Below are 121,213 nucleotides of genomic sequence, written 5' to 3'. Positions count from 1 at the left end.
ATACCTTGCAAATATTTTCTCCCAGTCTGTGGCTTGTGGTTTCTTTCTCTTGAATTCTCTCTTGCATAGCAATTTGTTTGTTGAAAAAACTGGGTTGTATTTTAGAGTTTCCTATATTATATGTTTTGATAACTTCATTCTCCTGCTGTTGTTTAATATGAATCCATGTATATATATTTTTAACTGAGATTAAGCTCTACAGGCTTTATCAGACTCATATTTTTAAGTTTTGCTTTATTTTGCAGGAATGGTTCATGGGTAGTGTTGTATAATTCAGTCAGGGGGCACACATGTCCAGTTGTCTCCATCATGACAGCCATTTGTTACTCGTCGCCTAGGTCCATTATTTCAGAAGGGGCTACAAATCAGGGACACCCTAGTTTGGCTAGAATATTTCTCTAAAGAAAGACGTCCCCTCATTAACTATGTGGGTACCTTGAGGTATAGTTCATTTGAGTTTTCAAAACAATGGGTAGATTCCCTGGCATCCTCTAAAGGCGACTAGGATAATGAAGTTTTTTGCTTTTGTTTTTAAATACTGTGAACTCTTGGATTTAAATGCATTTGATGGTTTTCAGTCCGTTGAAATTATTATCATCAAAACTCAAATTGTCACACTTCTGCCCAGTAAAAGCCTCTCTTCAAACCCCGCCCCCCCACCACCGCGCCCTGTTAATGCCATTCCAGTCGACTTTGACAGCTTTCTCGCTTTCTGGTGTAACAGGATGTTCCAGGCCTGTCTTACACTGATTTCTTGCCCTGTCTTTGAACTGGCCATTTCTCCAGTAGCTGAGAAGATGACTTTTAACTAGGAGCTTCTCTGGTTTTAGCTGCCAACTTAGTTTTTGGCCCGAATCTTTGTTAATTCAGCTGCTGCTCATTTTCTGCAGTTCCAGGACAAGCCTCCGTAGTCACCTTGGAAGGCACAGTACTTACTGCCCTCTTGGTACTTTACCTCCAAAGGAACCACACCTCCATGTAATTCCTCATAGCAGGGATGAGAACTGCTGTAACTTTTAACAGGACTTAACTGAAAGCTAAGGCAATTGTAACACCTAAAAAACTAACAACTACCATTAGCTATGGCTGCTTTAAAAAAAAAAAACCATTGATTGATTTTTAGAGAGAGAAGAGGGTGAGGAGAGCGAGAAACCAGTATTGATGTGCTATTCTGCTTATTTATGCATTCTTTGGTTGATTCTTGTATGTGCACTGGCCAAGGATCGACCCCACAGCCTTGGCGTGGTGGGATGACGCTTCAACCAACCGAGATACTTGGTCAGGGCTATGGCTGCTTTTAGAGCCAGAATCCACCCCATTGATTATGCAGGGCCTCTTGGTAGCTGAGGCCAGCTCACCCCCACACTCATGGACACCGTTGATCAACAATCAACACCTTAGAGTGTAGGCCACAGAGAGGTAGAAAAGTCCTTTTTTCTAAAGCCCATCCTCTAACCCAACCTAGAAAGTTGTATTTTGTAGTAGTTTATTAGCATACAGCCATTTTATCTCTCTTTTTTAAAAGATTTCATTTCTTTATTTTTAGACAAGGGAAGGGAGGGAGAAAGAGAGGGAGAGAAGCATAAATGTGTGGTCGCCTCTCTCACACACCCCCTACTGGGGATCTGGCCTAAAGCCCAGGCACGTGCCCTGACTGAGAATCGAACTGGTTACCCTTTGGTTCTCAGGCTGGCGCTCAACCCACTGAGCCACACGAGCCAGGGCTATCTCTTTTTTATTCCTAATATTAGTTACCCATGCCTTTTCTTTTTCTTGATTAGTCTTACCAGAGATTCTTAATTTTATTATTCTTTTTTAAGAACAAACTTTGACCTGGTTGTTGCTATCAGTTGTTATATTTTTTTTCTGCTCCTAATTTCTGCTTTTATTTTATTGTTTCTTTACTTGTACTTTGAGTGATTCAGATGGAGTTTGCTTGTTACTATAACCTAAATGTAGGATGCCCTCCATTTGCCCCTGTGGATGTACTGTCTACCCTCTTCACCCCAAATGGGTGAATTGTTGTCAACTGCGATAGTCCTGTATGAACCACGACATCAGTGGGCTCATTTGCTCTCTTGACTACCAATTGGGTCCAGCTAATGGGGCATCCGGGCAAGAGCTGGGAGAAAGGGGGTACCGTGAGGTCATATTTACTTTCCTGGCTTCCTTCCAGCAGGTTGCTTCGGGCTGATTAGTCTCTCAGTTGAAGGTCACTGTTTCTCTTAAGATGGCTTTCTCTGCACAACCCTTTTTTTTTCAGGTGATGGTAGCCTTTCCAGGGATGGTAATGGCCCTGCTATTATTACTGGCCCCAGGTGACTGAGTTATCTATTGTGATTCTCCTGCACTCTGCCCACACTCTTGTAAATAGTCTTTTTATTAAAACCTCCTCTAATTTTCCTCATTTAAGTGGGCCATCTGTGTCCTGTCGGGCATCTGACTATACACCTACAGACCATTGTGATGGGTACACGTTCTTAATGTGAAGTCTAAAATTAATCGTTATGTTTATACTTCTCCCAAATAAGAGAAAACACTAAATCAGCAAGGTTGCAGGCTATAAGATCAATAGACAAAAATCAGTTTATTTCTATGCATTTGCAATTAACAATACAGAAATGAAATTAAGAAAGCAATTCCATGTACGATAGCATAAAAGAAGAATAACTTAGAGGTAAATTTAACAAAAGAGGTTGAAGAATTAGATTTGTACACTGAGAACTATAAGACCTTGTTTAGATTAGAGGACATAATATTGTTGAGATGACATTACTGCTGAAATTGGTCTATGGATGCAATAGAATCTCTATCAAAATTCCAGCTTCCTTTTTATAGAGAAACTGACTAACTGATTCTAAAGTTCATATGGAAATTCTAGGGGCCCAGAAACCAAAACAATCTTGAAAAAGGACAAAGTTGGAGGATTCATGTGTTCTGGTTTCAAAACTGACTGGGGAGCCTCAAAAATCAAGACATTGCTACTGGCTTAAGGTGACATAAAAAACAATGAAATTGAATTGAGAATCCAGAAATAAACCCTTCTCTTTATGGTCAGTTGATTTTGGGAAAGGCTTGCGAGGCAATCTAATAGGGGACATTTCAAACAAAAGTTTGCTTGGACAACTGGATAACGATCTGCCTGCAAAAGAAAGATTTGGACCCTGATTTCACACCATATTTAAAAATTTAAGTCAGTTAATCGAAGATCTCAATAGTAACTAGAACCATAAAATCTTAGAAGAAAACAGAGGCAAAAATCTTGGCAGCTGTGGATTAGCCAGTATCTTCTTCGATGATACCTAAAGCACGTGCAAATGAAGGGAAACAGAAAAATTGGACTTCCTCGAAATTAACAACTTTTGTGCTTCAATAAAGCGAAATGACAACCTCCAGAATGGGAGAAAATATTTGCAAATCAAATATCTGATGTCGATCTAGTATCCAGAATATGTAAAGAACTCTTACAGCTCAACAATAAAAAGACAACCCAATCAAAACATGGGCAAAGGAGATGAATCGACCTTTCTCCAAAGAAGCATAAGATGGCCAATAAGCAAGTGAAGAAAATGTCCAACGTCATTAGTCATTAGGGAAGTGCAAATGAGAACCACAATGAGGTACCACTGCGCACTCACTAGGATGTCGTCTTTGTCTGCCTGGGCTACTACAACGAACTACCATAAACCGAGTGGCTTATCACCAACAGAATCTCATTTCTTATAGTTCTAGAGTATGATCAAGGCGCCAGCCGATTGTGTGTCCAGTGAGAGTCTGCTTTCTAGACTTTTCACTGTAACCTCTCACGTCAGAAGGGATGAGGATGTGCTTCGGGGCCTCTTCTAAGGCTACTAACCCCACGGATGAGGGTGGGCTCTCTGGCCTGACCACCTGGGTAAGGCCCCACCTCCTAACACTATCACCTTGGGATTAGGATTTCAATATATGAATTCGGGGAGAACATAAACATTCAGTCCATTGCAGAAAGATGGATAAATAATTGTTATTGAAGATGTGGAGAACTCGGAACCCTCACACACTGGTGGTGGGAATGTAAAATGGGGCAACCAGTTTGTGAAGGTTTGTCAGTTACTCCAAAAGTTAAACAGAATAACCAATTCCACTCCTGGGTGTGTATGTGTGTGTGTGTGAAATAAAAACATTTGCACATGAAAACTTGTACGGCGATGTTCATAGCAGCATTATTCCTAATAGCCAAGGGTGGCAAATTCCCAAATGTCCATCGACTGACAAGTGGTAACAAAATGTGGTATATCCATGCCATGGAATATTCAGCCACAGGAAACAATGAAATGCTGATAAACACTCCAACATGCATACACCTTGAAACTATATGTGAAGTGGAAAAAAATCAGACCCAGAAGACCACAAATTATATTATTCCTCTTCTATGACTCATCAGCATAGGCCAATCTGTAGTGATGGAAAGTAAATTGGTAGCTGACAGGGACCAGGGGGTGGGGGAATGGGGAGTTACTCCTAACGGGTTTGGGGGTTTGGGGTTTTTTGGTGTGCGATGAAAATGGCCTAGACTTGGATAGTGATGATGGTTACACAACTTTGTGAATATACCAAAAGCCACTGAACTGTACGCTTTAATGGGATGAATTCTATGGCCTGTGAATTATATCTTAATAAAAGAAATACAGGTCAAAAGAGAAAAGAAAAAGAACACACACTCGAGCTCATGAAGCAGCAGCTGTTTGCAGGCACCGTGTGGTCTAATCACACACTTGGAAAGTACATGAACCAGAGGGGGCATTCTGCAAGCAGAGGTGAGCTGTTCTGTTTATATACTTTTAAAAACCAACCTTCTGGTTACATGAACAGTTTAGTGTTTTGGAGCGGTGTTTGTGAGGCTTGGCTTATGACCCTACAGTGGATCAAGAAATAAATTTCTTGTGTCGCAACTAACTTTTTAAGTAATAAAACAGAACGAATTAGAAAGTATGACAAGTAGAGTCCGTTGGCACAGTGCTAAAGCTTATCGCACCGTGTTGTAGAAGAGAAACAGAGAGGGGAGGGGGAAATATACACATTGGCCAAAAGCAGATTTTTTATTTAGCACCCTGGCATCTAATTTAACTTTTTTGGTATATGATTGTCAACTTGACTATCACTCTATAGTAATGGGAGAATTGAGTATTGTTTAATTTTTTTCAGTTGCATGTTGTTTAATTTTATATGAACACAATATGAAGTTTGTTGTGAACTAAACTGTGGGAGAATTTTATTCACCATTGGCAACATGAGTTTCTACAGAGTTGGTCAGGAATTTGCAGTGTGATTTTTCAGAAAGTGCATAATCAAGAAAATTTAGAAAGCATGAGAAATGTAGCACTTTAATTGAATTAGTTCAAAGTGTCCTTAAATGGATTGCTTTAATGCTACAAAAAATGAGAATGAGAAGGCGAAAACTGTGGGAAGAGTGAATAGTGATATTGGGGAATGTATCCACATTAATCAGCAATGACTTTACTTGCACCTCATTATAAAGAAAAGGAAGCATAAGACAGCGTTTTAAAAATGTGGCTTTATCAAATGTGCAAAACCAACAGAATGACATATACTAGTGTACTATTTGTAATGACATTTTTGCAAATGAAAGCTTAAAGCCATCAGAATTATGACATGCTGAGTTAGTCCCTTAGATATTTTCCAAATATGTGTGTGTGTGTGTGTATGTGTGTGTGTATGTGTCTGTGTATGTATATATATGGGCAAATTATCTGAGATGTGAGATATTGGCCAGTGAGAATGCCTTGTTATTGCTGTGTTGGGTTTCGTTCTGTATACCAAAAGAGAAAATTGCTCACACGAATCTTGAGGAAAAATTTTTCTTCTTGTGTGATTTTGGTATGTATAGTTTTTAGTGGTGAATCAATTCCTGTAAGTATGTCTTAGCAACAATATAAATTCTCTTGGAATCTGTTATAGAACTTTAGAAGCAAGGCTTATGTTGTTACAATCTGGTGTAGGTTTTGTGATCCAACTTAAGAAGAGAAGTTAAAAACTGCACAGGTTTTTTTTTGTGTCTTACATGGCCATTTTAAGAAGGGCCTTCTTATGTGTTTGGTTAACCCCTTCACATAAAACTGGATTTAAAATATTTGCAGAATTGCCCTGGCTGGTGTGTCTCAGTTTTTGGGCATCATCCCACAAAGTGAGATGTTGCTGGTTCGATTCCCACTCAGGGCCCATGCCTGGGTTGCAGGTTTGGTCCCCAGTAGTGGGGAGCATGTGAGAGGCAACAACCAACATTTCTTTCTCGCATTGCTGTTTCTCTCCCTTTCTCCCTCTCTTCCCCTCTCTCTAGAAATAATAAGTGAAATAATTTTTTCCAAAAAAATTCTCATTGATTTGATGTAGCAATGTTAGAAATATCTAGTACCCTGGTTTGCAAACTTGAACTTGCATCAGAGTCACCTAGAAGGCTTGTTAAAACACGTACTGCTGCCCCCAGCCCCAGAATTTCTGATTCAGAAGGTCTGGGGTGGGGCCCACGCGTGTGCATCTGTGACAAGCACTCTGATGATGCTGGTCCAGGGACCACGTGTGAAAACCATGAATCCAGTGGCACATACAGGCTTTTGAAACCTTCTCTGCTGTAGCAGTGACATCATTTGGAACGCTCGGGTAGGCTCGGAATGTTGCTATTAGTGTTGTCAGTCGGGAACGGTACCTCTCGTTCTGGACTTTGGAAGAAATTGTGTGCCGTTGGTATTATATCTTCCTTAAAAGTTGGGTAGATTTCACATTGGTATTATATCTTCCTTAAAAGTTGGGTAGATTTCACAGCCATGTCGGACTGGAATTTTCTTTGTGGGAAGGTTTTTAAATTACAGATTCAATTTTTTTTTTTTTAGAGTTTAAAGTAAAAGAGCTTATTAGTGAACCAATGAAGTAGAGAATAGGCTATTCCACTGAGCAGCCAGATTCCATTTTTTAAATTTAGGAAGATTCTAATTTTCTATGACCTCTTGTGTCCATTTAGCTGTGTTCCCGCCCCCTGCCCCCCAGGAATATATCTATTTCCTCTAAATTTTCCAATGTATAGGCACAAAATTGCTCACTATATCCTCTTGTGGTCTTCTTAATGCTTAAGAATCCCTCAAAATAATGTTCCCTTTTTCAATTTTTGACATGAATTCCTGGCTGAAATCTATTCTCTCTCTTTTTTTTTTTCATAGAGTCTGTACTAATTTGACTGATTGCTCTCTAGTAATGGAGGCCAACACGCAATTGGGGATGTCTTTTCTTTGTACTACAGCTTAAAAACAAACAGAAAAACAGTGGTTATGTAGGACGTTAACATCTGGGGCTGCTGAGTGAACTGCCTGTACTATCCTTGCGACTCTTCTGTAAATGCAAAATTATTCCAAGTAAAAAGTGAAAAGGAAACAAACCCAGAAAATGGTTATTAATCATCCACTTATTTACCAAGCCCCACTGAGAAGGGCTTTGGGTTATTTGTAAGACTTGAAATCACCCGAGAATTTTAATTTATCACCTGCGAGGAGGTTCCCAAGAATTGTAGCAGATTCAGAGGCAGCAACTTTTACTTCAATTTTTCTTTCTTTAAAAACACATACACACTTTGTGGATTGTTCCCAAAGAGGAATTCCAAAAAGGGATCAAGCCTTTGCAACTTTGTACAATTTGAGGAAATGAGGCTTTGAATGTGTCTTGAATTAGATCTGTGGTAACAGGAAAATTCGATGCAATCTACCTAGGAAGGAAAGAAACCTCTAGAATTAATTACAAAAACAATACTAAGGAGGCTTGTAGTTGCGAGCCAGGGTTAAGTTGAAAGAGTCTGACCAGAAGTGCTTCCAGAGTGTGGAAAGGGGAGGAACTTTGTCTGCAAGTGGGTTGGGGAATCTCACCCTCAGCAAGGGAGGGGCCTCTAAGGATTCCCCACCCCCACCCCAGGAACAGAGCGAGCATGTGGGGAACTGTGGGAATGGGGGTTGAGTGCCCAGGGATAGAGCTGGATTAGGGTGTCCAAGCTTTTGGTGTCTCTCTGGCCTTTGCTGGAAGGAGTTGTTTTAGGCCACACATTAAATACACTGAGACGCATAATCACAAAAAATGTATAATGTTTTAAGTAAATTTACGATTTTATGTTGGGCCACATTCACTGCCACCCTGGGCTGCAGGTGGCCTGTGGGCCACAGGTTAGACATGCCTAGCAGAGACTCAAAAAAATGCCAGTTAAATTAGCCTTTGCATTTTACATATTTTTGAACAGAAAACTTATGTGACAAAATAATGTAATAATAGCAGTGGATTTTTTTAGTGCTGACTTTGTACCAGGTCCTGTGTCAAGTGCTTTGTGTCTATTATCTCACATGTAACTCAGAGCAATCCACTGAGGAAGGCACTGCTTTCTTCTCCATTTACAGACAAGGAAGTTAAAGCTCCAGAAAATTAGGTGACTTGTTTAAGGTTATGACGTTTGTGTGGGTTGGAGCCGGAATTTTAACTGCTTGTTATCTGTCTTCCTCTACCAGATTCTGGGCCCTATAAGGCACAGACCATTCTTAAATGTACCCCCAAATCCTGGGGCATTGCCTGCACAAAGCAAACGTCCAGCGAATATTTGGTGAGTGAATGAAACTTATCAACCACGTGCCTTTATTTATAACTGCACATATTGTGGTACCTCAGTGCTCGCCGTCCACTCTTTCCAGAGCTCATGACCCCCAGGACTGAAACCGAGTACCTCGCAAGTGACATGTGGTGGAGCATTTTCTTTTGCAGGGTAGTGTCATGACTCACACAAGTTCTAGCAAGTTCGAGGAGTCCCAGGCAGGCGCCAAGGGCTGAAACATCTTCTCCTCAAAATGGGATGAATACAGGGCTTGACAAGTTCTGAAGCCAACGAGAACCGAGGTGTGACTATATTCCATATTGCTGTGATAATTTGTTTGCTAGTTTCTGAACTCCCTATTTGATGCCTCTTTGTTGATATGACATGACTCAACAGTGTCTGGAACACACATAGTAAGTATTTTTTGATTTCTCCTTCCCTTTGCGTTTCTAGCATAATTCTGGCAGGTAGCTGGTATTCAGTGAGCAGACTTTAAGACAATGAGTTTGGAGGCCGTCATAGCAGTCTGAGAACCCTGTGGCAAATCTCTGTGTGTGTGTGCCTGCTCACACATGCATGCACATGCACACATCCTTCGGGGAGAAAGGGGTTAAACTTCTATCTTGAAAGTGTCCTCAGTCTCCCCACAATGCTAAGAACCATTGTTGTAGGTTAAGGGATGACTGGCTATGGAAGTGAGGGAAGAGCTCACCTCTGTGGCAACTGGGGCGGAGGTCTAGACTGACTATTTTCTGAATTCAGATCATATCCCATAGCTGGACAAGTTCTAGTCTCACAAGTGCTATTGAAAATTAGGATTGTGGCCCTGGCTGGTGTAGCTCAGTGGATTGAACACAGGCCTGTGAAGCAAAGGGTCGCTGGTTCGATTCCCAGTCAGGGCACATGCCTGGGTTGCAGGCCAGGCCCCCAGTAGGGGACACATACGAGGCAACCACACACTGATGTTTCTCTCCCACTCTCTCTCCTTCCCTTCCCCTCTATCTAAAAATAAAGAAATAAAATATATATTTTTAAAAAAGAAAATTAGGATTGTCCCAGAAGATATGAAAAGGACACAGGAACCGGCTTGAAAGGACTATGACTGGTCAAACTAATGACAATTTGAGCATCAAAAAGAAAGAGAAATGAAAATATACATCTCAAAAACGTGTATAAGAGCATTCAAAGGAGCATTATTTGTAATAGTTCCAGACTAGAAATAACTAAAAGATACCCACTAAAAGGAGAGTGGATAACAAATTGTGCATATTCCCACAATGAAATGCTTTCCAGCAGTAAAAAGTGGAACTGACACATGGACCAATGTGGATGAATCTCATGAACATTATGCAGAGTGAAAGCTAGATATCATTTCTACACACATATATATATACCATACCATATGTACCACATATATATATGGTTAGGAAAAGTCCAACCATTGTTAGTATAACAAGAATGGTTTGTGTGACATCAATGTAATCCAGCAGCTAAAGAGAGTGGACTGGCATGTGCATACATGAAAAATGACTGTACTAGTCAGTGGGGACAGTAGACACCATGAGTGAGCAGGTATCCTGTGGGGCTGTTGAATCAAAAATGACTGAGCGAGTAGAGCAATGAATCTGCATTACATTTTGTGTGAAGTCTCAACATTCCGCCATAGAAACTACTCCGATGATTCAGAAGCTCACAGCTATGGGCAGCTGGTGATTGGCAGCTTCATCATGACAGCACGCCCGTTCATGCATCATGTCTCATAAAGTTTTTTTTGTGAAACATCAAATCATCCAGGTGACTCGGGCCCACTACAGCCCAGATTTGGTGCCCTGTGACTTCTGGTTTTTCCCAAAACTGAAATCACCTTTGAAAGAGAAGAAATTTCAGACTGTTGATGGGGTTCAGAAAAATACCACGGGGCAACTGATGGCTACTGGGAGAACTGTGTGAGGTCCCAAGGTACCTACATTGAAGGGGACTGAGGCGTTATGGACTATGGGCAATGTACAATAGAATGTATCTTGTATCTTCTTGAAGAAATGTCTCTATTTTTCATAGTACATGGCTGGATACTTCCTGGACAGACCAATGCATATACATATACACACATATACATAAGTATGTCTGTATACATACAGACAGATATATGTATGTATACACAATATACATATACACACAGAGAGAGAATAAATAATAAATAAAGATAAAGCAATGTTAACAATTGGTGAGACCAAGCAAAAGGTATAGAAGTATTACAGTACTATTCTTTCAACTTTTCTGTGGCTTCGAAAATTTTCCCTATAAAAGTTGAGGGAAAATAAGATAATGCAGATGAAGCGTTTGGCCAATGGTAAGTGCTCAGTGAAGCTGGGTCTTAAACAAGAGTTTGGAAGCTCCATGAGAGCAGGGACTGTTGTGTCATTTATTTGGCGCTGTAGCTTTAACATCTGCCACAGTGCCTGCTACATGGCACTGCAAGATGATACTCAACGGACGTTCTTGAAACAAATCATTGAAAGGTTGCACATTAGAAATGTAGTGTGAAAAAAGGTAATTGTACAAAATGACACCACAGACAATACTTGGTTACGTGAGACAGTTGTTTCTATGGTCTGAATATAACTGCTAGTTGCTTTGATTGAGATGCATTCTCTGTGATACAAAAAAAATGATTAAAAAAATTATACCAGGTAATCCATCTGTCCAACTGAGATGAGTTTAGAAGTTCATTTATAAGAAGTAATATACTCTAACATCAGCATATTTGGTTAAGTCATTTGGGATTACCGTAAAAAAAAATGGTCGGTGTAGGACCTTCATTTTTTTTTTATTGCTGACCCAAAATTAACATCAAGTGGCTTATGGGAGGGGTACTATGCCCTCTGGTGGTCAGAGACACTCATCTGCTTTCTATGGAAAAGGTCAGCAGGACAGAGATGAGGTGGAGAAAGTGTCTTTACATAGAGGTGTCTGGAAATCTATTTCCTTACTTGCTAGTCACATAGTGACCTCAATGACTGAATTCGACGTAATAATTTTTGACTCAGGGAGTCACCAGCTTTGAGGAGTGCCTGGGCCAGGCTGGACTGAGGAAGTTACTAATTTAGGAATGGAAATGGGATATCTCTGGTTGGGTCAAAGCTGAGGTGGGAAGACTTGTCCCCAGCATGGATGCCACAGGAAACGTGGAGGGCCATATGAACTGTAAACTCACGAGGCTCCTTCTTCCTCGCTGGGACAAGAGCGAGGGCCTCGGGACGAGCTCTGACAGGAATCCCAAGGCTGCGACTGCCCAGAGAAGGCTGGTTTCCGGCCAGATAGCTCACGGCGCTCTGCTTCACATCCCTTTCTTTTTTCTTAATTTCTAACATGAAAAGATCTTTTTTCCCCTGAGTTTAAAAATGATACAGGGACTGTGTAAAAAATTATGAAAAATAAAAAAATATGAAAAATATTAATGAAGTTAGAATCTATTTACATTTTGATAACCATAGTTGACATTTTTAGATGACTTTTCTTTCAGGTAATCCTGTGCATATAACCACATAGGGTAAGAATGTCTAATTATATGTTAATAGGATCATAATACACTTATTCCTTTATAACTTGCTTTACTTTTCTTTCCATCCATATATATATATAAATTAAAAAATAAAGTATTGAAGTTACAGATGTTTATAATAAAATGCAAATATGTAATAGTATAAAATTTAGGAAAATGGCCCTGGCCAGGTGGCTCAGTTGGTTAGAGCATCATCCCAATATGCCAAGGTTGTGGGTTTGATCCCCAGTCAGGGCATGGACAACAGTCAGCCAATGAATGCATGAATAAGTGGAACAACAAATCAGTGTCTGTCTCTTTGTCTCCATCTCTCCCTCTCTCTTCCCCTTTTCCCCTTTCTCCAAATCAATTTCAGAAAAGGTTAGGAAAAGGAACATTCCATCCCCACCTCCTTACTCCATTCTTCAGTAGTAATTGCCTTTTACTATTTTGTGCATAATCTTCCAGATTTTGTAATGTAAATATAAATGCAATATAAGTAGATAATTTTTATACAAATTGGATGATGTAACACATCCTGGCGTCTTCCATGAGCTTTTTTTCACTTAACTGTGTCATGAACATCTTCCCATATCGGGGTGTGCATGGGTCCTATTCCTATGCACTGTCTGCATCGTATTCCACTGTGGAGATGGATCAGGGTTCATTTAACCAGTTGCTTACTGGTGGATATTTAGGTTGCTTTTGGTATATTGATATATTACTACCTCATTGCATATTTTAATAATATATCTCGTTATACTTGTTTAGCTATTGCTAAAATGTAAATTCCTAGAAGCACATAAAAGGATTGCATGTTTAATTTTATTTAATAAATAATAGCTGATTGCTCAAATATTTCATTATATTGAAATACTAGAATTTATTTTAAATGATCCTATTTTATGGTTATAGTGTTCCTGTTTTGCTATCACAAATAATACAATAAGCATTTTTCCATCTAAGTCATCATCCTATCAAATAGTATCATTAGGATATATTTCTAAAGGAGTAATTATTGAGTCAAAAAGTTTGGATTTCTTTATGACTTAATTCATATTACTAAAACATTGCTTTCCTGAAAAGCATACCAATTTATGTTCTCATCACCAGTAATCTACTATTAGTAAAATTGAGAATGGGTATCTTTTTACACATTTACTGGCCATTTCTCTTCTGTGAATTGCCTGTTTCTTTATACCTGTTTTTCTGTTGAGTTGTTTGGCTTTTCCTTGTAGTTTTGTAGGAGTTCACGCATCTATTTATTAATTCATCAAGCCAATTAACACATATTGATCACCTATCATGTGCCAAGTACTCTCGTAGGTGCTGGAGACAACTGCAGCAATGAAACAAAGCAGACCAAAATTATAAACCGGTCAGGGCAAGGGGCTACAGAAAGTAAACAGCTATATGTCTGGTGGTGGAGGCAGTGCTACAAAAACAAACAAAGCAGGTAATATGATGGAGAGGGTGGGGGATGCTATTCTATATGGATGGTCCAGGAAGGTCTCTCCTTGAACATAAACCTGGAGTACATGCGGAAGCAAGCTAATTAGAGAACTTCCTGGGGATGCGAACTTCAAGCAGAGGGCACAATAAGTTCTTCGAAAGTTCTGCATATTGACTCTTTCTCAGAACAGTACTTGTTTTTTATGGTTGTTTATAGTGTCCTATACAGAGGGTTTTGTTGTTGTTGAGGTCAAACTTGTCAATCTTTTACTATTCATGACTTCTGAGTTTTATGACTGAAAGGAACTTGTCTACCTCCAAATCATAAGTATTTTCGTAGATTCTTTTCTACCAATGTTATAATTTGATTTTAACAGCTTTACTGAAGTATAATTCACATAAAACCCACCCATTTTGAATGTACAATCCAATGATGTTTTGAGTTGTATAACATCACCACAATCCAATTTTCAAACTACACTTTGATTTTGTTATATAGCCTTTAATATGTCTGAGATTTATTTTAGCTTTTGGTGCAAAATTAAAGATCTAACCTTTATTCTTTCCCCGTTGATTCGAAATATCTTTCTTACCATATACTAAACTTCAAGTATACCTAGATCCATTCTGGTCTCTCTGTTTGAGGGGTCACAAAGATATGGGGATTTATTTGGCTCATGGAATTTTCAAAGTTAGGGAATTTCACGTAAAAACCCAGATTTTTGGGGTTTTTTTTCTGGAAAAACTAGAAGATCCTGCAACAACTTGATGGAGGCGATAGAGACCACTCATTTTAAGTGGGCATGAGGATGGAGACCATAATCCCCGTTTTTCTTTTTCTTTTTTTTTTTTTTTAGATAAACCTAGAATATTAGGTTGTACTAAGTAAGTTTTTTTAAAATATATTTTATTGGTTATACCATTACAGTTGTTCTATTCCCCCCTTCAATCCCCTCCACCCGCACCCTCCCTCCCCCACCATTCTCCCCTCCTTAGTTTATAACCACATGTCTCAAGTTCTTTGGATTCTATATTTCCCCCACTATTCTCGCCCTCCCCCCATCTATTTTCTACCTACCATCTATGCTATTTTCTGTGCCTTCTCCCCCCTTCTCCCCCTCCCACCCCCCTGTTTCTAACCCTCCATGTGTTCTTCATTTCTATGGTTCCACTCCCGATCTAGCTGTCCTCTTGGTTTGCTTTTGTTTTAGGTGTGGTTGTTAATACCTGTGTGTTTGCTGTCCTTTCACTGTTGATATTTTTCATCATCTCTTTCTTATATAAGTTCCTTTAGCATTTCATATAATAAGGGCTTGGTGATGATGAACTCCTTGAACTTGACCTTATCTGAGAAGCACTTTATCTGTCCTTCCATTCTAAATGAAAGTTTTGCTGGATAAAGCAATCTTGGCTGTAGGTCTTTGGATTTCATGACTTGGAATACTTCTTTCCAGCCCCTTCTTGCCTGTAAGGTCTCTTTTGAGAAATCCGCTGACAGTCTGATGGGTACTCCTTTGTAGGTGACTGTCCCCTTATCCCTTGCTGCTTCTAGGATTCTCTCCTTCATTTTGGTCTTGGCTAATGTAATTATGATGTGCCTTGGTGTGTTCCTTCTTGGGTCCAACTTCTTTGGGACTCTCTGAGCTTCCTGGATTTCCTGGAAGTCTATTTCCTTTGCCAGACTGGGGAAGTTCTCCTTTATTATTTGTTCAAATAAGTTTTCCACTCGTGGCTGTTTCTTTCCCCCTTCTGGTACCCCTATAATTCGGATGTTGGAACGTTTAAAGATGTCCTGGAGGTTCCTAAGCCTCTCCTCATTTTTTTGAATTCTCATTTCTTCATTCCTTTCTGGTTGGATGTTTTGTTCTTCCTTCTGGTCCATTCCATTGATTTGTGTCCCCGTTTCCTTTCCATCACTATTGGTTTCCTGTGCATCTCCCTTCATTTCAATTAGTTTAGCCTTCATATGTTCCTCTAATTTGTGACTATAATCAACCAGTTCTGTGAGCATCCTGATAAACAGTGCCTTGAATTGTGCTTCTTAGAGCCTGGCAATCTGTTGGTCGCTTAGAGTTATTGGCTCTGGGACTTTGAGTTCTTCTTGCACCATCTTTTGGGCTGTTTGTGCCTGTTCCATAGCAGGATCAGAGCCCTAAAGTGTTCACTAGAACAGGGCAACTAAGTCGCTGGGTTGTGACGTTATATGTGGGGGCGGGGTCAAAGAGGGACTCTGGCGTCCCGCCTGCCGCCTGCCGCCCCGGCCCCGAAGGGCAACTAAGTCGCTGGGTTGTGACGCTGTATGTGGGGGCGGGGTCAAAGAGGGACTATGGCGTCCTGTCCGCTGCCTGCCGCCACGGCCCTCACCGGTGCCGCAGTTGCTGCCGTCACCGGGCCCACGAGTTTCGTCCCACTGCACTCGAGTGTGCCACCGCCGTCAGCCCTCGCCCCCTGGGGCCTGCGTGGTCCGTCTCACTGTGCGCGAATATGCGCCCGCGGTCTGCCCCGCACCCCAACTGGTTCCTGTCTGCCTGCACGCCTGGGTCGGGGGCCCTGTCCTGCCCGACCCTGCTCGCTGCTGGCTCCGCCCCTCTTACCGTCCCGTTGAACGGTTAGATGTAGTCAGACTTCCGTATAATTCAATTTTCTGTCCTTTGGTTGTGTCTTTGTTTCTCCAAACCTTTGTTGTATTCAAACTTGGTTGTGGGAGAAGGCACAGTGTTTCCACCTATGCCTCCATCTTGGCGGAAGTCCTCATAATCCCCGTTTTTCTATGACAGTCCCCATATGTGCCTGCCGCCCCGGTATAAATTAACACGGTCCTTTCATTCTTAAAATGTTCTAGTTTGGGTGATAATTTATGAGCCACAGTCTCCATCATTCCTTATTGCATCATACCCAGCATTCTATTTTCATTTATAAGACCCCTCCCAGAAAGGGAAAAGAGAAGGGAGCAACGTGGTCACAGAAATTTGCCAAATGAATGATCTTGTGGGCTTGGAGTAGAGAGAACATACAAGCTGGTGGGTTAAATTAGGACGAATTTCCTCTGACAGAATATGATATCGCAATTTACCAATCCCTTTCCTTTCCATTATTTCGTTTAACTTGACAACAATCTACCCAGTGTCACAAACTACCCCGTTATAGTGCTATTGCTCGAATATAAAGGCTATTTGTGTATAGATTTGCTGTCTTCCCATGTAACCTGCATTCTAAAGCAGGGACCTATTCAGTCTGCTCTGCTCACAACAATTTTCAGTGAACTGCTCAGTGCCTGGTGCAGAGCAGGTCCCTAAGAACTATTTATTGGCTGAATAGGCTCCCAGGAATCAATTATTGACTGAACTAACAAAGAAATTGACGCGCAGGATGTCGAGGTCCGTGATGGGTCAAGGGCAAAGAGGCAGGGAAGAGTTAGACCCAGTGGCTTCGTTCCTGGCCTAGAGCCCAGGATCTTTTCCAGGCCAGGTGGCTGTAAACTCCCCAAAGAGACAAGAAATGGGAGAGTGCGCACGCAGGCCTCGACCTTGACCTGGGGGATCTCGCCAAGACCTCGACCTCGGATCCAGGATCCTGAAAAACAGCTGGTGCAGAAAAGCCCTCATCCCACCTGCTCTGCTGGAGACCAAGACTACATTTTCCAGCAACCCTCGCGGCGCACACGGTCCCTGCCACGCGGCTTGTGCCTCCGCCGAAGGTCCGCTGGGGGCGCTGCGGAGACCATCTGCTGCCCCGTAGAAATCTCCGCGGCCCTGGGGCCGCTTGCTTCCTGTTTGTCGGACGAGGAGACATGGCGGCGGCGCCGGCGGCTGCTGGGTCTGGGGCCGGCCGAGGGCGATGGGCGGCGGCAACGGTTGCGGCTTGGGGCGGATGGGGCGGCCGGCCGCGGCCCGCTAACATTCTGCTGCAGCTGCGGCAGGGCCAGCTGACCGGCCGGGGCCTGGTCCGAGCCGTGCAGGTACGAAGCCGGCCCGGAGGGGCGGGGCGGACCAGGCGGGAGCTGGCGGGGGGCCGGGGAAGAGGCCTTTCCGGGCCGCCGCAGTGTGGGCGCGACCCCCCTTGGCCCACCGCGAGACCACCCCGTGGGCTGCACGGACGCTGTCAGCCGCGGTGGGGTGGTGGGCAGCGCCCGTGTACAGGCCCCTGGTTAGGGGCCGAGCGGGGCTGGGCTGCAGCAGGCATTAATGGCGTGTAGGAGCCCTGGGCCCATCTCCTGGATCCTGCATTCCCTGCGCCACGTCTACACGTCTGGGGGACCCTGGGCGAGTTTGCTTTAGTCTCTGCGTACTTCGAGTTTCTCCCATGTGAACTGGGCGGCGGGTCATCATTGCAGTCCCCAAACGGTTCTTAGGCTAATCATATGTCATCTTCTCAGGCCCTTTTTGGACCCCCTCCCCTCGTAGGGCCCCATTGTTACTCAGTCACAGCCCCGAATTTGTTTCGTTCACATTACTTTCTTAGTGTGTAATTAAATATTTCTTTGTTGTCTACCCGTTTTTCTCGCCAGTGCCTCACATTAGGCTATGCTACAGCGGGTGCAGGGACTGGATCTGTTTGCCAATGTAGAGCGTCATGGTTAAGAGTGAGAATTCTGGAGAGCAGGCCTTGCTGCTCTCTCTTGCTTGGGCAAGTTCCCTTCTGTGCCTTAGTTTCCCCATTTGTAAAATGTAGATAATAATTAGTAGCCTATCTCTTAAGGTGTTTTGAGGGTCAAAGGAGACAATTGTGCAAAGCATTATGTGCATTTCTGGTGCATAGTAAGGGTAGAAGAGTAATCAGGTAATATTAATGCTATATTTGGTATCTAGTCGTGCCCAATATATGATTGGGTTTTTTTTTTTAATGGACAAGGCTATTGCTTTAGGGTAAAGCAGGACAAATAAACCTAGGCTTCTTCCTCCTTCCCTTCCCCCTCGGTGTTCTCAGAACTTACGTTGTCAATACACCTGTAAAGCATCAGCTTAATTTAAAGACAGTTTTTGCATAAAGAAACTTTTGAAGGACACAGGAGTAAGTAATGAAGTCATTGGTGGGAGTGCGGTGGCAGTTGTGTAGATGGAGGAGAAAATGGAAGTGAGACTTTTCACAGTATAATTATATATGTGTGTTAATCTTGAAACATTTCAGTATTGTGTGATTAAAAGAACAGAATAAAATAAAGATCAGGTGGTCTCTTTGGAGGTTTACAGATGAAGAAGCGATGCTGGTGAGTAGTATTTTCCTGGACATTGGGATACGCATAGATGAGTAACTTTTTCCCCACTGGCATTCTCTGTCTTGAGAAGATCCTGGAAAAAAACTAAAATACCTTACTGAGCTGGGTATTAGGGACAGGCAGAAAGGGAACTAACTCACCTTCACTGATCAGATGCAGTACTTTGGCTGAAGCATTGTGCAAGGTACACAATGTTTTTACTTGATCATCCTTCTTTTGAATTTGGTGTCAGCACTCACCCCTTAAACCAGCTGAGAAAACGAAGGCATAGAAAGGTCAGATAATTTGCCCCTAACCACCATCTCGATAATCCTTTATGTTCTGAGGGTGTTGGGGAGCAGTGGGAGTTCTTTAGCATAATGAATGAGGGAATTTTGGACCCTTACTGTTTTCAATGTTGGAGGACTTGGAATGGGAGGAGCCTGGAGGAGCTCACTGGCCAGAGGCTGCGGGAATATTGGTTTAGGCTGTTTGTTGTGGTGATCAGTAGTTGTATACAGGTGTAGGAGCTACTTCCCATGTTGAAATAGACACATTCATAGAGCTCTAGTGAGGATAAAGTAGGGAGGGAACTTTATCTTTCAAATGTATCCTTTCTTGGTAACTTTCCTTGATATCGTCTTCCTTGCCACACCTCCCTCCTCCTCTGTCCCTCACATTGCAGAATAAATTAGTTCTTCACAGGTATTTCTGGAGCATAGTAAGCATGTCCATTATGGCTTTTGGGATACTGGGAAAGACCAGATTTCAGGGGGAAAAATTTTTAATTGTGCTTAAAAATATATAATGTAAAATTTACCATCTTAATGATTTTAAGTGTACAGTTCAGCAGTGTTAAGTATATTCACATTGCTGTGAAACAGCTTTCCAGAATTTTTTCATTTTACAAATCTGAAATGCGGTGCCCATTAATTAAACAGCTCCCCTTTCTGGCCCTCTCCCCTAGCCTCTGGTAACCAGCCACCATTTATACGACTTTCTATGAATTTGGTTACTTTAGTTACCTCATATAAGTGGATCATTCACTTAGAATAATGTCTTCAAGTTTCACCCATGTTGTAGCATATAACAGGAAATCCTTGGAAAAGACCAGATGTGTGGGATGGACCTGGATTGAACCCTGGTTCTGCCACTAGCTGAGTGACCTACATTATGTTATTTAACCTCAGTTTTCTTATTTCTAAAATGGCAATAACCTCTACCTGATAGTGTTGTTGGGAGGAATAGGTGAAATAATACGTATAAAATGCTTGGAAAGTGTACAGCACATAGTACATATTCATTAAATAGTTGCTGTCAGGCTGTAGCTATTAGACTGGGCTTCTTGAGGGACGTTGTCTTATTTTTCTTAGCATCTGCAGAGGCAGAAGTGGCGCCAGGCACTTGACAGGTACTCAGGTCTCAGTAAATTGTTTGAACTGAAATATGTGCTGTTTATGAGGGCGCAGTCTTCCTTCTGCTCAGTCCTGTTCTGTCTGCATTCCCAGATAGTCCTGTGACTTTAAAGAATTCTGGAATCAGATTACCTAGGTTTGAGTCCCAGCTCGGATGCATGCTTGCTATGTGTCTCTTGGCAAGTTGCTTAATTGCTTTATGTCTCAGTTTGTTCATTTGTAAAATAGGGACAGTCATGGGGACTAACATCCTAAGGTTAGGAACAAGTGAGTTAATACATATAAAGCACCTCAAATCATATCCGAAACACAATGATCATGCTGTAAAGTTTAGTGAATATTGTTTTTAATGAACACTCTATATTCTGATGGATCCTAAAGCTGTATTTCTATCCTGAGTCTTCCTGTTTACTCCAGATGGGTGTATCCAAACAGCTTCTCCAGTTAGATATCTAATGGGTCTCTCCAACTTAATATGTCAAAAATACCTTAGTACTCTTCCACCAAACCTGATCTTCCTCAAGTCTTGCCCAGTTCCCTAAATGGAACTTAAGAGAAGCCTGGAAAAAGACTCCTGGCCACATGGCTTAGAATGGGCCTGTCCTACTTAGATTGTAGTGTGCCTTATTTCCATTTCCCTTTCAATTTGCCCTCTGTCCAGGTAATAAAATATGCTGGCATGATGCTTTAGCATTTACAGAGTCTGTTCATGCTTATCCTCAAAGCACATCAGATCTTAGACATCTCTTGCTTAAAGCCCTCCAAGGCTATCCCATTGCAGTTGGAATCAAATCCAGGTTTCTTACCATGGACGTACAAGACCCTGCATGATCAGTGGGAATTGACGGGAAGGGGTAGACTAGGTCAGTCCTGGACTCCAAGGCAGAGTAATACAGGTCACGTCCAACACCTAGAGATACTCCTTCAGGTACTCCTGGGTCCCGGCGTCCTTGTTCTGGTGTCTAAATGCCAGTCCTTGTTTCCTTGATGATGATTAGCATATCGAAATTACTGTTTTCCTGAGTGTAACTTCATTTTTTCCCCTTAAATGGACTCCACCCTTTAAAAAAATATTTCAGTAGGTACTACTTGTTTTAACTTTATTTTAATAAGCATTAGTATTTGTGCTACCTTAGGGATTTAAGTCAAATATAATCTTTCCTTGCCTGTCAAGGGTAATTTGATACTAAAAAAACTCCTGGATGGGATACATTCTCATAAATTAAAAATGTGAATATTGGGAGTAAAAGACAGAAAACTGTACTTGAAAAATAATTAAATGAAAAAAATAAAATCTCCAAGAAGGCTTAACTACCCCGAAAAAAAATGTGACTGTTACCCTGGCTTGTGTGGCTCAGTTGGTTGGGCGTCATCCTGCTAAGCAGTTGCCGGCTTGATTCCCGGTCAGGGCAATGCCTGGGATATGAGAGGCAGCCAGTGGATGTTTTTCTGCCTCTCTTGCCCTCTCTCTAAAAATAAGTAAGGTCTTTAAAATGCATATGTATAAATGTAAGGAATCTTAACAGGAAGTTTTCATAATCACAGGCTGTAAAATTCACTCCTAATTTTATTGAAACAAAACAAATCCAATTAAAGTTGACACAAGTATTCATGGTTCTCATTTGTCATCAGAGTAACCTAACGGAATTTAACCTTCATTAATTATCCTTTACGATAGCTATTTCCTTGCACTTAATACTTAAGGTATTAGATATCTTAAACTTAGGACTTAATAGACAAGATATACATTGATGTATGTGGAACTCAGCCTTTAATTATTTAAAAAGAAAAGCGTGGTAAAGACAAAATAAGTCAATGAAAACGGAAAACGTCACATTCACCAAACAGGTCGATAGCCCAGGCAGCATGATGTAAGAGATTATCACTGGTATAAACTGTCAAACCACAAGTACTGGGAGAGAAAAACCCGTCCAACACCTGCCAGCAATTCACACTTTGAAGAAGACTGGATGATGGCTCTTTCATCACAGTACTCAGCTGTTCACAAGGAAAACAAAATCCAAATGATAATTTTAAAAGGAGAGTCAATGCCTGTAAGACAGCGTAGAAGTGGTAAAAGCAACTCCTTGTGAAGTTGGATATCTGGAATGTGATTGGGAGGATCTCGGTATCATGAGCCTCATAACAAAACACAGCAGTGCCCTGCCCCACTTTTCACCCCACGTTCCACCCACCCCACCCCCCACCCCCGCCCCGGAGTCAACCACTGTCCACGATGTAGCTGGGGTTTTTTCTGTTTTGTTTTTTGCTTTTACAGGGAAGGGTCCAGGAAATAGGAGAGCCAGTATTTCTTAATAACATGCTTATAAGGCTGTTTACTGACTTTTAAATTTCTGTTCCTCCTCCCCTCCCCTCCCCTTTTTCACCTCCCCTGAGGACATGCTCACTGATAGAGAGGGGAAGAGAGGGAGAGAAACATCAGTGGGTTGCCCCCACGCACACACTGTACTGGGGACCAAACCTGCAACCCAGGCATGTGCCCTGACTGGGAATTGAACTTGCAGCCTTTTGAGTTTATGGGGTGACACTCCAACCACCTGAGCCACACAACAGCCAGGGCACTGATTTTTTAATTTCAGACATTAATATTTTCATCCTCTTGTAGATTAGAATTTAATTCATAGCCACCTGTCATGTTTTGTGCCCATCGTTCTCCTGTTGTAGCTATATTACAGCTTTGGACATTGGTGTTAATTATTTAAATTATGAGAGTGATGATGATATGATTGCTTACAGCAGAGCCATACAGTATCAATGGTTATTTTTATGTTGTATAATTTTTTAAATTTTTCTTTTAGTTAAAATCCACCCATTCTCCCCTGTATCTTAAATCAAGAATAAGTAGTACAGTTAACTCTTTCTGGTGTATAGTTCTATATATAAATTTTGATAAATACATAGTCGTGACCACCACTACAGTTGGGATGTGGAAAATTTCCTCATAGTAGTCAGCCGCTCTCCCACGCCATCTTTGGGCAGTTGCTCATCTGCTTTCTGTCCTGTTACGTCCTTTTACAGATTGTCATAGAAATGGACTCATCCCCATACCCAGGTAGCCTTTTGAGTCTGGCTTTTAAAATTAGAATAGTCATCTTTGGAAATTTACTTTGCTTTTTGTGTCCTCACAATTTATTCCCCAGTTCTAAAACTTTTTTTGTTTGTTTGTTTAGGACATCCTTCTTAGAACTTTCCATCTTTCTGCTGTAGTTTGAGCTACTTGCAGGGATCTGAACAGCTGAATTCTTGGGACTTCCTGTCACCAAATTCACAGCATTTTATTTTTCTCATGTTTTAAATCCTGTTTCCTGAATCCTGTCTTCCTTTGGGGCGGGGGGAGTACATTTTCTAGTAGCTTCCTAAGAAAGAGTACATGGGAGGCAACATTTTTTTTTAAAGTTTGTATGTCCGAAAAGATCTTTTATTCTTTTTTTAAAAGATTTTATTTATTTATCTTTTAGAGGGGAAGGGAAGGAAAGAGGGAGAGAAACATCAATGTATGGTTGCCTCTGGTGTGTCCCTTGCCGGGAACCTGGCCTGCAACCCAGGCACGTGCCCTGACTGGGAATCGAACCATGATAGTCTGGTTCACAGGCCTGTGCTCAATCCACTGAGCTACACCAGCCAGGGCTAAGATCTTTTATTCTTATACTTGTATATTTAGTTTAGTTGGGTATAGATTCTAGATTAGAAGTTATTTTCCCTTAAGTTTTTAATGGTGGAGAGGATCACTTCCTGTCAGAGACGCAGTGCAGAAAGCTGCTGACAAGTTAGAACAACGGGCTATCTTAGTGGCCAAAGTGCCTTGAGACGCTCTGGCTCAGGGCTGTCCACTGCATCCTCCTGATCCTGGAGTTCCCCTTTCTGATTCTCTCTGGCAGAATAAGGAAGTGCTTTTATCCAAGTTTGCTGAGAGGTTTTTAAAATTGTGTAAGGATAGATTAGACATCCAGTCAAGATGGAGGCGCAGGTAAACATGTGGAGGAGTAGGTACCTCCTCATACAACTACAGCAAAAATTATGACTAGACTACATGACAGATGTCACCCGTAATCATCAGAAAATCGAGCTGTATGGAAGTCCAACAGTCAGGGATTTAAAGAAGCCACATTCCTCCGGGTGGTAGGAGGGCCAGAAACATTGAGAGGTATGGAGTGGTGGAGATGCAGAGAGGCGTGGAGACGTGGAACAGGTGGTCCCACATCCACATGTGGGGGATAAAAATTGGGAGGGAGACCCCTCAGAAGTGAGGGATTCCAGCCCTAGACCAGACAACCCAGCCCAGGGTTCCAGCACCAGGAAGATAAGTCCCCGTAACTTCTTGCTGTAAAAGCCTGTGGAGATTGGGGTGGTGGAAGAAACTGCAGGATTTGCAGGAGACTACTCTTAAAGGGCTCGCAAGGGTCTTAGAACTTACGCAGACCCACCCCCTCTGGGATTCTGTACCAGGGCAGCAGCTGGAAGGGCACCAGTGGCACACAGGAAGAAATTGAAGTGACTGGCAACAGGGCAGGTAGTAGGAGACAGCTTCCTCCCAGGCAGAACTGCAGAGGCCGGGCAGTAGCATTGTTTTCTCTGCGCCCTCCTTGACAGAGCCACTGAGCCGTTACATGGTTGCCCTGCCCTGGCGATTGCCTCAGGCTCCTCCCTGTGCAATTTACAGGTTCACTTTTCTACAACAGGCCACGCTACTAACAGAGTCAAAGCAACTTTACGTAATACACAGAAACAAACACAGGGAGGTTACCAAATTGAGGAGACAAAGAAATATGGCCCAAATGAAAGAACAGAACAAAACTCCAGAAAAGAACTAAATGAAATGGAGATAAGCAACCTATCAGATGCAGAGTTCAAAACACTGGTTATCAGGATACTTAAGGAACTCACTGGATACCTCAACAACATAAAAACCCAGTCAAAAATGAAGTTTACATTAAGTGAAGTAAAGAAAAATCTACAGGGAAGTATCATTGGAGGGGATGAAACCAAGAATCAAATCAAAGTTTAGGGACTTAAGAAAAAAGAGTTCAATCGGAACAGTAGGAAGAAAAAAGAATTTGAAAAAACGAGGATAGACTAAGGAGCCTTTGGGACATCTTCAAACAAACCAACAACCAAATCATAGGGGTGCCAGAAGGATAAGAGGAAGAGCAAGAAATTGAAAACTTATTTGAACGAATACTGAAGGAGAACTTCCCTAATTTGGTGAAGGAAGTGGAAATACAAGTCCAGAAAGCACAGAGTTGCAAGTAAGTTGGACCTGAAGAAGGGACCATACCAAGACACATCATAATTAAAATGCCAAAGGTTGAAGATAAAGAATCTTAAAAGCAGCAAGAGAAAAGAAGATAGTTACCTACAAAAGAGTTCCCATAAGACTGTCAGCTGATTTCTCAAAAGAAAGTTTGCAGGCTAGAAGGGACTGGCAAGAAGTATTCAAAGTGATGAAAAGCAGGGACCTATAACCTAGATTACTCCATCCGGCGAAGCTATCATTTAGAATGGAAGGGCAGATACAGTGCTTCCCAGACAAGGTGAAACTAAAGGAGTTCATCATCACCAAGCCATTATTATATGAAAGTTAAAGGGACTTATATAAGAAAAAGATCAAAACTATGAAAAATAAAATGGCAGTCCATTCACAACTATCAACAATTGAATCTAAAAAACTAAGCAGACAAGTCAAGCAGAAACAGTCATAGATATGGAGATCATTTGGAGGGTTATCAGTGGGGAGGAGGGAGGGGGAGAATGGGGGAAAAGGTGCCGTTATTAAGAAGCATAATTGGTAGGTACAAAACAGATATGGAGATGTTAACATCTAGGAAATGGAGTAGCCCAAGAACTTACATACATGACCTATGGACATGGACTAAGGTGGGGGGGCAGGGCGGGATGAATGTTGGAGGGAATGGGAGTACCAGGCAGAAGGGGGCAAAGAGGGAAAATTAGGATAACCTTAATAGCATCAACAAAATATATTTAAAATTTTTACTGGTGTTATTCCATTGTATATAACTATCCAGCGTGACTTTGGGAGAGTCTGTTCCAACTCCCAGGCCTTTGTAGATGACCTGTTTCCCCACCCCTCAACTCCTAAAAGCTTTTTAGGGTTTCTCTCTGACCACTTCTCCCTCCAGCTGTCTCTCCCATGTATTCTGAAGTTTAGCTCTCATACGCATTGATGAGAGTCTTCATTCGCTGTGCCAAATACACAATGTGGAGACACATTAAAATATATGACAACTATAAAATATCATGTCTATTAGCTGACATGAACCCCCTCTGCAAAATTGGTGCAGAATGTTCTCTCAGAGTCTTATTTTTAAAAGACTTTTTGTCTCTTGTGAAGTTTTACTGTCATTGCTTTGGAGAACTTTATGGAATAGGTGAGACTTCGAGTTGGTTCTGAAGAATGAGTAGAATTTGAACAGAGTAGCAGAGAGATTTCTGGCACGAAGACCAACGCTGAGAAAGTCCTCGTAATCGACCGTTAGAAGACTGGGGAAAGCGAAATGCTTGTGTGAGAGAGAAGGTTAGATAGACTGGGAATAGGGTAGAGAAGGTATTTAACATTTATTGAGCATCCACAGTGTGCCACTGCACATTTCAAAAAAACCAACAACTTATTGTTAAATATTTGTCCTATAAAAAACAATATTACAGTAATACAATATTATCATAATAACCATATACCAACTGCCAAACTTAAGATGTGACCAATATAGTTAATGCCCATTTTGTGTCATTCACTCCCCACCAGAGGTGGTAATGTGTTTTGAATAAGTTACATATGCACATGTACAAACAGGTTAGAAAAGTAAGTCTCCCTTGCAAATAGCCCACCACCACCTCTACTAGCTCCTCCGGCTCTACTCCCAGAGGCAGCTGTGGTTATTGGGTTTTTGTGTGGCCTCCAGAGACGTTCTAAACCTAGAAAAGCAAATGTGTGTATATATCTTCTTTTCCTTACGTTATTATCATACTGTGTACACCATTCTGCATCTGGCTTTTTTAAACTTAAAATGTATCTTAGAGATCCTTGCATAATCAACACATACAGATTGTTTTGTTCAAGGAATTAAAGTACTTTTGTGTGGAAATATACCAATAAAAATGCACAAAAATGAGTATACAACTCTGCACAATAACAAAATAACCAACTATGTTGCACCCGCCAGGTCATCTCTTGTGCCACCTGCCGGCCATTCTCTTCTTGCTCTACTCCAAATGGAATTTCTAGTTTGACTTCTCACAGTGCATTCAGTTGTGTCAGTTTTATGCTCCATATAAATAAAATCAAGCAGTATATACAGAGCTGGCCTTCTTTTAGTCAACATTGTTAGGATCATCCATGATAATGTTGAAACTAGTTCATTTTCTGTACTAACAAACCACAACTAATTTATTCTACTTCAGATGAATGTTTGGGAGTTTTCCAGTTTGGGGCTGTTGTAAACGATGCCTAAAGGAACATCTTGTATATGTCTCTAGATTTGTATATGCACAGTTTCTGTTGGGTATATACCTAGAATTGTTGGGTTATAGGATACAGGTTCAGCATCAGTAGCCATTACAGAACAGTTTTCCTAGTGCTTATGCTAATTTACACTCCTGCCAGTAGTGTGTGAGTTCCTGTTGTTCCGAGTTCTTGCCAGCCCACAGTATTGCCAGTCTTTTCACTTGAACTGTTGTCATATTTGTGCACTGGTCTCGTGATCTTAATTTGTGTTTCCCTGATGGCTAATAAAGTTGATCACCTTTTCAGATGTTTATTGGCCATTGGGACACCCTGTTTGGTGGGTTGCCTGTTTAAATCTTTTGCACATTTTTCTGTTTTATTGATTTGAATTTTTTTCATTTTTTTATAGTTTTGCAGATATTTTCTCTCATTTGGTGGCTTACCTTTTCAGTCTCTAGAAAGATCTTTTGATGAACAGAAGTGCTTAATTTTAATACTACTTATGGTATTGCTATTTTCCTTATGTTAGTCCATTTTGTATTAAAAAAAATCTTGGCCTCGTTTGAGGGCATGAAGATATTCTCTTTATCTTTTAGAAGCATTATTGTTTCATCTTTTATATTTAAATATACACTGACTTGGGACTGATTTTGGGGTATGGTATAAGCTTTTCCGTATAGATACCCAGTCTGGCCCCAGGTTATTTATTGAAAAGTCTCTTTCATCCCCCCTCACTTTTTAGTGCCCCCTTTCTCTGTTTTGTGTCTTTTCTGATCCCCTGTGTGTCTATCCTTGTGCTGATACATTGTCTTATTTTCTGTGACTTCTTATGTGTTTCTTTTGTCTATAGTACCGAAGTTTTTGGACTGTAAGATGCACTAGACCATAAGACGCACCTAGGTTTTAGAGGAGGAAAATAGGAAAAAAGTTTTGAAGCAAAAAATGTGGTAAAATATTTAATAACATAAGTAACAGGCCATTGCCCCCCACCCACAGTGAGCCAGGTAAGCTACATTCGGACTATTAGTCGAACCCCCTTCCCCGCCCCCCAAATTTGGGGGGAGTGTGTCTTATAGTCTGAAAAATATGGTATATTGAATAGGAGGAGCTTTTCCTACTTAATATCTTCAAGATTCCTTGGTTTTTCTTGCCCTTTGCCATTTCCGCACACATTTTAGAATGAGCCTTCACAGTTTGACAACAAAATTTTGATTGAGATTGCGTTCAGTATGCAGTGAATGCGGGACATTTATCTTTCTTCCCCTCTCCCTGCCGCTTTCCCTGTTCCTCTTCTCTTTTTCTGTGGCTTGGTCTTCCTTAATTTCTCTTCATAATTTTTTATAATTTTCTATGTAGTGATCTTGCCTGACTTTTGTTAGACTTATACCTAGGCCTTTGACATTTTGTGATGATACTGTAAATAGTGTTTGAAAATTGCATTTTCTAACTGTAGCTGTAATTTAAAAAGACGGATTTTCATGTTGCTCCTATATTGTTAATACATTACCTTTAGATTCTTTTGGATTATGTATATATACAGTCATCTGTGAATCTTCGATTTCTTTTTTTTGCTTAACTGTGCTGCTGATGCAGGGAGTTGAAATGGTATGTTCCTGATCTTCAGGGAAAGCCTGAAGCAGTTCTCCATTAAGTGTGATGTTTGCTGAGGGTTTTCTGTGGGTACCGGTATTAGCTCCCTTGTTTTCAGAGTTTATGAGTTCATTATGAATGAATGTTGAGTTTTATTAAAATGCTTTTCTACATCGATTAAAAGGTTCATATAATTGTTCTCCTTTGTTGTTAATGTGATGAGTTACACTAAGTAAAATTTTCAAATGTTAAACCAAACCTGAATTTCTGATACAAGTTTCCAACCTTTTTATAGATTGCTAAATTTGACCCACAGGTTTTATCCGTTTTTTTTTTTAATGTACATGAGTGAGAATGGTCTGTATTTTTCCTTTCAGCAGGTTTGGGGCATCAGGTTTATGCTGGCCATTGGTCATGGCTTTAGTTGCGCCCCACAAGTTTTGAGATGTAGCACTGTTCACTATCATTCATTTCAGAATGTTTTCAAATTTCATCTCAGAATTCTTTGTCCCATGCACTTTTTCAAAGTGTATTTAATTTCTAAACATTGGGTTTTATAGTTATCTTTCTCTTACAGCTTTGGGTTAATTGCACTGTAGTCAGAGAACATAATCTGTATTTTGATTCTTTTAAATATGCTGATGTTTGCTCTATAGCTTAGTGACTGGCCATTTTGTAAATGTTCTCTGGGTACTTGGAAAGAATGTATAGAGAGCAGTTATTACATGTAGTGCTGTAGATTGTCAATTATGTTTTGTTTATCTTCTTCTTTTAAGTATATTTTATTGATTATGCTATTACACTTGTCCCATTTTTCTTTCTTTCTCTGTTTTACTCCCCCTCCACCCTGCACATCCCTCCCACCAGCATGTCCCCACCTTAGTTCATGTCCATGAGTCGTACGTATAAGTTCTTTGGCTTCTGCATTTCCTATACTGTTCTTAACCTCCTCCTGTCTATTTTGTACCTACCATTTACACTTCTGATTCTGTGTACCTTTTTCCCCATTCCTCCTCTCCTCGTCCCCACTGATAACCCTCCATGTAATATCTATTACTGTGATTCTGTTCCTGTTCTAGTTGCTTAGTTTGTTTTTTTAGGTTCAGTTGATAGTTGTGAGTTTGTTATCATTTTAGTGTTCATAGTTTTGATCATCTTTTTCTTAGATAAGTCCCTTTAACATTTCATGTAATAAGGGCTTGGTGATGATGAACTCCTTTAACTTTATCTTACCTGGGAAGCACTTTATCTGACCTCCCATTCTAAATGATAGTTTTGCTGGATAGAGAACTTGGAATACTTTTTTCCAGCCCCTTCTTGTCTGCAAGATTTCTTTTGAGAAATCAGCTGATAGTCTTATGGGAACTTCTTTGTAGGTAACTGTCTCCTCTCCTCTTGCTGCTTTTAAGATTCTCTCCTTATTTTTAATCTTGGGTAATGTAATTATGAGGTACCTTGGTGTGTGCTTCCTTGGGTCCAACTTCTTTGGGACTCTGAGCTTCCTGGACTTCCTGGAAGCCTGTTTCCTTGGCCAGATTGGAGAAGTTCTCCTTCATTAATTATTCAAATAAATTTTCAATTTCTTGTTCTTCCTCTTTTCCTTCTGGCACCCCTAATACTTAGAGGTTGGAATGTTTAAAGTTGTCCTGGAAATTCCTAAGCCTCTCCTCATTTTATGAATTCTTGTTTTTTCATTCTGTTCTAGTTAAATGTTCATTTCTTCCTTCTGCTCCAAATCATTGATTTGAGTCCTGGTTTCCTTCCCGTCACTGTTGGGTCCCTGTATATATTTTTTTATTTCACTTTGCATAGCCTTCACTGCCTCCTCTATTTTGCAACCATATTCAGCCATTTCTGTGAGCATCCTGATTACCAGAGTTTTGAACTGTGCATCTGATAGGTTGGATGTCTCTTTGTTGCTTAGTTGTTTTTGGAGCTTTGATCTGTGTTTTTCATTGGCCATATTTCTTTGTCTCAGCGCACTTGTTATGTAGTAAGGGGCGGAGCCTTAGGTATTCACCAGGGCGAAGCAACCCACCTTGCTTTGTGGTGGTGCTGTATGTAGGGGACTGGTCAAAGGGAACAGTGCCACTTGCTCATGTCTCAGCAGGCTTTCAGTCAGTTCCCCCACTACCCACAAACCTTCTGCTTGGTAGTGGGCTTGTGTATGTTCTAGGACCCTGTGGGTCTCTCCCATGAACTCTCGTGTGAGACTGGGAGTTTCTCCCACCTCCGCAAGCCCCATAGGTTTTTATAGCCAGAGGTTTTGAGGCTTGCTCTTCCTGTACTGGAATCCTGAATTGTGCAGTCTGTCTCTTTCCCCAGTTGTTCGTCCCAGCTTATCAGCAAACGTGGGACCATCGGTCTGCCAGCTGCCACTCTGCCAGGGTGTCCTCTCCACCCTGGCTGCCTGTCTCAGTCCCTCCTACCAGTCTGTATGAATGTGTCTTCTTTAACTCCCTGGTTGTCGGACTTCCATACAGTTTGATTTTTCTGGCAGTTCTGGTTATTTTTTGTTCTTAAATTAGTTGTTATCTTTCTTTTGGTTACGAGGAGGCAAAGTGTACCTACCTATGCCTTTGTCTTCAATTTTGTGTATTTTCAATATCCTTACTAATTTTGTATCTACATATATCAACTTCTGAGAGAAATTATGATTGTGAATTTGCCTGGGCTTTTTTTTAGCCCTGTCAGTTTTTGCTTTATGCGTGTTGAAGGTGTTTATTCAGCACATTGAAATTTAGAACTGTTACAATGCCCTGGCTGACCTTTCTGCCCTTACAGAGCATCTTTATCTCTGGTAATACTTTTTGCTTTAAGTTTCTTACATTGATTTTAGAAACATTTATACCACCTTATTTTTGGTTTGTGTTTATGTTGTGTATTTACAGTTATAAAATGTTGCTTTTTAAAAAACAGCTTTATGGAGGTATAACTTATATACCAAAAAATGTACCCATTGTAAGTATACAATTTAATGCTTTTTAGCAAATTTATTGAGTTAAGCAAACATCACCAGATATTTTAGAACATTTTCATTACTCTAAAAATTATGCCTATAATTTAGTATTTTTTTTAAATCATGGATGTGAGGGTGATCTGGGTATGACATCTGTCACCCCATTGATCGCCAAGGTTGAAATCATTTTTATTTTTCAGTTATAGTAGACATACATTATTATCTTAGTTTCAGATGTACACCCCAGTGATTAGACATTACATAACTTACTAAGTGATCATGCCAATAAATCTCTCGCCCATCTGACACCATACATGAATATTATTGACTATATTCCCTGTACTGTACTTTTCATCCTCGTGACTATTTTGTAACTTCCAATTTGTACTTAATCCCTTAACCTTTTTTTTTCCATCCCCCCAAACCCCACTTCCATCTGGCAGTCATCAAAATGTTCTCCATATCTATGAGTCTGTTTCTGTTCTACTTGTTCATTTATTTTGGTTTTTTAGATTCAATTGTTGATACATATGTATTTATTGCCATTTTATTGTTTGTATTTTTTATCTTTTTCTTCCTCTTCCTAAAGAAGACACTTCAACATTTCATATAATACTGTTTTGGTGGTGATCAACTCCTTTAGCTTTTTCTTGTCTGGGAAGCTCTTTATCTGTCTTTTAACTCTAAATGATAGCTTTGCTGGGTAGAGTAATCCTGGTTGTAGGGCCTTGCTTTTCATCACTTTGAGTGATTCTTGCCAGTCCCTTCTGGCCTGTAGAGTTTCTGTTGAGAAATCAGCTGACAGTCTTACGGGAGCTCCCTCATAGGTAAGAGAAATGGCTTTTTTTCTCTTGCTGCTTTTAAGATTCTCTGTTTGTCCTTAACCTTTGGCATTTTAATTATAATGTGTCTTCGTGTAGGCCTCTTTGGGTTCATCTTGTTTGGGGTCCTGTGCTTCCTGAACTTGTATGTCTATTTCCTTCACTAAGTTAGAGAAGTTTTGTCACTTTTTTTCAAATAGGTTTTCAATTTTTTTGCTGTCTCCTTCCAACAACCCCATGATGTGAATGTTGGCACGCTTGAAGCTGTCCCAGAGGCTTCTTATACGATCCTCATTTTTTAAATTCTTTTTTTCTTTGCTGTTCTGACTGCGTGTTAGTGACTTCCTTATCTTCCAAATCTCTTACTTGATCCTCTGCTTCATCTGCTCTACTGTCAATTCCCATAATGTATTCATTTCAGTTAGTGTATTCTTCATTTCTGATTTGTTCTTTTTTGTTTTCTTTTTAAAGATCTTATGTATTTATTTTTTAGAGAGAGGGGAAGGGAGGGAGAAATAGAGCAAAAACATCAGTGTGTGGTTGCCCCTTACATGCCCCCAACTGGGGCCTGGCTCGCAACCCAGGCATGTGCCCTGACTGGGAATCGAACCAGTGACCCTTTGGTTTGCCTGTGCTCAATCCACTGAGCTACACCAGCCAGGGCTTGTTCTTTTTTGTTTTCTCTCTGTGTTTTATATTTCCTGTGTCTCTGTTGAAGTTCTAACAGCTTTATTGAGATATAATTCACATTCTACACAAGTCAGCCATCTGAAGTGTACAAGTCAGTGTTTTTTACTGCGTACACGAGTTATGCAGCTGTCATCACACTCAATTTTGTGTGGGTGTAGGACATTTCATCACCCTTAAAGAAACACCCTGTCCAGTTAGTAATCACTCCTCAGTACCCCTCACCATCCCATCACCTTCTTTCACCCCGAGACAGCCACTAATCCACCTTTTGTCTTTATGGATTTACAATCAATTCTGGGCATTTCATGTTAATAGAATCAAGCAAAATGTGGCTTTTTGGCCCTGGCTGGTGTAGCTCAGTGGATTGAGTGCAGGCCTGTGAACCATACGATCACAGTTCAATTCCCAGTCAGGACACATGCCTGGGTTGCAGGCCAGTTCCCAGCGGGGGACTCGAGAGAGGCAACCATACACTGATATTTCCCTCCTTCTTCCTTTCCCCTCTAAAGATAAGTAAATACATCTTTAAAAATAAGTAAATAAACAAATAAAATTTTAAAAAAAGAATAACCTTTAAAGAAAAATGTGGCTTTTTGTGGCTGACTTCTTTCACTTTATACAATGTTCTCAAGATTTGTCCATGTTGTAGCAAGTATTAGTATTTTATTCCTTTTTATTGCCAAATAATATACCATTATATGTGTTTATTATGTATATTTTATTCATTCATCAGTTGATAGACTTGGGTTTTTTCTTTCACTTTTGTGTTATTATGAATAATGCTGCTTTGAATATTTGTGTACAGGGTTTTACGTGGACATCTGTTTTCATTTCTTTGGCTTTCTACATAGGAGTGAGATTGCTGGGTCATGTGACCCATTTAACTTTTAAAAGTTAAATTCTCCATTTAACTTTGTGGGAAACTGCCAAACTCTTTTTTCAACATGCCTGTACCATTTTACATTCCCACTAGTAATTTATGAGGGTTCCAATTTCCCCACACCCTCATCAATACTTGCTATTATCTGTCTTTTTAATTATAGCCACCCTAGTAGGTAAAAAGTGGTATCTCATTTAAGATTTGATTTGCATTTTCCTGATGACTAACGATGCCGAGCATCTTCTCCTGTGCTTATTGGATGTCTGTGTGTCTACTTTGGGAAAGTGCAAATTCAGAGACTTTCCATTCTTGAAGTTATTAACTAGATATCTTTAGTGGATACAGGTTTATCAGCATAGGTATTTCTCTTCATACTAGTTTTGATCATTTGTGTCTTAAAGGAATAGTCTGTTTAAGAGGTAGGTGATTTTCAAGCCACTGTGCCGTGAGAATTTATAAAACATGCAATACCTAACTATTTAGTTGGGGACACTGACCTTTTTTCCTTTAGATTTTCAAATAAAAGAATGACATAGCACAATCGCTGTCCAGTGTGAATGAATCAAAATTGTAGCTATTCTTGTCAGATCCACAAAATATATAATATTTTGGTGTGCCACAGAATTTTAGTAGTTAGTTTATATGTGCATTGAGATGAAAAAGGTTGAAAGTCAGTGATCTAGGTAATCAAATTTGTGGGCATAGTCAGTCATAATATTCTCTATTATCCTTTTAATGGCCAAGGGATCAGTAATACTGAGCCATCTTATGTTTCCTTTTTTAAAAAAATTGTGGCAGCCCTGGCCAGTTTGGCTCTGTTGGGTTTGGCACTGTACTGCAGACCGAGGGGTTGCTGGTCTGATTCCTGGGTGGGGCACGTGCCTGGGTTGTGGATTAGGTCCCCAGTCAGGGCAGGTGCAGGAGGCAGGGATCAGTGTTTCTCTCTCATCTCGATGTTTCTCTCCTTTCTTTTCTCTTTCCCTTCCCCTGTCTTTGGAACCAATAAAATAATTTTATTTTTTAATTGTGGTATCCTGGGCCTGTGTGGCTCAGTTGATTGGAGCGTCGTCCCATAACAAAAGGTTGTGGTTTCCATTCCTGGTCAGCGCATCTACCTAGGTTGCAGGTTGGTCCCTGTTCTGGGTGTGTATGATGCATGTAGGCGGGGTCAGGGGGCACATGCGCGGGGCAGGGGAGGTTGGTGACAACCAAACGATGCTTATTTCTCACGTCAGTGCCTCTCTCTCCCTATCTCTCTAAAAGCCATGAGAAAATGTCCTTCAGTGAGCGTGAAATAAATAAATACAAAACTGGTAAAATAAAGTAAGTTTACCATCTGGCTTCTTTCAGGGCTTGTCTCTCGGATTTTCTCTGGTTTGGATATGATATGTGTAGAGGTAACTGTTTATCCTACTTGGTGTTTCCTGAATTTTCTGGATCTGTGGTTTGGTGTCATTAATTTTGGAAAATTCTCAGGCATTTTATTCTCACTCAAAGTGTCAATTTTATTTATCAGAATCTTCTGTGTTTGGCAGCTTGTAACATCACTAAACACATGCATAGAAACATGAAAGTGTCCACAACAGGATTCTTTCCTTGATCAAAATTCCAACCAAGTTAAAATGAGAGGTACAAGGGAATAAGAAGCATAAATGGTTGGCACAGAGTAGATGGGGGAAGGTTGAGAATAGTATAGGAAATGGAGAATCCAAAGAACTTGTATGTACAACCCATGGGCATGAACTAAAGTAGGGGAATGCTGGTGGGGCAGGGGCTCAGAGAGGAGGGGAATTAAGGGGAGAAAAAAGGGGGACAACTGTAATAGCATCATCATAAAATACATGTTTTAAAAAAAGGGTTCAGTTTTCTTTCCACTAAGATTTACTTTATAGCTGTGTTGTCCAGATGTGCAGCGTTTTTGTGTATGGAAGGTACAGAGGTACCGCTTTGGAAGACAGAGAAGCTGTTGGTTTGGCAGTGCACTGGCAGTGCCCTTGGAATAGTTTGTGGGACCTTTACTGGAACTCTAAACATCTGACGGACTCAGATGGAAAAGGTTGAAAATCAAAGATCTAGGTAATCAGATTTGTGGCATATAATTACCCATAAAATTCCTTACTTATCCCTTTAATGTCCAAGGGATCGGTAGTGATGGCCCCTCTTTTGGATGGCTTTGTAAGGTTCTTTGCCAATCATTATCCTCCTAAGCCCTCAGAATCTTTTACACAACTTTATTCCCTTTTGTGTTCTGTTAGGATACAGCTCTGGTTCGGGGAGTGTTATGACATTTCAATTATACATTCCAAGAATGGCATGTTCAAGTTAATTAGTTAAGATTCTGGGCCTTGTCCTGGATATCAATGATTTTCTTGCAGAAAAAGGAGAAAAATGCATGTTTTCTCTTTCCCTGCTGGTGAATTTGGGCACTGCACCACGAGTCATGTAGAGTCATCTTGTTTTTATTCTAAAGATTAAATTATGGAGACTTCCGCCAAGATGGAGGCATAGTGGAAACACTGTGCCTTCTCTCACAACCAAGTTTGAATACAACTAAGGTTTGGAGAAACAAAGACACAGCCAAAGGACAGAAAATTGAATTATACGGAAGTCCGAATACATCTAACCGTTCAAGGCGGACGGTAAGAGGGGTGGAGCCAGCAGCGAGCAGGGTCAGGCAGGCCAGATCCCTGGACCTAGGCGCGCAGGTAGCCCAGAACCAGTTGGGGTGTGGAGCAGACTGACGGCGGTCGCACATTCGCACAGTGGGATGGACTGCGCGGGCCCCGGGGGGTGAGGGCTGGCGGCGGTGGCACACTCGCATGCAGTGGGCCCGGTGACAGTGGCAGCTGCAGCACCAGTGGAGCCCGTGGCGGTAGGCACAGGCGGGACGCCATAGTTCCTCTTTGACCCCGCCCCCACATACAACGTCACAACCCAGCGACTTAGTTGCCCTGCTCTAGTGAACACCTTAGGGCTCCGATCCTGCTACAGAACAGGCACAAACAGCCCAAAAGATGGTGCAAGAAGAACTCAAAGTCCCAGAGCCAATAACTCTAAGCGACCAACAGATTGCCAGGCTCTAAGAAGCACAATTCAAGGCACTGTTTATCAGGATGCTAACAGAACTGGTTGATTATAGTCACAAATTAGAGGAACATATGAAGGCTAAACTAATTGAAATGAAGGGAGATGCACAGGAAACCAATAGTGATGGAAAGGAAACGGGGACACAAATCAATGGAATGGACCAGAAGGAAGAACAAAACATCCAACCAGAAAGGAATGAAGAAATGAGAATTCAAAAAAATGAGGAGAGGCTTAGGAACCTCCAGGACATCTTTAAACGTTCCAACATCCGAATTATAGGGGTACCAGAAGGGGGAAAGAAACAGCCACGAGTGGAAAACGTATTTGAACAAATAATAAAGGAGAACTTCCCCAGTCTGGCAAAGGAAATAGACTTCCAGGAAATCCAGGAAGCTCAGAGAGTGCCAAAGAAGTTGGACCCAAGAAGGAACACACCAAGGCACATCATAATTACATTAGCCAAGACCAAAATGAAGGAGAGAATCCTAGAAGCAGCAAGGGATAAGGGGACAGTCACCTACAAAGGAGTACCCATCAGACTGTCAGCGGATTTCTCAAAAGGGACCTTACAGGCAAGAAGGGGCTGGAAAGAAGTATTCCAAGTCATGAAATCCAAAGACCTACAGCCAAGATTGCTTTATCCAGCAAAACTTTCATTTAGAATGGAAGGACAGATAAAGTGCTTCTCAGATAAGGTCAAGTTAAAGAAGTTCATCATCACCAAGCCCTTATTATATGAAATGCTAAAGGGACTTACCTAAGAAAAAGAAGATGAAAAATATGAACAGTGAAAGGACAGCAAACTCACAGTTATTAACAACCACACCTAAAACAAAAGCAAACCAGGAGGACAGCTAGATCAGGAGTGGAACCATAGAAATGAAGAACACATGGAGGGTTAGAAACAGGGGGGTGGGAGGGGGAGAAGGGGGGAGAAGGCACAGAAAATAGCATACACAGTAGGTAGAAAATAGATACGGGGGAGGGCAAGAATAGTGGGGGAAATATAGAATCTAAAGAACTTGAGACGTGGTTATAAACTAAGGGGGGGAGAATGGTGGGGGAGGGAGTGTGCGGGTGGAGGGGAATGAAGAGGGAATAGAACAACTGTAATGGTATAATCAATAAAATATATTAAAAAATAAAAAATAAAGATTAAATTATATCTGAAGAGGACAATTCGGCATTGTGCAGAGTCGTCTCCGGGTGAAAAGTTTTTCTTCATTAAGATCTATTATCTGAAGAGAAGATAATTACTGTTGTCTCCATATGACTTTATCTTTTGTTAAATCTCTTAATTTTTTATATCAGTAGCAAGAAAATAATTTTTACATGTAGAACTTGTCATTATTTCGATGTAAAAGGGAGTCTGATTACCAGCATACTTTTGAATGGGGGTAACAGCAGTTACTGTGGTTGGTTGGCTTATAAATGATTTTATGTTAGGGGTCATCACAGCAAATCTATGGGGTGAACCTTTACATCCAGAAAAGACAACCTCAAGGCAGCACATGGTTTGGACACAGAGATTTGGTGAGATAAAGCTGTGTACTTGCTTTTGGAGATCAAAAGTTCTTATTCTGTAATGAATCTCACATAAAATACAGTAAAGCTCAGCTATTTTTATTTCAAGTCTTTCAGTACATAAATTTATTTAACAAAAGTTCAATGTGAAAATGTACACGACTCGATTTTTATATTGTAGTAAAATAGGAGATATGGAATCAGTGGGTTTCTCTGGTGAACACGGCCATTCTTCATTCTTGTTCCAAGGCTTCTAACATGATGATACTATTGTTTCGTATCACCACCATTCCAGTACTGTTCTGTTGCCATCTCATGTGTTCATCTATTGCAAGATTCATAAAGGGGTCAAATCCCCACCAGATTTCTTGGACATGTCTGCCACCATTTAATTTCTTCTTGTCTGTAAGTTTTTTTTAGCTCAGGGGTGGTGAGCTTTGCCTATGGTGTCTATTCAGCGAGCTCAAAGATACCTCCAAAAGGAATTCTTCACCTCTTAACACTCACCTCTTTTTTCTTCTCTCATTCCAATTACACAATTACACATATATTATAGTCTTTATAATTGTCTCAAATTTTTAGATATTCTGTTCTGGGTTGGGTTTTTTGCCAGGAAGCAGTTCATTTTTTTTTTCTCTCTTTGTATTTCAGTTTGGGAAGTTTTTATTGACATATCTTCAGGAGTGATAATTCTTTCCTTGGCCATGCATGTCTGTCTACTGATGAGCCTATCAAAGGCATTCTTCATTTCTCATGTATTTTTTACTTTTTAGCCCTTTATTTATTTATTTATTTTAGCTTTATTGATTTTTAGAGAGAAGAAGTATGAGAGAGAGAGATGAGCATCAATTTGTTGTTCCACTTATTTATGCATTCACTGGTTGATTCTTCTATGGGCGCCCTGACCGGAGATCAAACCCACAGCTTTGGCATATTGGGACAGTGCTCTAACCAGCGGAGCTGCCCAGCCAAAGGCCCATTGTTTATGTTTTAACTAGGCTATTTGTCTTTATTATTGAGTTATAAGAGTTCTTATATTGTCTGGATATTAGACCCTCATCAGACCCTTATTGATGATTTACAAATCTTTTCTCCCGTTCTGTGGATTGTCTTTTCACTTTCTTTGTAGTGTCCTTTACAGTGCAATTACTTTTAATATTATAGAAGTTTAGTTTATTTCCTTTGGCTGCATATGCTTTAGGTGTCATTTGTGAGACCATTGCTTAATCTAAGGTTATGAAGTTTATACTGTGTTTTCTTCTCACAGTTTTAGCCCTTACATTTAGGGGTTTGATTTTGATTTTTTTTTTAATTTAAATGATGTGAAAAAGGGGGTCCATTTTCATTCTTTTACTTATGGATGCCAGTTGTCCCAGACACATTGTATAAAGAACTTTTTTCTTCACTGAATTGCCTTGCACAATTGTCAAAAACCCATAAATGTTAAGTGCTTGTTTTTGGAGTCTCAGTCCAATTACTCCGTAGACAATTGATCTAAGTGTCTACATGTAGGCCAGTCACAGTCTTATTATAAACTTGGAAATCAGGAAGTGTGACTTTTTCCCAACTTCATTCTTCTTTTTCAAGGTTATTTTGGCTATCCTGAGTCCCTTATATTTCTATGTGAATTGTAGGGTTTGCTTGTCAATTTCTGCAGGGGGCCAGCTTGGATTTTGATAGGAACTACATTGAATCAGTATGGGGAGTATTGCCATATTAGCAATGTTAAGTCTTCCAGTCCATGAACATTGATGTCTTTCCACTTACTTAGGCCTTCTTCCTTTTGTTAACTTTACTCCTAAGTATTTTGTTCTTATTAATGCTATTATAGGTGAAGTTGTTTTCTAAGTTGTGTTTTTGTGTTGTTCATTGCAAGTGTATAGAAATTCATCTGATTTTTGTATATTGATTTTGTATCCTGCAGTCTGCTGAACTTATTAGCTTTAATAGTTTGTATGTGTTCCCTAATATACAGCGTGGGACAGAAATAGGTTTAAGTTGTACATGAAACACAGTTTATTCTTGTATTATTATTTGTTACTGTATTATTTTCCATATGAACAACTGTAAACCTACTTTGCCCCACTCTGTATTCTCTATACAAGGTCATGCATGCCATCTGCAAAAATAGTTTTGCTTTTCCTTTTCAATCCAGATGCCTTTATTTCTTTTTCTTATCTAATTGCCCTGGCTAGAATTTCTACTTCAATGTTAAATAGAAGTGGTGAGAGTCAACATCCTTGTCTTTTTACTGATCTTAGTGGTAAGGCATTTAGGCTTTCACCATTAATTATGATAATAACTATGGCTTTTTGGTAAATAACCCTTTATCAGATTAATTACATTGATCAATTGTTGTAGTTTGAACCAGCTTTACCTTCCCAGGATGTATCTTGCTTGGTCTTGACGTTTAATTGTTAGTATTTTCCTGGGGATTATGTCTGGTCTCATAAGAGACATTAGTCTGTAGTTTCCTTGTGATGTCTATGTCTGATTTTGGTGTCAGGGTAATACTGGCCTCATAGAGTGAGTTGGGAAGTATTCCCTTGTATTTAATAGAAGGATCTGGACTTGAGCTTTTTGTGGTGGGTAGCTCTTTGTTTTCTATTGAATCACTAATTTGATCTCTTGTGGGCCATGAGATGTTCTGTTTTTTTTCCTTGAGTCAGTTTCTTTTGTTTGCATCTTTCTAGGAATTTGGCTGTTTTACCTAAGTTATCTATTTTGTTGGCATACAGTTGTTTCTAGTACTCACTAATAAACTTTATTGCAGTAAGGTTGGTGGTAGTAATGTCCTTTCTTTCATTCCTGAATTTAGTGATTTGAGTCAGTGTAAGTTGGTCAGTGTAATAAATAAAGCGGGTTTTTTTTGTGGCTCTATTCAAAGAACCAACTTTTGATTTCATTGATTTTTCTGTATTATTTTTCTGTTTGACAATTTTGCAGTAATCTTTTTTATTTCCTTGTGCTTGCTTTGTGTTTGGTTTACTCCTTTTTTTCCTAGTTTCTCATGGTGGAAGTTTGAGTAAGTGATCTGAGATCACTCTCCCTTTTTAACATATAAACATTTACAGCTATAAATTTGTCTGTTTTGGGGACTTAACACTGCTTTTGCTAAGTCCCATAAAATGATGTTCGTTTTCTTTGATTTCCTTTCAAGGAAAGGAAAGAGGTTTGTCCATTGTTTTCAGACTTGGATTGATTTGAGCTTACTCGATGGTATGAAGTTGGTAATATTCGATCATTTTTTACCTATGGAAATTGGAATTTTCCATGTTAAAAACATTACCTCCCATTCCCCTAGTATTATCTTATTTGTACAGTTAAACAAAATGTGCTCAGGAAGGATAATGGGACTTGTCTAGGTTGTTAGGACTGATGTGTCAGGATAGACTAAGACATTATTGAAGACCTGCACATCCTATAATAACAGTTACAGGGAACTTCTGGTCTGATTGAGGGACAGGTGCACATGAAAATAATTGACATCCAGCCCCAGATAATGGTTGTCTCACTAGTGTTAGTGGAAATTGTGCCACAATTGATTAATGTACCTGTTATTAAACTAATGCCTGGAATTCTTTGAGAGGAAGAAGGCATGCACGACAAGCAACAACTTGGCACCCTCCAAAGGAGCTTGTACTCCACAGGAGGAGGTGAAGAAATGAACTGTTAACTATGGTACAGGAGGATAAATGTTAGATAAGGGCCCAGCAGAAGGGCACCTACTTGCTCTTTTAGAAAGAAGAGGTGAAGGCCAATCAAGGAAAATTTGGGGTCATTTGGTTTGCATTTTGGAGATGGAGAAGGAACTTCCAGATAGAAAAGACAGGGAGAGGGCATTTTAGGGGAAGAACATGTGCAGAGGGGCACAGTGAGAGAATATATTTATTTGGCACCTAGAGTGTGCATTGGGAAATGGATGAGGCTAGAAAGGAAAGTAGATGATGGGATATGAAGGGTGTTGTATCATAAGGCAAGGGGTTGACTTTTAGCTTAGAGGCTATTGGAGAGCCTTTGAAGGTTTCTAGAAAGAGGACTTTCAATTACTTGTCCTGGGTGGATTTGGGAGGCAGCTGCTTTCCTTTGCCCTGTATGCTGGTACAGTTGTCCCTCAGTATCTGCGGGGCATTGGTTCCAAGACCCCTGCAGATAACAAAATCTGCAGGTGCTCAGGCCCCTTATGTAGAATGGCAGAGAACAACGCGTACAGGCAGCCCTCCACGTCCGTGGACTCCCAACCACAGTTCAGAAATACTGTTTTCAGTCTGCAGTTGGTTGAATCTGTGGATGCGAAACCTGGGGACACAGAGGGCCGACTGTATTTACTGAAAAAAATCCACATGTCGGTGGACCCACACAGTTCAAACTCATGTTGTTCAAGGTCAAATATAGTTCTTTCCTCACTGTAAAATGTTTCTTTCTCTTTTCTTTTTTGACTCACAGTTCACTGAGACTTTTTTGACAGAGAGGGACAAACAGTCCAAATGGAGTGGAATTCCTCAGCTGCTCCTTAAGCTGCATGCAACGAGCCACCTCCACAGTGACTTCGTTGAGTGTCAAAACATCCTCAAGGTAATTCTTTTGGGCCTTGGAGGGACTGCAGTTTAGGGCCTCCAAGTGATACAAGATGTTGGCTTTTTTTTTTTTTTTAGTCTCTCTTTCAGTCTACTTTTTAAAATAGCTTGTTTTTATTATGTAAGCTGTAGAACATTTGGGAAGTTCAGAAAAGTGCAAAGAGGAAAATAAAACTCACCTATAAAGAAAATAAAACCCTCCCACCCAGGGATAATCACCACTGTGTGTGTCCTTCTGGGCGTAGCTTTGTGTCAGTGCTCACTTGATTTGGGAGGTCAGCACTGTGCCCTGGGACTGAGACGGCTTTCTTTTTGAATAAGGTTTAAAAGATCCCATATGGCCGAAGATTCATGGAAGTGGCATTGTGGCTGTTGGTAATTGCAACTTGCATAAGAAGATGGAAGGGACTGGGCTTGGTGCTTGGGAGAGATGATAAAGCAGTTCTCAAATTTGAGCGTGTGTCAGAATCACCTGGAGGACTTGTTCAAACAGAGTGCTGGGCCCCACTACCTGAGTTTCCGATTTAGTAGGTCTGGGGTGACCTTATCTAAACTTCAACTTGGGAAACAGGTCCACATTTGAGTTTAGAGCACCAGCTGTAGCTGCTGTTGAAACCTGTGCAAGTTATATTTGGTCATAATGAAACTTAGTGATGCAGTGTTCTTCAGAGGTGAAGTTTTGGTTATTCTGTCACATAATAAGTCATTCTAAAATATAATACGCTCCAGAATAAGCTTAATCTTTACTTTTAAGAAGAGATGTTTTGGGCCTCATCTACTGAGAGGATGAAGACCACTCTCGGCAATTACTGTCGACATTTCAGAAAATGTGGGCATCTCTCCGAAGGGGTTCACAGTTATTGTAAAGGACCCCAGAGGCATGCTGCTCAGGGACTTCAGTTACATCGATGCAGAGCTCAGTCTCTTTGGAAAGAAAAAGAAGAGACTCCGGGTTGATAAGTGGTGGGGAAAAAGAAAGGAACTGGCCGCTGTTTGTACCGCCTGCAGTCACGTACAGAACATGATCGAGGGCATTGCACTGGGCTCCATTACAAGATGAGGTGTATGTACACTCAGTTCCCCATTGGCGTCATTATTCAGGAGAATGGCTCTTCTGAAATCAGAAATTTCTTGGGTGAAAAATATATCTGCAGGGTTTGGATAAGGTCAGGAGTTCCTTGTTCAGTATCTCAAGCCCAGAAAGGTGAGTTAATTCTTGAAGGAAACAACCTTGAATTTGTGTCAAATTCAGCTGCTTTGGTTCAGCAAAGCCACACCAGTTAAAAACAAGGATACCAGAGAATTTTTGGATGGCATCTATGTTTCTGGAAAAGGAACTCTAGTAGGCTGATGAATAAGATCCAGGTTTGTCCAGCTTCAGAAATGGCAGGATGCCAGATGATTCCTCAGACTTATTTATGGTATTTTAAAGATGCAATAAAAGTCATGTAGTAATTTGAGGGGGAAAAAGATGTTTTGTATTCTTGATCTTCTTAAGAATATTTCTATCCCTTCATTAGGAGTGAAATAATTGTAGCCTTTCACTTGTGTAAGAACACTCTACAAAGAGTTACATATTATTTCATTTGATTCCTGCAAAATCTCTGCGATATGAAAGAAGAGGAGGAGGAGAAAGAAGGGAAGGAGGGAAATGAACATTTGTGTGTGCTTGCTGTGTGATGATCATTTCTTTATTTCATCCAGCAAATACTTATTTGAAATTTACTGTGTTCCTGGCATACTTAATTCTTACGGTAACTTCATGAGATGGGTGGTATTTTCTTTGTGTTAGTCTAGAATATTTTGATTGTAGGTAACAGTACCTCCTTCAAATTGGGGCCCCCCCAAAAAGATCTTTTATTGTTTCACATAATTGGGAAGCACAGGTGTGAATTCAGGAGCTGAACAGAATTAGGTTGTCCATTTCTTATCTTGACCTCTGTGTGTGACCTCAGGTTCCTCTGTGTAATCATAGGTGACATAGATGATCAGGGTGACGTTTCTACAACGTGGGCTAGCCCCTGAGGTGAGAGGAATGAGAGTCTATTGGTTAGGCCTGATCACCTGCTCCTGGTGACAGCCCCAGCCGAACCGTGGGGGAAGTGGGGAGGGGCATTTCCTCTAAGGAAACGGGCTGTTAACCTGAAGCGGAGAGAAAGCTGCTGGGCAGGAAAAATTCAGGTGCTTTTTATATTCTTTTTCGGTTGAAAAAAAATGAGACTCACCCAAAACCCTGTGACTGCTGTATGATGAGCCCAGCTTTGTCCTGTCCAAAGAGAAACTTCCACGGTACTAGGCTGCCAACAGGAAGTGTTTCCTGTCTTTATAGGTTAGAAAAATGAGATCCAGAGAAAGTGGTTCAGTCACTGATTATGTGAGCTGAGGAAACTTTTTAAAATGAGTAAAACTGTACTTACTTCATTGAATTCTTTTAAGGATTAAATGAACTAAAATACAAAAGCCCAGTGCCTGGCATGTAACAGGTGATCTGTAAGAGTGAGTTCTGCTTTTCTTAACGTGTGGTACCTGGACCAGGAACATCAGCCTCCCTTGGGAACTTGTTATAAATGCACTTTCCCAGACCTCACTGTGGACCTGTTGAAATTCTGCAGGTGGGACCCAGTGGTCTGAATTTTAAGAAGCCTGTCAGATGGTTCTGATGCTCACCAGTGTTTGAGCAAGCGGTGTTTGCTCCAGCCCTTTGTGATCCATTTTCCCTCACAGGTTCCTGAGGAGAGAACGTAATGAGGAGGGTCCCGGATTCTTCCTACTCCCTCCCCTGTTGCACCCAAAATTTTCATCCAAAATTTCTTCTGTAAGCACAGACTCTGGAGCCAGACTTGTGTTTCAACCTTGGCTCTGTCTACCACATGTTACACTGACAAGCCTCCTTGGTTTTGGTTTGGAGGCTGGCGGTCAGTCCACTTTTTTTCTTAGATTTATTTATTTATTTTTAGACAGAGAGGAAGGGAGGGGGAAAGAGAGGGAGAGAAACATCAATGTGTGGTTGTCTCTTGCACACCCCCCCACCAGGGACCTGGCCTGCAACCCAGACATGTGCCCTGAGTGGGAATCGAACCGCGACCCTTTGGTTTGGAGGCTGGTGGTTAATCCACTGAGCCATGCCAGCCAGGGCACAAGCTTCCTTATTTGTAAGATTAGGATAAGTTACTATTATTTCTCACGGGGTTGTGAGAATTGAAAGAGATAATACTGTGCTTAGAACCAGGTGTCAAATAAATGAGCTATTACTACTATTACAGTTTTTATTATTATCAACTTTTCTGTAAGACTATTATTTTTTTCTGTTGCCCCATACTCTGTGAACAAAGGATTCTTTGGCCTCTCCAAATCTGGCACTCTCTGCACTGCATTGGCTGTGCTAAATGGCTGCTATGTCTTGGGACCTGAGGCTAATACAAAGAGGAATCCGTTTCAGTCTTCAGGGAACATTTAACCTAGGGAAGAAATAACATATGTTTGTGAAGAGGTACAAAGTCAAAATGCTAAATACCACAGTGAATTACAGATTGCTTTAGGGGTTCAGAGGTGTGTTAGAATGCCTCTGGCTGAGGGGAATTAGAGAAGACTTCCTGAAAGAGGCGATATTTGAGGAATGTTTTGGTTATCTGTTGCTGTAGAACCAGCCATCCCAAAGCTTGGTAGCTTGAAATAATAATCACCATTTATCACTAACAATTTTTGAAGTTGATTGAGGGGTTCTTTTGCTTCATGTGGTGTTGGGTTGGGTATTGAATCATCTAGAAGGTCCAGAGTGACTGTACTCACATGCCTAATAAGCTGATGCTGACTGTCAGCTGGAGATCAGCTATGCTGTCAGTCCTGGTCTCAGTTCCCCTTGTGGCCTCCAGAGGTGTCCAAGTGGGACTTCTCACGGCGTGGTGACTGGGTTCCAAAGCCAAGTTTGCCGATCTTTCTTAAGACCGAGGCCAGCACTGGCGTAGTGTCACTTCTGCTGCACTCTGCTGGGTGGAGTGAGTCACACCAGCCCAGATTCAGTGTGGGAGATGACTCTGTAGGGGCTGTGAATACCAGGAGGTGTGCTTCATTGAGGGCTGTCTTTGGCTCATGGGGGTTTAAGTTGTGATTAAAATGCAGACTGATGCTTGGGTGTCTGGTTTGTGTTAGATACAAAAACTGAATGTCTCTCTGTGCACTTTATTTAAACTAGGAAATCTCTCCTCTTCTCTCCATGGAGGCTATGGCATTTGTCACTGAAGAGAGGAAACTTACCCAAGAAACCACTTACCCCAATACATATATTTTTGACTTGTTTGGAGGTGTTGATGTAAGTAGTTTTTTATTATTTCTATTGCAATTATTACTACTTAATGGTTTGAGAAGTTAACCCTTGAAACAGGAAACATTTCAGAGTAGATAGGAAACATTTGAGAATTTTAACTTTTAAAAGCTCAGTAGCACTCACCTGTTGAAATAGCACAGCTTTTACTTTAGAAGATTGGAATTATTTTAATTGATAGCATGGCCACCTTTGCTTCTGTAAAGCACGAAGTTAAAGGAACGTGTCCTACCTCTGCATCCTCTCCTCAGGGGCACCTGTGATTACTGGTCCTAGCAGATGTCCTTCCGGAGATGTTCTGTGTGTGTGTGCATGCGCGCGTGTGTGTGTGCGTGTGTGTGTGTGTGAGAGAGAGAGAGAGAGAGAGAGAGAATAACCCCACCACCCCCACTTCAGGTGTGTTTTCTCCCCATATAGAGGTGGCATACACAGGGATACACAGGCACATTGCTTTGTGCCCTGCATTTCCATGTGATTTTCTAGCTTGGGTATAGTTTTATTTGTGAATAGGTAATTTGCCTCATTTTCAACAGCTCTGTAGTATTCTGTGGTATGATAGTACCATAATTTATTTACCCAGGCCTCAGGGCATGGGCATTTAGAATTTTCTCACACCTTTCCTATTACAAACAAATTGCAATAAAGGTTTTTGTACGTAATTTTGTGTACCTGTGAATATATCCTGTACCTTTGGGATCAAAGCATCTGTGTCTTTTATTGTTTATGAACTTGTCAGTTTACATACTTGGAGGTTTTTTCCAGCTTTCGTCCCAGTAATGAAGTGTGAGAGTGTCTGCTTACGCACATCATCACCATCGCAGCATGTGCACGTTTTCATGAACTTTGCCGCTGAAGTAGAACTTGCACACAGAGAAACACACCAGTGACAACCACAGAATAAGTTTACCTTTGTCACTTCCACCTGAATCACAAAGTAGAATATTACTGGCACCCACTGGCCTCCTTCACCAAACGTAACATTTTAAGTGTTTTTAGTATTTACTAAGTAGATATGAGAAAATGGTATTTCTTCGTAGTATGTTTACAGTTTTATTGAGATGCAGTTCACATACCACATAATTCAGTCATTTAAAAATGTATGATTCAGGGGTTTAGTGTATTCATAGATAGGTGTAACCATCACTGCAGCCCGTTGTAGAACATTGTACCCCCCCCCAAAGAAACCCATGTTTCAGCTGTTACTCCCCTAGTCCTCCAGCCCCCACCCCCGTCACAGACAACCATCACTCCATTTTCTGTCTCTATAGATATTTCTGTTCTGGACATTTAATAGGAATGGAATCATGTAATATGTGATCAGTTACAGGCTTTTTTTTACTTAGCTTAATATTTTCAAGGTTTATCCATGTTGTTGCACGTGATCAGCACTTTATTCCTTTTTATGGCTGAATAATAGTTTATTGTATGGGTATACCGCATTTGTATATCCATCCTTCAGTGATGGACATTTGGGCTGTTTCTACTTTTTGGCTATTATGAGTAATGGTGCTGTTAACATTTGTGAACAATTTTCTGTGTAGACTTGGATTTTCATTAATTTGGGGTGTGGAAGTGGGATTACAGTGTCATATGGTAACTCTTAGGTTTAATCCTTTGAGGGACCATTTGATTGTCTTCTAAAGCGGCTGCACCATGCCCACCAGCAATGTGTGGGGGCTCCAGGTTTTCCACATCCTCATCAAAACTTGCTGTTATGTGTGTTTTTGAGTATACCCATCCATCCTAGTAGGTGTGAAGTGGTACGTCATGGTTTAGATTTGCATTGGCTAATGGTGTTCACATCTTTTTATGCGCTATTTAGTATTTGTATGTCTTCCTTGGAAAAATGTCTGTGTCCTTTTTTCATTTTTTTTAAAGAGAGAGAAAGAAACATCAATGTGTGGTTGCCTCTCACTTGCCCCCCTACCACTGGAGACCTGGCATGCAACCCAGGCATGTGCTCTGACCGGGAATTGAACTGGCAGCTCTTTGGTGTGCAGGCTGGCACTCAATCCACTGAGCCATACCAGCCAGGGCTCCTTTTCTCATTTTTGAATTGGGTTATCTTTTTATTATCAGTGCTAAGAGTTCTTTGTATATTCTCTCCATAGTTTTTAAAATTTACATTCTTCTATGAATGAGATTGAATATCTTTTTGCATGTTTATAAGTTGTTTCTTTTCTGCTGATTGTCTGTTAGTGGCTTTTGCATTCTTCCTAGTTAGTTATTAGGCTTTTCTCTTACTGATTTTCTAAGTTCTTTCAGGTTGCTATAATAAATGTTACAGACTGAGTAGCTTATAAACAACAAGGAATTTGTTTCTCACACTTGTGGGGCCTGGGCAGTATAAGATCATTGCACTGGCAGGTTTGGTGTCTGGTAAAGGCCCCTTCCAGGTTGCAGACTGCCCACTCCTTCCCACATGGGAAGGGGCTAGGGATCTCTCTGGAGCCCCTTTCGTAAGGGGTGTAATCCCATTGGTGAGGTCTCTGCACTCATGACCTCATCACCCCTGAGGCCCTACCTCTGGATGCCATCACATTAGGCAGCAGGGTTTGACATAGGAATTTGGGGTGATTACAGATATTCAGATCATAGCAATATGTAACTACTCTTCACTTTTTAAGGTCCTTTGTCTTCCCTGTTGTATTTTTTCCTAGTTGGACAATTGACTTTTGACTTTGTTTATGGTTTTAAATGTGAAAAGGAATACTTTTTAGGATGTCAGATTGATCAGTCTTTTCCGTTTATGGCTTCAGAAGTGTGTTTCTTGCTTTCCCCACTGTTGTATGATAAACTGTGTCTATATTCCCTTCTAATATTTTAAAGTTTTTATTATATATGTTTAAATTTTCACATCATCCCAAATTTATTTTGAATGAAGTACTGGGAACCCCCTTGTTCCCCGGGATATCTGTCCTTACACCTGTCACTGGGGTGGCGACGAGGGAGGTTTTCAGGGGGCCACGGGTGTTCTGTGTCTTGAGGTGGGTGGTGATTGTACAGGAATGATGTTCACTGTGTGAAAACCAGAGCGGTACCTGCTGCACCATGTTATCCTTCAATTTTAAAAGAGTTTTCTTTCCTTAGAGATGCCATTTTCTACAAAAGTAAAGATCAAATATTAAACATTTGCACACATGTTGTTTACCATAGACTTTATTTTCTGGTTTCTTCTCAGCATTTGCTCTCCTTGGCAGTCTGAGTGGCCCCATACATTTACTTGCTAGTTGGCTCAAGAGAATCCCCCCCCTTCACTTCTAAATCATTCATCAAGGGATTTACTAAATAGAAAGCAATGTGTTTATGGGAGAAAAAAGAATAATGTGGGTCTCTAGCCTCGTGTCTATTTTAGTGAAAATGTGACTTTCTCTAGCAGGTGCCTGTTCCACCGTAGGACATTTTTGGATCAGTGGTTCTTGGCTTCATGGGGTTTTTCTCTCCTGCAGTGAGTTAGACTGGCCTCTCCAGGAACCTCAGTCTGTTTATAAATACCAGCTTTTGGGTCATTTTTGCCCATCACTGACCTCTAGTTGGGTGCATTTTTCTTGCCAAACTCCCTGTGTTGTTTGTTTGTAAGTCTTCAGTTTTCTTTGCTGTTGCTTAGTTGTCTGTTATTGAATGTGGGTTGTTGCATTGTTCAACTATGACTTCTGAATTGTATTTCCTTGAATTCTGCCAGCTTTTGCTTCATTTATTTTGAGGCTTTGTTATTAAGTACATCTTTGATTGTAATTGTTATATCCTCTTGGTGGCTTGACACTTTTAAAATTGTAAGTTGCCCTCTTGTTTCAACAGAATGGGTTTTTGATGCATATGCTCATTGTAAATAGTTTAATCAAAATTGTGTTGTATTTAAATATGTAAAATGAAAAATTAATTCATATCACCCCCAGTCCCTGTAGAAGTCAGTATTGGCATTTTACAGTCTCTCTTTTGAGATTCTTTTTATAAAAGATTTATAAGAGAAAACAAATGTTCTTTAAGCAAAAGAAGAATCAGTGATACTCTGTGGTTTTTAAAACATCAAGCAACATTGGATCCCAGAGATTACCTAAACTAAATATGCTTATTTTTTAAAATGGGACAAGTGAGGCCATTGGAGGGGCACTGACTTGCCCAAGTTTACATGGGAAACAGGCGGCTAAGCTGGGACTAGAACCCATGTTTTCAGACTTGGTGTGGAGCTCACTGCCCTGAGCCTCGCTGCCATCTGCCTGTGTTGGGAACAAGAGGCTCTTGTAATCCTGTTGTAGATATTTGGGCTGTGAGTTAGCACAGCAGATTATTTGTAAGTTGTACTTTTAATTAATTTTGAAGATTTAATCTTAAAAAAATTTTTTTTGTAGCTCCTTGTAGAAATTCTTATGAGGCCTACAGTCTCCATCCGGGGACAGAAACTGAAAAGTAAGTATACTTGTCAGCCACTTCCTCGTTTTCCAGCCTGCTGATACAGTGGTGGTTTCCAGGAGTGTCTCTTCGTCCCCTTTCTAACTCTTAACAGCGAGAACATGCCCTATATCCCGGCTGCAGGATGCGCTCTCCAATCCCAACTAAGCAGCTCTATTTGTTCAGTTGTACTAGGTAGAAATGCAGGCTGGTGCTTTAAAAGAAAAAGTGTGAAAACCACTGGGCTAACAGAATTACATTTTCGTATGTTTCTAATAGTCCTTGGGTCCAGCTTTTCTGTTTTCTTTGGAAATTCTTACTTCTCATACATTGTTAGTTGAGAGAGTATTCTAATAAGATAAAAAATGTTTTTGTTGTTACTATAAAAGTGATATATACTCTTTGTAAAAAGTTCGATCATTACCAGAATGCATATAGTAAAAAGTAAAAAGGTTTTTAGGTAGTAAATTATTTCTTAAGCTGGGTAGTGGGCACATGGGTGTTATTTTGTTACTCTTCTTTATAATTTATGCATGTTACGAATACTGTTTTTAGGTATTCAATATTTAATTTTAAAAAAGAATAAGTACACTTAGCATTAAAAGCCAGAGATCACTTAATATTTGATGAGCACACTTCTATAAACACCACATACATGTTTTTTAATTAAAACAAAATTTCTTCCCTAACAACATGACATACTTCATAAGACCTCCTTTGTAGGTACAGTAGCAGCTAAGAAGATTCATATATTGATCTTTGAATATTCATATTCAGCTTTTTATTCCCATTTAAATTGGTTCTTCTGTTCTCTGTCTACCCACATAATTTTCCCAGCAAGTAACACCTGGTAATTACTTGTTGGAATACTTACTCTCTCTCACTAGATTTATAAGTAAATCTGCTCTAGAGTTGGTGCTGAATAAATATTTGTTGCATTAATGAATTCTAATTATCTTCAAAAATGAAAGGTCTGGAAATACTGAAATATACTTGTCTGGTTTTCCATCCTTCTTTGAAGTCATAAAATAGATAAACCAAAAAGTCCCAGTAGGCTGAGAGGTAGAGGTGAGAGGTCACAGGACACCCGCAGCATCTCCAGACCCTCTTAGATACCCCCCCCCCCCACGCCCCGGTCAAGCCAGCTTGTCAGGACTGCCTGTTGGGATCTCGCAAGGAGACCCAGCATTTTCAGAGATTGTAGCAGCATAAGGATAAATGGAAACAGTTTTTGGAAATAAAACTAATGCCAAACAAAACACTGTGTCCATGGCTCATACTCAATTTTACCATTTTCTAGTTTGGGGATCATAAAAATTTATTTTTCCTTTTTGTGCTACTCTCCTGTTCCCGCTCACAGGGAAATAGCTAGTCTTTTATGAGATTAATAGGTCGGGCATTAAAAGCCATTTCCATAATGTAAATAACCAACACAAAACAAAATACCTGGTGAGTCTGTGGTAAAAATGTTGTAATTGTTTGCTGCTAGTAGAACTTTCCATAGAAATTTATAAGAGGCATCAATATGCTTATACTTTGGATTCTAATAGTTTAGCTTTTGAAAATGTATCTTGAGAAACCGGTTCAACACAAGCATAAAAGGCTCCTTTTACATATTAAGTTGTTTATTTTTGTCTATTTAAATAGCACAATAAAAAAAACAACTAAAACTAAAGCCTTAGGTATATTCTAAGCAAGCTATTGTACAAAGGGAACATGGCATATTTTAAATGGTGATATCACCACAGATGGAAATTATGAATACTTCGGAGAATAATAAGAAAATGGCTACTGTAGCAAACCAAAAGCAGCTTACAAACTGGTTTGTAGGTGCTGATGGGCCGTGAAAATCTTTGGCAAATAAGGACTGGAATGAGATATGCTTACAGAAAAATAATCATCTTGAAGGAGATTATGAGGAATAGTTTTTGTTTTCAAATAATTTAATACAGGTATACTGTCTTTTTTATGATAAAAATAACCAGTTATTATCCATCTGCTTACAGTAAGTGATGAAATGTCCAAGGACTGCTTGAGCATCCTGTATAATACCTGTGTCTGTGTGAGTACCCTGCCTCTGGGGCTGCATTTTCCTCCCCACCGCGTTTGCAGTGCGTGAGAAGGGAAGATGCAAGTGAGGGTGGTAGGCATGAGAGCTGTCTTCAGACATTGGAGGATTGTGGCGTATTTTATGTGGGTCTGAGAACCGGAACCAACAGGTAGACATTATGGGGAGGCAGTTGACTCTGAAACAACATGAGTTTGAACTGCACAGGTCCACCCATGTGTGACCTGCACATGGTTCAAACCTGTGTTGCTCAGGAGTCATCTGCGTTTTCATTTCACAGTTGGTGTTTGTGGATGCGGAGACCTGACTGTGGTTGCATGTGGACTTTCAACTGCATGTAACCCCTGTGTTAAGGGTCCCTGTGATTGTTAACAGCCAAGCCCTGGAGGTGTCTGAGCCAAGCCAAACTGAACAATTACTTATCAAAGAGGTAGAAGCATTGGAAGGGTGTCTATGACCTTTGAGATACCTCATCATGCCTATTTCTGCATTCTCCTTGTTGGAAGATAAAACAAAACCAAAAGCCCCACCCACATACAGAGCAGGACACTGCTGCATTGACAACTGAGTGAGAAAGAATGGTGAATGAAGGAAGAAATTTAGTAGAAAGAAAAGAGCACAGCACTTAGTACTAGAACTTGATTTTGAATTCTGGCCTTTGGCTTAGTGCTTATTAGTTCCTCTCCCTGAGCTATAGTTTCTTATCAGTAGAGTGCAGTTACTAATCGTACTAACATCAAAGGGTGGTTGTGAGGGCTCAGTGAGATGATAGGTGTAAAAGTACTTTGTAAAGCAGCAGACAAACGTTAGTTTTGATGAGACGTAATACCTTTCTTGGGAACCACTGTGGTAAACTATACACAGTGAGTCGTAATACACAGCGGAATGAAACAAGTGCTGTTGGAGATGTGAAACCTGTATGCTATGACAATACAAAGGAACATTTATTTTCATTTCTTGTCTCATTCAGAAAAAAAGGTTTCAGGCACCTTACAGGAGTATTTTAAATCCACCAAAATCATAAATTTAGATGTAGGTAAGAATGGAAAGGATAAAATAAGGTGAGGATATAGCATACATCTAGGAATTGGGCTGATATAAAAATGTAGACCATCTGCGAATGTAAACTCATCTACATAATGGATGGTGTACATACTTGGGTTTAAGCTTCTTAGCAACCATGGAGAGGGAAGTGCATTTGAACACTTAACACAGCACGCCATCTGGAACAGTGCTGTGCACCAGAAGTACAGTGCCAGCCACTGTACTTTCAATTTCCTTGTAGCAACTTTTAGAGAAAGGAATAAAAAACAGTAGGAATAAGTAAAGTTAATTTTAATAAGTTCAGAGTTCAAACTAAATATAAAGATATTTACATTCTCTTGTTTTGAACCAATCCTTCAAAATGCAGTGTTTTTTACACTTGGCGCATCTCTGTTGAGACTAGCCATATTTCAGGTGCTTGATAGCCACATGTAGCTAGTGGCACAATAGGCACAGACAGAACTATAAGATAAAAATAAACTCACTGTTCAGGAAATGCACAATGATTCTTGTAGCTAAGGCCACAAAGGAATTGTCCTTATTTTTTAAAAAAAGTCTGTATGATGTAAATGACTTTATCATTGATTGGCTTTTAGAGTTGCAAATACCAGTACCCAGGGACTGAGCAGAAAACAAGGAATGTTTGAAGATGCCTTTTTTGGAGTGGGGACTTGTGTTGTGCAAGTTGTGACAAACCTGGAATAAGCATGTCCTGCCTGAAAGACATTTAAATTCAGAAATTTAAAAGTACCGTTTGCTGGTTGAATAAAACTTGGCCTACTGTATGCTAGTTTATAGTTCCTGATATAGGTACCAAGCAGATAGTAGGTCCTGAACCTATGAGGATTATCAAGGGCGGGGGGGGGAGGCATTTGCACATAGTGTTTTGTATGTAGCTTTAAGGATTTAAGACCCAAGCCAAGGGTTCCTGATGTAATGTGGGATTGTGTTTCCTAGTAGCTGGAAGAAATATCTTGCCTTTTTTTTAAGGCTTTATTATTTTTTTTAGAGAGAGGGGAAGGGTAGGAGAGAGGGAGTGAAACATCAATTTCAAAGGGAAACATTGATCAGTTGCTCTTGTATGCCCCCTGACCTGGGACTGAACCCACAACCCAGGCATGTTCCCTGACCGGGAATTGAACTGGCTACCCCTCACCTTGTGAGATGATGCCCAGCCAACTGAGCCACAGGGACAGTGCGTGCTCTTTGTATATGTATATATATTATTTATAACTTATTCTGCCTTTTCTCTCCTCCCTGTGATAGACGGAAGGAGTTACAAAGCGTTTAGCAGAAAAGAATGACTTTGTGATCTTCCTGTTTACACTGATGACGAGTAAGAAGACATTCTTACAAACAGCAACCCTCATTGAAGATATTTTGGGTGTTAAAAAGGTGAGCTATGTCCTCGAGCAGGTGGGTAACCAGATGGGGGAGGGTGTCTAAGATGTTTGGATTCTAAAACCAATTTTCTTTAAAAAGAAAAATTGTTTCATACTCCTAGTGTCAAGTTATCTTTTTGTTACTTAAATATATTCGAATAAAAACTAGGTTAAACTTTATGTACTTAATGATGAGTCTTACTATGATTATAAAACCTAAACAAATATACACATTGAAATTAAACTCATTATAAAACTTGAAAGTTCAGATTGACCTCATGAGTTTAATGTGATGTCTAATGTTACTTTGCAAAATCAAATTGCCCCTCACTAATTATTATAATGCAAGATCTTTTTAGCATACCTACTGCTGTATGCTGTGTGATTTCATTCTCTTGCCGCTTTTCTCTATTTGAACTGCCGTGAAACCTCTGTTCATTAGGATATGTTTCCCTTGGTGATGTTTGACTCTGACTTTCACTTACTAAGTTCACCTCTGTTTTTCTCCATCAGTTGTCAACAGTTAATTGACACCAACACAGGAGACATAAATATGAGCACTGAAGTTCAGCCACTTGGTCATAAGATAGATATTCAGATGATCCAGAATATGCTTTAAAAAAAAAGCTACAATTGAAACGAAAATACTAAATTAAAAATTTATCATCGAGAACTCACAACCCAAAAAAACATACTCACAGACTTCTGTTAGAGCATCACTCCTTTAGATTTTGGGGGTATTGCTTGCTAGGACCTGAAGCCTGTTTCCCCAGTCCTTGTCCCATACCTCCATGTTGGTTGCAGGTTGGCAGATTTCTTTCTCTTACTACTGAGCAGGCAGGAGCCTTTTAGAGTTGGCATTGCTGGGAAAAGGCACCCACATGCATTGTGTTTTCCCCAACTTTTATTTCTGTCTTTTCTGCTGCACTTCTCTCGGGTCCTGTTTGTTATCGCCCAGGCAGAAGATGCATAAGAGGCCCATTGTCTGTAGAAACACATTGGAAATGTGTGCAGGTCCCAGACAGACCCTTTGTGCCCTTTGATGAAAAGGCTTTGTTATTTTTTCACCAACTGTATATTCCAGCCAGTGTGTGAGAGGGGGCTTCCAGGGTGGAAATTCCAGTCTCCCTGGCAGTATCAGCACAGAAGTCTAGAATGGCTTCTGTGTTGCCAGAAATGGTGATGAGTTCTGTTAGATGTTATGGGTACCTCGTTGCAGTTCGCAAGAGAGACATGCCATAAAGAAGCCACAAACTAGGAAAGGGTGTTTGCAACCCATGCAACTAACAAAGGATTAGTAGTCAGAATTTATCAAGAATTCTTAGAAATAGGCAACGAAAAGACAGATAGATCAGTAGAAAAATGGGCAATGGTTGAACAGGCATTTTGCAGAAGAGAAACAAATGGTCCATAAATACAAGAGAAGATGCTTAACCCCATTGGTAATCAGGGAAATGCAAATTGAGACCATAGAGAGACAGAGCAACTTTGGTGAGAATGTACATCATTGATAACACCTCTATACTAATGATACTTTTTTATATCAGTAGAATGTCTTCATCTTTCTTTTGTTTTCTACTTGAGTATGCATGTACTCTGTGACCCGGCATGTAGGTATGCACTGACCTGAGGGCCAGGACATTGGTACTGTGGCCTGAGTCACCTGTAACCTATGCCCAGGCATGTCCGTGGGAAAGCTTATTCCAGAACAGTGATTTTTAGAAATGGAAACAGTAAATTGAAACCAGGAGGTTGTGAAATCAGTTCGGTGGGTCTGCCAGCTCAATAGAAAAGATCAAATTGTACCATGTGAGGGTATTGTTTGAAGTTTTCATTTCATATTTATACACTTATTTATACATTCACTTATGTATGTTTACTGGGTTGTTGTAGAAAATTTATTCCTTGTTCTTGGGCATTGTCAAAATGGTTTGTAATACACTAGCCCAGAAAAACTGCATGTGTGCGTCGAGAAACACAGAACAAAAAACTGAAACCAAGCCTGTGATCCTTCATCAGGAAAATGGGTAAATGTGCTCTCTTCACACAACAGAATATAGGCATACTTTGGAGATACCACAGATGCTGTAATAAAGTGAGCATCACAGTACAGTGAGTTGTAATCTTTTTGCTGGTGGGGGTCTTGCCTTCTCTGTTAAGAATGCAACATCTGTGAAGCTCGATGAAATGAAGAGCAATAAAATGACGTACGCCTGTGTTACAAAGTGGTGGGAGGAAATGAACCATTGCAAAAGGCAACAGCCCAGGTGACTCATAGAAATCATTGCTAGAAGTCAGTTGCAGAAGAAAGTGTGTAGTATGACATTTTTATAAAGCTCAAAAATTAGCAGACTCAAATCACATGACAAAACTGTTTTTAAAGGCAAGGTAGTAATAAAATTCAGGATAGTGGTGGTTACTTCTGGCAGAGAGGCAGGGACATGGGGTAGTAAAGGCACACTCGGCTGTTCACGTCGTTATGTTTCATACCATATGTTGTGTGTATCGAAGAAATAAAGCTTAAAATACATCTGAGCCTTGAACAACACAGGCCTGAACTGCTTGGATCCACTTATACGCAGATTTTTAGTTAATTTTTAAATAAAAAATGTTTTTCTTAAAATCTGCAAGTGTCTTGTATTACATGAACTTGTCTCCTTTTAAAACATCCTTATATTCCTCAGATAATACCAGATGACAAAGAGAATTTTAGAAAATTCCTTAACTTGATATAGGATATCTATTAAAACTTACAGCAAACATTAAATTTAATGTTAAATTTTGGATATATTTCCATTAAAGTCGAGGAAAAGGCGAAACGCCTGTCACTTTCTCTAGATAATTCATTATTTGTGCATATACAGGAAACACCTATAGGGATGTTCATTGCAGCATTGTTTAATAGTGAAAAACTGTAGTTCACCTAAATATATTTATACACAGAATAAATTGTGGAGTAAAATAGTGAAAAACAAGTAAACTCGGCAAGCAGACCTTCAGCCAAGGTAGAGGTATAGGTAGACACACTGTCTCCTCACACAACCAAAAGGACAACGAATTTAAAAACAAAAAACAGCCAGAACTGAAAGAAAATGAACTGCATGGAAGTCTGACAACCAAGGAGTTAAAGAAGAAACATTCATCCAGACCTGTAGGAGGGGTGGACACGGGCAGCTGGGCACAGAGACTCGCGATGAGGTAGTGGCTGGAGGACTGGGGCGGGCACGGCAGCAGCTGGCAGACCCAGCAAGGCGGAGGCTGGCTGGGTGGGCGGTCCCAATTCGCACGCAGATAAACCGGAAGGAACAACTAGGGAGCAAGACAGACTGCACTACCCAGGGTCCCAGCTCGGGGAAGTAAAGCCTCAAATCTCTGATTGAAAACACCTGCGAAGGTTGAGGCGGCAGGGGGAGAAACTCCCAGCCCCACAGGAGAGTTTGTTGGAGAGACCCACTCAAGCCCACCCACTTGGGAATCAGCACCAGAAGGGCCCGATTTACTTGTAGGTAGCCAGGAAGGTGGCTGTGAAAACTGGCAGAGAGCGGAGCAAGCGCCATTGTTTCCTCTCAAACTCCTCCCCCACGTACAGCGTCACAACGCAGCAACCTGAGTTGCCCCACCCCGGTGAATACCCAAGGCTCCGCCCCTTGCTACATAACAGGCAAGCGGAGACAAAAAAAATGGCCAAAATAAAAGAACAGATTAAAGCTCCAGAAAAAATACAACTAAGTGACAAATATATAGTCATCCTATCAGATGCGTAGTTCAAGACACTGATAATCTGGAAGCTCACAGAATTGATTGAATATGGTCACAAATTAGATGAGAAAATGAAGGCTATACTAAGTGAAATAAAGGTACCATGTTTTTTCGGACCATAAGACATACTTAGGTTTTAGAGGAGGAAAATAGGGGAAAAAATTATTTATTTTTTAAAAAATTTTTTAAAATTTATTTATTTATCTTTAGAGGGGAAGGAGAGAGGGAGAGAAACATCAATGTATGGTTGCCTTTAGTGCGTCCCCTGCTGGGAGTTGGCCTGCAGGGAACTGGCCTGCAACCCAGGCATGTGCCCTGACTGGGAATCGAACCGTGATCGTGTGGTTCGCAGGCCCGCGCTCTATCCACTGAGCTACACCAGCCAGGGCTTAAAATATTTAATAACATAGTGTTTCACCAATGTAAATGTAAATAGAACAGCAACATTAACAACCGTTATTCCTCCCAAATTGGGGGGTGGGGTGGGGGAAAGTACGTCTTATAGTCTGAAAAATATGGTAAATGTACAGGGAACCAGCAGTGACTGGAAGGAAACCAGGACTCAAATCAATGGAGAGGACCAGAAGGAAGAAGGAAACATTCAACCAGAACAGAATGAAGAAACAAGAATTCAAAAATATGAGGAGAGGCTTAGGAACCTCCAAGACATCTTTAAGCATTCCAACATCTGAATCATAGGGGTACCAGAAGGAGAAGAGGAAGAGCAAGAAGTTGAAAACTTATTTGAACAAATAATGAAGAACTTCCCTAATCTGGCAAAGGAAATAGACTTCCAAGAAGCTCAGAGAGTCCCAAAGAAGGTGGACCCAAGGAATCATACCAAGGCACATCATAATTACATTAGCTGAGATGAAAGATTAGGAGAGAATCTTAAAAGCAGCAAGAGAAAAGGAGACAGTTACCTACAAAGGAGCTCCCATAAGACTGTCAGCTGATTTCTCAAGAGACCTTGCAGGCAAGAAGGGGCTGGAAAGAAGTATTCTAAGTCATGAAAGGAAAGGACCTACACCCAAGATTGCTCTATCTAACAAAGCTTTCATTTAGAATGGAAGGGCAGATAAAGTGCTTCCCAGATAAAGTCAAGTTAAAGAAGTTCATCATCACCAGCCCTTATTCTATGAAATGTTAAAGGGACTTATCTAAGAAAAAAGATTTAAAAAATATGAACAGTAAAATGACAACAAACTCACAGTTATTAACAGCCACACCTAAAACAAAAACTAAGCAAACAAATAGAACAGGAACAGAATCACAAAAATGGAGATCATGTAGGGGTTATCAGTGGGGGAGGGGGAGAGGAGGAAAAAGCACAGAGAATCAGTAGCATAAATGGTAGGTACAAAACAGACAGGGTGAGGGGGTAAGAATAGTATAGGAGAAGCCAAAGAACTTACATATATGACCGATGGACATGAACTAAAAGTGGGGGAATGTGGGAGGGGGTGTGCAGGGTGGAGGGGAAATGGGACAACTGTAATAGCATAATCAATAAAATGTAGAACAATACAATGCCATATGTTTTTATGGAAATAGTCTTCCATAAGAATCTTCCATAAGTGTAAAAATGTGAGAATAATTGTCACAAAGTTCAAAATAATGGTTGCCTCTGGGTAAAGAGAAGGGAATGCACTGGGTGCGGAAACACAGGCCTTTGGCTATATTTGAAATACGTTATTTCTTAAAACCAAAACACCTGTAATGAATGGTAGTTTATGAGTGGTAGATAAGGCAAAATGAGCCCTATGAGCAAAGGTGGAGAATGAGAACAGTGGTACGTAAAAGGTTTAATCCTCAGACCTGCCCTACGAGGTAGGTTAGTCCCATTTGACAAGTAAACAGAGACTTAGGAGAAGTTCTGTAACTTACCTAAGGTTGCACAGCTGCGTATTGCGGAGCTGGGATTTGAACCAGAGTGGCTGCATTCTTAGGGGAATGCAGAGGAGGAACACATCCAATCTCTAGTGAACTGATGGGAATTGTTTTATTTTTGTCTTCTGTAGGAAATGATCCGACTAGACGAAGTCCCCAATCTGAGTTCCTTAGTATCCAATTTTGATCAGCAACAGCTTGCTAATTTCTGCCGGATTCTGGCTGTCACCATCTCAGAGATGGATACGGGGAATGATGACAAGCACACACTTCTTGCCAAAAATGCTCAGCAGAAGAAGAGCTTGAGCTTGGGGCCTTCTGCAGCTGAAATCAACCAAGGTAAAGTCTCTAAAATCGCAGAATTTTAAGATTGTAGCTATAAGACACCTTATTAAATCATCTATGATTTTTTTAGTATCTCTAGAGATTAATTCATGTGAGCGTACTTGGGTCACTTAGAGTATGCAGTTTGTGTATATTTGTTCATTATTTTGGGGAACCAAGTCCATAGCCTTCATCAGATTTTTGAATGGGTCCAGAACCTAAAAAAAGTTGGAAATCATCGTTTATCAAAGTTACAAATACCTGTACCTTTTGATCCACTAAGCCTCTCTGGGCCTTTATTTTATAGATTATGTATGCACATACATACATACAAGGTTATTTGTTGCAAACAAGACCGCTTACTTTATATAATGGAAAATTGTATAGCTTTTAAGAAAAAAGCATAAAGAAAATCTCTGTATACTCATACAGAAAAATCTCCAAGGCATACTAATGGTAAAAAGAAAAATGCAGAACTGTGTATAAAATATGATGCTTTTTGCATTAAGGTAGGGAGGGGGGACTAATACCAAATGTGTCTGTTTGCTTATATCCAGTTTGTATAAACTGAAAGTATACACAGGAAGTGGCCACCTGTTAGGTGTGGGTATGTTATTTTACATATGTTTGATTTTAAAGCCATATGGGTATATTAGTTATTTAAATTTTAAAAAATACTCTTCTAACTCATCTCCCCAACCTGTTGCTTTTTGGTAGCAAATGAATTCTGTTCTGTTGTCCTCGCCTACGCAGATTTTGGGGAAATTGGGAATATGTCTGTTTGGTCATAAGAGTATAGATGATTCATATTTGAACTAAAATATTTGTGTCTTAAAAAGCTAGCTCTTGAACATTAATAGGCTAGAACCACAGTTGATGGAAACATATCATGTGTACCATGGGGTAAACCAAAAAAACAAGGTGAAATAATAAAAATGTATCACTTAAAAAAGGCAGCAGAGAACCACGGCCATCCTGCAGCAGCCCTAATAATGCTTTGAAAGCACTGCTCTGTTTCTCAAGTTCAGTTGACTGGATGTGCGCATTCCCAGGCCTGTCTGCAGAATTGCTAAGGGCTACCCAGCAGTCTTCCTTCTAGATACTGACTGTGAGTCCCTCGTGACCTCCATTAACATTCTGGTTTTAGTTATGAACACCAGATGGTCATAACTGTACTTGTGGGTTATTAGGGGATGTAATTTTACACTTTGTAGTCATATGCCGAAACAGAAGTGTGTGAACTCCGCAGACCCCAGGTTCGTGGTTCTCCCTTCAGGTTGGTTTTTCTCTCCTGAGTCCATAGCCTTTCTTGGTCTCTGCAGGATTTTCTTTCCCCCTCCTCTTTTCTTATGACTTTGGAAGAGTGCTCAGGTTAGTAAATCATAAAATACACATCCTTAAAATCGTGTGAATTTTACCACAGCTAAAGTACATCTCAAAGCTGATTTAACTGTACATATACGTACACACTGAACAAAAGTCCACATTTGTTCATCTCCTGCTGTGTGGTAGACATTGAGCCAGAAGAACATTTATCTAGAAGCAATTTTATGTAATCCCCTAAGCAGCCCTGTGAAATAAAGATTAGTATTGGGTTAGCCGAAAGTTCGTTTTATTTTTTCCATATGATCGATGGCTATAGTAGCACATAGTTGTCTTTAACTTCATGTGAAACAATTTTGTCAGATTGTATTATGATAGCTGTCATATCAATGTGCACTTTTAAAAAAATATATTTTATTGATTATACCATTATAGTTGTTCTATTCCCCCCCTTCATTCCCCTCCACCTGCACACTCCCTCCCCCACCATTCTCCCCCCCTTAGTTTATAGCCACGTGTCTCAAGTTCTTTGGATTCTATATTTCCCCCACTATTCTCGCCCTCCCCCCTATCTATTTTCTACCTACCATCTATGCTATTTTCTGTGCCTTCTCTCCCCTTCTCCTCCTCCCACTCCCCTGTTTCTAACCCTCCATGTGTTCTTCATTTCTATGGTTCCACTCCTGATCTAGCTGTCCTCTTGGTTTGCTTTTGTTTTAGGTGTGGTTATTAATACCTGTGTGTTTGCTGTCCTTTCACTGTTAATATTATTCATCATCTTTTCCTTATATAAGTCCCTTTAGCATTTCATATAATAAGGGCTTGGTGATGATGAACTCCTTGAACTTGACCTTATCTGAGAAGCACTTTATCTGTCCTTCCATTCTAAATGAAAGTTTTGCTGGATAAAGCAATCTTGGCTGTAGGTCTTTGGATTTCATGACTTGGAATACTTCTTTCCAGCCCCTTCTTGCCTGTAAGGTCTCTTTTGAGAAATCCGCTGACAGTCTGATGGGTACTCCTTTGTAGGTGACTGTCCCCTTATCCCTTGCTGCTTCTAGGATTCTCTCCTTCATTTTAGTCTTGGCTAATGTAATGATGATGTGCCTTGGTGTGCTCCTTCTTGGGTCCAACTTCTTTGGCACTCTCTGAGCTTCCTGGATTTCCTGGAAGTCTATTTCCTTTGCCAGACTGGGGAAGTTCTCCTTTATTATTTGTTCAAATAAGTGTTCCACTCGTGGCTGTTTCTTTCCCCCTTCTAGTACCCCTATAATCTGGATGTTGGAACGTTTAAAGATGTCCTGGAGGTTCCTAAGCCTCTCCTCATAGTTTTGAATTTTCATTTCTTCATTCCTTTCTGGTCGGATGTTTCGTTCTTCCTTCTGGTCCCTTCCATTGATTTGAGTCCCAGTTTCCTTTCCATCGCTATTGGTTTCCTGGACATCTCCCTTCATTTCAATTAGTTTAGCCTTCATATGTTCCTCTAATTTGTGACTGTACTCTACCAATTCTGTGAGCATCCTGATAAATAGTGTCTTAAATTGTGCTTCTGAGAGGCTGGCAATTTCTCGGTCGCTTAGAGTTATCAGCTCTGGGACTTTGAGTTCCTCTTGCGCCATCTTTTGGGCTGTTTGTGCCTGTTCTGTAGCAGGATCGGAGCCCTAAGGTGTTCACTAGAGCAGGGCAACTAAGTCGCTGGGTGGTGACGTTGTATGTGGGGGCGGGGTCAAAGAGGGACAATGGCTTCCCTCTGCCGCCCGCTGCCTCGACCCCCACCGGCACTGCAGCCACCACTGTCACCAGGCCCACATGTTTCGTTCTACTGCACTCGAGTGTGCCACTGCTGTCGGCCCTCCACCACTGGGTTTGTCCCCTGGGGCCTGAGTGGTCCGTCTCACTGTGCGCGAATGTGCGCCCTTGGTCAGTCTGCCCTGCACCCCGACTGGCTTTGGGCTGCCCGCGTGCCTAGCGCCTAGGTCGGGGGATCTGTCCTGCCCGACCCAGCTCCGCTGCTGGTTCCGCCTCTCTTACCGTCCCCGTTGAACGGTTCGTAGCTGTCGGACTTCCGTATAATTCCGTTTTCTGGTCTTTGGGTGTGTTCTAGTTCTCCAAACCTTTGTTGTAGTCAAACTTGGTTGTGGGAGAAGGCACAGTGTTTCCACTTATGCCTCCATCTTGGCGGAAGTCTCAATGTGCACTTTTTAAAAAAACGTATCCAAATTGATGAATTTTTGTGTAATCATTTTGGTATTGAAGATGAATGAAAATATGCAACATTTTCAGCTTATTATGCTTTATTATTTCAAGAAAGGTAAAAATGCAACTACACAAAAGGAAAATTTGTGCACTGTATGGAGAAGGTGTTGTGACTGAATTGACCATGTCAAAAGTGGTTTGTGAAGTTTTGTGCTAGAGATTTTTGCTGGAAGATGCTTCACGGTAGGGTAGCCAGTTGAAGTTGTTACTAAGTTGATAGCGATCAAATTGAGACTTTGAGAACAATCAACATTATACCGCTTGGGAGATAGCTGATATACTCTAAATTAATTAAGTTATTGGTGAAAATGAAAGATGTGTCTTTTATTTTATGGAAAAAACTAAACAAACTTTTTGGCCAACCCAATATCTCTGTTGCACAGCTTTGGAAACTGAGGATCATGAAGGTTCAGTATCGGAAGCCCTGGCTGGTGTGGCTCAGTGGATTGACTGAGAGCCAGCCTGTGAACCAGTATTTCCATTCAGCTCCCAGCCAGGGCACATGCCTGAGTTGCAGGACAGGTCCCCAGTAGGGGGCACATGAGAGGCACCCGCACATTGATGTTGCTCTCTCTTTCTCCCTTCCCTTCTCTAAAAATAAATAAATAAAATCTTTTAAAACAATAAATAAAATAAAGATTCTGTATTGGATACTTGTGTGTGCTGAGGCACTAAGTTAACTTTCAACTTTTAGTTTCCTATTTAAAGAGTCTGTTTAATCCTGTTAGCATTGAATATCTTCATGTACCTGATTGTAAGCTGACTTAAGTAAAACCAACATTACCCATCACCCTTGGGAAATTAGGTTTTTCTAGTTAATTGGTTTTTTAATTAACTGAGTTTTAACTCCAAGCCAGTTTTCTTTGATTTGGGGGATTAAAAAAACAAAGCCTTTATGAAATGTCCAGGTTCACTTTCATGCCTCTGGACTAACACATGGTATAATCTCCACATGGTATCTGCTTGTATCTTTTGGCATAGGATTTATTAAATGTCAATTTTAGCACATGGTATTGTGTAGGATCTGGGCTTTCGTGGCCCTCTGACCGTAAGTCCTGTTTCTGCTCCATACACATTCCATACACATTCCATACACATTTTTCTCCAGTCAGAGGCACGGGGAAGGCCAAGGTGAATGTAGTTAAATCACAAATAGATGACAAAGATCTTAGTCCTCAATACTGTCATGCTTTAATTGAATTCCAGTAATGAATACTTTTAAATAGAGGTATGTGTAGTAGTCAGCTCTGGCTGCCGTAACAAGATGCCATAGACTGGGAGGCTTAAATAACAGAAATTGGTTTTCTCATGGTTCTGGAGACTCGAGATCAAGATCAAGGTGGTGTCAGTGCTGGTTTCTGGTGAGGCCTCTCTTGTAGACAGCTGCCTTCTTACTGTGCCCGTGTGGCCTTTCCTCTCTGTGCACAGAGATCTCTGGTGTTTCTTCCTCTTACATAAGGACGTTGGGCCCACTGGAGTAAGTCCCCACTCCTATGACCTCATTTAATTTCCTCCCTAAAGGCTCTGTGTCAAAGTACAGTCATATTGTACATTAGGGCTTTCAGTATGTGGATTCGGGAAGGGAGCAGGGCAGACACATAATTTACTCCATAATGGTTTAAAAAATGAAAGCATGTAGGATGCTGCCAAACATTTTTTTTTCCAATATACTGTAACTCCAAGCTAGTTTTCTTGTCCTGCAAGAGAATGCTGTATCCTGTCTTCCTGGAGCACAGATAATTAAAATGTTAGATCCCTTTTTAGGATCCTCAGAACTACTAGTTGTCCTTCTGGTGATTCAGATGGGAACCAGTGGCTCCATCGGAGGGGGGCAGGGGGATCGTTCAGGATTTGAGAGATACAGACGAAGCCACAGGGTCAGATACTTATCAGTTCGTAGGTGACTCTGAGAAGAGAGGCACTGATTTATGCAGTACCTGAGCTAGGGTGGAATTCGGAATCAGCTCAGATAACTGGAAAGCAGGGCCTTTCCTGCCAGAGGAAAATGTATGGGAGTATTTGGGAAACAATGGTGTTTTAACAAATACGAAGACACAACAGGCCTGCTTTTGCAGAAATTCTCGCGTCAAGTGGGTGTTTTAGTTGTCAGCCCGTTTAATATTAACCAGTAGTGTGTCAGAGCTGCTGATAAAGCTGCGAGAATACAAAGACTGCAGTGCTGGGTGCCAGTCCCCTGAGACTGTATATAAGTTGGTGAGCCACTGTTTTTTTTCAGAGGAGGGAGGGGAGTCCATTGTTTTCATCAGCTTTTCAAGAGATGAAAGACTCATAAAAGCTCAGGAATCTGTGGTGGGAGTCAGTCTCAGGCAGTCACGTTGGAAGGGCTGTTCAGTGTGCAGGGTTTGAATACTAGGTCTTAGGAACTGTCTTGTGAGGAAAAGCTAAAGAAACTGGAGAAAAGAAATGACAATTTTCATGTAGAATCCAATCTCATTTATTTATTTTGGGGAAAAATGCTATATATATCTAATGTTTAAAAATTTCATAAAGTACAAAAGGAACAACAAGTGTATAGTAGAGAGTTTGTTCCCCTCCATGGTCACCTATTACCGTTTTTTTTTTCGTGTGTCCGTCAGAGATATTGCCCAATTGTGGTGGGGAGGGGAGGGGAAGAGAGAGATGGGCTCCTCCCTGCTTGTACAGATGGTAAGGTAAAATAGGCATCATTCTGCCCCAGACTTTTAACTTTATCTTGCAAAGCATTCCATTCCAGTACATTTGCAAGTACTTGATTCCTAGTTACAGCTATACGGTATTCCTTTATGTGAGCATACCGTAATCTGTCTGGTTCCCTATTGATGGAAATTTGGTTCATTCCAAGTCTTTGTTCCTACAAATAACAACCTTGTGTATAGAATATGATGTGCAGGATATTTGCTTTCTGAACTTTGATAGATGCTGACAAATCAAACTTCCATAGAAATGACTGGTTCATCTTCCCACTCTATACTCTTCCCAGTGCAGGGGCTTTGTAAACTGCTTGGTATTTGTCAAACTGATAAGGAAAAATTGTTATCTTAAAAATACAGTAAATATTACATTTTTTAAAACCCCCCCAAACCAAAAAAAAAGCTCTGATTTTTTTATTAAGGTGAAAGTAACAAAATTAACCATTTAAAATGAACAATTTGGTGGCCTTCACTACATTTACAGCTTGTGCATGTAATTCATGTAATGTGCATCTACATTTGTCTGTCTAGTTCCAGAACAGTTTTATCATTCCAAAAAGAAACCCTATGTACAGTTATCTCCCATTTTCCTCAACTCCTGGCAATCACCTGCTTTCTATCTGTGGATTCACCTATTCTGGATATTTCATGTAAATGGAGTCCTGCATTATATGACCTTTTGTATCATGTATTATGCTTCTTTTACTTAGCATGATGTCTTTCACTATAGCATGTCACTACTTCCTTCCTTTTTAGGGCTGAATAATCCTCGTATGTATATACTACAATTTGTTTATTCATTTGTTGATAGGCATTTGGGTGGTTTCTGTCTTTCAGCTATTGTGGGTAGTGCTGCTGTGAATGTGTGTACATGTATTTGTTTGAAGACCTATTTTCATTTGTTTGGGGTATATATTAAGGAGTGGAATTGCTGGATCACAGGATAATTCTATGGTTAACTTTTCTTTTTTCTTTATTCCTTTTTTCTTTGATTTTTATGGTATTTTTTCCATTACCATTTATCCCCCCTCTGTATTTAACTGAGGAAAAATTAATTTGTAGTTTTAAATCACACTTTTTAAAAATGAGATCAAACTTTTTTCCCCCTTACCTGAGGACATGCTTTCTGATTCCAGAAAGAGAGAAAGTTGAGGGGGGGGGGGTGGCGGTGAGAAACAACTAAGAGAAAAGCATCAATCGGTTGCCTTTTGTATGTCCCTGGACCAGACCGAACCTACAACCTTTTGGTTTTACTGGAGGGCACTGAAACCACGTGAGCCACGCCGGTCAGAGCAGGTCAGACGTTATTTTATAGTCACTCACTAATGTATAGCAGATGGAAAGAGGACAGATTATTTGTTTAGCTCTGTGCTGGGAATGAATTTATATGATTTCATATCATCCTCTGAGTACTTAGTTTTAATTTATTTCAATTTTTGAAGAATTTTCTTTAATGTGTTTTTTTCCAATTTTACTTTAAAATTTTTCATTATGGGAAACTTCCCACATATGAAAGAGACACACATGACACATGTGAACAGTATGACGCTCCTCACTTGCCTATCGCCAGCTTCCACAGCTGTCAGCTGATGGCCTGTCTGTGTCTCTGCCACCAGTCACTTCTCCTTTCTTCACTTGGAATTATTGTGAAGCAAATCCCAGACATCGTAAAACTTCACGTATATATTTCAGTGTTTCTATAAGATAATGACTCTTTTTAAACATAACTCTGATACCATATTATACCCTTCTAAATTAATGATAATATTTTGATGTTTTAAATAAAAACATAAATAGTGATATCTTGATATTATGAACTATCTAGGTATGTATTAATTTTGAATTAGATGACATACGTGTATGGCTCAAAAAAATCTGCAGATTCGAAAAGGTGTTCATTGAAAAGTTTCCCTCCTACTCTATTCCCATCGGCCTAATTCTCTCTGCCCTCGGCAGCCACTGTTTTCTGTCTTTCCTGGAAGAGTTAATGCACACGCAAGAAAATACATGCAGAGATGTTCGCCTTATTTTAAAGAAGGCTGGAGGTGTAGCCAAGATTTGAACCCAGATCTCCCCACCTTCAAAGCTTATTATGTTCTCATATGCTGATCAGGGGTTATGCTGATTATTTAGTTTCTGAATTTACAAAAAAAAAAAAGACCAAAAAATAGCTCATCTTTTTTTTTTCTTCTGTTTGCTACAGGAAAATCAAACTATAGATAAGTAGTTTTAAAAGAAGCATTTATATATAATCTCTTCTACTCAGAAACAGCCACAATAAATACCTTAGTACATATCTTCTTATTCTTTGTGTGTATGTTATATATAGATATTTTAAAGAAACAAAATTTTAAAGTTTTCAAGGAAAAGGGCCTACCTGCATGGCTCACTCTGTTGGAACATTGTTCTGTGAACCAAAACGGTTTGATTCCCGGTTGGGGCACATGCCTAGGTGGTGGTTCAATCCCCCATTGGGGCGTGTACAGGAGGTAACCAGTCAGTGTTTCTCTCTCACATCAATGGTCTCTCTCTAAAATCAATCAATAATTAAAAAAAAAAGAAATGGGCCCAAGCCAATACTGTTTAAGTAACGTTTAAGCATCCTTTCGTATGTGGATTTAAACATCTTTGTGAAGTCACTGTATGGAGAGGTATGTGTCATTTTTCTGGAGTGTCTGTGTCACATTACATTGTGTGGATATGTCACATTTGCTCAATATACTCTTAGTGGACTCGCAGCTGTTTCCACTTCTTTGTCATAGAACCTGCACCAATGGATATCTGTGTATAGCTGTCTTTGTGTATAGAATTGGTTATTTCCTTATGGTAAATTTCCAGAAATGGACCTCCTGGCTCAAAGACACCCAGATTTAAAGCATGAGCTATTCTGATTTATATTCTCACCCGTTGATATATAAGAGAGCCTGTTTGATGTTTCTATAACTTTATTACTATTTTATCTTTGACCTTTCATTTTGTTTTACTTTTTTTTACTGTTCAATTACAATTGTCTGCAGTTTTCCCCCATTAGTCTCCCCTGCCTCACCCACCTCTCACATTCAGTCCTCCCCCCACCCTGCTGTCCTTGGCCACTGGTCCTTTATACGTGTTCCTTGACTCGACCTTTCCCCTTCTTTCCCCTGTTGTCTCCCTCCCCTTTTCCCTCTGGTTGCTGTCAGCTTGTTCTCTATTTCCTTGCCTTTAATTGTAAAGGGAAGCTCTGGCTGACTAGCCACTGTCAGGTTAGAATTGTTCCTGTCCTGCAGGTTAGGAGCAGGTTGTTTGTTGAAGATTTTAGAGCTGGTCTCTGTTTTGAAAATTCCGTCTTTTGTTCTCTCCTTGGCAGCTGCCCTTCTCAGCATCCCTGGCTTTGTCGAACGGCTTTGCAAGCTGGCGACTCGAAAGGTGTCTGAGTCGACGGGCACAGCCAGTTTCCTGCAGGAGTTGGAGGAGTGGTACACATGGCTCGACAACGCTTTGGTGCTGGATGCCCTAATGCGAGTGGCTAATGAGGAGTCGGAGCACAGTCAAGGTACTTGCGGTGGGTCTCCTGGGAGGTGGGGCACCTTCCTGTGGACTCCCGGAGCCATTCCTGACCTGTTTCCCAAGGAAGATAACTTGAAATTTGCTCAGAGTGGAATTTTCCCTCAGGGAATCCTAGATCGTGATTGTTAGGATTCTTTTGATAGCTACTCACAGAAACTTCTTTGAACTCCCTCTAAGGGGACCTGATTGGAGGGAATAGGGCTTTGTTGCACAGTCGGAGAGACCGTCTGGGGCCAATAACCAGAGCATCGTTAGGAACCCAGAGTGTTCTTGTGCTCTCTCTTCTTTAGCCTTCTCTTTTTCTCCCCTGAAGCATTTGAGTGGCCAGAAGGGTGGGGTCAGATTGTGCAAATCCGGGAATTCTCACTGTAACCATGCTGGTAAAGTTGGAGGGAGGAGAGGCTGGGATGGCAGTGTGCAGAGCTCTGTGGGCCTGCTACCCCAGTGAAACTAGAAACAAAGCTGGTGCTTGCTTCAGCAGCACATATACTAAAACTAGAAACAAAACTTAATGGAAAAAACAACAGCCCTGACCCATATGGTTCAGTTGGTTGGGCATCATCCCGCAAAGCAAATGCTGCTGGTTTGATTCCTGGTCAGGGCACATGCCTGGGGTACAGGTTCAGTCCCTGGTCGGGGCACATGTGAGAGGCAACCAATTGGTGTATCTCTCACATATCAACGTTTCTCTCACTCTCTTTCTCTGTCCCTTCCTCTCTCTCTCTCTAAAAATAAATTTAAAAAATCTTTTAAAAAACAGTGACAAAAACCATTTTTGTAAAATCTGTAGAAATTGTTCTAGGAGCATACAGCAAATGAAACATTTCTTCTAGAAAATCTGCTCAAACTCAGTAAGAACAGTGAGAGTCTGTGACAGTAGAAATTATGATTCATGGAGTTCTACCCTGGGCAGGTGTGGCCAAAAAGACAGCATTCCCTCAGCTCCCAAAAAAGAAACCTGGTATCTCACTGGGAGGGGCTGGCTGCCAACACTGTAACCCCCTTGTCCTCCAAGGTGAAGGGCTAAATTCTTGATTGAGCATGGCCACAGAGTCAGGGACTGCTTTCTTTCTTGCTCCCCTCCTTTTTGAGGTTGACGTGTAACATTGTAAGTTTAAAGTGTGTAGTGTGTTGATTTGGTATATTTGTATATTGCACAGTGATTACCGCCCCGGTCTTAGCTAACGCCTCCATCCCATCACGTAATTACCATTTCCTTTTTCTGGTGAGAACATTTAAGATTTACTCTCTTAGCAACATTCACGAGTATATGATACAGTATTGTCAGCTATAGTCATCATGCTATACCTTGGATCCCCAGAACTTGGTAATAATCTTGTAACTAGAAGATTGGACCCTTTACCAGGAGCCCTCACTTCTCCCGCCCCTGGTAACCACCTCTGTACTCTGCGTCTCTGAGTTTGGATTCCGCATGTAAATCCCGTGTGGTCATTCTGTGTCTTTCTCTGACTTACTTCACTTAATGTAATGCAAGGGCTCCTTTCTTCTGCCCACCTCCATACTACCCTCATAGTGTGGAAGCTCTGCTCTGCTCCAGGCCTGGCAGGCCAAGAATTCTCTGCTTCTTTATCTCTCTTTAATCAGCTGAGTAGGACAGAGGTTCCACACACAGAAAACTAGAAGTTACTGGCTCCACTTGAGGTAGTAACACCAAGAACTTGCAGGTGGGGGAGGTACCAGGTTAGAGCAGAATGTGAGAAGTTGGAATCTGAGGGCGTTCTCAATAACAATGTAGATTTTGGTGTTTAGCAAATAAAAGGAGGCCCTTAGCTCTTTTTGAGAATAAAAAGCCAAACCATGTGCTAGCTAGTTTAACAGAAAGAACCAGGGAAAGAGCCAGATAAGAAGAGTGCGCCTGAGATCAACACAAACCTTATGCTCAAAAACTACTCCTGCCCAAATTTAATTGAAACAGACTTTGGAGTAGTTTATGCCTCGGGGCATTGTCAGAAAATGTGGAGCATTCAGCCAGTAATTATGGGAGCCTGACAGCTGAGTTGCATACCAGAGGAGGCAGAATGCTTAACAGAAAGATCAGGAAAAGAACCAGTTAAAGAGGATTCTGCTAAAATCCTGTCATCAGGGGAGACTATGCAGGACCCCAGCAGCACTCGCTGCTTTGCAATACCAGGGCCTCACCAGTCCTTAGAGAAACAGATTTTCTGAAATGGGCCAGCCAGGTCCCTAAACCAGCAGGAAAACAGCAGCAAGCCCTGAAGGGAAGAAGCAGAATCAGTGCTACAGTGTTTTCCTATAATGTCTACTTCCTAACAAAAACTAAGGAACATACCCCCCAAAAAACAAACAACCCCCCCCAAAAAAAGGAAAAGTATAACCCATACAGAGGAGAAAGCAGTTAACAGAATTGGTCTATGAGAAAACCCAGATACCAGTTAATTGAAAACAAAACATTAAAAGACAAATAAAGGAATTTAAAAAATGCATGAGATGTAAAACAAAAAGTGAAAAGGCAGAAATAAATCCAACTTTGTCGATAACATTAAATGTAAATTGATTAAACAGTTCATTCAAAAGACAGAGTGTCACATTGGATTTTTTTAAAAGATCCAATTAGATACAGCCTCCAGGAGACAGACCTTCTATTCCAAGATAGAAATAGGTTGAAAGTAAAGTATATAAAAAGATGTATCATGCAAAGAGCAACCATAAGGAAGTGGAGGTGGCTGTACCAAAAGAGACCAAGATAAAAAGGGACATTTTATAGTAATAAAAGTGTAAATCTGTTGAGAAGATATGTTACATAAACATATATGCATCTAACAACAGATTTGAAGAGAAATAGACAATTCAGTAATGATAGGTGAAGACTTTCATATCCCATTTTCAATAATGGATAAAACAACCCTACAGAAGATCAACAAGGAAATGGCAGACCTCAACAGTACTACAAGCCAGCCAGACTTCACAGATACACGTATAGAACTCCCCCCAACAACACATTCTTGTGTTACCCCGAATATCATGTTCCCCAGGAATTCCATTCCTGCCTGTATTCCCAACACAAATGAAAACACATGTTTACCAAAAAACTTACACACCAATGCGCACAGCAGCATATTTATAATAGGCAAAATACAGAAACTATCCAAGTGTCCATCAAATGCTGAATGAATAACAATGTGGTATACAATAGAATATTGTTCAGCAATTTAAAAAATGAAATACTGCCCTGGCTGGTGTGGCTCAGTGGACTGAATGCCACCCGAGAACCAAAGGGTTGCCCATTCGATTCCCAGTCAGGGCACGCGCGTGGGTTGCAGGCCAGGTCCCCAGTAGGGGGCGTTCGAAAGGCAACCACACTTTGATGTTTCTCTCCCTCTCTTCCTCCTTCCCCTTTCTAGAAATAAATAAAATCTTTAGAAAAAAATAAAATACTGATACATGATACAACTGAATGAACCTTGAAAACATCGTGCCGAGGGAAAGAAGCTAACAAAATGTATTGTATGATTCCATTTATATGAAATGTCCTGACTAGGCAAACCATGGAGACAGAAAGTAGTTTCCTGGATGCCTGGGGTTGAGGAAGCATCCAATGGCAAGTGGCTGCTAATAAGTGTAGGATTTCTTTTCGGGGCAATGAAAATGCTCTAAAATTGATTGTGTTGATAGCTGCACAATTCTGAATATACTAAAACCCTCTGAGTCATACACTTCAAATGGGTGAATTTGTAATGTGTGAATTATAGGTCAAACCTGTTTAAAAAAACAAAAGAGTATGCCTCACAGTGCAGTACAGACATAGGGATGGTGGAGGCCACTTTAATCAGTTTGGCAGAGCCAAGGAGATCTGGGGGGAAGTGCAGGCCCCTTAATCAAGTTTTCCCATCCTCATCCTTGGGGACTTCCCTCATTGCTAAGCTATGGCCATTGCTTTGGGGACTGTGTTTTGTGAAAATACCCATCCTAGAGGCTCCTTTCAGGCCTGGGCACACCAGGCACCAAAGGTTGGCAGCGACTCAGGGAAGAGCCTGAGCTGCCTGCGTCTCACTCTCTCACGTTTATCACTGAGAAGGGCTTGTGGCCATGCGCTGCACCTGCTCCTTCCTGAGACACTCTCTCCTGCAGTCCCCAGCCTCCTGCCCGGACCCCCGGTGCTCGCTGACAAGGACGCTGAGGCTCTTGGGGCCACACAACTAGGCAGCAGAGGCAGGATTTTCTGCATGATAGCTCTCTAGGTTTCTTCCGTGGGCCATTGGACTCTTAAATGGTTCTGGGGGCTGGGCCAGTGGATCCCAATGCAGAAATTGATGGTGTTTCTCCCCACCTGCAGGAACATTCATGGAAAAAATAGAATTTTCTCAAGTAAATTTTTCCTAAGTCTTTGTACACTATGACTTTAGTTGGCATTAAGAGCTTGCAAATCAAGAAGAAAACACAAATAGCAAGTAAGCATTATCAGAAAAACTCAGAGCTAGTGTCTTTTTATTTCTATTTAACATACATGTTGCTACGTGTGCCGGACATTGTTTAAAGCACTTTCAGCACAGTGAGTCTTTTCAGCTTTGCATCACTGATAAGAGATAAGTACTATTGCCATTATCCCTACTTTACAGATGAGGATTAATATGGGAGCTCCGAGACATCAGCAGATTTACCCAACTAGTGAATGGTACGGCTCAGGTTCAGACTCAGTAGTTGGGTCCCATCGCCTGGTCTTAATGACCCTTTCAGTGCCTCACGGTCACCCTCATCCAGCAGCTGCTCTCTTCCAGAGGTGTGATTTCCTGTTAGTGATGTAACGTGCCTGGAGAAAGTAGTTCCAGTCTGTAAGGTGGAATAAATTAGGTTATTTTATTATGATATCAACACGCAGGAGTCACCATGACTTGCTGTAGGCTCCTTTCCTGAATATAGGTGGAAATCACTGCTCTGTGCCGTGAGTTTTTCTGGCCTTTGTAAAAAGCCTCTGGGGCAGCACTTCCAATAGGATCGTGAACGTGCCTCAGTAGTACTGACTCACCTTTTCATTTGTAAAATGAGGGGCACTGAGGGGAAGTAACTGCTAAGGTCTCCTGACTCTGGCCAGTGATCTTTGAAAACGACAGGGACCTAAAAATGAATCTTCCCGAGGATCGGGTGCTGGGCTTCTCCTGTGTTCTCATTCAGTCCTCATAGTACCCTCGGCCACGCACTGGGCCATTGCTGTCATTCCCGGTGTACAGAGCAGTCAGTTGCCTAGTGTGGAGGTGACTTGCCCAGCCTGCAGGCCGTAACTCCAGAGCAGGCAGTCTTCACTGCTCTGCTGTGCTGCCGTCCTCACGCGACACTCCTCTGTGGCCTGCGTGACCCACGGAGACTTTCTGTTAACTCGGTAGTAGAATAAATGAGATGGTTCACCTAAAGCCTGAATACAGTGCCTGGCACCTACCAAATGCCCCATAACTGTTAGCTGCTGCTGTTGTTACTGACAATGAAGCTGGGTAAAATGAAAATGCGCCAGTAGATAATGTTTATCTGCGTCAGTGGTAGCCATTGTGATGCCTAGTCTGCCTTAGAAAGTTGAACCTTAGAAAAGTTTAGAAGGTTCTTTGAAAAACAGCGTGGAAAAATCTTCAGAAAGGATTCCTCCAGTCTTTGAGCAGTGCCCCCTTGTGGAATCTGGGCAGAGGGACCAAGTACTCAGAGAGTCATTTGTGACCTGAAGAGAGTTTGACACAGTTTGCTGCTAGACACTAGTCTGAGCTCTTTCAAGGCGGGACGGGGCAGGGCGGGGAGGAGCTGTCAGATGGTGGCGTGAGAAAGGGGTGTGGGGGAAGGGAGGGATCACGTTGCTGCTTTGGCTGTGTCAGAATATTTTCAATGTGTGTTAACATTGATGAGCTAAAACTACAGAGTCCATTTTTCTTAAGTTTCTAAGCTTGCCTGGCCTCTGGAGGGAGTTTTGTGTCTTTCAGAGTCTCTGCCAGGGACTCGGGGCCTGCTCTAATGGCTCTTCAACCTCAAGTCTATTCAGGGCAGGTTGGAGGGGCAGAAACATGCTTCCTCACAAGCAGTGGCTAAACCTTCTCTCCTGGTGGCTGTCTCAGCCTCCATTGTCTTCCCTCCTGCAGGGGCTTCTGAGGACAATGGCCTGCCTCACACTTCAACTAGGACCCAGCTGCCTCAGTCAATGAAGATTATGCACGAGATCATGTACAAACTGGAAGTGCTCTATGTCCTCTGCGTGCTGCTGATGGGGCGTCAGCGAAACCAGGTGGGCCTCACCCCCACATCTCAGGACACGGAGGCTGGAGCGAGTGTTTCCTGGGTGTGTGTGGTGGTGTGCCGAGCACTCCACCGGGCTGCCTCTCAGAATGAGCCTGCACGGTGTTGGGTGGTTTTCCTTTTCTCTGTTTTACACGTGAGGAGACCCGTCTGATTTCAGAGCTCAGTCTTTCCACCAGTCTTTGCTGTGGGCAGCATCTGTCGGCAAAGCATTGGTGCTCAGGGCAGAGCAGGCGGCTTAACCTGTTACTTGACCTTGTTAACACGAAGAACAAAGGGTCGGTTACTGGTGAGATGCCTGCTCTGTAGATGCACTGGCAGGGTTGCTGGTCTGGTGAGGGCCGGGGGGTGGGTTGGAGCCCAGCCCTATATAAAGTTATGAAAACTAGACAGCTACTGGGGGTACTCCAGGTGTGCTGGGGTTCCCTGAGCCTTCAGGTAGTTCTGGGAGGGAGGAGCAAGGGCCTGTAGCCTGCAAAGGGAGGGAGAGGGCTTTGGGAGTCTGCATCATCGTCTTCAAGGGAGAGAAGTAGCCCTCTCCTGCGGGCTACGTAATTCTCCTAGGGGTGGAACTAGGCATGGGGTGATACAGTATAACCCTTTAGAAAGCCTTTTTCACTCTGATTACTTTTTTAAAGCCTTAGATTTTCCTAGGATCTTTAGAGTTTTGTTTTATTATATATTTATCTTGTCTCCAATTGAAATCCTACCATGAAGCATGGGGGGCATTTTCATTTTAATGATATGCAAGTTGAGTCTTTAGACTCAACTTGGAGCTTTGCCTTGTGTTCGGTCACGTTTATGAAGAGGTCACCTTTAGGGGCCTGTTTTCCCCGGGAGCACCTGCGTAGCCTGTGAACAAATTAGAAAGGTTAAGGAACTTGCTTAAGGTCACACAGTTTGAATGTGGTGGAGTTAAGAGACAAACCCAGGGCCATCTGAATCCAAAACTCGGGGTCGTAAAAGAGGACCTGTTGCACGGTGTGACCCCTGGGATATTGCGAGGGTTGATGAGCAGAGTTAAAAAGTGCATTTGTGTGTGGTAGGGGCAGGGGCTGTGGGGTGTCCCTGTAAACCTCTGCACTCCCTATTGACGGTGGCTTTCTTTGTCCCAAAGACTGTTGTGCCAGCACAAGGCTTTTCGAGATCCCTTCCTCACATTAGTCTTCACATACTTTTTCCCTCCTGCCCCATCCAGGTCCACAGAATGATCGCCGAGTTCAAGCTGATCCCTGGGCTTAATAATTTGTTCGACAAGCTGATTTGGAGGAAGCATTCAGCATCTGCCCTTGTCCTCCACGGTCACAACCAGAACTGCGACTGTAGCCCAGTGAGCAAGGGACCCTGGGGACAAATGGGCTTTATTTGCCAGAAGTAGTTTATTTCAAGACCTGCTCTTGAACCTTTGAAATATTGGTCTTTGAGAGTAGAGCAGAAACTGAAAGTCATAACCTATTAATTCTGTAACTGGGAGTCACCTTGGGGACGGATTTGACCCCACCCCTCCACCTGTGCGGGGGAGCCCCTCTGTGGGGGCCTCCAACCAGCTTCCCTGTGTGTGTCTCAGAGATGGGGCTCCCTTCTCTCCAGGCAGGGCCACCCCTCCATTCTCTAACAGCAAGGATTGCCTCCTCCTGGGCTCTGCTGCACTGTAATTATATCCCCTGATGGTTTTGCCTTTGAGAACCACATACCGCCAATGTTCTACATCCAAAAAAGTTTTTCAAATGCTTTACTTTTAAGGGGTGAAGGGCCCTCCTCTATCTTGTCTCTGTCACAGTGCCCTAGAGAGAGCGATGAACAGGGAGTCGGGAGGCCTGTTGTGCTGCTCGACAGGACAGCATATCTTCCTTCTTCAGTCTCTCTTCAGGAGCCTGAACGAGTCACTGAATCTCTGAGCCTCTGTTTATTGCAAAAGGAAGGTCGCCCTTCCTTGCCTGATGGCCTCACAGGCCGCGTGGAGGCTGGGCCACTGGCATGAGGGGGAAAGAGCTCTGGGACCTTAAAGCGCCACACACTGTTCGGGCGGGTCTACTGCCGTGGGTCCGTCTGGCTCTGTGCTCCGTGCCGAGGACTTTCCTCGGTGCCTTACCATCCTGTTTACCGAGTTTCTCCGTGGCCTTGCCACGTGTGCGTTTCAGCCCATTCATTTAAGGTTTTAACTTCAAGTGAATATGTTCTGATTTTCTAGACATTCCGTCTGGCTATTTGTCAAAAACTACCTGGTCTTTATTCAGAATGTGTTAGTGTTTTGTTCTGTTCCATTTTCTCTTTTTAATTATTTGTAACACACTTTTTTGTGGTCTCTTTTGGACTGCTTTAGAGTTCTGATACTTGTGTTGGAGTCTTTAGACTCGACTTGGAGCTTTGCCTTGTGTTCGGTCACGTTTATGGAGAGGTCGCCTTTAGGGGCCCGTTTTCCCCGGGAGCACCTGTGTAGCCTGGGTCCCGGAAGTTTGTGTTTCCTCAGTGCACTTTGCTTTCGTCTGCCAGCTCCTCCTGGGGCTGCCGGGCCCCAGGGCAGGTTCACGTCGAGTGTCTCAGCCCCATGGCTCTGGTGCATAAGCCCAGCGTCCTGCTTCTCCCGGGCCCCCCTTCAGCAGCAGCCTGGCAGAGACAGGCTTCTTCGCCAGCTCCCTGGGCTGTAGGTCGGGGTTTTCTGGCCCTTCTTTCACCAAACATGCACACTCCCTGGGCTTTATACAGCCTGTGGTTCTGTCTGGCCCCTGCAGGGCGTTAAACCCCAGCCCCAGCCCCAACAAGTCTGCTTTCCCTTTTCCGCCGGCAGCGCTTGTGCACAGTGCCCTGAACTCAGTCCTCCTTTGCTTCCGAGTCCTGTGGGTTTTCCTCTCTTCCTTATGAACTTAGCCTCACATTTGAAAGAATGTCAGTTAATTTTTAATCCAGTAGGGTTGGCGTGTCTTTAGCAAGAAGCGTCCACCTTAGCTCAGCCTGCTGTTGGCCCAATGTGGAAGTCAGCAGAGGGTTCTCTGACCAAAGCAAGGGCCTCGCTGCGCATGAGGACGGGGCTCAGAGAAGCGAGTGGTGTGCAGCCCCGCAGGGGGTTTCTTTGGAATGTTGTGCCTATTCTTAACATCAAGGGTGCACGTGTGTTTTAGGACATCACCTTGAAGATTCAGTTTTTGAGGCTTCTCCAGAGTTTCAGCGACCACCATGAGTAAGTACAAGCGAGTCCAGGGGTCCCCCTTGACCTGCCAGATCAGGGGGTACAAACTATTGGCGGAGGGCCCTCAGATTCCCCCTCTCCACAAGAAAAGGGCAGGGGACTAGCACAGTGCCTACCTGGCGGCCCTAGTTCCTGTCCTTAACCCCCCGCAACCCCTTTGTTTCAGGAACAAGTACCTGCTGCTCAACAACCAGGAGCTGAACGAGCTCAGCGCCATCTCTCTCAAGGCCAACATCCCCGAGGTGGAAGCTGTCCTCAACACTGACAGGTGAGCACGGATGGGGTGCGGCTCTGGCCCACAGCCCACCTGGCTGCTCATGTGCTCCAGAGCACGCAGCTAGGGTGCATGCAGGTGTGCACACTTGTCCTTTCTCACTCACGTGTAGCTACCCTGTCCTTAACTTCACCTGCAGTATATCATTGGAGCCCCCACAGCAGCCCTGAGAGGGCAGTGCCATCATCACTTCCACTTTACAGATGTGGGGGAGCAGGGGCTGGGAGAGGGCACTTGCCAAAGGTCATATGTGCTGGGCCCCCTCCTCTTGTCTCTCACCTTTGCTGACATCCTTGTCACTGGCGTGGTAACAGTTGCAGCCGGGCAGGACAGAGGCAGGCCCTCACCCTCAGTATAGCTCCTTTCGCTGGGTTATGCTTGCTTTGTCTCCTGGAACCAGGCAAGGAGGTCACAGGCCTGTGGGGTCAGGGCAGGGAGGGCTGTGTTCAATGACAGGGATCATAGTTCTCCAGCTTGCTGCTTTTTTTTTTTGAGGGATCAGAACTCTGTTCAAATGAAATTGTATGCATTATTAGCCTCGTGTGTAGTGGATACAGTAGAGCTGCCTTATTTGAAGAGGAAGTTTGAGGGCCCAGAACCCCTGCCGGCCTGCTTCCCCCTTCTTCCCCATGACATGGCGTGAGTCATTTTCTCATCTCCTGCCTTTGCTTCCTAGACCGGGAAGCTGAGATCCAGAGGCCCAAGTACTTGTCCAAGGCCAGCGGGAGCTCAGCCAGGGGTCCAGGGTGCTCCCTGCCCTCACCCTGTTGGCACAGACTTTGCCCCATCTGGTGGATTCTCTCATGGCCAGTTAGTTTCCAACCCACTTTTGGTGTAAATGGCCTCCCTCCATAGGTCTGAGCCCTATCTGACTTCTCACCACTTGCCAGTGGGCACGAATACACTGGGCTCTTCAGTTCTAAGAATGAAGGGGGCCGTGGGGTGCTCTGGACACAGGCAGAGCAAGAGGGCATCCGGGTGGTCTGGAAATGTCCCCGTATTTTTCCCACCTAAGTCAGCGGAGAAGCCAGCCTGAAGGTGCCTATCAGCCTCTCAGGTCTGCCACCAATGTCCCTGTCTCCTTTTTAATTTTTTTTTTAGTATAAAATGTTTATTTTCAGCATTTAATCTTGCATTTACATGTTTTAGCTGTTAGGTATTGGGTGCAGATTTCTTTTTTTTTAATCATTTTTAATTCCTCAATTAAAGTTGACAATGTTACGTTAGTTGCAGGTGTACACTTAAGCAATTTTTTTAAATCCTCACCTGAGAACATAGATTGATGTTAGAGAGAGAGAGAAGTATTGATTGGTTGCCTCCCGTATGTGACCCAACTGGAGATCAGACCTGCAACCCAAGCATGTGTCCTGACCAGGGATCAAACCCCAAATCGTTTGGTGTGTAGGACAGTGCTCCAACCAGCCAAGCCACCCAGCCCGTGCACCCCAGTGATTTGACGTCACATAAGTGATCAAGAGTTTCTGTTGAGAAATCAGCTGACGGTCTTATGGGAGCTCCCTCGTAGATAAGAGAAATGGCTTTTTTTCTCTTGCTGCTTTTAAGATTCTCTCTTTGTCCTTAACCTTTGGTGTTTTAATTATGAAGTATCTTGGTCTTGGGCCTCTTTGGGTTCATTTTGTTTGGGACTCTATGCTTCCTGGACTTGGATGTCCATTTCCAGTTTAGACAAGTTTTCTGTAACTTTTTCAAATAGATTTTCTTTTTCTTGCCCTCTTTTCCTTCCAGCACCTCCGTGATGTCAATGTTGCAGTTGTCCCAGAGGCTCCTCACACTGTCCTCATGTTTTTTATTGTTTTATTCTTGCTGTCCTGATTAGGTGGTTTTTGCTTCCTCAAATCACTGATTTGACTCTTGACTTCATCAACTCTACTGTTGACTCCCTGTAAATTCGTTTTCGTTTCAGTCACTGTATCCTTCGTTTCTCACTAGTGTTTTTCATGCTGTTGACATTCTGAGTTCACCGAGCATCCTTATAACCAGTGTTTTCAACTCTGCATCTAGTGGATTGCTTCTCTCCATTATCTTCGATTCTTTTTTCTGGAGTCTCATTCTGTTCTTTTATTTGGGCCATGTTTCTTTGTCTCCTCACTTTGGCAGCCTCCCCGTGTTTGTTTCTGTGTGTTAGGTAGAGCTGCTACATCTCCTGGGCTTGGTAGCGTGGCCTAATGTAGTAGGTGTCCTGTAGGGTCCAGTGGCACAGCCTCCCTATTCACCCGAGCTGGGCAGTCCAGGTATGACCCCTTTGTGGGCTTTGTAGACCCTCCTGTTGTACTTGAGCCTTGATTACTATTGGCACATTGATGGGAGGGGTTTATCCCCAGCCTGATGAGCTGCAAGGAATGGCTGTGATGGGTCAGCTATGCAAGGGCCTGTCCCATGGAACAGGACTGCCTTCAGGGGGGCTCCGGTGCACACTGAGTCTGCCCCTTGAGTGTGTCGCTTGTGAAGGTGGTTGAGTGGTACTTTGATGTGATCTGAAGCTGTCTACCAGGTGCAGTGGCTCTTGCGTGTCCTACCAAGGTCAGCGTCAGCTGCCACCTGTGTTCTGACTGGGGCCTCCCAGCATGCGCTACAAAGCAATCTGAAGAAGGCTGCTACTTCTGCTGGGCTTGCTTGGAGGTGCTCAGGTGACATCAAGCTGCAAACCAAGGTCACCTGCTGCTAATGCCAGGCCTGGGGCCACTTAGCGAGAGGTACCAGCCACACCGAGGCCAGATACTGCATGCTTGAGAAATTTTAGGAAAGTATGAAACATGAACTAAGACACGCCATTCGTATAGAAAAAGCCACTAGAAAGAGCTTGGGTGACCCCAAAGTTGGGGGGGCGGGATCTTGGGGAATCATCAGGGTGGGATGAACAGTGTTAGCCGAGTTGACAGACTCAGACATAGTGCCCGGCTGCTGGCCCTGTGGAGGGAGGATGCAGAAAAGGGACAGTGGCCTCTCCGTGCCAGCACTTCTGTCTGAGAGAAAGCTGTCCCCCCAGCCCTGTCCCGATGCCAGATAATTCAGTTCCTCTCCGTGTGTCCCTGGTGCCCTCTGAGCGGCTGCCACTGCACTGGAGCACAGAGGGAGTGAGTCCCAGTGAGTCTGTGTTGGGGCCCCTCAGAAGGAACTGCGTGGGACTGCGGGAGCCCTCTGTCTTTCTCGGCCATAGTCCCCCTAGTTTTCGCAGCCAAAAGTGGGGAATTCACTTCCTGGCACTGGAGCCCTGGGCTGGGGGCCTGGTGTGGAGCTGGGACCCGTCACTCCTCACAGGGGACCTTGGCAGCTAAGATATCACTCCCAGTTTTTATCTGCCACACCTGGTGTGGGACCCGCTCACACCACATTTCTGCCCCTCCTACCAGTCCCAACGCATCTTCTTTAAGTCCTTCGTTGTAGGACTTCTGCTCAGCCAGGTTTCTGGTGGATCTGAATGATAGTTGTTCTGTAGATTGTACTTCTGACGTGGTTGGCAAGTACTCTGCTTACCTGTGCTGCCATCTTGATTGGAAGCCGGTGTCCCTATCATATTTTTTCAGGAGTTTGGTGTGTGATGGGAAGAGGGGCTTATTAACTCGTCTGCTACAGGTCATGAAGAAGGAGCCAGCCGAGTCGTCTTTCAGGTAGGTCTGGGGACAGGTATCTGCCACTCCCGAGGTGTCCGGGAGCCAAGTGTGTCTCCAGTGGTTAGAAATACCTTCTTTAGTCAGCAGCTTCACGCCAGCATCTGGTTGCTGTGAGGGAGAAGGGGGCTCAACAGCCGTCTCCCCTGTGCTGACTCAGCAGGTGGACGTGTATTAGCTTCTGCCACGGGCCAGCCATGTATTTTAAGAGTTTTGACCGAGCATTCGCCAAGCACCTATTCTGTGCTGGTGCGGAGAAAGTGGAGGAGTAGCAGCAGATCCAGTCCAGCCCACACGGACTGCCCTGGGTTGTGGGAAACGGGCACAGAAAGATTGCGATTCCATGCAGTATGGAAGGACAGAGCCAGGACCTGCCCCAGGAGCCGTGGGAGCAAAGGGAGGCCCTTCCCTAACTGGGGGCTGGTGGGTGGGCATGGACAGGGAGGCTTCTTGTCTGAGTCCTGAAGGCTGTGGGCAAAAGTTGAGGGGGAGGGAGGCATTTCACCAGCACTGGGCGTGAGCCACCAGGAGGCTTCGTGCCCAAATGGGCCCCTGTCGGTTCAGCCTGCCTTGTCGGGACCCCCCTTAAGGGTCCCAACTCTGCCACCAGAGTGCTGCTCAGTCAGCCTAGGCCACCTCTTCTCTAGGACAGCCCATCAGGTGTAAGCCCAGAGGCCTGTCCACACATGCCCATCAGGTTTCCTCACGCACTCCTGGCCCCTCTCTTCCATGTCCCCCTGTCCTTCTGCAAAGACAAAGCCCAGAGTGCATGTTCACACTAGTCACCGGGAGTAACTCCCTTCCCTGAGACACAAGCTCCTTCCAGACAGAATCAAAGAGGAATCATAGTTCCTCACTGCGCTGTCAGTTCCATGAAGTCAGGGGCTCTTGCCGTGTCCCCGGTACCTATTATGAGGCCTGCTGCCCAGCAGGAGTTGTATAAATGTCTTCTGAATAGAGGAAAGGCAGCAGACATCTCCCAGCCCCTGGGGAGTGGAATGTGGGCCGGAAGAGGGCAGTCATAGCTGCCTGGGCCAGGGGTCAACATTTGGGTCGCAGGTTTTGGCAAGCCCGGGCTGTGGAGAGTTTCCTCCGAGGGACCACCTCCTATGCAGACCAGATGTTCCTGCTGAAGCGAGGCCTTCTGGAGGTAATGGCCTGGAGGAGCCAAGGTGTGGGTGTCCGTCCTCCCCCCCGCCCCGTGCATTGCTCTCCTGTCCTGAGACCTAGACGGCTGGGCAGGAGCACCCGAATCTATTTTGAAATGACGGTGCGGTTGCTGCGAGTTTCCAACTGTGGGTCCCTCGTGGTGCGTCACGGGTGACAGAGGGTCTGGGGGTGGCCACAAAGGAGCAGCAGTGTCTGTGGAGCGACCCAGCAAAACCTTTGACCCTGAGGGTGTTTTGCTGTTGAGTAAAAGTTCATTTCCCTTTACTGAAAAATGGCCAAAACTATAATTGGTTACATATATATATATATATATATATATAGAAACCGGCCCATGAATCATTGTAAACTTCATATGAACATGATTGAGCTGTACCAATGTACCTTTAGGAAAATGAAAAGTGGAAACAATTTGCCGTAGAGAACCTTATCAAGGAGTTAAATATGCTTTTAGTTCTTGACAAAGTCATTTATTTTAGTGTAAATGCTTTTATTCGTAAACATAAAGACTAACCATGGGGTCAAAAAGTGTCTCATGACCTTAAACCCTGTGCTTCATTTGTTCGAGCGGCCTCAAGTGCTCAGGCAGTGGCCAGTGTTACATCTGGAGACGCCTCCCTCACCTGCAAGCTGGAGAGCCCTGGCCGTCTCAGTGCCCGCAGAGTAGGTCACAGGCTTTAGCTCTGAGCCCTGGGCAAGACGAGGGGGGCTGTGGCTACATACACCAACCCATCCCCAGCTCCTGTGAGATCTCAGGCCTGGTCCTGCCCGTGAAGCCATCAGCATCCTCAGATGAGAACCTAGACAGGGAAGCAGGTTTCATCTACCCAGGATGCTTGCCAAAGCAGATGTCCTGTGGTCTGTGCTACATGCCAGGCCCTGGTAGGAAGCGGCAGCAGGCAGCTAGCAGAGCGCAGCCTGGGGGTGGCAGCCCCAGCTGCCTGTTGGCCCCAGGACTCAGACGCCTTCCGGCCTTCACCACATTGTCTCCCGCCCCCAGCACATCCTATACTGCATTGTCGACAGCGAGTGCAAGTCGAGGGATGTACTCCAAAGTTACTTTGACCTCTTGGGGGAGCTGATGAAATTCAATGTGGATGCATTCAAAAGATTCAATAAATACATCAACACTGATGCAAAGGTAAGACTAACCCAGGGCTCCACGGGATGTGCTGCGTTGTCCAGAAGTTATCTTGGAGCGCTTGTCCTTACCAGCCTCCAGTGCTGGTTTTAAAGTGGAGAATGCTGGGGAATCAGTGGGCAGTGCTGAACAGGCATTCGTTAGCATCTCTGTGCCGGGCATGAAAGTGCCAGCGGCCGTGAGCAGGTGTGACAGTTGGGGTCAGGGGGCTGTGAAAACAGCTCTGATGCGGTGTGGTGGGTGCCATGATGGGACCCAGGCAGGTGGGACTGGGCCTGGTGTGTTAGGCTCTGAGGGCGTGTGTGGGACAGAAACGCAGCTCTGACCAGTGAAGTAAGAATGAGGAGCTCAGTGTCCTTCAGTGGAAAGACCACAGCAGGTGGTGTCAAAAGATCTAGGTTGAGCTGCTTGGTGGGTACAGAGGGCAGGTCTGTCAGTTCATCTGAGCCTCTTTCGGTTGAGGACACCTGGGCAGAGGTAAATTGGTGCCCCCTCAGTGACCACCACTGCAGGGGCCCGCCACCTCCCATCTGAGCCTGGTCTCACTCAGTTCCAGGTGTTCCTGAAGCAGGTCAACAGCTCGCTGGTAGACTCCAACATGCTGGTGCGCTGCGTCACTCTGTCACTGGACCGGTTCGAGAACCAGGTGGACATGAAGGGTGAGACAAGGCCAGAACACAATGCAGACCGTCCGGCGTGGCCTCCCTAGGGTCAGGGTGGTAGCTCTCAGGGCGTTTTCCTGGCTGCTTTCACTTTTCTCCGTGGTGCGTGCTGCCTTTTATGGACACATGCAACACTTACATGAAGGCGAAAAACCATTGTTGCCAGCAGAATGCAAAAAACACTCTTCCTCTCCTGGGCTGGGATTGCTAGGGGTGAGGACCCAGGTGGTGACTCCTGGGGGTGGGCCTTGTGGAGGGCTGGTCCCTGGACATGACTGCAGGGACCGGTGGTAAGCTCCCTGGGGGTCTCAGCGAGATGGCAGGCTCAGCCTGGGTCGCAGAACCGGGGGGTTGTTCTGCTGCAGCCAGCCTCTTCGTCAGCTGTCGGGTACTTGGGGCTCCCAGCCTCAGAGTTCAGGTCCCAAGGGGGACTTAAATGGTGGCCTCAGTGATAGCTCCTGGGCCTGAGTCACAGACCACCTTCCAAACCTGCTGCTCACACCTCTGCCTGTCTGTCCCCAGTTGCGGAGGTCCTGTCCGAGTGCCGCCTGCTTGCCTACATATCCCAGGTGCCCACACAGATGTCCTTCCTCTTCCGCCTCATCAACATCATCCACGTGCAGACGCTGACGCAGGTGCGAGGCCCTGCAGATGTGCGATGGGAAGAGAGCTTGTCCTGGAGCTTGACAGAGCCGTTCTCTCCCACTTTCAGCCTAGGAGTGTGTGGGTCTCCCTGAGACCCATCTCTCAGTTCCTCCCAGCTCCTCGGGGACTCTTTCCAATGAGGGATCAGTGCTCCATGTCACAGATGGGGCTTGGCGGGGGGAGCAGATCTCTGTGGTCACAGTCGAGCTGGGAGGAGTCGGGGTTGCACTGAGTCTGACCCCCAATACAGTGCTCAGCCCACCACGCTTGCTGTGCCCGCTTTGGGCTTGGACCAAGGCTCGCTCCCACTTCCCTCAGCTGTGTAGCCATCACATTCTGAGCTTCACACACCTCTTCTCTGAAATGGGGTAACACTAGTACCGCCTTCTTCTGACACACACACAGTGAGACGAGGCTCTGGGCTGGGGATGCAGAGTGAACAAAACAGGCCGAGACTCCCGCCTGGTGCCCACAGGCGAGTGCTGAGTGCAAGTTAGGCACCCAGTCCTGCCCTGGGATCGAAGCTTCTGGAAGGCCCAGTGCCTGAGCCCTTTCGGGGACAGGATGTACTCTAACTAGGCAGTTGGTGGAGAATGTTCCCATCAGGGTGGGGTGGGGGTGGGGACAGGGACCAGGAAGGTGCGAAGGGCAGGGTGCTGGCAGGACTGGCATCATTCCTTGCCCCAGTCCTCTCTCAGGTTTATGCAGGGACAGCTCAGTGCGTGGCCTCAGGGCCCTGTGGGGTCTGGGCCTGGGAGCCCCCCATTCCCTGCCCAGTGGCAACCCAGGTCCACCAGGGGCTGCTGGGGCTGCCAGCACACACCTGAGCCGGCCGGCCCGGGGCCTTGCAGGAGAACGTCAGCTGCCTCAACACCAGCCTGGTGATCCTGATGCTGGCCCGACGGAAAGAGAGGCTGCCCCTGTACCTGCGGCTGCTGCAGCGGATGGAGCACAGCAAGAAGTACCCTGGCTTCCTGCTCAACAACTTCCACAACCTGCTGCGCTTCTGGCAGCAGCATTATCTGCACAAAGACAAGGACAGCACCTGCCTGGAGAATGTGAGTGCCCCACCCAGCTGGTGGGTGGGCGGGATGTGTGGTCCCTGCTTGGGCCATGTGGCGGATAACTCTTTGTCCCCTCACCATGGCCCTCCCCTGGGGGGGGTGCCAGGCTCCTAGAGGACCCGCCCCCTAGCCCTTCTCTCTCTGCCCAGAGCTCCTGCATCAGCTTCTCATACTGGAAAGAGACCGTGTCCATCCTGCTGGACCCAGACCGCCAGTCGCCCTCTGCCCTTGTCAGCTACATCGAGGAGCCCTACATGGACATAGATAGGGACTTCACTGAGGAGTGACCTTGGGCCAGGCCTCGGGAGGCTGCTGGGCCAGGGCTAGTGCGGGTGAGCGTGGTGTATGTGCCGCACGCCCTGCCGTGTCCCCACCCCTCCCCTGCCTTCCTGCCGCTCTCTGCCTGCCCCAGGTCTTCAGGTACAGGCTTAGTGGGAGGGAGTGTCTAGAAGCCCTCAGCCCCTGCGTCTGAGGGCCCAAGGTCATTGTGGAACCTTAGTTCCTTCAAGATCCCCGTGATAAGGACAGGGGTGCTATGCCCACCCTTCCTTCAGAACCTTGGGGCCCTGGCCCAGCCAGAGGCGAGGGGACTTTTAAAAATAGCTCTTTTGAGCTCCTGCCCAGTCTCTTGGCCGTCAGTCCTGGGATGGGGAGGGAGATACGGGCACCTTCCCCCAATCTGTGAGCCAAGCTTGGCCTGGCCTTTGGGCCCAGGCAAAGGCTTCTGAGCCCTGGGCAGGGGTGGGGGATACCAGAGAACGCTACCTTCCCCCAAGCCTGCCCGTCTACCTGTCCCTCCCGTGTTTTCCTTTAGCTCCTCTGGTTCTGTTTGCTCATTGGCCGCTGTGTTCATCCCAATGGGTGCCCCAGAAGCGGGGGGCCTTTTCCTTCCATCCCTTGGGGTTCAGGATGGCTGTGCCCTGCCCCTGCCTCAGGGCAGCATCTCCTGCCTGAGCCCAGACATAGGAACCTGCCTGGAGCACTCCCTTGGCTCCTCCTTGTGTTGCCAATTTATTAACAACAAATAAACCGATTAAATGGAGACTATTAAAGAACTTTATTTTAAATGACTGATGTGGACCTGATTTTTGTCTGTGGGACCATATGCTCCCCTCCTTTCCTGAGCCCCAAAGAATGAGGAGGAAGCCGGCTGGAGCTGCAGAGGAGGCGTTTATTCAGAGTTCAGCAGGTGAAGAAGAGACAGCAGGTGAGGGGCAGACAGCAGGTGTCCCTCTTCAGAGCCCAGGGGCTCGAGCGCCAGTCACTCTTTGTGCTGAAGGGAGAAGGCTGGCTCAGTGAGCTGGACCGCCGGCCCTCGCGTGCAGGGGGCAGAGTGGTGCCTGGACCACCGCTTACCTTGTGACCCAGGGCATCCCGGGTCCGAGCGCGCAGCTTGTTGGCCTGGGTTTCTGCCATGTCTGCCCGCTCCTCTGCGTCATCCAGCTCATGCTGGGCCTTCCGATACTTAGCCAGGTTAGTGCTGGCCTGCTGCTCCTGGGGGCACAGGCAGGCTGGGTCACCCTTGGGTAAAAGATGGTCACTCTGGTCCCCACCCTGTTGTAGAAGGGATCTGGCTTCTCTTGGGGCTGCACTCTGCTCCCACCAGCACTCTCCATGGCCCTCTCCCCCCTCAGTGGCACCCACGGCAGGAAGAAAGGGGTTGAGACATTATTCATTCCAGAGGTGTCCACGTGCCAGACCTGGACCAGAAAGGGAATGCACATGGGGTCCGTTCAGAGACGGAGCTGGGTCTCATCTCTTGCTATTAGAGCTGTGAGAAACTCTTCCCACTGGGACAGGCGGGTCATGAGCTAGGTCATTACCCTTGGAGGCAGCCTGCCTACACCCAGTGCCAACACTGGGAGGCGCTGGGCCAGAGGTGGAGTGGGGCTGACGGCTGTTGGCCTCTTCCCCTGGGGCCAGCCTTGACATTGAGTTACCACAGGTATCCTGCCCAGGCCCCAGGGACCCAGACCTGGTGCACTCACCGCCTCCTCAAACTGCCGTTTGTAGCTCTTGACCTTGTTCTGCAGCTTGTCCACCAGATCCTGCATGCGGGCCAGGTTCTTCCTGTCCTCCTCGGCCTGCACAGGTATAGGGGACTCAGGTCTTGCCCGGACCAGATCAGCTCTCAGGCCACCGCTTCTGAGCTGGACCTAGTCACCCACCTGGTACGCAAGCTCCTTGACCCGGCGCTCATGTTTCCGCACCCCCTTGAGGGCCTCAGCATGTTTCTTCTGCTCAGCATCGAGTTCGGCCTCCAGCTCCCGCACCTGTAAGCAGCCATGACGTGAGCCTGACGCCTGAGCCTGCCCTTAGGCTACTCGTGTGCAGGGGATGGGGACGCCCCACACACCTTGGCCTCTAGCTTCTGCACTTGCTTCTTCCCACCCCGGAGGGCAGCTTGTTCTGCTTCCTCAAGCCTCGCCTGTAGCTCCCGCACCGTCTGCTCCAGTGTCTTCTTCATCCGTTCCAGGTGTGCGCTCGTATCCTGCTCCTTCTTCAGCTCCTCTGCCATCATTGCTGCCTGTGGGGGAGGCAGTGAATGGCCACAAGGTGACTGGCCAAAGTGGAAGACCCTTTGGGCTCTGAACTGCCCCCTGACCCTACCCACCCACACCGCCTTAGCCCAGCCTCACATCGGTGATGGCCTTTTTGGCCTTCTCCTCAGCTTCCCTCCTCTCCTGGGCGGCCTCCTCCACTTCTCCGCTCAGTTGGGTCAAGTCCACCTCTAGTTTCTTTTTCTGGTTCAGAAGGCCTGTGTTCTGGGAGGAAGCGGAGTCTCCGCGTCAGCCAGCAGGCGGCCACCCTACATGCCCCAGTGAGGTGCTGTCCTCACCTGTGAATGCAGGAGGTTGAGGCGCTCGGTGGCTTCTAGCAGCTCCTGCTCCGCCAACCTCCGGCTGCGCTCACCCTGCTCCAGGGCAGCCCGCAGCTCTTCCAGCTCCGTAGCCAGCAGCGTGCCCCGTCGCTCCAGGGCTTGTGCCTGCTCCCGGAGCTCGGCCGCCAGCCGCTGCTCCTCGTCCCGCCCTGCCTGCTCCTCCTTGAGTTGGGCCTGCAGCAGCCGCGTGGCTGCCTGTGCCTCCGTGGCCTGGCGGGTGGCATGGCCCAGCTGCAGCTCCAGGTCGTTGAGGTCGCCCTCCATCTTCTTCTTGAGCCGCAGTGCCTCGTTGCGGGCCCGGGTCTCTGCATCCAGGGAGGCTTGTAGGGACTCCACTGCCCGCTGGTGGTTGCGCCTGTGGGAGGGAGATGGGATGGAGTGCGAGGCTCAGCCATAGAAAAGCAGTAGGCTTTTACAAATGCCCACGAAATGCTGGAGACATCCATTTTTGGAATTAGGGACTCATCCATCCCTGGCTTCAACTCCCTTGTGACTTCCTGTTCCCCATTAAGCAAGTTCACAGACAGAGAGAGAGGCTCTGCAGCAGACAGCTGGGGGCTGAACTCTGGCTCGCCCCCTACGGACACGTCCCCTAGGCTCTCCAAGGCTCACCTCCAGACAGGACAGTTATCCCGACCTGAGAAAGTTGGGTGGGAGGAGCAGACTAGCGGCCCTGCCAGGCTGGGCACACAGCAGGGGTTCAGCAAACCCTTTCCTTTCTCCCGCTCAGGTGGCTGGGATGGGAAGGGCTGTTAGCCCTGGGGAGGACCGATGGACCCCTGGATGGTGGTGGGTAGGGATGGCCAGAGCTCCCAAACCTCAGGTTTGTGCACTCCTCGTCTTTTTCAGCCAGTTTCCGGTCCACTTCCGCCTTAACCTGGGATAGCTCAAGCTGGATCCGAAGAGTCTTGGTCTCCTCCAACTCTAGGGCCCCCTGAGGAGCAGAGTAGGCAGTTTGGCCCTGAACATGTCTTCTAGGAGGAAGGAGGCCCCGGAAGCAGTGGGTCACTCTCGACCCCAAGCCACCCCTGTGGCCAGCCCCTACCTCAGCCTCCTCCAGTGCGGCCTGGAGCTCGCTCTTCTCCCCTTCCAGTGCCTTCTTTGCTTTCTCCAGCTCCTGGATGCTCTTTCCACTGAGGCTGACATGGTCTGAGAGGTCACTAATCTCCTCTGCAAAGTGGACAGGACACTGAGGAGCCACCTCAAGGCTCATGCTCCAACGCAGGTCACGTCATTCATCCCTAATTCCAGGGTGACCCCATCAGGGCACCCTGTGTGATTCCTAGGTCCTCCCAGTGACCCCAGAGCAGTTCTCTGACCTTGGTGTGGGTCATACCCTGTAGGTTCTTGTTCTCCCGCTTGAGTGTCTCCAGGGCCTCCAAAGCCTCCTCGTGTGTGTGCTGCAGCCGGAAGAGCTCGGTGCCCAAGCTGCGGGCCTCCCTCTGGGCCGCCTCCAGCTCCCGCTGCGTCTCCTCTTCCTGCCGCCGCCGCTCCTCCAGGGCCCGCTCCAAATGCCGCTGTTTCTTGTCCAGCGCAGCCGCGGCTGAGGTCGCCCGCTCCAGCTCCAGGGTCACGTCCTCTGACTCTGTCTGCAGCCGCAGCTTGGCCTTTTCCAGTGATGAGCACTTGGCGTTCGCGGCCTCGACGCCCTCCTCTGCCTCCTGCAGCCGCAGGGCCAGTTTCTTTCTAGGCCACAGGAGCAAACAGGGTATGGGGTGTTGCAGAGTGAGGCTGGCAGAAGCATGGCTCCTGCATCTCCCCTCGCCCCGTCAGGTCTCAGAGGCTCAGGTGTCACCCTGTGTGGTGATGGCCTGGCCCGCAAGACACTCACTTGGCCTCCTCCAGCTCCTCGGTCCTTTGGATGGCATCTGCCTCATACTTGCTCCTCCACTGGGCCACCTCGGCATTGGCCTTGGACAGCAGCCGCTGAAGCTCAGCCTGGCCCTCGGACTCCTCCTCATGCTGCTCCCGCAAGAGGTCACAGTCGTGCCGCAGAGCCTGCACAGCGTGGGCCAGCGCGCTCTTGGCCTGCAGGGACCCCAGTGACCTCAGCATCGGACCAGGCCAGTGGCCCTGACACCCATGCTACCCTCTCTGTGGCAGCCAGGGGCCAGCCCACCTTGCTTTCCTCCTCCAGCTGCCTCCGTAGTTCCTCCAGGCTCTGGGTGGCCAAGGCCTTCCCACGGCTCAGCTGGCTAATCAGAGACTCCTTCTCCTCGAGCAGGCGGCTCAGCTCCCCTGCAGCCCAAGGGATGAAGCAGCTGGTCAGCTGGATGAGGGGCAACACTGAGGCCCTGGGGTGGCCCAACCGAGTCCCCAACCTCACCATTCTCAGTTTGCAGCCGTCCACGCTGGGTGCTTGCGTCTGCCAGCTGCCGCTGCAGCTCCTCCACCTTGATCTTGGCCTCACTCAGCTGATCCTCGTAGGTCCGGCACAGCTTCTCTGCACTGGCCTGAGGTCCAGGGTCACAGGGCAGGACAAGTTTGTGATTAGAGTGCAGGACCTAGGCTGCCAATTACACTGGGACCTGGGATGGGGAACTAGAAGGCTGGACACGGGCTCAGGAATCTAAGAACAGTACCCCAAGTTCAGGGTCAGAGATTCTACCGCTGGGCTATGGCTTAAAAGATGGGCATCAGAAGTGAGAAGGTTGGACTAGTCTTGAGGCCAGTGGGTCAGGGTGAAGTCAGGGCACTAGAGTCTAAGTCAGCTAGGTAGGGACAGTGTCAGAGGCCAGCTGTCAGGATTAGGTGGTACAAAGGTCAAGGGTTGAGTTTGGGTGCTGGGATTCAGGACAGAAACAGAGTCGGGAAAGTTGTTTGGTCAGAGTGCACAGGTCAAGGGCAGAGAAGTTCAAATTGGATGATGGGTTAAAGGTGACTCGGCATAGAATTTTGCCGAATCAGGGCTGGGGGGCAGGACTAATGTGTGAGGGGTCAGGATCTGGTGTCGGCATGGGGCAGTCGGGGATCAGCAGTTGGAGGCAGAATGGGTTTAGAATCAGGATGGCCATGGAGTCTAAGCTAGGGGTCAGGAGGGGATGTTGAAGGCAGGTCAGAGGTCAAGATCAGGGAGAAGGCAGACACCTTGCCACGGGCCAAAGTCTCCACGCTGGCGCCCAGGTCGTCCACCTCCATGCGGAGCTCACTCTTTTCTTTTTCCAGCTTCTGCCGCACCCTCTGCAGACTGTCCACCTGCTCACCCAGCTCTGCCGCGCTGTCTGCCTGCTTGCGCCGCAGGGCAGCCACTGTGGCCTCGTGCCGCAGCGCCGTCTCCTCCAGCTCCCGCCGCAGCCGCCCCAGCTCAGCCTCACGCTTTCGGCAACCCTCTCGCTGCCCTGAAGACACGCCACCGGCCTCCTCCAGCCGCTCGCTCAGCTCCTCCAGCTCTCGGGCTGCCTCTGCCCGTTGCTTCTCCACACGTGCCCGGGCTGCCCGTTCTGCCTCCAGCTCCTCCTCCAGCTCCTCTGCCCGAGCCTGGGGTCAGTGGGCAACGCCTGTTACCTCCTGTTATCTCCCTGGGCCTATGACACCGGTCCCCACAGGCCCCATCCCCCACACACCTGCAGCTCCTTGATCTTCTTCTGCAGCTGCGCCCCGAGGAGCTGCTCATCCTCCACCCGAAGGTTCAGCTGACTCAGCTCTGAGTCCTTCCTGGAGGTCACAGAGGAGCATGAGCCCACCCTGGTCAATTCCCACCACCTGCCTGACCCTGGGCTTCCTTCCAGCACACACCCTGCCCGAGGCGCTCTGTACCCAGAGCAGCTCTGTGTGACCTCCCCAACACCTTCCCTCTCCAGCCCTGGCCTCAGAGCCTAGCCAGGGCCCCTAGTCCAAAGAGGGCAGGACACTGCCCTGGGCCCCCAGGGACCCCCATCTCTCAACCCTCCATGGTCAGCCTCTGCATTCTTGTGGAACTGACGAGAGTCCAAGGGCATGAGAAGTGGGGGCAGGTCCAGGAGGCCGCTACCAGCTGGGGGGTCTGGTCTGCTCCCCAGCCCATGCCTACTTCTTGAGCTTTTCCTCCAGCTGCTGTTTGTCCTGGGCAGCATCTGTCACCGACTCCTGCGTCAGCTTCAGGTCACCCTCAAGCTTGCGCTTGGCCCGCTCCGTGTCCATACGCAGTTTCTTCTCCTGCTCCAGGGAGCACTCCAGCTGTGGACAGGGTGGCGTGGACACGCTCAGTGCCGGGCCCAGCCAGGCACCCCCCTGGCTCTCCCAGTACCACCACATAGCCCTCCGCTGGGGCCCTGACTCACGTCTTCCACCTGCTGCTCCAGCCGAAGCTTGGCCTTGGCCAGCGCGCTCACACGGTCCTCCTCGGCCTGCAGGTCACCCAGGGCCTGCTGGTGGGCCTCCTGCAGAGCCTTCTTCTCCTTGGTCAGCCGGGCCACCGACTCCTCCAGTGCTGCCATCTCCTCTGTCAGGTTCTTCACCTGTGCCAAGGCCAAGGTCTCGTGGGGATGTCCGCCCACTCCCTGGTCTGAGCGGCCACCCCTTCCAGTGAGCAAGCAGGTCACTTCCCTCTGAGCCTCATTCCTTCATCTCTAAGGGATAGCGATACTGTCCTCCCCGAGTGAACCACACAGGGCTGCTGGAAGTGTCCAGGGGCAGGCGGCTTTGGGGGATGCAGAGTTGGGGAGTTGGGGTTCCTGCCCTCAAGGAGCTGGCTGTCCTGGATCACTAATGTTTGCTGAGCACCTACTGTGTACTAGGCCCCGTGGTGGGAGCTAGCAAAGGCTAGTTACATTCTGACTCTAGGAGGTAAGTGCTCACCCTAGGAGGTAAGTGCTGCTATTAACCCCAATTGACAGATGAGGAAGTCCGGGCCCACAGGGAAGAAGTGACCTGCCCAGGGCTCCTTAGCAGAGGCCTGGGCAGAGCCAGGAGAGGAACTTGGAGCCACCTGGCCCCACCTTGTTCTCAGTGGCCTGCTTCTCCTTCTCGGCCTTGGCCAGTGTCAGCTCCAGATCATCGATGTCCTTCTTGAGCTCCGTGCACTCGTCCTCCAGCTTGCGCCTGCGGGCGGCCAGGTCGGCATTCACCTCCTCCTCATCCTCCAGCCTCTCACTCAGCTCCTTCACCTTCGCCTCCAGCTGCACCTTGGACTTGATGAGTAAGTGGCAGCGCTCCTCGGCATCCGCCAAGTTATCCTGTTCCTAGAGGGGACACAGGAATGGGTAAACCAGCTGAGGGCGCCAGCCTGGCCCTGGAGGAGATGCGCCTGTCCACGCACAGGTTTGACTTAGCCAGGCTCTGGGGGCTGAGGGATACCTAGGACCTGCTCTTGGCCCTAAAGGGGCTCAGGTGGGATGAAGGTTCGGGTGGAGGGATGGCAGGGGCAGGAGTGGCCACTTCAAGAGGTGAATATTAGGCCGGGGACAACCCAGAGTGAGGCCTAAACAAGGGCTCTAGGAGAGAAGCGCTGGGCTGCAGCCTCCTGAGCGGGTGGAGGGTGAGCGGCAGCCCACCGAGCCCTGCGCAGCCACGGAGGGGCCCAGGTACTCTCTCCCACCTCGCCGCCTCCTCACCATTCCCTCACCACACCAGTACCCTGCGCCAATAGGTGAGTTTCGTGACCACAGGCTCATCTCTCTCTTCCCACCGATGTCCCTCCAGAGCTAGCCTGGCACACAGGTGACACAAAGTATTTGCTGAAGGACAGAACGGCTCGGTGGGCTTGGGGAGATGCTAGACCCTTGATCCCTACTCTTTGGTTATTACTGTTACGGGCCACCTGGGTTCCTGTGGCCCTTGACTGGAGAAGGGAGCAGAGGGACGCAAGGAGGGGAGGGCGGGGCAGATGGGCTCTGCTACAGCTGCGGCAGGACACCAGGGCGGCATGAGCGTGGGAGCACCACGCATGCGAAAGACAGCCGTGGCTGGGAAGGCTGGGAACAGAGGAGGCTGTGCGTGGACGTCGGCCCACAGCCTCACCCTGTGGCACCTCTGGAGTAGGAGGGTGGATCCAGGTAAGGCCTGGGCACCTGGACCACACCGGGTCTGCCCTGGCTGGGGGTCGGGTTGGGTATTTCCTTGGAGCAGCCTGGGGTTCGCTGGGGGTACCAGGGGCCCCAGGTCATTGAGGAAACCCCTCCTGCTGCCCCTCCCCCAACTCACCGCCTGCAGCTGCAGGGCCAGGTCATTCTTTTCCTGGGTGACGCTGACGTGTGTCTCCTCCAGCTCCTGTCGCTTGGCCTCTGCACTGGCCAGTGCCGATCGCAGCCCCCGCAGCTCTGCCCGCAGGGCCGCCAGCTCCTCCTCGGCCTGGGCAGAACGCAGCAACGGCTTCATCTTGAAAAAGAGCTTCATCCATGACCAATTCTTGACGGCATTGAAGGCACGGATGTTCCACTGGATGGTGAACAGGGCATCCCTGGGGAAGGCAGGAAGAGGCGACCCGCAGGCTTCGCGCTGTTCCCTCTGTAGTACCAGTCCCGGTGTTCCCCAGCACTTCCCCCTGGGCGGGGCTCTTCCCTGGGGAGCTCATGTAATCTTCCCAAACGCCCTCCCAAGTAGGTCCTCGAGCGTCTGCTTTACAGGTGAGATTGAGGGAAGAGGCCCAAGGTCACACGGGAGCGCCTCCAGGGAGGGGGCTCTCAAGCCTTGAATGTCCTGGTGGCACCGTGTTCTGAAGACGGCAGGAGTGGTAACACCTCCCCGCCGGCTCCAGGATCAGACTGGGCTCACAGCCCAGCCTCACAGCCCAGCCTTGCCCACCCCTCGGCCAGCTGCGGCGGGACGGCCCTGACTCAGACACCCCTCCACTGAACAGGGAGAACCACAACATCTATGTCTTAGAACTGTCCTGTCCTTCAAACAAGATAATTCACACAAATTCTCTTGCCTGGCACTTAAGAGTCTTGGGAAACACCTGTTGTCGTTACACCCACCGCAGGCCACGCTGGTATGGAAAGACAGGTGTTCTTACCCCAGCTTTTGAGGTAAGGAAATGGAAGCTGGGGGGTTAAGGGGCACAAAACAGAACCTCACCCCTTCAGAGACATGTCCAACTAGCTGTGGGGGTAATCTGGCCCACAGGGTCATATGACAGGGCTCGAAGAGCCTGGTGGTTCCGTGAGCCAGGGGACACTGGTCCCACCACAAGCCCTGTCCCCATCCCCACCCCATACCCACCTGCCTCCGAGCAGGCGCTGGTACTCAAGGCGCATGAGGCGGCCCCGGCTCCGTGCCTGCAGCAATGTCAGGACCTTGGCCAGACGCTGGTCGCGAAGCTCCTCCAGGATGCCTAGAAGCCCGGCTTTGAAGAACACCTGGCGTGGGGGAGTGGGGAGGGGAGGCAGGCGTAACCTCCGAGCACTGTCTCCTGTGCAGGGTGACCACCCACACCCGGTCAGCCCGAACTCCCGTGTGCCCTGACCTTGGTGTGGCCGAACTGGTACTGGGTGTGGTCGATGTCCAGGGAGCCCAGCAGCTTCTCAGTGGCCTTCCTGCTGTCCATGAAGGTGTCATCTGGGATGGCTCCGGGGTTCAGGATGCGGTACCTGGCAGAGCAGGGAAGGGCTGGCGGGGAGGGGACTGGGCAGGGGCAAGGACTGGGGAGGCTGTGGGGGGGCCTCTCCGAGACCAGAGCAGAAGCTCCAGGGGGACACACACTGAACAAGCTGGCAGGGAGAGGCATTGTGACACTGGAGGACTGGGCGTGTCCTGCTGAAAACCCTTGGCTCGTGTTCCAGTGCTTCCAGGAATTAAGTTCTTTAAGAGGCTGCAGTTCTTACAAAAGGCATGTGGCACTTTTATAACGTTTTTTAAGAAGGCAAAAAATATAAAGCAGGCGATGTGGTACAGCACACCTCAAACTGACAAAGCATGTTGGGAGAGGACTCTGATGGACAAGGGGCACCCTTGCACACGTGTGTGGGGCGTGCAGGCCAGGGTGTGTGGCCACACTGTGAAGACAAAACCCCAGAAACACAAAAGGCCCCACACTCGGGGCCTGATAAAGAAAGCAGGGTCACTGGACCACGGAATATTTCACAGCATGAGGCTGCCTGTGTCACTCCACATTCGTCCAAAGCCATAGCACATGCGACACCAAGAGACAGCCCTGGTGTGAGCCGTGGACTTTGGGTGGTGAGGACGAGTCAGCGCAGGTTCCTCTGTGGTAACAAATGTGCCAGTCTGGTGGGCGCTGTTGATAATGGGGGGTGGCAGGGGGGGGGATACTATGTGTCTGTGGGATGGGGAGAAAGTGGGAAATCTCTATACCTTCCTCTCAGTTTTGCTGTGAACCTAAAACTGCTCTAAAAAATAAAGTCTTAATATTAAAAGAAGGATGATGACCCAGACTTAGCCCGACTGAGAACAATCTCCAAAACACACTCACGGACTTGTGTGTATGTGCTGAGGGAGCCCACGCGGGCAGTATTTGTGTGAACACACATGTGTGGCGGTCGGCATGGATGGCCAGTTACTTCTGGGAGGAGAGGGACTTGGGCAGCTAGTGGCCCTACCAAACCGAGCTGATAAAGGGCAGGGGAGGGAGCTCGCAAGGGGCCGGCAGGAATACGCAGCCTGGGCCACGTGAGCCCGCCTTCAGTTCCCAAACCTACGTCCAGCTCTGCCTGCTCCCAAGCTCCAGACTGAGAATTTAGGCTCACCTGTGCCTTCTCCTCTAGGATGGCTGCAGGAGGCATTTCAAGTTTGACATGACAAAGAAGACCTCAATCCACCATCCCCCCAAACTCCCCCCAAATCAAAAATCCTGTTTTGGTACCTCAGTAAATCTACCACCAGCTCCCCAGGTGCTTGGGCCGGACACCTGGGGGTCACCCCTGTCTGTTCTTTTTCTTGGTCTGTAACCGGCTCATCAGTGAGGCTGTTGGCTGCACCTCCAATATCTACTCCAGGCCTGTTTGTTTCTCCCCGTGCCCCTGCCGGCCCCCAGGTCTCAGCCACCACCATCTCCCACTGGGACCTCTTCCTAGCCTCCTCCTGTCCCTCCCAGTCCCACCTCCTCCTCCTCAGGGGTGGGATCTGTCCCTCTGGCTCTAAAATGTGTGCCCTTTCTGCCCCCCTCAGGCTGCTGACGCCAGCAGGGTGGAGGTGGAGGAGGAAGGTGACCGAGTAGGGGAAGCTAGGGAGGAGCCCGGGCTGGGGCAGGAGACACCCACCGCTGCCGGAAGTCAGCATAGAGCAGCCTGTTGGGGAACCCTTGGCGGCAGATCCGGATCCCTTCCAGAACCCCATTGCAGCGCAGCTGGTGTAGCACCAAGAAGGCATCCATGACCCCTGGACAGGTGGGAGTTAAAAGGTTAGAGGTCAATAGACACACCTTCATGCCTCAAAGAAAGACCCCAAGTCCATACAAGGGGCTGTGCAGAGAGGGAAGAGCCAGCTTCTAGTTGCCCTGACCCCTCCCTTCAATGTCGGCCCACCACCACCACCACCCACCTGGCCCCGGGGTGGCTACCTGGGGTCTTATTCTCATTGGGGACAATGCACCGGACAAAGTGGGGCTGTGTGGCCCGCAGGTTGGTCATCAGCTTGTTGAGGTTCTCCTAGAAAGGACAGAAGACACACGGGGCAGACTTGGAAACCACAGTGGATCAGCCCGCTAAGGACCGGGGCCAGGCGCCTAAGCGTGCCTCCACACGTCTGTCCTTTCACTCTGTTCCCGTGCCCTCTGCCCTCTCCTGCTTGACTGGTCCCTGACACCAAGATCTTCACTTCCCCACCTAAACCCCCACAAGGTCCCCCCTCAAACCCTGCCCAGGCAGCAGATGGACGGGAAGCAGCACAGACTTGCTGTGATGTTCACGTGGAGACGAGTTAAACATCACTGCAAGTCTTAACGGCCGCCCGCCCAGGGTGCAGGGGACAGAGCAGGGAGCAAGGGCCAGGCTGGAGGCTGCGGGGACTAGACCGGGCCTCACCTTGTGCACCTGGGACACGGTCTGGAATGATGCTGCCTTTTTACGCTTCTCTTTCACCCCAGACTTTGGAGGCTCAGCTGGAGGAGACATAAGGACCAGTCACTCCGGGGATTCCACTCTGTGAGTCCCCTACAGAGTGGCAGTCTAGTCCCTCAGTACTCACTGGAGCAGGAGCCCGCATAGTTTTCATAGAGGGTAGCCAAGAGCTTGTTCTGTGACTTTTGGAAGATGGGGACCACTGTCTCATTCAGTGGGTCCTTGTTCTTCTCCAGCCAGCCCACGATGCTGTAAGGCACCTGGCAGAGATGGGACGGGAGCTGAGCCACAGCAGAGAAACCAGAGAGGGAGGAGAAAGGTCACGAGCGGGGGCCTCCAACAGGCACCTACCACACCAGCATAGTGGACCACCTCAAAGTGGGCCTGGTATTTGCGCTTCTTGTCAGGTCTTGGCTGCTGGAAGTTGGGCGACTTCCCTGCATGGTTATCATAGAGCTTGGCCCGGAAGCTGGCATCCGAGGCCTTGGGGAACATGCACTCCTCCTCCAGGATGGACAGGATGCCGAGTGGCTGGGGCCGGGGAACAAGCAGAAGGTCCTCCATTGCACCAGCCCAGCCTCCCGGAGCCCTTCCTTCTGGGAGCCTTCCCAGACACCCCCCCTCAGCCACCTGGCAGAGGGACAAGACCAGACCTGCACCCAGCAGCCAGTCTTCTAAGATGGAAAGAAAAATCTGTAGCTTGGCCTCCGGCCTCTTCTGTGCAATTTGCAGCTCTTTGTCCTCCTCGGTTATGAGACCTGTGCAAACTCACTGGCCCCTCTGTGCCCACTCACCCCCGCCCCCATGATCTCACACCCACTCACACACAACACACAGAGAGCAGCTGAGTTCAAATGCGGGCCACCTCTCTTACTAGCTGTGGAACCCTTAGACTTCCCTAAGCCTCAGTTTCCTGACCTGCAAAATGGGGAAATGAATACTTTGTGCTGCTTTAACAGCAAAAAAAAAAAATCTGTCAACCACCTAAAAAAATGCCCAACAGGAGATTCCAGAAATGCGCTGTCTGGAAATCCTCTCCTGTGTGAACTGTTGTGCCTTCTTCGATGATGTTCAACGTTCAAGCTGCGTTTGCAGAGAAAGAGAGGGGAAAGGAGCCAGGGCCCTTTGAGAGAACTGAGGCCCAGGGTGTAGGACTTGCAGGGAACCAGCCAACGTGCCATGGTTCTGATCCTGTTAGGATCGAGGGGAATGTTTCCCCCTTCACTTCTGTCTTTTCCCATTTTTCTTCCTTCCATTCTTTACACAAGGGGAGACATATGTAATATTTCACAATCGCATAAACAGACAAGTCAGCACATGCTACTCCGCCCAGCTCCCAGGGCAGTTCGGAGGGTCCAGTGAAATTGTGGCTGCCACAGGGCCTTGGAAACTGCAGAACTGTGTCCAGACTCAAGGGGCTGTGGTCAACAGTGCTGGGATGTACGCTCACACACTTCGCAGTCTTACTCACACATAATCACCAACATGCTTTCACACAGGCTCCAGCATCCTATCACACACATGCACACATTCCTATTCATGGCACGTACAGAGACCTGGTCACAGCCAAACACTCGCACAAGCTCCCTTCAGTGCACAATCCCACACACGCACACTTGCATGCACTCGCCCACGGCACTCGTACCACCGCCCACCCCCCGACCCCCCCACCCCGCATGGCAGCAGTGAGCTTGCCCCAGGCTTCACCTTCTCAATGAGGTCGATGCAGGGCTGCAGGTCCAGGCCGAAGTCGATGAAAACCCAGTCGATGCCCTCCCGCTTGTACTCCTCCTGCTCCAGCACGAACATGTGCTGGTTGAAGAACTGCTGCAGCTTCTCGTTGGTGAAGTTGATGCAGAGCTGTTCGAAGCTGTTAAACTGCACAAGGAGGTGCCGACTCAGCCAGCCTCCTTGCAGATGGGGACAGGGAGGCCCAGGGACAGGGATGTGCACGAGTTCACCGGGCGCCAGGCAGAAGCCCAGGGCTGCTGTGTGCACCCGCCATGGCCCTCCACCCCGAGGAGAACAGAGCCGGGGGGTGGGCCTGCTCTCACCTCAAAGATCTCAAAACCAGCGATATCCAGGACCCCGATGAAGAACTGCCGGGGCAGCTTTGTGTCCAGCGTCTGGTTGATCCGAGACACCAGCCACCGGAACAGCCGGTCGTAGGTGGCCTTGGCCAAAGCCCCCACGGCAAACACCACCTGCAGGGGTGAAGACACTGGGCTGGGACCTGGCAGGGAGGGGCCCTGCCCCAGCTGTCCCCAGGTGGGCCCCAGCTTGCAAATGACTCACCTGCTCCACACTCTGGCCCTTGGTCACATACTCGTTCCCCACACGCACTCGGGGGTGCAGAAGGCCTTTGAGGAGGTCCCCACTGTTGACTCCCATCAGGTAGGCCGCCTTGTCAGCACCTGGCGGGGCACACAGGTTCGATGAAGAGGAAGAAGCCAAGAATTTGAGCACCTGGGGCCTCAACTGGCCTCAGCCTGGCATTAGGAGAGGGAGGCTGGGAGGGGTCACATTCAGGGCCAGCAAATTGTACAGCTTAGGAAGGAGAGGGTCTGGAGTTGAGAAGTGAGGGGTTACAACAGAGCCAGCTAAGACTGAGGTTGAAGATCGTGGACAAAGGTTAGGGTTAATGGTCAAGGACAGGATGTTGGCATCAGAGCCCCTCACTCTCTGTGCCATCGGCCTCGGCCTGCTCCTCCCGCTGCTTCTGCTTGAACTTCATGTTACCGAAGTGCAGGAGGGCACCCACGATCTTATAGCAGGCGCACTTCTCATCCACGCTGAAGCCCAGGATGTCCATGGCGTGCTGTGGTGCGGGACGGCAGAATCAGAGGTGTCCTGGCTCCCCCAGGGTCTGGCCAAGCTGAGGGCACTCAGACCGCTCCCTGATCTCTGCCCAGCCCCGCATGGCCCCACACTGCAGTCGCCGGCTCTGCTCCCACCCCAGACGTACGTCCGTGGCCATGAGCTCCTCCCCATCATTCATGTTGTCCACGGTGATGACACCCTGACTGCAGAAGTGGTAGTCGTAGGGGTTCATAGACAGAAGCAGCATGTCTAGGGGATACGGGGTGGAGAAGGTGGGTCCCACCATGTCTGCCTGGCCATCCTCCACTCCTGTCCCAGTGCGGCAGGTCCTGGGGGCCAGCCCCGCAGGAGGCAAGGGCCCTCCCAGGACTTCACACAGTCTGTTTTTCACCCCACCCCCTCGTTCATGGCTTCTTTACGGTTCTCTGAGGAAGGCGTCCTGGTCCCTACATCTCATCCTTCCCTCCACTACTGTTCATGGGCAGCCCTCTCACCCAGACCCTGAGCTGAGGCACAGCAAGGACCAGACTATGCCCTCCAGGGGCTTGTAAGAGAGGGGAACAGGGCCTAACGGAGCCATTGGTCCTTCCTCGGTGCCGACCGGGGCCTCTCTAGTCCCAGGACTGCAGGAGGGACAATTCTGCAAGGGCAGTGGCACTACAGGGCCAGCACCCTGCAAGGAGGACAGGGCGCAACAATAACCAGGAGACCCAGGAAGGGAGTGAGGGGAACAGAAGTGGCTCAGAGGAAAGACAGGATGTCACATCCCTGGCCCTGGTCTGATGGGGGCGGGGCAGCCCTCAAGCCCACCCAGCCCTCCGTGCTCTGCCTCCCACCCTATCCATCCCCGGTGCTCACCCTGCAGCTCTGGCTTCTTCCCTGAGAGGATCTGGTAGTAGACGTGGTAGCCACGCTCCCCGGGCAGCTGGAAGATCACCCTCGACTTCTCCAGGAGATCTGGGAGAAAGGGAGGCGCTGGCCCACCACCCTCTGCACCTCCCCAGAGCAGGTCACCCCAGTAGGACTGGAGGGGCAGGCAGGAGTGTCAGTGAGGGGCAGGGGGGCATATAGAGGCACTGTCTGTGCACATTCACCTGTACTAAGGGTGTCTCACCATCTGGGCCCACATCACAATGGGGGAATGTGTGTGTATCCATCCGTACATCTGTGTGTAACTGTATGTGGGTGTGTGAACGTGGGTGTCTATTGGGGGGTATTTATCTCTCCATCCTTTCATCTGTGCTTTCATTCCTTCATCCATGACCATATTCCTTTCCTCCAGAGCAGGCTGGTGAGTCTGCACGTGGTCAGTCAAGGCATGGACTAGGATGTTCCCTGCCCATCACCATGTGCCTGAGCTTATCCATCAGGATCTGGCCACAAATCCCAAGGTGAGGAGTAGCCACTGTGGGGGCTCCTCTGTGCATGTGGCCTGGGCACCTGGCATCCGTGCAGCTGGGCTGGGTGAGGTGGGATGGGCAACAACCCCAGATGGGCATTAGGAGGGACTCCTATCCCAGGAAGGATGGGGACTCAATGTGTAGAGAGGAGGCTTGGGCTGGACGGGGCACAGGCCTACCCTACTGAGGCCAGAGAAAAGACTGGGATGGTGTAAGGGCCCAATCATAAACAGCCTAACTAGCCAAATAAGGGTTGGGGTCTCCATCTTAAGGTGTTAGGATCTAGAAAAGATTTCTAAGCAGGAACACAATGGGGTCAAATTAGCATCCATGGAAAGGTCACTCTGGCTGGAAGATCAAGCAAGGAACAGAGGCTGGGAGACCACACAGAGGCTGGTGGAATGTTCCCCGTGACAGGTGAGATGGCCTGAGCTGGGCAGTGGCCAGGGGATGGAGAGAAGTGCCTGAAACAGGCAAAGCCCCAAGGACTTGATGGGTGCTCAGTTGGAGCAGAAAGCCTTGGGCCTGGCCTCTGTCGCCCTCCCCGCCCGCCCTCTCCCTCCCTTGCCCAGACTCACAGCTGTCAATATCTGCAGATGCCAGCTTCCCAGAGGGTCCGAAGTGAATGCGGATGAACTTGCCCTGTGGGCAGACATGCGGGCTCAGTCAGCAGGCCCAGCCAGCGCTGCCCTAGCTGCTGAAGGCTCGCCGATGCGGGTCCCGCTCCACTACCCACCTCGTCCACTGTGGCTACTCACAAAGCGGGATGAGTTGTCGTTCCGCAGGGTCTTGGCATTGCCAAAAGCCTCCATCGCAGGGTTAGCCTCAATGATTTGATCCTCGAGGGTGCCCTGGTGGGGTGAGGGGTGCTCACTGACTGGGACCCCAGATCAGCCCATCCCAGACAACCTGCGGTCAGGAAGGGGAAGGGCAGGGTCCCCAGGACCTCATAATTGTCGCCTGCCCCACTCACACTGGCCCCACACTTACCCCAGTCTTTGTGGCCAGAAATTGCTGGGGGGAGAAGGAAGACAATGTTAGAGGGTGTGAGGTCTCACCAGGCCGGGGTGGCAGTGGTTAGCAGGGCAGTGAACATGAGCCCCCCACCCCACTCCCCATGCCTCACCCTCCCAGGACTGTTACAAGGAGAAATACTAGAAAGTAGGAGCAGGCATGGCAGGAGGATGAGTCTGGGGGAGGGAGTCTCACATTGGCAGCCCTTCCCCTCCCCCAGCTGTCTCTGGCCTCTTCCATATCCCTTTATGTCCCACACTCCAGGAAGTAGCCCTTGCCACAGGCCCTACAGGTTCCTGACTAAAATCTACTTCCCTTCAGAGCCCAGTGCAAATGCCCCCTCCTCTAGGAAGCCTTCCCTGATCCTCTTCGGCTGGAGGAGATCTCTTTTGCCTGAACCTTCTTACCCTCACCTCCCTCTGTGATAGCCCTTCTCCACACTTTGCCTTTGTGTTGTGATTAGACACATCTGCTTTGCACCTACTATTATTCAAAGTGGCCCTGCCACTCTGCCCTGCTAGATGCCTACTATTACCCTGCTTTGCAAATGAGAAAACTAAGCCTCATGGCGGGGGGGGGGGGGGGGGGCCAAAAGAAGCACGGAACCANTCTCCCCTAGAGAGACTTACTGAATGGAGAGACACCCCCCCCCCCGCCCCTAGCTTCACCCTTGGCTTCCCTCCACTGCCCTTTCCTCCTCTTGGCTACCCTGGATCCTAGCAGCCTGAGAAGAAAGGGAGAGGAGGAAGAATGGATTCTACAGTGACAGATGCCATGCCACCAAGGGACTTTGGTTATTCACTCACCTCCAGAGAGCCCAGGACTTAAGCAATCGCCTCAGAGGGATTGGTGGGGTGACAGAGGCAGGAGAGAAATGGCAGGAGCCCATCCCCCCAGCTCCACTCCACATAATCTCAGCCAAAGATGTGGAACAGGGCTCTCTCTGGAAGGTGTGGTCAAATTTGAGGCCACGGGGCGGGGAGGTTGATAAGGTCTTTAAGTTCCAGAACCCACAGCCCCTGTGGGCCAGCATCCCCAACCCTGCACCCCACTGGATGAGGGATCCTTGCTCACCAGGGCCCTCCCTGCCCAGGCCCTGCCAGCTCCGGCCTCTTCCTTCCCTCCATTCCTGCTACTGGACAAAACCCCAACTCTCTGCAGCCCCATCACAGACACTTCAGGGGTTTGGAAAACGGGGTGGGGAGAGGAAGGAGGAAAAAGTACCAAAAAGTCAACAGCAAAAACAAAACAACAAAAACGACCACAACAGCAACAACAAAAATGAAATAAAAATCAAAAGCCAAGAAATTCAAGTGGGGAAAAAGGAAAAGGCAAAAAGAAAAAACAAAAACTTAAAATGGAGAAAAGAAAAGAAAATCAGAAAAAAGAAAAATGCCCCAGAATAAAGCAAGGCTCAACTGGACCAGGAGTGGGGACTGAGAGGGAGGGGCCGTGGGCCTCTGGGAAGAAAAGGCCGCCTGCTTCCGGAGTAGATTCAGGGAGCGGCACACAGAGATGAACCATTGGCCTGGGGTATAGGAATGAATATTGTGTCTCAAAAACAAACAAAAAAGCCAATACAAAACAAAACAAAAACTGGTCCCCCTAGTGTTTCAGAAATTTTCAAAAACCGTACAGAAACCACAGGGTACAAAACTGCCTCCTCCCCTGGCTGCTGGGAAAGCCAGGGGCCTCTGGCTCTGGCTAAACTCCACGTAAGCCTGCTGGTTTGACTGACAGCAGGTCACTAGTGCATGACAACCAAGAAAACAAGTCATTTCTTAGCATAAGCAGCCAATCTGGTAATAATGGAAGGGAAAAACTCAATAAAAAGTTTAGGAACAGGGATGCTACCCCTCCCCTCTCCGGTACGGATGGGAACGCTGAGACAGGGACTGGGGGACACAGCGTGGCAGAGGCGGCCACAGCCTCTCTGGTCAAGCCTTGCTCAGGCCAGAGTCCCCCACCAGGGTGGAAGGCTCAGGCAGGGCTGAGAGCTCTAGGGAATCAACTTAAAAAGAAAAAAAAAAGAGAAAAAGAAAAGGAAAAAAGGAGGAGAAAGACACAAGAAGAAAAACAGTGAGAAGCAGAGGCGAGCAGCGCCCGAGTGGGCGAGTCTTACGGCCTTCTTGCCCGGCCCGTCTCCCAGGGCAGCGACGATGGCAAAGTACTGAATGACCCTCTTGGTGTTAACCGTCTTACCGGCCCCCGACTCTCCGCTTGGACAACACAAACATGAGTCACCAATGCCCATCTGGCCACTCTGATTCCCCCCTTCCCCCAGTGCCCCACCCCACTAGCGGGGCCCTTCTGCCCTCCCCCAACCCAGCTCCCAAGTTAGGACCCCCAACTCGAAACCTGCCCCGAAAGACGCAGCCCTCGGAAGTGCTGAGCAGTTGACAAGGCAAGTCAGTGCAGCTCATCCCGGTCAGATGAGAACACACCTAACGCGGCTGCTCACTGAGCACAAACTTAGTGCCAGGTGCTGGGGCAAGTGCTATACCTATGTTGGCTCATTTAAGCCTTAGAAACCTGTAAGGTAGGCACCATCACCACCTCCGTTTTATGGCTAAGAAAATGGGCTCAGAGAAGCTATGCGGCTGTCCCCACCCTGCGCCAGGTGTGGACATTAACTTGCTGACTCCTTATGGCTCTGCAGGGTGGGTGGGTAGGATTGTTCTGCCTATGCTGATGGGAATCCAAAGCCTGAGGGCACCAGCAGGAGGAAGTGAACATAGAACTCGAACCCAGGTCTTTCTGGTTCCAAAGGCCATGCCCTTAACCACCAACCAGCACACACACACACACACACTCTCTCACACACACAAACAATGTTCATATTGGCTTGGTGGGACGTGAACTTGGCATGTTAGAATTCAACCACTTTCCCATGGAGGCAAAGAAAGGATCAGAAATAAGACCCAGAGGTAAGGAGATGGTAAGGAGGAGGAAAGGGAAAGGAATCTCCCACCTTGGACCAGAATCAGAACTCCCAAAAGATCCGTGTGGGAGAAGATTCGGGCCCTGGGGAGAGGGGTCTCGGGGCTGGTGATCATTCTGGCGCTTGGGAGTCTCTTCCCTGCTCACCGTCCACGACTTATCTACCCAGGACGGGAGCAGAGAACATGCTCTAATCCAGCTTCTCAGCTGACACACTGGCACCAAGTGGTAAAAGTCCTACCCTAAGCAATTTTAAAGAAATGTTTTATCCTCACCCAAAGGTATTTTTTCATGGCTTTTTAGAGAGAGAGAAAGGGAGAGAGGAAGGGAGAGAAACATGAATAAGACAGAGAAGCATCAGTTGGTTGCCTTGCACACACTCCCAGACCTGGGATCCTATGTGCCAGGATGGGGCCAAACCCACCGCCTAGGCGTGTGCCCTGACCAGGAATTGGACCTGCACCCTTTCAGCTGGGGGATGACTTTCCAACCACCTGAGCCACACCGGCCAGGGCTAAGCACTTTGGAATCAACCCTGGCAAATGATTTTAGTTCCACTCTCTTCCTGCCACAGGGCCAGGATGTCCCGCCCCGCCCCCAGAGCCCCACACTTACGTGATCAGCATGGACTGGTTTTCTCGGTCTGGAGGAATGGGAAGAAGACACAGGAGTTAGCCAAGGTGAGGGATTGGCCACAAGTGGAACACACCGGGTATCCATGGCACCCGGGCAGCCCCTCCGCCAGCCAGAGCCAGAAGTGAGGAGGACCAGATGGGGCCCTCCAGCAGGCAGCCAGCTCCCATGTGGAGAGACAGAATGGCTATGCTAGAGTGCCTGGCAGCATCCAAAGCGGGGCAATGCAGGTGGAGGAAGGGGGTCCGGTACAGAGGCTTCCCTGGAGCTGGGGTGAGGGTCTTGGGCGGGAAGAGGAAGAGGAGGAGTAGAGGCAACCCTTACTTCGCAGCATATCATTGTAGGCATTATCTGCCACCGAATATATGTGGGGTGGGGCCTCGGAGCGGCGCTTTCCCTTGTACGCGGCCACCACGGAGGGCGTGTAGACCGGGAGCCATTTGTAGGGGTTGATGGTGACACAGAAGAGGCCCGAGTAGGTCTGAGGAGAAACGGCATAGAGAGGAGAAACGGCATAGACGGGTTGTTGGAAGCTGACTTCCCATTCCCAGGCCCCAGCTCCTACAAATCCATGACTTTGCATTATTCCCCAATGAGTCACTTAACTGTGGCACGTGCTGCCCTCCATCGCTGCCCTAGCCCCACCCCAACCCGGCTCCTGCCCACAGCCCTGGTCCCCATCTCCGTGGCCCCACTGCGGAGCCTCTAGCCTTGCCCCCAGGCTGAAGCTCCGCCCCTGCACCCCCAGAACCCAAACTCCAGCCCAACTCCACAGGCCCTCGCCTTCTCCACAACCCTGTCCCCACAGCGCCTTGGCGCTCCCTCTAGCCCCGCTCCTGCTGCTACAACCCCGCCCCAACCACACACAGCCCCGCCCCACGCGGGGCCGCTTCCGGACTCACGTAGATCATCCAGCGAGCGTAACGTTGGCGCAGGTTGTGCAGCACCGAGGCCTCGTTGAGGTGCGTCATCATGGCCATGTCCTCCAGCAGGTCGAAGCGGGGCGGGTTCATGGGCTGCAGCTCTGTTTCCCGTACCATCAGCACCTGCGGGGAGGCCGTATGGTGGAGTGGAGGCCGCGTGGTGGAGTGGCAGGCAGGCAGGTATCCACTGACCTCCGCCTCTCACCCCTGTAAGTGCCCAGACCCCCTTTCACACGGAGCGCGCTGGCCAGGTGCCGCACCCCGGGGTGGAGGGGTGGGGGTGGGGGAGTAAGGAGCTCACACAGGGAAAGGGGGCAGCCAGACCTTCTGGTCTTTGGTCTCCACGCTGACTCTGCCCCCAGTAGCCTCCGACTTGACCTCCGCCTCCACGTAGGCATCCTGTTCATCAGGTACCCAGACTCGCTTCTTCCCTGGGTTGTGGGGAGAGCAGTGGGGCTTTGAGAGCGCCGAGGCATGCACAGGGGCTGGGGGTCCAGCTGGAGGTCCCTAACTGTGGCCCTAGAGCTGTGCCCCTCCCAGTATCTTCTCTGTCTCGTCGCAGGAATACACTCCAGAGTAGATCCTTCCAGACTCAGGCCCCTGGCAGGGCAGAGCTGGGAGGGACTCTAACCACCTTCTCAGGGGTCTCCCTGACTGGGGTAACAGTCCTTCACTGCCCTGACTACACACTTGGGTTCAGCTTCCTGCTTCTGCCGCATGTGCCCTGTGACCTCTGGAAAACCCCTCCTTGTCTCTGGGCCGGTTCCCTCAAAGGCACAATATTATGGGCAACTCCTGAGATCGCATGTGGAGCGGCCCTTCATGTCTATCAGATATGTACTTCTCAGGGGGATTCCACCTCCTCCATTTCACTGAAGACTCAAACCCAGGTCCTGTGCTCCTCCCTGCCTGGCCCGCTGGCCCCAGGGCTTCAGCGAGCCTGTATTTCATGCTGGTTAAAGGCAGGGACTCAGGCTGCAGACCACCGGGTTCTGTTCCCGGTCCTGCCACTTACTAGCCAAGTGCTTTAGTCAGGACCAGCTATATAATTTGCAGGCCTCAGTGTTAAGGGGTCTCAGTTCAGACCCCTTGTTTAAAAAGATTATTAAAAACTTCAAGATGGTGATAGAGTGATAAATCAAATGCAAGGCCCTCCGGAGGGTAGGTCCCTTTTGCAAATGCAGAGGTGGCCCTGGTGCCCACCTCCCCAGGTTGTTGAAATCATGCAAGGAAGGTCATATGGGCTGGGCCTGGCACAGAATATGCACTTAATACACATTGCCTATTGTTATTATTGTCCCATGAACAAACCAGGTCATAAATAGTCGTCTTTATTCCTGTCCCTAGTAAACAGAGGCTTTGGCTCTATGGAAAGCACTAAAAATAACTTCAGGACAGGTTTTTGGACACATGGAAGCCGCCTGCACCCATACCAGTCACTCTTACCTCAGCGGTCTCAGGCTCTGGCTACAGGCTGCCGATCTGGGATACTGTCCCGTTTCACAGAGAGACAAGCTGAGGCTTGTTCACAAACACAGAAGTGTGCACAGAACTCAGCCTCAGGACCCCAGATTCTGAGGGAAAGGTCCAGAGCCCAAGCTGTCAGGCCAGAGTGCAGGCGCCCCTGAGCCCGGTGCCAGCCCTCCCCGCTCCTGCTCTGTGTCCATAAAGCCTTCTCTGTGGCCGTGCCGTCCGCCTTCACTTACCATCCCATGGCACAGTGTGCACCTTCATCATCTCCTGGCAGCCCTGGCGGAGGTAGCGGGCAGACTCCCCGAGCTCACTCACATCCATCATGGTGGCAGCAGGACCAGGGACTAAGAATCTGGGAGGTTTCAGGCGGTCCACGGCAGCGGGCACTGGAAGATGGCAGTGACGGAGGAACTGAGGGACCAGGGGCCCCAAGCTGGGGCCTGATCCAGCAACACCAGGTGATTCCCTGCGGCTCTCCACAGGCTTGCCTCAGCCTCCCTGGTGAACCCCCGAGACACACATGCACTCACTCGCAAACACCAGAGCATCCTCTCTCCCACAGACATGGAGAGACTCAGACCGACTCTCACCCTCACCCACTGGCCCACCTGTCTGCCCTCTAGCTCCAGCCCCAGCCCTGATCACCCACCTCAGCACCACGGTGAGGGCTGGGAGCTGGGCTACCCCTTTTATTGCCGCCGTCAAGGTCAGTGAGGAGGAGAGCTATGTCAGCAATCTCCACGTGTCACAGCCCCCCCAGCCTGGCCGCAGGACACAAAAGTCAAATTCCCTTTTATCTCCACCAGCACAGCCCCTGGGCTATTTTTACCTCCCATTGTCAGGGGAGTACAAAGGCTGAAGAGAGACACTCCACTGAGAGACAGGGAGCCTGGGATTCAGAGGCTGAAGCTGGCAGGGACCAAGCAGGGAGAGACTGGGGAAACCTGAGGCGCTTGGGGAGAGAAACTGAGTCACGGGGCATATGATCCACCCAGAAGAAGACCCACAACTCCAGAATGGAGAGCAAGGAGACTCAGAGAGGGGGAACCATAAAATGCCCTCTGGGATTCTTTAGTCCAACTCTCTTGGACTGAAACTGAGGCCCAGTTTCAGGGAAACTGAGGCCCAGAGCAAGGAAAGCACTGGCCAAATTTCACAGATAGGCATTGTCAGAAACCAGGTCAAAAGGAGAAGAGTGCGAGAGAGACACCTTCTCCAAGTCCCTGGATGCCGTCTCTTTCACCCAACCTCTATCCCCATCTCTCCGGAGTCCCCTGGGGAAATTAACACATAAAGAAAACCAGACCTGAGACCATAGACATAAAGGAATGCTTTGGCTGAAGAGGAAGCAAATGGAGGAAATTTAGACCAATTAGAAGCCCCTTCATACTGTAACACACAAGATTCACAGGAAACCGACTTCCCGCTCTTAGCCTGCACCCCACTTGCAACAGGAGTTGAGGGTGCTGGCACTCGGTCAGCCTGATACAGGCTTCGGAATGTGTCAGGGCACTGCCAGGCCCTCCTGTCCATCATCCCATTCAGGCCCTGGTGACACCGCAGAATTGTAAAGTCGGACAACCAGGGGATCCAGGAGCCTCAGACAGGGCACACCTAAAACGGCAGGGGCCCAGAGACCAGGTTCCACGCAGGTATCAGGCTGAGCTCACACTAAGAAATCCTCTATGCCAACGGGCTACCATTCCAAACACAGAGATGTGTCTGTATTCCATAAAATACATATAAATAATTTCAAAGATATATTCTCAACCATACATAGTTTAAAACCAGCAAAACTAACGTGTGATGATAAAAATGGAAGAGTGGTCCTTGGAGGAAGGGTAATGACTACAGGGGGCTCAGGAGCAGCCTCTGGAATGAAGAAAATGTGGGATGTACCGAGCCAAGTGATGGTCACACAGGTGTGTTCATTCTGCACAACTGATTGAGCTGTAAGCTTAGGATGAACTTTACTGTGTGTACACTCCATGAAGACTGTGTTATAAATACATGCCATATTTGGCAATGTCTATCAAAATTACAAATGCCCAGACCCTTGTAGGAATTCATCCTACAGATATTTCCCCTTGTTAGGGAATGATACAGGTCTCCTTTGGGTGGACGCATAGATTGTTCTCGGTCATTCTGCCGTAACATAATAGCCAGGCCTGTGGTGACTATTCTGCATAGTCTGATGAATTTTCACAAAGAAAACAACACACCCTGTTTGAGAAACTGACATCACCAGCATCCCACTCACATCCTCTTCCGCCAGCACTCCCTCACCTGCTGTCCCGACTTCCCGTGTCACGGATTAGTCTTCCCCATTTATATGCATCGAATCCTACGTTACGTATTCCTTTCTTCTTTCTCTCCATGCTATGTTTGTGAGAACATCATTCTGTTTTAATTCTCTTCATAGAACTTAGGCTGTTCCTTGCCTGCCTCCCAACACTAAAAGGCAAGAGCCTGGTCTAGATGCCCAGCACCTTGCAAAATACCTGTACATAGTAGAAAGTCAATAAATACCTGTTGAGTAAGAAAATGAACTACCCTGATTGGTGTGGCTCAGTGGATTGAGTGCCGGAGTGCAAACAAAAGGGTCACTGGTTTGATTCCCAGTTAGGGCACATGCCTGGGTTGTGGACCAGGTCCCTAGTGGGGGGCTCATGAGAAGCAACCACATATTGATGTTTCTCTCTCTTTCTTCCTCCCTTCCTCTCTCTCTAAAAATAAATAAATAAAATCTTTTTTAAAAAGAAAATGAACCAAAATTGATAGATCATTTATATTTTAGGGTTTTAATAACCTTACAGGGTCAGAGGCTAAGGTTGTGGGTTTGAGCTATTCACAGGAAGTCCACAGGGTAGGGGAGACTCTGCTTGCTGTTCAAACACGCTGAGAGAGCAGGGCTTCATGCCTAGGGCCCAAGCAATACAACTAGCCTGGAGACTCAGAACTTCTAAACAACTTAGCCGATACCAAGAATAATGTTGGTCTGAATTCTAGAATCACTTGCTCAGTGTAAAAACCTGGAGCTGAGAAACCAACCAAAAGAAATGGGTCTAGAACTGCCCTGTAAATTTGTGTTTACCACCCAGGACACAGCTTTCTGCTGAGATGAGCTCACAGACAAGCATGACAGATCGATGAGGAAGCCCAAGATGCACCTGAGAGATGCAACAAATGCTACGATCTCGAGGACTTAAAGTCCTAACTTTAGATACTTAAAGAGTTGTCCTGGAGTGGGGAAGCCTATGTGACTGGTGCGACCTCAAGAAGAGACCATTGTGGCAGTTACCAGGAAGCGGAGTTTGGACATACACACAGAAAAGAACTTTTTCGCACTTAGAGCCAGTCAGCGATTGAAGAGGCGGTCTGGGAAGAAAGGGAGCCTGCCAATGGCAAGGAAGAGTCGAGCAGAGGTTGCACAGGGCCCGAGGCTGTGGACAGGGCAACCTCTGAGATCGGCTCCAACTCTAGGACTCTAGGATTCTAGGATTTTAGCACCTCTGGAAGCTTGGTTTCTTGATAACCACCGTGCCGTTCCAATGAACCCATCCACTGAGCAGCGACTGTAGATAGCCCAAAGCCTTGTTTCCTGCCTTCTCTTCCCACCATTATTAGTATAGAGCCAACACATGTGTGCATTTACGTGTAGAATTCTGGGGTGTTGGAATCCTGGGTCATTAGAATCTTGGGGTGTTGGAATCTAGGACCACTAGAACTCTGTGAGGCTAGAATCCTGGTGCAAAGGACAAAGCAAAGATGACAACACGTGAACAATGCTTTGTTGATTATTCTCTGCCCTATCCTGTATCTTTTACGTTACTCCCTCCATTTTCCTTTTTGAAGGTTTCCAAAGCACCCAGAATCAGAAGCATCAGCGCTGGAAGGGAAACTGTCTCATCCAGGCAATTTAGCTGAGGGCACCGAGGCCCAGACAGGGAGGCCCAGGCCAGGCTGCCGACCCTGCTCCCTCAGCACAGGAAGACCAGGAACAGAAAGCAGCTTCGGTCAGGACCAGCATGAGGGCAGCTGAGTTACCTGCAGCCTGGCCTACAGCGCATCCACCCTACTGGGCTGGAAATGTTCTCTCCAGAAACCAGTCGAAGAACCACAGTCTTCTAGGCACTGAAGGTACTGACAGTGTTGGGAAGGGCTGTCAGGGAGGGCTGGGCCTCAGCGGCTCTGGGCAGGCCTATCACGGCCCTCAAAGACTGAAATGTCATCTGCCCACCCCCACCTCCACTCCCCAAGGCACAGCCAGGGGGAAACGTGGGCCTAGCTGGTAACAGAGCTGTAGGGAAGGGGTGGGATCTGGGGTAAAGGGTAAAGTGGCCAAAGACAGAGATTGGAAGTCTTAGGATGAAGGGGATGGAGCCAAACTAGACATCAGGGCCTTGGTGTCCCCAACTCCTCTCCACCAAAGGCTTCAGATCAGCAAGCAGTTGCCAAGAGCCCTGAGCCTACAGCTTAGTATCAGCCAGACCTGGAGGCAGCTGCTGAACCGGGACTATTTGGGAAGAGATTTCCATGAGCAACGAGTGGATGGGGCAAAGCCCAAAAGGAGCCTAGCCCTTCTGGCCTCCCCTCCTCTAGCCTGAGATGCCAGGCAGGTAGGCAGAGAAGAAGTGATTTGGAAACTAATCCCAGCCCAAAATACATCTGCGGCCAATGCACCCCAGTGCCTGGAAGTCCTTCTTTGGAAAAGATGTTGAAGGACTCCGCTAAAATGGTCCTACAGCTAGGAGGGACGCAGGAATTCAATTCACTTTGCCTCTGACAGCTTCTAATCTGTGTCCGGGATGGGAACATGACACTCGTCATCCGGAATAGGACAGGCACTCAAGGAAGATGTTGGAATGGAAGAGTTTAAAGGATAAAAGCAAGTTTGACACCCAGACTGGCAAGGAGAGGGGCATGATAAGAAGGTCCCTTCCCTCACAGAGCAGCAGTAAATAAAGAGCAAATGTGGTTTCTCAGGAAATGGAAGAGCATGGCGCGTGCTATGAGAGAACCGCAGAGTAATGCCGTGGGGGGTTCTGTGGGGGAACTCTATTCACGTTGGTCAGGGAGGGCCTCTTTGAGGAGGTGAGTTTCAAGGTGAGACCTGCAGGACGAGGAGAAGACAGCCAGGCTAAGAGCCAAAGGAAGAACATGCCAAGCAGAAGGAACAGTAAAGACAAAGCCTTGAGGCAGAAATAGTTTGTTGGTGTGTTTGAGGCTCTGTCACAATGCTGGTGCCACTGGCGTGGGAGCAAGGGGAGGGTGTTACGTGGCGAGATGAGACAGGTAGGCAGGGGCTGGATCACTGAGTCTTGCGGGGCTGGGCAGGGGCTCTGGGCTTTGTTGCCCGTGCAACAGGAAGTTGTGATGGCAAGAGTCAGTGGTCTGAAGTTTAATAATGATCGTTCTGGCTGCCATGTGGAGAATGGACTGGAAGGGGCAAGAGATGAGGAGGCCTTGGCCATCGAGGTGCAAGCAGCGGCACCTGGCCAGAGAGAGGCACTGAAGGTAGACAGAAGAGAAGGACTGAGAGAGCACGAACCCAAAGTCCCAGGCCAGAGCAGCCGCACCGGTTGAGGTTGGGCCGCAGGGGCCACAAAGGGAGGTAAGCCTGGACAGAGCAGTTGGGACTGCACTGCGAAGGGCTTCAAAAGCCAGATTAGGATTTGGTGCTTTATCCTGCAGGAGTTGGGGAGCCATCAAAGGCATTTTTATTTTATTTTTTTCATCAAAGAGCTCGGAGCGAGGGCATCTGACAGTGCGGTCAGATTTATGTGTTCACAAGATCCCCGCGGCAGCTGGTGTGGAGGACGGACCGAAGGGGCGAGACCGGCGGCAGGAAGACCGACTTAGGGGGCGGCTGCCATAACAGTCCACCTGCGAGGTGGTGAGGCCCAAAGCGGGGCCCTCTCCCCTGGCACCCTGGGGGTGGTGGGGCCCCAGCTTGTCCAAGGCTCGTCCCCCTCCTGGGGCCCTGGGCAGCTGCAGAAGGCCCAAGCGGGCCCCAGCTCTGATGCTTCGAGCAGAAAATAGGATGAGGGCAGCCAAAAGGCATCGGGACTGTTTATCCGGAGGAGCCTCGCTTTGGTGTGGATTTATGGCTGAAAGGTTACTAGGGGGAGGGAATGGGGACCAGCTGTCCCCCACCCTCACGAAGGGCGAATAAAGGAGGAGACTGTGGCCTCAGCTGCAGCAAGCGGGAGCGAGGTTAGACACATGAGGGGAAATGTCCTGGCAAGCATCAGAGAATGAAAGGAGCCTCCAGTGATCGTGCGAACCAGCTCTCTCGGTGAATAGCTGGAAAAACCAAGGCACAGAGTCGGGAGCAGTTCCCGGCCTAAGGTCTCAGTGAAT

The 121,213-nt window shown here is 46.2% G+C and overlaps 2 protein-coding genes and 1 pseudogene across 4 annotated transcripts; 2 read left to right on the top strand and 1 right to left on the bottom strand.

Annotated features, from left to right (window-relative positions):
- The first annotated feature begins 17,352 nt into the window (after positions 1–17,352).
- Positions 17,353–91,901, top strand: TRPC4AP (transient receptor potential cation channel subfamily C member 4 associated protein). 2 transcript variants are annotated; one of them, XM_037043925.1, is made up of 19 exons: positions 17,353–17,565; positions 43,694–43,822; positions 48,017–48,133; positions 52,495–52,552; positions 54,541–54,596; positions 56,913–57,041; positions 62,809–63,016; positions 72,617–72,802; positions 78,912–79,054; positions 80,264–80,395; positions 82,185–82,243; positions 82,419–82,520; positions 86,072–86,155; positions 87,215–87,305; positions 88,323–88,463; positions 89,014–89,122; positions 89,648–89,760; positions 90,622–90,828; positions 90,984–91,901. In XM_037043925.1, exons 1-19 carry the CDS (start codon positions 17,398–17,400, stop codon positions 91,119–91,121), a joined length of 2,370 nt encoding a protein of 789 aa, XP_036899820.1. In that variant the 5' UTR covers positions 17,353–17,397; the 3' UTR covers positions 91,122–91,901. The 2 variants fall into 2 exon arrangements, with proteins under 2 accessions (XP_036899820.1, XP_036899819.1); XM_037043924.1 differs by having other exon boundaries at positions 17,354–17,565; positions 78,888–79,054.
- LOC118985405 (60S ribosomal protein L9-like) lies at positions 43,869–45,371 on the top strand (annotated as a pseudogene).
- On the bottom strand, positions 91,873–115,189 carry MYH7B (myosin heavy chain 7B). 2 transcript variants are annotated; one of them, XM_037043923.1, is made up of 41 exons: positions 115,084–115,189; positions 113,702–113,808; positions 113,357–113,500; positions 112,779–112,935; positions 112,437–112,464; positions 111,004–111,100; positions 108,858–108,881; positions 108,626–108,718; positions 108,446–108,509; positions 107,326–107,424; positions 106,613–106,716; positions 106,327–106,465; positions 105,943–106,061; positions 105,702–105,851; positions 105,355–105,525; positions 103,999–104,178; positions 103,775–103,907; positions 103,612–103,688; positions 103,149–103,236; positions 102,850–102,967; positions 101,097–101,220; positions 100,853–100,989; positions 99,836–100,091; positions 98,632–98,874; positions 97,975–98,151; positions 97,725–97,870; positions 97,279–97,369; positions 96,803–97,192; positions 96,042–96,168; positions 95,835–95,953; positions 95,547–95,743; positions 95,052–95,401; positions 94,761–94,885; positions 94,534–94,649; positions 93,674–94,070; positions 93,474–93,599; positions 93,191–93,361; positions 93,003–93,107; positions 92,823–92,918; positions 92,191–92,328; positions 91,873–92,107 (listed from the first exon to the last, which is right to left on the bottom strand). In XM_037043923.1, exons 1-41 carry the CDS (start codon positions 115,172–115,174, stop codon positions 92,096–92,098), a joined length of 5,826 nt encoding a protein of 1,941 aa, XP_036899818.1. In that variant the 5' UTR covers positions 115,175–115,189; the 3' UTR covers positions 91,873–92,095. The 2 variants fall into 2 exon arrangements, with proteins under 2 accessions (XP_036899818.1, XP_036899817.1); XM_037043922.1 differs by lacking the exons at positions 111,004–111,100; positions 112,779–112,935; positions 113,357–113,500; positions 113,702–113,808; positions 115,084–115,189 and having other exon boundaries at positions 112,437–112,772.
- Positions 115,190–121,213: the final 6,024 nt, after the last annotated feature.

Source organism: Sturnira hondurensis, unplaced genomic scaffold (assembly GCF_014824575.4).
Source record: "Sturnira hondurensis isolate 20B ecotype Veracruz unplaced genomic scaffold, ASM1482457v3 Scaffold0004136, whole genome shotgun sequence".
NCBI lineage: Eukaryota > Metazoa > Chordata > Mammalia > Chiroptera > Phyllostomidae > Sturnira > Sturnira hondurensis.
This window is presented reverse-complemented; position numbering and strand designations above follow the sequence as displayed.

What these genes read in the sequence shown, in the direction of transcription:
- TRPC4AP (XM_037043924.1), top strand. Translation starts at nt 17,398, where the DNA reads ATGGCGGCGGCGCCGGCGGCTGCTGGGTCTGGGGCCGGCCGAGGGCGA. An exon ending in AGAACTGCGACTGTAGCCCA is followed by an intron (nt 80,396 to 82,184) that starts GTGAGCAAGGGA and finishes CGTGTGTTTTAG; the next exon opens with GACATCACCTTGAAGATTCA. An exon ending in ACAGCACCTGCCTGGAGAAT is followed by an intron (nt 90,829 to 90,983) that starts GTGAGTGCCCCA and finishes CTCTCTGCCCAG; the next exon opens with AGCTCCTGCATCAGCTTCTC.
- MYH7B (XM_037043923.1), bottom strand. Translation starts at nt 115,174, where the DNA reads ATGATGGATGTGAGTGAGCTCGGGGAGTCTGCCCGCTACCTCCGCCAG. An exon ending in AGGGCCAGAGTGTGGAGCAG is followed by an intron (nt 105,852 to 105,942) that starts GTGAGTCATTTG and finishes TCACCCCTGCAG; the next exon opens with GTGGTGTTTGCCGTGGGGGC. An exon ending in ACCAGTTCGGCCACACCAAG is followed by an intron (nt 100,990 to 101,096) that starts GTCAGGGCACAC and finishes CCCCCACGCCAG; the next exon opens with GTGTTCTTCAAAGCCGGGCT.